Source organism: Macaca nemestrina, chromosome 8 (genome assembly GCF_043159975.1).
Source record: "Macaca nemestrina isolate mMacNem1 chromosome 8, mMacNem.hap1, whole genome shotgun sequence".
NCBI classification, from domain to species: domain Eukaryota; kingdom Metazoa; phylum Chordata; class Mammalia; order Primates; family Cercopithecidae; genus Macaca; species Macaca nemestrina.
The window spans coordinates 11011148-11155326 of record NC_092132.1 but is presented as its reverse complement, the minus strand read 5'-3'; the positions used below and the strand labels follow the sequence as shown (position 1 = coordinate 11155326).

General features: G+C 39.8%; 1 long non-coding RNA gene across 1 annotated transcript; it reads left to right on the top strand.

Moving 5' to 3' along the window:
- The first annotated feature begins 31671 nt into the window (after nucleotides 1-31671).
- Nucleotides 31672-86456, top strand: LOC105467303 (uncharacterized). Its single transcript, XR_978752.3, has 3 exons — nucleotides 31672-32042; nucleotides 37933-38060; nucleotides 85932-86456. It is a non-coding gene; the product is annotated as an uncharacterized lncRNA (long non-coding RNA).
- The last annotated feature ends 57723 nt before the right edge of the window (nucleotides 86457-144179 follow it).

Sequence of the window (144179 nt, the reverse complement as noted above, 5' to 3'; positions counted from 1 at the left end):
TTTAAACTATTCTTTGAAGAATTAGTAGAGTTTCTGTAGATAGAAAATATGGAAAAAAGTGTCTGTATTGGAGAAAAAGTTTTAAGTCGTAGGAAACTTACATTTTTAAAGAATCTACAAAGTGGCCTGATTTCACACTTGGATGTGTAATAGATATCTCAGACACATCATATTCCACACTAAACTCTTGTTTCTTAAATCACCCATTCCCCTACCCCGCGAAAGACCTTCCCCTTCTCATCTCTTCCAGTAAATGGCAATTGCACTTTTCCAGTTTCATATATTGAAATTCTCTGAGCCAAGCTCAACCCTTTTCCTTTCATCTCACTCCACATATAATCTAGCAACAAATTTTATTAACTCCACCTTCAAATGATAGCCAGATCCTACCACTTCTTGTCACTTCCTCGGCTAGTAACACTCTAATTGAAGCCAAAATCTTCCCCTAGACAGCTTCTAAACACAATCAATTTCCTTGCTTTCATTCTTAGACCCCTTAACTCCACCACTATTTACTGTCCACACAGCCAAGAGACTATTTGAAAACATGAAGTCACCGCATGCCCTTTTCTGCTTTCTGACGAGTTTCCAATCTCAGTAATGGGACTGAAAGTCCTAACCATACGTTTTAAGGCCCTGTATGAACTGGCCTCTCCACAACTTCTCTGGCCTTGTTTCCCACCACTTGGACCCTCACCACCTCTTTTGCAACCACCCTGGCTTCCTTGCTGTTTCTCAAGCAGCAAAGTTCACTGCTATCTCGGGGCCTTCAGACTTGCAGTGCATTCTGCCTAGGAAATCTCTCCCCAAGTAGTGCACAACTCACTGTTGCTTCTCAGCCACCCTCTAAGCAGGGCAACCTCCTCACCCCCATCACCCTACTTGAAATAATATCCCTGCCACTGGCTATCTCCATGCCCTAGTGGACAACATTTTCCTGCATAGCCTGAGATAGCTCATCTATATTTATTATCAAGTTCCCCCTATGGGAGCACAAACTCCAACAGAGCAGAGACTTGGAGCAGGGGCAGGAATTCACTGCTGCATACATACTTATTTTTCCTGCCTGTTTTGCTTAGCTTTATACCATAGACGTTTTACCACATTGTTCATAAACACAAAACAACTTGTGCTGACGATCTTAGAAGCTTTCTTTTATCTGGTGACACTTAGTTGATGCGTTGAAGGACGAGAAGCACTTCAGCAAGGTGAGGAATCCTACCCCAGGCAGAGCCAACCACACGGTGTTAAAATGTAGTGTCTATAAGGTCAGGGTGCCTATGTGTTTTATTCACTGTCATGCCTTTAGCAGCTAGGACGGTGCTTGGCGCATAGTGGAAACTCAACCTATGGAATAAATGAAATTTCAATACACAAACGTATAGAGAGGCAAAATTGTTTGATTAATTCAGAGAAGAACCAAATGCTATGTGGTTTACACACTGAGATTTTACTGCATCGCATTGTCAAGAGACTTTTGGTGGCAAATGCCAGAAACCCAACTTGAACTAGCTTAGGGGAACAAGAAAATCATTTAGATGAATACCGGGGTTGTACTAAAAGAGCAGGGATTGGATTGACCAGCAGGCCAATGCCATCCAGCCAGACTACCAGGGACACACCTATAGTTAAACAAGTTAAGTCAAGGGAAGATGAGTACCTTGGGAAACTGTAGGGCATCTCAATAAAGGGGTGGTAGAAAGAATAGGGTTTGGGCTTTGGTTGGGTGATTCTGTGGAGTTTTAAAGAAGTGAAGGTGTACCATGGATTGAATGCTGTCAGGTGGCCAGGGCAATTCTGTGATTGAATATTTTAGTAAATCTCATAAGGATGGAGACTAGAGAAAGGGTAAACCATAATTGATAAAATAGAACAGTCATACATATCAGTCAGGGTGGTGGAACATTTGTTATTTGGTGGTCTGGAGAAAGTTTATGCTCCTGATGGAGCTGTCTTGTTTTTGTCTTGATCCATCATGGTCACGGCATGGCCTTGTCTGAGGTTGCTATTCTGTGAAATTATGTTCAACAGGAGTGCACCAAGGTCTAGCTCTGTGGGCCAGGCAGGCTCCCAGAGGAAAGAGCTGTTTTTCTGAATTATGAGAAATGACAGGGATGCAGCTGGGCTCTAGGAAGAACTGACACCAAGGATGTAAGCACATCAACTGTTTTCCTCGGGCCAAGTCTCCTTCCCACCTCTCTCCATGGGGGAGATATTCTCTAGGAAAACAGCTCTCAATGTTCATTCAAACAATTAAATGGCAATGTCAAGGGACAAAATCAGAAATAATTTCCCCAAAAGTCTTCCATAAGAGTCTACTACAAAAATGCAATTTATCTAAGATGACTTTTTCTCAAAACTTACTGAGCCTGGGGACACTCTGTGACCTTTACTCTTTGTTCAGATGATCACAAAACAAGTTTTGCCTTATGTCTTGTCCCTGCTAACACATTGCAGGATACCTTGCCCTAGCAACTTCACATGTGCTCGCTCTTAGAAATTCCTGCCTTTTCTTTGCAAGGGGTCATTTGCTGCATTGGACAGTAGCTTTCTCTGCAGCAAGCCCACGCTCCTCAATGAGATCACAGGCCATTTCATTTCATAATAGGGTTATTTTATTATTTCCCCAAGCATGCAAATCAAATCACTTCTGGGACCCAAATCTTTGCTCAGCAAGGAAAACTAGCAGAAGGCTCCAAGCAGAGAACGGCTTTGCCACTGACGATTGCATCTGTTCATGGACCTGCTCCCTGCCTCTCCCCACCATTCTATATGCTTCCTTGCCCTCCTTCCAAAGTAAACATGTCTCAATGTCGATTTGCTTTAAGGATAAGTAAAAGGGTACCTTAAGGGAAAGGGAAACAACTGAGAATTTATTGAGTACTTACCACACAATGAGCACAGGTTATTTCATTTATTCTTCTCAATGGCCCTCTGGAGGCAAATTTTAACCCCCCAATTTACAGATGCAGAAACCAAAGCTGAGTGAGTTGGAGTCTCTTGCTCAAGGGCACAGAGCTAGCCAATGACAGATTGAGGATTTTATCCCACCCTGCCTTTTCAGAGGACATTGTCAGGACAGGAAGGACACAGAGGCTAGGATGGAGATGATGTCCCAATGTCCCGTAGTCAGAAAGGACCTGGTGTTCAAACTCCAGGAGACCACAGTGGGATGGGAGGACATCCCTTCTTGCAGTTTAGCAATGTGGAGAGAACAAACTAAAGCCAGATTCTGAAAACAAGAGACAAGTAAATATTAGGCTCGGAGAAGAGCCTGCCTCTCCCCTCCTTTTTTTCTTCTTGTCTCCTTTCTTTCTTTCCCCTTTATCTTCCTCTGTCACTTTTCTCCCTCCTCTCCTTCCTATTGTCTCTTGCCATCTTCTTCCCTCCCTTTCTTCCTTCCTTCCCCTCTCCCTCCCTTTCTCCGTTGCTTTCACTCTTCCTTCCTCCTTTTCCTTTCTTCTTCCTTCCTTTCCTCCCTTCCTCTTTCTTTCTTCCTTCTTCCCTTCCTTCTTTTCTTTCTACCATTTTGCTCTACAAGTAAATGTCCTTAGCTATACATTATGCTAGGAACCAGAAAACTGAAATAAATTTGACAGAGGTCCTACTTTCAAAGACTACCACAATACAAAAATTAGGATCTGGAATCAGTCTCACAGTGAACTTATGTGGGATCCAGGATCCCAAAAAAATTCTGTTAGGCAGGCAGAGCAGTACATGGGAGGATGAAGGACAAAAGTGTGTAGTGTGGAGTTTATGCAGGAGCACCTGGTAGAACCACGGGACCACCTAATGTAAGAAAAAGAGATGGACCCCCAGCCCACCTATGAGTGGGGAAGAGTGACTTTCTACTCAACAAAGCAGGTTTCTGGTGCTTTGAGGAATGGGCAAATGGGGATTGGCCTGCAGACACTTTCGGGGGTACTGACTGATGAAGCAGGCTGGTGCTGACAGCAACAGAGCAATGGCCTCAGTTGTGGAAATTCAGGACCATTCAATTCTTTCAGCACTACTGTCACACCCACTCGGTTTTTTTGCCTAGGTTTATGTCCTCCCTCCATTCACTTAAGTGTTTATTAAATACTTACTATTCATCAGTCCTTCTGTTAGCCCTGGTGGTATAATGGTAAGCCAGATGGAGACAGCCCCTGTGCCAACTGATTGACATGGTGGAGAAGTCAAAAAATGAACAAGTGTACTTGTAAAATAAGTAAATGATCATGTTTGTGATGAGAGCTAGCGAGGATATACACAGAGTGATACAGTCAGAGATCACTGGGAAAAATACTCTCAGCATCCTGGTGCCTCATCTATTCAATTTACATTGCCGAGACTGGAGAGATTTCTTCTTCTCTCACTTACATCTGCTTCTCTCATATTCAACTGTTACAGGGAGTGGGGACTCAGCCACCCCCTCTTACTAGAAGCAGCAAGCTTGGAATTCAGGATCCAATGAAGCTACACTCCAAGAATCTCCCATTGTCAGGATCCCAAAGGCTTCCTTTTCCAGTTCTGTGATGCTCCATTCTGTGTTTGCATTTTCTCAACAATAATTCTGCCAAGAGGACAGCTCACCTCTGCTTACTGCCCTCCAGGCATGAGAAACGAGGCATCTCCCAAAACAGTCCATTGAGTCTCCGGACAATCTTTTTAGAAAGATATTTTAAAAATTATTCTGAATCAGCTTTTCCTCACTGGTCTTAGTTCAAATTTCTTAGGGCCTCAAAGAATATGTAATCTAACAAATTTCTTAGGGCCTCAAAGAATATGTAATCTAACAGATTATTTTGGCCACCTCCTCTGTGTCAGTCACTACATCACATAAATTCCTAGTTATTCTCTTGGCTAAATCAAAAGAAAAAAAATATTTTACCCCATGAATTTACGTTTATTTTTGGTTGATATAACTGGAATATAAAATCTACTACCATTATAAGCACCAATTTTTCCTACATATAAAATGAAAGTCCTAAAACCCAAACACAGACAATTTTACCATTACCCATCCAGAGACAGGCTGGCAAAATGTAAAGAGTGTTGGCTTTGGAATCCAAGAGAAGTGGATTTCAATCATTGCTTCTTCACTTACAAGCTGTGCAAGTGTCTGAGCATCCCCAAGTCTCATATTCCTTATCTATCAAATAGAAACAGTAGAATCTAAAAATCAGTCTGCAATGAGAATTTGGGATTACTTAAATAAAGCTCATGATGTGAGACCTTGAAAAGCAGCTGTTAATATTAGCTCTAAGCACAAGCCCTATTTGCATTAAAGAATCTATTTGAATTCATAGGATGGTGCAGCAATGAAGAAGTTCCAAGATCATCCAGTCAAGCACCCTTCAGTTAGGAGATAATGAAACTCAGCCTCACATTCTTTGCCTAACATTACACGGTAAATCAGAGGCAGGACTCCTGGCCTAGTGATCACGTTGCTATCCCTGTGAACTCCAAAGCCTTAGGACTTGGCTTAGAAGACTTGTGACACTGGGATGGGTTCAGGGAAATTTCAAGGGGCATGACTCTACCCCATTACCCCAAAGAAGCTCTAAATTTATGCTTTCAATATATTGGTGTTGTCTCAATGTTTTCATTTGAAAAAAAGTTTTACCGCTTTAAAACCAACAAAAAATAAAAAAACCTACACATCTTTTTAGAACACCATGTTCCAATGCCTTAGGGAAAGAATATAGACACTTGGCTAATATGCCTCCCTGTTGTGTTTTATCTCTAGAGAGCTGAGTTTTTAAAATGTACATATTCACATAGCTGTCAAGTTTTAATTAGTCTGCCTTTGATTGTGAGAAACTTTACTTAGATCAACGTATTCCCCACCGCCTGTCTCCCCCATTAAAAACCCATTTTAAAGGTTTAGCTCAATTATCTGAGTTGAATGGTTGATATGGAACTATTTCAAATAATAGAGGTAGGCAGATAATTGGAAGCATTTTTCATGGGTGAGATAAGGAGTGGAATATTGAGGCCCTCTAAGCGTAGGGTGCAGGGTTTTCCTTAGAATTTTCATTTGAAAAGATCTTCCCACTTAGTACAGAGAACCTACTGTCATCCAAAGTCACAGAGCTTGCTTCTTCCTGTGCAAAAAGGCATAAATCTGGGTAGGAAAAAAAGATCTGAATTTAATAGAAAACCACAGTGATGGAAAAGAAATTTAATTGTATATGCATTTTTTTCCTTTTGGCTTATCCTAAGAAGCTTCCATTGAAGATAAAAGGAAAAAAATCCTTTCTAAAATCAGGGCTGGAGTCTCCTGCAGTCCCTTCTTTGCTCTCCCACCTCAGCTGCTACCCAGGTAATTGACACCCTTTGCCAGTCAAGAAAATTCCTCCTAAACCCAAGAATAAGTTATGCTGCTCCAGAGCACCATCTTTTGGAACATGCTTTACCTTCTACCTAAAATGTCCTTTCCCTGCTTGTCCATCTGGTAACCTCAGGACAAATGTCCCTTGGGGCAGCCTTACCTGGGCCCTACAGCAAATGGAAAGCACTTACTCTAGTCACTCAGTATGAGTGGTTGCTCCTTCATTACAACACTTATTCTCTAGATCATGATTTAAATAGAGTAATAATAGTAATAGCAACCACTGAATGTCTCTTAATTCTCACATCAATCTACTATGGTCAATACTATTTCCATTTTATGGTAGAGGAAACTGAGCTTAGGGAGGTAAAAGAATTTGGTCAAAGTCACACAGCTGGTGAACAGTGAAGGCCTAATGACAACTCAGGTCCAATGTCAAGGTGAGAACATCCCTGTCTTTCCTTCCTGGAAACATGAAGTCCCAGAGAGCAGCAGGCTCTGTCTTCATCTTTATATTCCCCAAACCAGGAGAAATGATGGTAATCAATACATACTTGCTGAAGGCTTGTGAAATGCACACATCTGTTTTTGCTCACTTGGGTCATGCCCATCTCACTGTTGATTTGTAAATATGTGATAGGTCACCTCCTCAAGAAAAGACCTCTTCTGAAGTCTTTTGCCTTTGACAGTAATTTAGGAGGGGAAGTGAAAAAGCTTGCCCCAAGTCACCTCCCTTCATTTCCATTCTCTATGATGTCCCGAGAAGATAATAACATTCTGTTTTTTGACCATTTCCTTCAGAATTACAAGTGTGTTAGTTGTGTAATTTGAATCCCAAGTTTTCACAGTGTAAATATTTGTCAAATAGTTGCAACTACATAAAATAGATCTGTTTTCCAGTCTTTAATGATAGCTTCCTCACTGCCCACCAGCCAGATTATAAACCAGTAACACTGTTATTTTTAATATTTTATAATGGCAACACCCTCACTTTTAGATGTCAATTTCTGTGAATCAAAATAAGTTAAATTGTACTATGATAACAGCCAAGAAATTTCTGCATTAAGACCAACCAACATCTATTGATTGTTGATGCTACTCTTGCGAGGCATGTTGGCTGGGAGGCTCCACACATTCTTGTCACTTATGGGGAAGTTATATCAAGATGAGCTTTGACAGTCTCCACAGTGGAGATGAGGAGACGTGAGGAGATGTAAGACCCTATGGGTCTTAAGGCTTCTTTCCAAGAAATGCTACATGTCACTGTCACTAACATCTCATTGGCCAAAAAAAGTTACATAGCCATGTCTACTCAATCTTCGTGCCCAGGAATGGAGTCCCAGAATGTTAGTGGGCAGTCCTAACTACACCCATGCCTTAGATGTAATGATGCCAAGATCATCAACTTGAATAAAAGCTTGAATAACTCAAGCAAGAGTTGAATAATTCAAGTAACAGCTTGAATAACTCAACTGAGTACCTAGAAAGATTTCCAAAGGATCTGTTGTTTGAGGAAAGGTATATGCTATAATCTTATCTCAGACAGAAATCGACCTGTAAGGGCAAAACTCAAGGCATAGCACACATGTTACACAAAGGGTTTGGTTTTCAATATATAGCTCAAAATAGTTATGGGTATTTAAGAAATATTAAGGATGACAGTCAATAAACCCTATTGCTAATATTTGGAATTTGTTGTTTGGCAACTTTGCTTTATAGCAAAATAATATATTTCTAACATGGTATAAGAGAGCAAGATAAAGATTCTGAGTTTTGTTTCTATTTTTCATATTTTTGCTTTTTTTCTAGTTCCAAGTCAACTCTAGTTTGTAGCATTAAGCAAACCACACAAACTATCTTCTAATCTACAAATAGTGGACATAGTGATCCAAGTCCTATTCAGATTACCTCATTGGGTTGTTAATAGGATTAAATATAATCACATACAGGAAACCTTTTAATCAATTTTGAAACAAATCCACCACCATGACAGTCATGGGGAAGATGGCCATAATTAATCACAAACTCAATCAGTGTCCACAGAATGGAAAGGGTTATTAACCAGGACAAAATGTCATTAAATTGTCAAGTTCAACTTTTTAAAGTAAAATTTCTTCATATAGTAATAATGTCAAAGAATTTACAAAAATGTGCATATTTGTATCTCATAGCTAAATTCTCAAGTTTTTCAACATAATATATTGGTAAGTATAATTATATAATCATTCTAGCCTTATCTGGGCTAAAATAATCAAACCATCTAACACTGTATGCTAGACACTCTTCCCATTTTACATATACTAGCTAATTTATTTCTTACAGGAAACCTATGTGGGAAATATTATAATCATTTTCTCCATTTTACAGATGAGAAAACTGAGGCACATATGGGTTGAACAAATTGCTAATATCACCTATTCAGGATACAAACTCAGTCTGTCTGACTCCATAGTCTTGATATAAAATCATTTTTTCTATATCCCTATTCCACCTATTGAAAGGGGAACATTGACGTTTTGAGTGATTAAGCATACCAAGGGGTGAGGAATCTTGGGGACTTGCACACCACAAAAGAGTAAGAAGATGATACAGAAATGATAGACAAGGACTAGGTTATGTGGGGTCTGTAAGTCATGGTAAAGACATTGGGTATCGGGAGGCAGAACTTGCAGTGAATCGAAATCGCACCATTGCGCTCCAGCCTGGGTGACAGAGCAAGACTCCATCTCAAAAAAAAAAAAAAAATGAGTGTTATGTTGACTGGGGAACCGAAAATCCCAGCATTCAATATCATTCGAGTTTAGAAATGAGGAAAGTGAGGCCCAAATACATTAATTGGCCTGTTCAATCATTGTGCTACTAACTGGCAAGCCACGAGTGGTCTCAAATCCTCCTTTACTGAAAAAGAAGTGATGACAGTCAAGTATATTTCCATGTGGAGGAGCTGAAGGGAAGATGGACTTGCATGTGGACATAGATGGGTGTGGAACATTACAGGAGACTGGAATTGTGTAAGCAAAAGTATATAGAAAAGGTCGAAGGTGAATTGAGTACCCTGTGAGCAAATCATTTTTACTGGAGTGAGAGGTGTCCACACACGGTATCAGAACACAGGTTCAACTACTTTGATGCTATCATAAGGAGTTGGACTGAATTTGGTGGGCAGCAGAGAGTCAGAAATGGTAATTAATGACCTGATATGATAATGATATGACATGATCAAAGCAATGAGAACAATCACTCTGTGAAGGAAGGGTAGATGGACTTGCATACAAAAAGTTGAGAATAGAGGCAGGAAACCCAGTTGGAAAGTAACTGCTGTTCTGCCTTCCATACCATACCAGCCAATGCCATGTGCAGCATAAGATTTGCCCAGCTGAGTCCTGCCTCAAGTTTTTATTCATGAAATCATGATATAAAATAAAATGGTTGTTGTATTGAGACACTAATGTTAGGGGTAGTTGTTATGCAGCAAGAGACAACTGGATCAAATGCCAACAGGGGTCAGACTGATACATTAGGTATACATAGTATGAAAGCTTGGGTCTTACATTGCTAAATACACTGATTTTTTCAAGAGAACAAATTAATCTTTATTTTTATGTGGGATGTTTGGATGTTTAAATGTTTGTACTTTTTTCCCCCCAAAATCACTGGAGGGCAAAACAAACACATTTGCCTTCGTGGCCTCTGATTTTGAGCCCAAATCCTTTGGTCATATAGATAAGGTTCTCTACCCTACCTCCCCCATATCCCTTCCATTAGACTGCCTTCCTGGGTGTTGACGACAGAACCAGGATCTGAGTCCACTTTCTCTGATTTCAAGGTCAGAGCTTTTTCCGCTGCAGCATTTTCCTGCAAGTACTCAGAATATGAAAGTCATGTATTTTATACATCTTTCTGTTCATCTGTGTCTAATCAAGGGTTGGGTTTCTGATGTGTACTCAGTAGGCACTCACTGGAGAATTTAAAGAGCACCTAAATTTTTAAACGACCAGGAAGTCCTGCTTCTCCACAGAATCTGTTTGGAACTGAAGCCAGGAATCTAAGTGGCATGTAGAATGATTGGAACTGATGAATGTATCAAATTGGGGAGCATTGTTTCTAATCCCTGAGTGAGATTTGCTCCAGTGGGAACCCACACATAACACCAAAAGCAGTATTAAAAGAAGGCCCTAGAATATTAAGAGATTCCAGCTTTCAGACCTTAATTATGCAGGGCCTCCCAATAAACCAGGTTGGCAAAACATGCCCAAGGACTATTAATATTTTAGGTCCTGGCTTATACATTTCCATTGCCTATGGAGAGCTTCTGCTGAAAAACTGCCCCTTCCTCCTGCCCCCACACATACATAACACTGCTGCTTTGCGCTCCAATAGCACTGGATACCTCTCTCTGTAGAACTATCGCCCACCTCTCCACCCTACCTTCCCCCTTCCTATTAACCTGATCGCTTCAAGTGATGTTGACTGGCATTCCTCTGGTATCCAGGTGGTGACAGAGCAATCTGCAGGGTCCAAGACTGCCTCACTAATGCCTGGCAACTTGGGGGGCAGGGTGGCTGGAAGGCTGGGTTCAGCTGGGCCCCTCTCTTTCTTGATGCAATCTCAGGACTTCCCCAGGTAATCTCTTCAGTAGGGCATTTGGATATTTCACATGTTCGTGGCTCCAAGAGAACAAGGCTGCAGCGAACACACTTTTTAAAATGAGACCCACAATTGAGAACACATCACTTCCACCATCCTCTATTTACCAAAGTAGTCATATACCAGCCTAGATTTGATGGGAGAAGAAATAGATCCATGTTTGAATGGGATGAATGCCAAGACATTTTCAGATATATTTAATCTGCTACAATGTATGAATGCACATCCTCTACATTATCCCATAGATCACTGGGAGCCATTGGAGAGTTATTAGAGACTGACTGTGAAAGATCACTGTGTCAGGAATGTGCACTATACGCAGGAGGGGTGTAACACAGGTCAGAAAGGCCAATTAGGAGACACTTCCAATCCCAAGGACAAGAAAGGACAGCAGCTCTAATTAAAAGTCAGTGGTTTTCACAGAGAAAGATGGATTCAGTTAATATTTAGGAGACAGAAGTCAACAGAATGTGGGGGAATTGAAGACCAAGAAGAGTCGAGGGCAACGCCCAACTGGGGGGAAGTTCAGGCCACCAGTCTTGGGGCTCTCAAGGCTGGAATGGAGGGTCGTCTTTTACTTTTCTCTCCTTTTTCTCTACTTATTGCTCTTCTGTAAAATCATCAACATATGGATCAACTATAGCATAAGATCAACTTTAGCCAAAATTTACTCACTTGATTTTAAAACTTTTAATTATGATTTAAATAGTTGAATATATTAGAGAACCTATACACTATAATCTGCTGATAGTTCCACATTTTGCTGGCAATCTTTATTTGCCTCAAAATAACTCAGTGTAGGGTTGAAAAGGATGCACAGGTATGGGAGGTATACACGAACCAGATGGGCCATGAACACTGAAAACTGTTGAAGATGGCCGAGGAGTATGTGGGGGTTCACAATACTGTTCTGTCCACTTTTGTGTATGTTTGAAATTTTGTATAATGGAACTTTTACTTTGCGTTACAAGTTTGCTAAATGTGTTACAACTTTGCTGCTCACATATTGGCATTTTGGAGGCTCTTGTTATTAACAACAGTGATGAGTGCACTTCAGCCTCCACTGTGAAGCCAGAGACATGGGGCTCAGTCCACAGACCTCTTCTGAAACACAACCACCAGCGGAGGCTCCTAGCTGAAATGAAAAAAGGAAGAAAAAGATGACTTGGTCAGCATTAATGGAATGGAGCTGAAATGTCAGCATTTGGGATCCATTTCACTTCTGCTTGAAATGAAATTCCCTTTTCTATTTGTTTAGTAAGAGAAGAGAGTGAGAGAGAAAGGATTTATTTTCAAATTCCACCCCACGGAGCCCATTCACCATAGAGGTGTGTGTGTGTTTTTCAGCCTTACAGAGGGGTGGTTGGGACTCAATTTTTAAAATATTCATAAAGCTTATTAAGGATGAAATATGTGATGATTATTATTCTGATAGGACTAGAACTTTGTTTTCAGTGCTGAGATCTAATGAAGTTAGCTGAGTCAACTTTCATTAACACATTGGGCAGCGCATGGCCAGTTCTACCCTCTGACATTCTTCCAAGAAATCCACCTGAAAGGACAGAAATTTAAAAGCATAAGATGACACTTCTCGTTAGTTATGAAGAGGGTAGAAAGGGGGATTACAGTTTAATTTCTCTGCCGTTACCCACTTAACCCCTGCTCAGGAGAGGGTTTGTGGCCACCCAGATGGAATCTGAGATTAAAGCTGGTATTGGAGAGAGGACGGTTTGGCTTTAGCGAGTCCAAGTTAAAACCAAGTGGTCATACTATTAATGACAATGTTTAATTTCGTGCAATATTCTTGCTTTTAAAAAAATGAGTTTCAGAACCCACTTTTTCTGTCAGAGGCATTGTACTAGGCACTAGGATGGTGTAGAAAGCATTTTCTGGCTATCAGGCTTGGATAAATGAATTCATTTCTCTAAGCCCCAGTTTCTTCATAAGTAAAATGGAGATGATAATCAGAGTTATGTCACAGGGTTTTTTGTAAAGATTAAATTATATAACTGGATATGCCTTGTTTATCGCCCCAGCTGGCACACATGGCTTGTAATTGGTAGCTATGCACCTTATTATTATTGCTGTAGGAATCTACTGGTATAGAAATAAACATAGAAATGTTTACACTTCTCGTGAGTTAGAAAAACAGTTTGAAAACCAAAACAAAAAAGATCACACAAATGAGTATACTTCATCCAACCAAAAAATGCATTACATGTAAGTAGATCATAGAAATAAAATAATAATGGTTCAACTATAATGAACATAGAAATATACTCTTTGGAAATATAGTGTAGAAATGGAATAAAGGATTTGACTATTTTCAGGGTAGAACTGTTGCATAGAGATATAACAGAAAGATAGTACAAAAAGTACTGAGTCTCACTCTCCGTACCAGGCTGCATTTCTACATCTAGTCCACTGACTACAGAGTCAAAAAGAGCGTGGTTTCCCATTACTGGGTATATACCCAAAGGATTATAAATTATGCTGCTATAAAGACACATGCACACGTATGTTTATTGCGGCACTATTCACAATAGCAAAGACTTGGAATCAACCCAAATGTCCATCAGTGACAGATTGGATTAAGAAAATGTGGCACATATACACCATGGAATACTATGCAGCCATCAAAAAGGATGAGTTTGTGTCCTTTGTAGGGACATGGATGCAGCTGGAAACCATCATTCTTAGCAAACTATCACAAGAACAGAAAACCAAACACCGCATGTTCTCACTCATAGGTGGGAACTGAGCAATGAGATCACTCGGACTCAGGAAGGGGAACATCACACACCGGGGCCTATCATGGGGAGGGGGGAGGGGGGAGGGATTGCATTGGGAGTTATACCTGATGTAAATGACGAGTTGATGGGTGCAGCACACCAACAAGGCACAAGTATACATATGTAACAAACCTGCACGTTATGCACATGTACCCTACAACTTAAAGTATAATAATAATTAAAAAAAAAAAAAGAGCGTGGCTTTATTCATCCTGCAATAAAAATTAAAAATGACCTCATGTCGCAATGTCTAAAGGATCTTTCGCTTTTGAAGGCATCATTGATTAGGAAGAAGTATGGAGAAGCTCAATGTTTTGCATGCTATTAAAACATAAAAGGTGGATTTCTTTTAATTACTCAAATTCTGATGCATGTCCCAGTTGCAATACAGATAATGTTATTGTCTCAAGGAAGGTTTCAACATTTCAAATGAAACACATGCCTATGGAGTGTGAATGTGAGAGACTGCACTTTCTGACCCTCGGTGTTGCTGAAACGGTCACAAGTGTATCAGAAACCTACCCTAGAGTAGGCACGGTGGCTCATGCCTGTAATCTCAACACTTCAGGAGGCTGAGGTGGGTGGATCACTTGAGGCCAAGAATTTGAGACTAGCCTGGGCAACATAGGATGACCCCATCTCTACAAAAATAGGAAAAGAAAAAAGTAGCCAAGCATGGTGGTATGTGCCTGTAGTCCCAGCAACTATGGAGGCTGAGGTAGAAGGATCATTGGAGCCTGGGAGTTTGAGGCTGCAATGAGCCATGATCACACCACCACACTCCAGCCTGGGCAACAGAGCAAGACCCTACCTCAAAACAACAGCAGAAAGATACTTACTTTACACAAACTATAGCTTTCTTAAAACCACACCAATCTGGAGTCCATGCCTGTTCATTATTGTTTTTGTTCTTAGAGTATTTCGTTTATATCTTCATCACAGCACTTTTATAGACAGATAATTTTGAGATACTACTGCAGGTTGATTTTTCCATATTTTTTGTGTCTCTTTTTTCTGCTATTCAGGCAGAAGAACAGCTTTCTAAACTCACTGCATTCATGGGAAACAGTTATTTATCCTGGAGAACAAAAAGACACATTTTTGGCTTTTAATTCCAAATAAAGTTTCTTAAAACATATAACAAAGGAGTCGGCTTAAAACCAACCCCCCAAGATGATCACAGGAGGCATAATGAGAAACAGTGGCCTTGTATCAAGGATATTTTTATTTTGTCCTTACTTTGAAGCTGGACATAATATTCTATATTTCCTTTAAAATGGTAAAGGCATTATTATGTTGGCTTCATGCCTCCAAACACTTATGCAGTGTTGCTGTTGACAACAATTTATTTCTCCTTCTTTTGTGTGTGATATGCCTTTTCTCTTTGAAGTCTTTTAGAATTTTCTCTGTGACCTTCCAAAATTTCACTTTTTTTATAGCAAAATATGTTTTCATTAACCTATGTGACCCTGTGTGCCCTTTAAAATGGAAATATTGGCAGCCCATTTCCTCCACTATTTATTCTCCTCTTAATGTTTCTCTCCTGGAATTTCTGTTTTAAATATGTTGATATTTTATTTCTACACTTGTATTTAGTAGCTACATTGTTATGTTTTCTGTCTCTTAATTTCTTTATTTTGGGGATTAGGGGTATGCTCTGTAGTACAGATCCTTAGCCTGGTCTTTCAGATCAATAACTTGTTCTTTGCAGACATTTGTATTTGTCCTAGCAAGGATGTCCATTGTTCTTTATAATTGCTTGTCTCTGCTTCATGTTACAAATACTTTTATAAAAAATTCCTTGGATAATGTTTTCGATACCTGCTTTGTTGGGTTCATAACCTTTGGCCCACTTACTCTAGATTCTCTACTCTCTTGTCTTTATTTTGTTGAAGTTGTATTCCTCACATCACAAGATACTTCCCTTGTAAACTCATAGTCCTCTGATGAATGTTTGAACAGGGGGAAAAGCAGAAACTTTCTTTTAACTAAATTCTCCCCAGATAACTGTTCCTCTCAGGACTGTATCCTGCACTTTTTAGCAGGGTCATGCTCTTCATTCAAGATGATTTATGAGGTGCAGAGGAGTGAGTAGAGAAGGCCAGCTGGTTTACCTGCACATGATCTTAGGCACACCTTACCCACTTAGGCCTTAGGATCCCTGCTATTTCCCTGTCGTCCTTCACCAGCCTTTCCGGGTGCGGCACCAGGTGTGGCACATTTTCAGCCATGGGCAATCTTGAGGAAGAAAGGGAGCATATCTAGAATGGAAACGGGGTCTATCCCCCATCTGAATCATCCCACTGTGTCTCCCCATGGTACTCTCTCTCCTGACGCAGTACCCATCTGTGCTCTGTCTTCCCCGGGATACCCCCATCGTTTCTTGCTCATTTCTTAAATCCATAGGCCTCATAGCCATTTTCTGTGTTATCACAAGGTTGAATGTCAAGGAAATAGCCAGAAACCCATATTTGTTGGTTACCTTGACAACAACCAGAAATTCTCCTATTTGGGCATTTTTTGTGTCCTCTTTTGTAGTCACTAGATGGTGAATTCCAGGACACATAGGTTGAACTAAGTAATTTTTAGATGAGAAGAGAAACTTTAATAATGGAAAAGGTTAGGAGCCCTTGCTTTACTTATCCCCTAGTGGTTTCAAACTCATTTTCTTCAAGCTGTAGGAGTTCAGCAAAGGACCCAGCTGAAGTGGATGAGTGTTTAGTGTTTAAGCTGCCTATTTTAAACACCTGTCCTATTTATAGCTGATCTACATATGGAGGTTTCACTTCAGATTTAGATGAATAAAAGATTTCAAAGATAAAAACAAGGTTTGAAAATCACAATCAGGCTGGGTGCGGTGGCTCACACTTGTAATCTCATCACTTTGGGAGGCTGAGGCAAGCAGATTGCTTGAGTTCAGGAGTTCGAGACAAGCCTGGGCAACATGGTGAAACCCCATCTCTATAAAAATACAAAAATTAGCTGGGCATAGTGGTGTGTGCCTGTAGTCCCAGCTACTCAGGGTGGTGAGGTGGGAGGATCGCTTGAGTCCAGGAGGTGGAGGTTGCAGTGAACCATGATCACCCCACTGCACTCCAGCCTGGGCAACAGATCAAGACCCTTTCTCCAAAGGAAAGAAAATCACAATTGTACTGTTTTTACAGTTTACAAAGAGCTTTCATAGACAATATGCCGTTTGTTTTTCTCTAGACGCTTTGGAGACTATAATTTTACTATAAGGAACATCATTTCAGAAAGGTGACTCTTACGAGATCACATGACAATCAAGTAGCAAAGATCAAACTGGCAGTGGGGTTTATTTAATAAGTGTGCTTCTTTCTTCTGTATCAGAAATTGGCACACTTTCTTTATATATGACCAAACGGTAAATATTTTAGCATTTGCTTGTCTTACGGTCCCTGACACAGCTGCTGAACTCTGTAGTTACTGTGCAAAAGCATCTGTAGATAATATGTAAATAAATGAGCATGACTTGAACCCAGGTCACAATAAACTTTTCTTATGAACACAAATTTGAATATCATGTATTTTTCATGTGTCACAAACTATTATTTCTATCAACCATTTAGAAATGTAAAAACTACTATTAGCTTGCAGGTTGTATAAAAACAAATAGTGGACCAGATTTGGCTCATGGGACATTGTTCACCGACCCTTGGTCCACCTAATTATAGAAAAACTAAAAGTAACAGTAATTAATGAATACAACAGGGCAGCCCTCTAACACACTTGGTTCTGGAAGAAACCCTATGCCACCATTAAGTGATCCTGGTTGGGAAAACTAGGAGCAAGAAACCAAGTAAGAAATCCAAGTGTACCAAGGCAAATGGGAATTGTGGAGGCAACAACCATTCTATAGTTTATATTTTAAAAGTTATTTGATCTCCACAATATCTCGTGTGCTTATTCCTGATCTCTTCATACAAATGAAAAAAAGAAGGTGTTGGACATGTTAGTGATTTGTCTGCAGTCACAAAAATGTTTTTAACCAGGATTCTAACTCTAGACCTGGGTGAAACAAAAGCTCCTGTTCCTATCCAGGGTACCACATGGCCTCACATGGGATGCTAAAAAAGAGGAACAAAATAAAGTGAGAGGCACAACTTTGTGAGAACTTGGTGTATTTTCAGGGAAGAGGCCCATTATAATCTAAGACTCACAACTTAGTATAAAAATAGCAGTGAATTATAGCTTAAAGCCCAAAGTCACTAAAAAAATGCATTCTGGATTTTTTTAAGAAAAATAAATTTCCTGTATCAAATGCTTGCTAGTTCACATCTTGGAATGCAGGGTTGAATAATACTATTTGTATTGAAGTTATAAGTGAAAAACATCGGATTAAAAGAAGATTACCTTTGTAGCAAAAGGAAACACAATGCAATTAGAAGTGGTCGTCTTGGCTTTAAAGGAAAATGAATTTAAGAAAAAAAGTGTCAGCTTTAGTTTTCTTAAACTCTCTTTTCTCTCACAGAAGGAGATGGAATAGAGACCTCTCCATCCTTTGTAATGCCAGTAATTCTGTACTCACAATAAGAGGGCCATTTCTTTTCATGTTCAATTCACCATGCATTCTAAAGTAAGCTTTGCACATATATTTTAGAACTAGATCATTATTGCTTCCCAGTGTCAAAATACTGACCACAAGATCTTTAATAACAGAGAGGCAGCCAAACAAATATTTCTTTCCAGCTGTTACTAGTTTTCGGAGATTGCAATATGGCTGTGTTTGAAATAGAATTGCTGATATTATTAACTGACTTTTTGGTGCCAAGCATATGAAACAGGCAAGAAAAAATTCCTGCAACTTGATTTCTTTCTATCCAACATTCCTCATCAGAACTCTAGGACTCTAACTCTGCCGGGGAGCTCAGCTCACCCTTTCTTGTTTCTCCCTCCAAGGAGAAACAGATTGGTCAGCTTCCAGGATGTTGATTGAGCCAAGTCTTCAGTAGTGAGCAGGGTCTAAAGATCTCCTCCCTTGGTGTGGGTTACTCGACTTCCCCTGCCGTCCATGAGAAGGGAGCAGTGAGATCCCCTGTGGTTTCCTTCCTGATTCTGAAGGCCAGAAATCTCTCTCTTCTCTCTTGTCTATAGTTTAGAAGTGGCAAGTAGAGGACCTGCGAGTGGTCAACCTCTATCTTTTTTCTGCTTCTTCCTTCTCTGCATCTAAAGGAGGAGAGATATACTTGTGCCACAGTCTCTGTCTCTCCTCTGTACCTATTCTGTCACTGTTCTATTTTCTATCCCTCCATGATATTGACTGGAAAATGGTAAAATCATGAGACTCAAGCCCCAGTAAGTGAGGTGAAGACCCCAGGAGGCCTTGAACCCAGGTCATAGACTTTGGACCAAACTGCCAGAATTTTAATAAAGTAGAACATTTGTCCCCCTATATGTTTTTGTTTTCTGTGTGCACATCTTCTTACAAACTTCATAGAGATAATAAACATAGTGTAGAGTAGGATTCCTGAATCCCTGTAGTTCCCCAGGATTCCCTAGAGGACATTTTAATATAATAATATTTTCAAACATTCTAAGAAAACTCGGTTGAGAGAGGCATTCTATTAGACTAAAAGTAGATTTATTTCATAAGTAATAATGATGTGACTTTTTAAATGTTTTCATTTCTTCAAGCATCTTTCTTGGGCTTAATATCATTTCAAATTCATTTCCTACTTGTCCACCAAAGAAAAGCTCTGGAATGTGGTTTATAAAATCAGAGTATTGAAGTGATATTCATAAATAGTTTAAAGTTGTCCTTGATTTTTTTATTTTTAAATTTGAATTTTAAAAACCTGCCTAATCAAACTCACATAATTATCATAAAGATAAAAATGCAGTAAGAGGCTGAAAATGCTTTGAAAACTGAGAAATGATACAAATAAGAGGACATTTAAAACAATAAAAATGATGCATTATACAACGCAATATACGTTAAAATAAGAACTGCAGTATAAAAGGAAATATAAAAAGCTAATTCTATTTCCTCAATAGGAGAACTTCTAGCTTCTTATTAATCCTCTGAGCAATCCCACCATTAGACTTTGCAAATCTAATTTATTTTTGTATCCAGGAAGTTGTTAAATTATTTGGAACAAGGATCTTTAAACATATACCCAGCACTGATGGTTCCAAATTGCTTTATTCTTACCTTGATATATCTGGTTTTCCTCTAAAATGGGAGAGATTGAGATGTGACTAAAAATAGGGAAAAAAAAGTACTGACCTTAAAAAGCCTGCTAGCTTGCAGAGCATGCTGGCTGTTTGGGGAAATATGTTTCTCTGAAAGTCAGGGAGGGGAATCAATTTTTATTCTCTACTATCAAGTCCTAAGTCCAAATAATACATAGGGTTGAATACTAGAGGGATCAGAAACTAAGCTCTTTGTAGCTAAGCTCTCATTCTAGTTAAAAAAAAAAAAATTTTGAAGGTGTACATTGTTATTTCTTGCTTTCAGCCCAGTGGGAGCGTCATAGATGTTCAGGAATCTAGTTTAAGATTTTAGTTCTGCCCTAAACTACATATTCCAAGCATGGGACGAGGAGTCCACTATGGCATTCAGATGTGTGTGGAAGGGACTGCTTTGTATTGCAGTTGATGATATTGTTTCTCTTCAACAGCATTGCAGAAGAAAGAGGGGGAGTGTTCCAGAAGAGGTGATGGGAAGATTGGGGACCTCACATCATGGATCACAGGGCATGACTAAAGTACCTACAGGTATGTCATAATGTTATGTAGTGTGAACTGGCATTTAGGAGGGCAATGAAGAAATCGTGTTGGTTCCATATGTGTAGAATCATAAATGGTGAGAAGGAATTATGAATATTTTTATCACACTGAATTTGGGGGGGCGTTTTTCTCTGTGGTGTACCTAGAACACACCACACTTTATCTCACTTCATGCAGTTTCCTGTGCTCAGCGCTTACCCAACCTGTCATGTACCTCACTACAACTTTACCTTCCTGATTTCAGATTGTTACTTAGTCATCACTTCCTCTAAAGAGGCCTCCATGTCATTGAACCTTGCTGTTTAGTCTCATTTCATTTTTGTTTGGGCTTAGAGTTGTATAAAAAAGCAATGACTCTTAAAGGGGCCTGACCATCCTCTTTCTATGTAACAATAAAATAATTTTATTGGTATGGATTTAATTTGGATATCCGACTATTCTCCTGAATTCACCTACCCCTCATTCTATTATTTAATGAGACTGATTTTTATAACCTGTAAATATACCATAATACTAGAATTCTTAAGCCATATAATGGCCCTCTAAAAATTAAAATCACTTCCTAGCCAGGCTAATATTTCCCTCTCCAGCCTCAATCTCTTCCCTTTGTTGAAGACAATCAGAGCCAGATACTCATTAAGGGGGTAAAGATAAATTTTATTAAGAAACCATCTTAATAGGGGAAAAGAGACTTCAGTCAAGAACTGAGCACAATTCAGAATACAACCAGAAAGCATTAGGGTTTGTAGCCAAGGAGCAGGATGGTTAGTGGATGGAAAATTACTAAGAGGAGATATCAAGGGTAGGAGGATTCCTGCTAAACTAAAAACAGGATTCTTGCTGAAGATAGCCTAGGGTGATGACATATTGAGTGGGGAGTGAGGAATGTGATCAAATATCAAGGGTGGAGGTTTCCCACTAAACTGACTTAGCAGGATTCTTGCTGCAGCTGGGCTATAGAGTTCCAGCAAGGATGGGGGCCAAGGTTGACACCTAGCTGAGCGGGGGACTAAGAGTAGCCCGACTAAAGTTTGGTGAAGGAGAGAGTCTGTCACATTTCACCCATTAAAACCTACATTCCAGTGATGTCATTCCTCCTCTGAACTCCTTCCTCTTCAGAACCTTGGCTCATGACAGTCTCTTAGTCTGGTTCCTGTTGCTCCTCATCTCTTAGTTCAGATGTTCCTCCAGGTGTCAGGGTAGATGCACCTTTCCCAGAATTTTTTCTCTGATGCCTTCAAGTCTCAGCCAGCAGCCTCTCCCAAGCACTTCTCACATGTGGTTGAAGTGATCTAGTTCACAAAACTACACATTCCTTAAAGTCAGGGACCATGTCTGTCTTGTTCATTGTTGCATTCCTGGCATCCACCTTAGTATCTGCTACTCTTAGGATCCAACATATATTTGTCAAATAATGATCATGACTCGTACTGTATCCTAAATTCCTGTGGGGGTGACTAAACATAGAATTAGCAGCTGTTGGTATGGAAGCAGGTCCCACTTTAGGGCTCAGAAAGGCCTCTCTTAGGCCTTTTCAGAATTTTCTGGAACTGAAAATTCCCAGGGAGCTATTCCAGGCTGGGAAGAGGGCCACTCTTAGTAGTTGTGTTACGACTCAGGGTGCTGGGAGGACCAGCCTAACTAGATAGTCCAGGGAAAATTATTTCAATCTACTAAATAGGTTACATTTTCTCAGCCTAGTGAGAATGAGCCCTTCCTATGGTCTGTTGCCAGGATGACTGTGCCTTGGGAAAAAGGAAATACTCATACCTTTTGGGGATTCTCGGACATAGGCTCTGAACTGATACTGTTTCCAGGAGACCAAAAATGTCACTCTGGCCCCACCAGTCAAGGCGGAGGCTTAAAATCCACTGTGAGTGGGGTGATCGATGGAGTTTGAGCTTGGGTTCCTAGAGTGAGGTGATCAATGGAGTTTTAGCTCAGGTGCATCTCATCATGAGACCATTGGATCCCTGAGCCCATCCTGTGGTTACTTCCCCTGTTGCAAAAGGCATCATTAAAATAAACATACTCAGCAACTGCAGACTCCCTACCGTGGCTCTGGGAGAAGCTGACTGATCCCCTTTCAAGAGAATCCTTCAGAGAGAAAATGACCACTTTTTGCAGGTAGATGTCCAACGGTCCCCCTTTTTTATTCCCTTAAAGTGTCTGATCAATGAAGTACATGTATAAAGATCAGTAGTCAAGTAAGAGCAAAATGTCATCTTTATTCATCTATTTAACCATCAAAAATTTCATATTCAGGGAAAACATGAGATTGAGCTTGTGGATAAACACTGGACAAATAGACCTAAGTTATCATTCTCATTAACAAGAATCTGCTGAGAAAGATGATGGGGGCCGCCCTTCCTAACCCAGGTCTACAAGTCACAGAGAGAACTAGGCTCTTCCATTGTGTGCTTGCTTACCAGGAGCCAGAGGACAGGAAGGACCAGTGTTTACTCCTCCAGGAAAAGAAAGAGAAGGAGCAGGACATGCAATTGATATGCTTGTGCTTATAATGCAGCGGCCCCAGCACAAGTAAAGCATGACCCCAAAAATCCAAAAATGCTTGTAATCAGTGGGCAAATTAAAGTTACCAGGAATGTGTAGTTATATATACACATCAAAGTCAGAAGAGATGCTCCAAAAAATGTGAAAAGTGAGAGAAGACGTTTGAGGTCTTCTGGTCTAGCAAGACCCTCAACCACTAGTTCCTTCTGCTGCAGTTCCTATGGCCTCTTGTGACCACCATTAGGGATTACAGCCCCTGGAGGTCTATTATTCCTTTTGTAGATGGTTTTCACTGTCATTATCTTGAGGCTGTTCCCTGTAACTTCTACCCTTTCACAGTTTATTTTATTTTATTTCATTTCATTTCATCTCATTTCATTTCATTATTTCGTTTCATTTCATTAGATGGGGTCTCACTCTGTCACCCAGGCTGGAGTGCAGTGGCATGATCTCGGCTCACTGCAGCCTCCACCTCCTGGGTTCAAGCAATTCTCCCACCTCAGCCTCCCAAGTAGCTGGGATTAGAGGGGCGTGCCACCACACCTGGCTAATTTTTGTATTTTTAGTAGAGATGAGGTTTCACCATGTTGGCCAGGCTGGTTTCGAACTCCTGACCTCAGGTGATCCACCTGCCTTGGCCTCCGAAAGTGCTGGGATTACAGGCATGAGTCACCACACCTGGCCCCTTTTACAGTGCCTGTTTTCATCCTAACATCTTTCTACTCAGTGTGTGGCCCAACAACCAGCAATGGCAAATTCTGCTTGTTAGAAATGCAGACCCTCAGGGAACACCCAAAACAATAGTAAGAGCGTTTCTGTTATAACAAGGTCCCCAGCATATCTGCGCCCATACTAAAGCTTGAACATTAATCTATGCCTTAATCTGCTCAGGCTGCTGTACCCAACTACCGTAGACTGAGTGCCTTCAACAACAAACATCTATTTTTCACAGTTTTGGAGCATGGAAAGCTAAGATTAAGGTGCCAGTAGGTCCAGTGTCCAGCCATGGTCATCTTCTGGGTTCATGGATGGCCGTCTCCTTCTTGTGTCCTCATGTGGCAGAAAGGGTAAAAAAACCTCTCAAGGGTCACTTATAGGAGTGAACCCTTACAACCTAATCACCCCCAAAGGCATCATCTCCTAATATCATCACCTCGGGGGTTAAGATCTCAACATGAATTTTGAGGGCACACGTACATTCAGCACACATGGCAATCCATTACCCCAAAGTAAAAGTCGAATGTGTCTTCACGTTACTCCTTCAATACTTAAAAAGGGCACCATGTCTATGTCAAAACGCATCGGGATCAGCAAAAGAAAAACAGATCTATACTTTTTAATCCATGACAACAAAATAATTGCTGGACTTCTGATATTACACTGTAGTCCATAAATTAGACCAACACATCTTGGTAGGCAAAAATCCATTCTGTTTTAGTTTAATGCTGCCATTTATGTGTGATAAGCTAAATTTACCCAGTAAAATTATCTCTCATGTAAAATTCAGTTAAAAAATGAGCAGAGCCACTTAAAATAAATTGGCCGAATATTGCTCAATTTTTAGCCAGCTGCGCCCAACTCCTCAGGACAGTGATAATCAAATGAAGACATTCTCTGATGTTCTTGATCAAGCAGGAAAGTATAAGGTGATCTCTTCCAAACTCTGACCTGACAACAAAGGCAAGCTATAGGAAATGTTCTGGCAGCCTGAGTCTGACAGGTCAAGAAATAAACTAAACCAATTTGAAGAATTCTACAAAATCAGAGATGGAAGAGACCATTTATTTATTTGGTTATTTCGAGACAGTCTCACTCTGTTGCCCAGGCTGGTGTGCCGTGGCACGATCTTAGCTCACTGAAACCTCCGCTTCCCAGGTTCAAGTGATTCTTGTGCCTCAGCCTCCCAAGTAGCTGGGATCATAGGCATGAGCCACTGCACCCATCCCAGAAGAGACTTTAGAAATGATGTAGTTCAGCCTTCTCTAACCACATGAAAAAAACTGAAAATCATAGAGACGAAGTGAAATGACTTAAGTCAGAGACAAAATGTGACTATGGCTGTATCTCAAATTAGGAAGCCTGAATGCATGTTTTTAGTTACAAGAATTTTGCTTTGAAAAAATATAAAATAAATTTGCCAATCACTTCCCTTAAGACAAAAAGTAATTGGTGTGTTCTTTAATAGCTTTCTTGAAATAAAATGTATGTACAATTCATCCATTGTAGGTATATAGTTCTATAATTTTCAGTAAAGTTTACAATTGTTCAACAATCAACGCAATCCAGCTTTAGAACACTTTCTACATTTCCAAAATTTCCCTTATGCTCCTTTATAGTTAAATACCTCCTATTCCCAGCCCTAGGCAACCACTGATCTGCTCTCTGTGTAACTTTACCATTTACAGCCACTTCGTTAAATGGAAATGTGATGTGGGGTGTTCTGTGTCTGGCTTCTTTAACTTAGAATAGCATATTTAATGTTCGTCTATGTTGAGGCATGTATCAGTAATTTGTAATGTTTTGTTGGTGAATAGTACTCCACTGTGTGCGGCACATCACATTTCATTTATCTGATAGGTAATAAAACTTTGCTTTGTTCGCAGTTTTGGTTATTATGAATACTGCTTCTGTAAACATTCAGATGTGTGTCTTTTGTAGACAGGCATCTTTATTTCTCTTGAATAGATTCCTAACAGTAGAATTTTTGGGATATGTATATCTCACAGGTTCAGATTTAATTGTTTTTAATTGCCAAACTGCCTTCCAAAGTGGTTGTACCATTTTACATGCCCACCAGAAACACACTCATGTTACAGTGAGGCGTGTCCTCATCAAAACTTGGTATTATCTGTTATGGACTAAATATTTCTGTTCCCCCCAAAATTCCTATTGATGCCCTAGCCCCCTACGTGATGGTATTTGGAGACAGGGTCTTTGAGAGGTAATTACATTTAGATGAGTTCATGAGGGTGAGGACCTCATGATGAGATCTGTGTCCTTATAAAAAGAGGAAGACAGACCAGCATGTTCCCCACCCTGACTTTATTTTAGGTTGATGGGATGAGAAGTACAGATTTGATTGCCACCATGAATGAACTAAATTACTGGGAAAACCTGTTTGGAATAGTCATCTATAAGTGAGCTTTAAAAGTAATAATAATAACTACCATGTTTATTTTTAGCAATTCCCATGTACCAATCATTGTCTAAGCACTTAGCATATAGTCACTCATTTAACTTTCCAAAGTTAAACTTACCACACCATCTTATAATAAATCGCCTATGAATCTTCTTTCCATGATAGCAGGAGATAGGTTGTATTCAACTTTGGATCCCCAAAACTTATCACAGCAATTGGCACAGAATAAGTGCTCTGTGTGTGTGTGTGTGTGTGTATGTATGTATGTGTGTGTGTTATTTTTAGAGACAGAGTCTCACTCTCACCCAGGCTGGAGTACAGTGGCATGATCTCGACTCATTGTAACCTCCACCTCCTGAGTTCAAGCAACTCTCCTGCCTCAACTTCTCGAGTAGCTAGGACTACAGGCGCCCATCACCTCGCCTGGCTAAGTTTTGTAGTTTTTGTGGAGATAGGTTTTCACTGTGTTGGCCAGGCTGGTCTCAAACTTGTGACCTCAAGTGATCTGCCCACTTTGGCCTCCCAAAGTGCTGAGATTACAGGCGTGAGCCACTGTGTCTGGCCCTCAGCATATATATTTTAAGTGAATAAAAGAATGAATAGGAAAGAGACATTCCATTTGCCCCACATAAGTGAATGTTTTATTGTACAGCGATTTTGGCATATTTGGTATCAATTAAGAACGTGAGCTTTGAAGTCACAGACTCTGGAGCTGCATCTCCAGACCCCACGTCTTTGATAAGGACTATAGTTATATGATAGTTATATTATTATATTGGTTAATGTCCAGTTAAAGAGAAACACTCTTGTTATTTCAAGAAGACTGGGGCTTAATGCCAGCAATTGTTTACAATGGTGTTAGAAGAGCTGAAGGTGAAGAAGAGAAGGGACTTACTCTTAAGTGAAGAACCTTCTGCTGCCCCTTGGCTGGAGCTCATGATCACTACCAGTGCCAGGTCCCTGCTGCTGCTGTTACTACATTGCATCACCACCACAGGCAGGAACCCCAAAGCCCCTTCTCACCCAGAAACTCAAAGATCATGATCACATGCTGGAGCCCACAGTAGCCTGCCTCAAATTCCCTGCCCCTGCTCCCGCCTCTGTAGGAAATGCAAAAGTGGACAAAAATAGCTCCTTTCTTCCTCTTACCTTTCTATCTCCTTTAGTACCTCCCACTGGCAAAACCTTTAAAGGAGGTTTGCTGGCAGTGGAGTCTGTTAAATGCCATTTTTTCAGTTCCCAGCCCCAGAAGTACAGAGCAGTCCTGTCCCCTTGGGAACTGGCTAACATGTAGATTTTGAATCTGCCATTGTGGTGAGGGGGCCTGGGAGCAAACTCCCAGGTGATGCTAATGCTGATAGTCTGCAGACCATACTTCCAGTTGTAGGGGGGTCCTCAACAGACTCTGAAGAGGATCTATGGGTGAGAATCAGGGACAATCAGCCCACAGTCATCTGGGATGCACGTTCTCTCTCTGAGCTTCAGCTTCCTCATGAATAAAGTTAAGACAACAACGTCTGTTTTCTCTCAGATGCTGGTAAATCTCAAAGTGCCTCATAATTCCCTGGATAACTACTGAAATAGAAATTCCATGTTTCTATCCCAGAGATTCTGACCCAATAGGCCTGGATTGGGATTCATTTTCATAAAGCTCTTCAGTTGATCTCATGGGCATATAGGTTTGGGGAGTCTTATCTACCTCATAGGATTAGGGTTGATGCAGGAGTTTTCTCAGTCACTTTGCCAGCTGGGGACCTCCTGCTGGCAACGCCCTCGCCTGGCTCTTGCTTGGGCACACTACCTGTCACAGGAGGTGGCCTGCCCACTCGGCCCACCCAGGTCGTGCCTGGCTTGTGCATGGGCTCAGCCCACCTGTGTTATAGCTCATACTCACTCAGCAGTTCCCAAGTCCTTGTCCTGCATCCAAGAAAAATAAGGATACACTGACAATTGAAGGATAAGGAGGGTGGAGAAGATTTTATTGAAGGACGGAATGGCTCTCAGCAGAGAGGGGACATGGAGGTGGTACCCCACCCAAAGTCCAGTGGTTTCTCTCCCAGTGTGGCTGACTCCCAGCCTTTTATGGGCCCAGAGTAGGTGTGTGCATGCTGATTGGTTTGTGAGTGTGCAAAAAAGTTAAAGGCAGCATTCCAAGGTGGGCATGACAGTATAAAATGCCAATTAGGGAAGGGTAGGTATATGTAAAACAGGTGAAGGGTAGGGATCATTCAGAGGAAAGCACACCGAAAGGGAAGACAGGTTCTCTGAGACTTACAGCTAGACTTTAAATTCTCTTTGTCTTGAAGGTGGAGTTTCCCCAGGGACCCAGACCTGTCTGCATAGGCATTTGTCTGCCTCCTGCCACTCTCAGGGTGTGTATTAAACCAGACATCCTGGAAATGTCCTAGGCTAGTCCCTGGCACATTTACCCCCACTGCGTCTAGCCCAAGGTGGCACCAGTAAGAATGACGTTGAGATTGATTCGTTGGCAACATACAGATTTTCACTTTGGCTGATTATCAAAAAAGAAGAAATAAATAACATTTGAAATAGAATCTATAAGTCACAGTCAACATGTGGAGTGTGAAATCCTGTGAAAAATACCAAGATCACATTATGAGGCATGGTGTAAATGGCTTCCTAGGCAGACGATCAAAAGCTTTCCTTCCTAGAAGAATATTTTGAGTTGAGAAATGGAATATCTGCTCTGAGCCTTGTATTGTGTTGGCAACAGAAGAATTTCTGGTCAATTTTGTCTGTGCATGTTCTGGGTCTGACCCTTTCATATTCTTCTGTAGACCTGATTTCATATTCCTCTACAGACCTGATTTATCAAAGAGGCTAGTCTGTCTGGATGTCTTTATAAAACTTTATAAGATGATTTTTGTATTTTTGGTTGTTTTTTTTTTCTCTGCTGACTAGTGTTTTGCTTAGGAAGAACATTTTTTAAGACTCCAGACAATCAAAACTGTACAGGCTGGGTCCATCTCAAAACAGAGATTTCATGTCATATGATTTTAAAAAAATCTTTAGAGTTTCTCTGAGATGAATGATGTAAAAATGTACCTAGGAAATAGAGTGTTTCATTAAGACATTAAGGAATCATGAGCTAGCAATAACAGCATCTCATACAAAATACTATACAATATATTTAAAAGGGGGAAAAAGGAAACCATGTGATGAAATGATGATTGGCCTTGGGCAAACTTGTGCAGTAGAGAAAACTTCTCTGTGGCAGATGTCTGATCTTATACCTCATAATCCTCGTGAAGCCTTTTCCCATCATTTACAAGGCCTAGTAGCTGCTAATATCTGAAACAGATGAAGAAATATTGAAGGTACCCACACTGATGCACTGAAATCTAACAGAGGGACTTGCATACCGGCACCACCATTCACTAACCGGGAGACTGAGACAAGCGATACATGATCTTACACCTCAGTTTTCCTATGTGCAAAACGGGACCAAAATATCAAATATATGGAACACCTCAGAAAAGTTTGCTAATTCTTAGACCTCTTTATTGACCTTTTATCTTTGCTCTGCCAATGGAGGTCTTCCAACAAATAACTTCTCCTCTCAGCTGCAATTTTCTCATCTGTTCAATGAGCGTGATAATCCAGGCCTTAGCTTTACCCTCGGATTGTTGGGAAGGTCAAGGGGCATATGGGCACACTTTGAAAGGGGTTGGCCATGGACATGGGAGGGGACTGTTTCATTGTTTTCCATGGCCATCATGGGAAGCAAGAGATCACAGCAACTCTTCGCCACAGTGTGTGTTAGAGACCCAATGTTCAGCATTCCCGGGAGCCTGTTCATCCGAGAACAGGAGACAGTGAAGCGCTACCTAAAAGAAAATTCATCAGCAATGCGGTACATAATCATTGGCAGAATAAATATTTCTAGGTGGAGGCATTTCCCAACATCTTCCAAATAGAACAGTACTATTCATACCATTGAAGCCTTATCTGATTAAGGCCATTCCTAACACATATATTAACTGGTTTCAAAAGACTTCGCATTTAAAATTTCAAGAAAAATTCAAGGAAGCTGTATATTTGATTATTTTCAGGTAAAATCTGAGAATGTGATTTATTTGGTAACAGAAATAGGGATTGAATAAGCAGACAATTTCTTTTGAGATCGCTGTATAATAAAATTATTCCAAAATTGTGTTTTACATAACACCTGTTTGTTGTTGTTGTTATGTAAACAGGCATTTCTTCATGAAAGGATTCTGTAGTAAAATTCATTCAGGAAACACCAGTTAAAACCCAGTCAAATTTCTGCGAGACTTTGATAGTCTCTTACAGCATGCTTCATAAGACTATAAGAGGAGCTAGGTTTAGTTGGCAGCCTTCACACTTGTTTACCCATTGACCCTTTTCTCCACAGTGTTTCACTAGAAAACTGTGTTCCATTGTTCGAAAGTGTGACTTTTCAACCAACAGCATCAGCTTTACCTGACCCTTGCAAGAAGTACAGACTCCCAGGACCCATCCCAGACTTCCTGAAGCAGAATTTAACAAAAAGCCCAGGCGATTTGAGTATATATTAAAATTTGAGAAGCACTGTTTCACACTATTGCAAACCTCAATTACAAATTATGGAGCAGGAATGACCACAGGGGCTTTTCTGAAAATTCCTTTCAAGTATACAGATTGAATAATCTCTCAAAATGCTAGAGATAGAAATCATCTTGGAAATCATCTACTTCAAAAGTTTGCAAGCTGTCTCTGAGTAACATTAAAAGACTCGTATGTAGAAACCCAATATAAAATGGAGAAAATAAGCAGAGCTGCTCTGGTGGAAGCCAGGGGCGACTCCTTCTCTCTTTACTCCAACCATCCAACCACCTCACCTGGTGGTCTTCATTTGCATCACTAGGATACCACCAGTGAGACCTGTTCACTCAGGTACATAATGAACAGTGTTCCCAAGAAGGCAAATGACTTGCTGACTTCCACACAGCCTTTTAGAAGCAAAGCTAGGGCTACCATTCAGCTCTCTTAAATCTAGCTTTCTTCTTTAAAAATGTTACAATAATAATCTCAGTGAGAACTGTACCTCTTGGCTTCCCTTCAACCTGTGCCTCTGGTTACATACTCTTTGCCCATTAGTGATGGAAAGCTGGAGTTTGCTGGACCCCTAAATAGCCAATGTCCATTCTTGGGCTAGAACTCTGCCAACGTTTTTCACTTCATCCAGAGCTTAATCACTCCAGTGATGACTAATTCCCCACATGCTGTGCCATCTCACAATGAAAACTCAGATTGTTTTCTTCTCATACTTCTCAGGGGGTACTACAATCATTGAGATAGGACTAGAAGATACAACATTGCAGAAAAGCATTCTGTGTGTATAGGGAGGTTGCATAAATTATGAGGTAAAGGTGCTTTGGTATACAAAACAAAGAATACATCACGATTGCTAAAACATAAAGTCTTATGTGTTAATACATCTTATGAGGAATCCTGAAAGGTAATGAGTTTGAACAGCTGGGACTAAATGGCAAAGAGCTTTGAATTCTATGACAAGAAGATTGGATTCTATCCTACTGTTTCCAAAAGTGTGTTCTGCAGAACACGAGTTCCTCTACATGCACTGGAATAGAAAGGTTTCTGTAGTTGAATATGTTTGGAACCTGCTTTGCATCCCTCTTCTTAGAGACGCAAATCACACATTTGCATGTTTTTTTTAGAGAGCTTCAAGAAGTACTTCAGTTTCAGATTTTAAAAACCTCTCATTTATTAATTTCATATACTATTTTTTGGTAACTTCTGTTGACATCTTAGGGAATTTAATTTGGGAAATAGTACTCTAGGCAAAGGAAAACTCATTGCTTCTCAGCACCCTCTGCAAGTCTTGCAGCTCCTCATCCAGGTAGGTGTACACTGTATGCTCTGCCCTCCTTCTAACTTCCAGTGAGTCTCAGCCATGTTTGTTCTTTTTTTTTTTTTCTTTTTCCTATAAGACAGACCTATAATATATGAAAATCTTAAAACTGGAATAGATTTATTTTTTCAAATAGTGTTGTTCAGTTCTAAAACTTCTATTTCATTCTCTTTTTTAAGTTTCCATTTCTCTGATGAGACTTTTCATCTTTTTATTGACTACAAGTTTATTTTCCTTGTTTCTTTGAATATAATTACAATAACTGCTTTAAAATATTTGATAACTCCCATTAATCATTTCAAGATTGATGTTGATTGTCTTTTGAGAATTAATGACATTCCTGGATCTTCATCTGTTAAGTAATTTTCGTTGTCATGTCTTGGACATGTTAATGTTAGATTTGGAGGTTCTAGATGTTACATTCTTCTGAAATATAATTTTATATGTCGGTTTGTTTTGTTTTTATCAGGCATTTAATTTGATTAGACTCAAATTGCAAACTCTAGCTTTTAAGTAAAAGCTTAAATTTCCTCCTTAGCTAGAATCTGTCTCACACTTGTGTAGTTCATGAATCACTTGAGATTTGGACAGAGCTTATTCTTTAAATTTTTGTTCCCTCCTTCCAGTCAAGGCCCCTTATTTTCCAATCACTGCGGTTGCCCCACTCTCTGTCCTTTGCTTCTGTGAGCCAGAAAGATGGTAAATTTCTTTTGTTGGCGGTGGTGGTGGTTTTTTTTTTTTGGTTGGTAGTTTTGGTTGGTAATTTTTGTTTGTTTGTTTTTTGTTGTGTTTTGTTGATTTGTTGTAGCCATCCAACATGGCACTGACTTTAACCTGCTTTTAAGCTAAAAGTGGAAAAATTAATTAAAATTTAAAAAGTCACTTATTCCATGTCATACAGTCTTCCATCCAGAGTCTGCCTGGTTTTGTTTATTTCTAGTAACTTTAGGCCATGTTTTGTTTTTCCCTCACCATTTATTACATTACCTGTTGGAGGATCATGTCTGGGAGGAACTACTTAGACATACTTCATGCAAAACTCCTCTGTTTGGTTTTTTTTTCCTCCTGTAAATGACTAAAGCAAATTCCAATCTGGTATTTTTATCAAATAATTAATTAACAATTTACTGAAACACATTTTATATGCAGTACAATGGTATAAGGGAAAGGCGATAGAATAAGTTGAAAATATGATAGAAACATTAGTGTTTCAATTTGCTTCTTTAAGAGTTGTGTGGCCTTAATGTTTTATCTCAGACTGCCAAAAACTATTGTGGAAAGAATTGTATTTTCCTGAAAGACAGTTAAATGGAATCTATTTCCAACTCTGCCACTAACTTCCTGTATAATCTGGGGGATGTTATCTGACTTGACTGGGACTCAGTTTTCTCATCTGATATTAGAGTCAGAGGTACTAGACAATCTCTAATTACCTACCAGGTCTAATGTTCTCTCATTTTACTGAAGATAAAATAGCAAATTCTTGAACCCCCTGACAATGCCTGAAAAGTTGTAATTAGGACTTTTTTTATTTCTTGATTTTTCAGATTCAGGGTTATTAAGTACAACATCCTACTGTGAAAACACTAAGAAGAGGTCTTTTCTTCCTCTGAGGTTAATATATAGGACATTGGTTCTTCTTCTAATTGGATAGGTCACCTGGAAGACCTCTCACACTTTCACAGAGTGTGCCCAGTGGATAACATGGCAGACCAGAGCACCGCACAGAGTTGTAAGACCAAATTCAGATTGTAAACCTAAGCTCGTTTATGAAGCAACCGCAGCTCAGGAATTAAATACAACTTAATTTAGTTCTTCACAGAAGATGAGTTTTGCAGTCAGAAATACCAGGGGTTATATCCCATTTTCACCATTTAATAACAGTGTGTCTTGAGCAAATCACTGTATCCTTCTGAGCATCAGTTTTCTCAGGTTAAAACTAAACTAAGAATCCCTAGTCTACATATTAACATATTCCAAATTATCTAGTACAATATCTAATTGCATTTGATCAATATGCATTTGTACCACTCCCATGCTAAGCTAGGCTCTGTGCAGTGAAGCAAAAGAAGGAACAAAGGAGAGGCCTGACCCACAAAAAAAAAATTGCAGTCATAGTTGGAGACAGAAATACCACATAATTAGGTAAAATCTAAGATGGGTCTTGGACAAGCAGCACTTATTTGTGTAGATTTTAGACATTTTCATTCATAACAGCTTACAAGAATGCACCTGCAAACCTTAAGAATCCAGATACACTATCTCTTAACTACTTTTAGCCACATTTAAAATTGCATTTATATTTTATAAGCCTCCTTCATATATATTATTGTGTTCAAACCTCAGAACACCCATGATGAAACAAAATACTGTCTCTTTCATTTTATATTTGAGGAAACTGAAATTTAAAAGTCAAGAGACTTGCCCAACATCTCATATCTAGAAAGCAACAGAACTATACTTAGATTGCAAGTTTAACTGACTTTAAGCCCATTTCCTTCTCCCCATTTCACAGTTGCAGCAAATTCAAACCATTGAATAATTTTGATCAGGTCCAATTATACCATGCATGGGGAAAGAGAGCTTCTCATTTTGAAGTCACATAAAATAAAACATTTGACATTTCCTAGACAGTTTCCCAAACAGCCACTTGCTTTTTCTTACCTGCCATTCTTTTTTATTTTATTTTAGATGTAAGTGCTCCCCACAACTCTGGTATGAATGTTTTTTCGTGGCACTGGGTGAGTCAGTTAATCTGATTTCCACAGAATTTCTCATTTCTGGACCCACCTTCCCATCTTCTGACTATTCTCTGTGTTCTGGTTCTCATTGTTTTCATCCTAGACTTTCCTCTCTCCACTGTACCAATCAAACTGCAACTAAAGGGAGCCTCTTAATGATCAAGTAAGGTCACTTTCTTCACTGGTTCCTCATGGCATTGTGAATCCAAGCCCTTTATCTCCAAGACATTCAAGCCGTTTGTGACTTAGTTGCTTCCTAACTCTCTAGTTCTATCTCTCATTTTTGTCCACACTCACTCTCTGTTCTGGCCACCCAAAGCCTCAGTATCTCCCAAAGCTAATCACATGGTTTCAGAATTACACACCTGAAAAAGGTTCATCTTATTCCTCTTTCCTGGAATTTCTTCCTTATGGCAAATAACTTTGAAGCCACAGTTCACCTGTTCTTGATTTGGCAAAGATCCCTTGTACCTCAGATCTTTTGCATCCCATGCTCCTCTACGACGGACAGTGGCAGTAGCATCAGTCTTACCAAGCAGAGGTCATGTGCACTTTCACTTGTGATTAACATGGAAGATTGTCTTCCAAAGAGGCTTACAAATTTACATTTCCAACAAAGTGCCTATATCTCTACATTGTCACACTTTTAATTTTATCCATCCTTTTAAAAATTTCATCAATATGATGGGTCAAAAATGATAGCCATTTTAAAAATTTGCATGTCTCTAATTACTAGTGAGATTGTCTTTCCATTTATCTGATCATTTATAGTTTCTCTTCCAGAAATTACTTGTCCATATAGCTTTAATTGAGATATTGTTTTGCCTTATTGATACAGAAGTGTACCTTACATATTATGGATTTTAATAATCTCTATCTCTATGTCTATGGCTGTCAAGATACGTCACATGCATTTGCCTGTCATTTGAGTTTTAACTCATTTATGGGGCTTTTTGTGATCCAGAAATCTTCAATAATAATGTAATAGATCATTATTTTCCTTTATGACTTTATACATTATGAGTTATTTAGAAAGTCTGATGTACTCCAAATTTCTCCTATGTTACTTTTAATATCAGCTGCAATTCAATATGAACTGTATTATTGTGTATAACGTAAAGAATTTTTTTGTCCAATATATAGTTGTCCCAACACCAATAATTATCCATCTGTTCTTCACTAATTTTATATGCCAACTTTGAAATATTAAGATTCCATAGAATCATAGGTCTGCTTTTAGCTCTGTGCTGTTAAAATGACCTATTATTTTAACAAAAAATACATTTTTCATCCAAATAGAATTTAATTTAGGTGACATAATCAATTGAAATATCTTGATCAAGTAAGGATTTATTAATATCACATAACACAAAATTCAAGGGTGGTCAGCCTAAGCCACAAACAAGCTGGGGTTGCCGTCCTTGGCAATAGTGGCTCCCAGAACACTCACAATATCCCCAACAGATATCTGCTTACACCTCATTGGTCCACAATGAATTAGGTAGCCTGTTCCTTCCACTTGCAGGACACATTGGGGAACTGACACGTTTAGCTCTCCAGCCTCCATAGTCAAGGAGAACAAATGAGAAGGTGGTGAATCTAGATATTAAGAGACTAACCTACATGCTAGCCCATTGTTCAAATACAGTGCTAGAGTAAGTTTTCCAACTAGTACAGCTAGTCAGTTTCACTATTCTTCTGTTTCAAACACTTCTCAGTTGCTCCTGTTTTTATTTTCCAGATTCATTTTTAAATCAGTGTAATGAACATGGGCATGTTCTACTCAGAACTCCTGCAAAAGAATTTGATGTAAAGTCAGAGTTTCTGACAGCCCTAACTGCTGCCCCCTGAACTCTGGGGCCATGTATCCCCCAGGATGCCCCCAGCCAATGACTGAACATGGTGGAGGACTAGGACCAGGATTCCTACTCAATATGAAGCAGCCTCTGCTTCATAAATCCCCATTAGTCTTAGAGTCACAAATCCACTGTGCTTTGAGATTCAAACTTTCTTCTTCTCTATCTCATTCACAGATACCAGATCTGCCTCATAATAATCTCCCTATTATTGTTTTCCCTTATCCTTTATTCATTATAGGGTTTTCCCTCAATATATTTCTTGAATATCTAATTCCATATTGGTTTATGCTTCTTGGAGTATTAGAACTGACAGAAATATCACTGGAAGTAGTCTCAGAAAACAGGGGTAGGATGAGACTTGAGAACTGGATCATTCACCACTTGACTAGCAAGGAAGATAATATCCTACATGAAATGCAGGGTACAGATTGTTCTTGACATAAAGTGGAGTCCAAATTGTTGAGGATTTCATCAGTGGTTACCTGAAAAAAAAAAGTCATGATGGAGGATAGTACTTTTGCTTGTGTGATAATTCAAACATTTGGAAGATATGAGAGAGACAAGGCCTTCAAAAATAGTGGATTTGTAAGTAATTATTAAGTTATACTGAAGTCCTGTAGAGAATTAATGTGATATTAACAACAGCTAACGAAGAGTTAAAGGTTAATTATCAGAGCCAAACTGTCCTTTGGTAGCTCACAAAGAGACACTTACATATGCTGAAATTGAAGAGGACTCACAACTGAGAAGCAGACTCAAAACCTGTTAGAGTCACAGAGGTCCAGAGGCTCTCAGGAGCTAGAAAGAGAAAGCTCTGTTAAACTGAAGTCAGGGCTCTGGTAAGAAAAATCTGGAACCCTAAAATTGGGATGGGAACATCTGGGTCGGTATCCCTGAGAATTCTGGCTTTATAGACATCCCTGACCTCAAACGAGTAGAGGTTGCAAAAACGATCCACCCACCCTATTAAGAGCTAGCACATCACCATTAAAGGAGACTGTTACAGAGATTAGATTTCTCTCTAGGCAGTAGAAACCCTTATCAGGAGTTGTCTTCTCCTCCCTGCTGGCTTCCAGGTTATTAATAATGGTTCTCAGCATAATTCAACTAGGGGATATGCTGGACCTCATAATGGGGGAGAAAAAAGAGATTACACAGTAATCATGCTCACTTTTGAAGGAGAGTTTTGCCAGATATTGAATTCTTGGTTGATAGCCTTTTTTGTTTTTTCCTTCAGTATTTTGAATATATCAACCCATTTCTTTCTGGCCTCCACAGTTTCTGATGAGAAATCTGCTGATAATCTTATTGGGATCCATTGTATGTGATGAGTCACTTCTTTCTTGCTGCTTTGAAGAATCTCTTTGTCTTTGGCTTTCAACATTCTGATTTTAATGTGTGTTAAGGTAGGCCTCTTTGAGTTTTTCTTGTAATTCGTTTCTTGGATGTTTATGTTCATATCTTTTATCAAATTTGAAATGTTTTCAGTCATTATTTCTTCAAATAATCTCTCTGGCCCTTTCTCTCTTCTCCTTAAAATCCCACAAAGCATATGTCATTTTGCTTGATGATGCCCCACTTAGTCTCTGTTCATTTAAAACATTTTTTCTTTCTGTTTCTCAGACTCAATAATTTCTGTTGTCCTGTCTTTGAGTTCACCGATTCCTTCTTCTGACTGCTCAAATATGCTTTTAAGTCCCTCTTATTTTAGTTATTGTATGTCTTCGCTTCAGAATTTTTTGATTTTTTTGTCTTATCTATATCTTTATTGATATTGCCGCTTTGCCAATACATTGTTTACTTGATTTTGTCTATGTCTTCTTTTAATTTTTCTTTTTTCTTTTTTCTTTTTTTTTTTTTGAGACGGGGTCTCGCTCTGTCACCCAGGCTGGAGTGCAGTGGCCGGATCTCAGCTCACTGCAAGCTCCGCCTCCCGGGTTCACGCCATTCTCCTGCCTCAGCCTCCCGAGTAGCTGGGACTACAGGCACCCGCCACCTCGTCCGCCTAGTTTTTTGTATTTTTTAGTAGAGACGGGGTTTCACCAGGTTAGCCAGGATGGTCTCGATCTCCTGACCTTGTGATCCACCCATCTCGGCCTCCCAAAATGCTGGGATTACAGGCTTGAGCCACCGCGCCTGGCCTTCTTTTAATTTTTCAAGCACTTTTATGACAGTTGTTTTAAAGTCTTCGCCTGGTAATTCTACCATCTTGTTCTCAGGAACTATTTCTGTTAATTTATTAATTTCCCTCTGAATGGACCATGCTTTCCCATTTCTCTGTATGATCTGTGATTTTTTGTTGAAAACTATACATATGTGGTGTATATATATGGTGTATATATATGGTATATACATATATATGGTGTGTGTATACATATATATATATATGATAAATGTAGTAACTGTGGAGATTCGATTCTTTTCCTTCTCTAGAGTTGTCTGTTTTTGTTGTCATTGTTGTTTTGATTGTTGTAAGATGGGTCTGTGCCAGAGACAGCCTAATGTATAAAGTGTTCTTATTTTCAGAGCCTGTGCCTTTTTCTTGGCATGCACAGTAAATTCCATTGTATTTGTGGTTATTTTTGAACGTAAATAAGTGTTTGCATTATTTACATTCAAAATGTAAATAAGTGGCTTTTGTGTTTTTGTGGTTTAGTGGTTTTGGCTTAAGTGTTTTCAACTCCCAAAGCTGAAAACAAAAGATAAAGGGGAACAAAAAAGATACTGTCACTGACCCTTTAACTCCCCTGGAAGTTCCTTCCACCAGAGGCAGAGGAGCTTGAAAAAATGACTGCCCACCTCTGCAACTGCATCTCTGAGATCAGAAGCAGTAATCATTGATCAGAGCACTAATCCATGATATTTAGAAAACAGAATCCTTTTTTTTCCCCATCCTGGCTATTGCAAGTTGCATGCAAGCTACTCCTAGAACACAGGCACAGCTGCCTGTCACGAGGCAGTCTGGGGGTGGAGGATGGGTGGCTGCTACCATGCTAAGAGGTGAAATTGACCAAAGTAAACTATAATTTATTGTTCAAGCCTTTTCATGGACATTGGAAACTTTCAATAGACTCCAGAGTTCCAAAATAGTTACATTATACAGATTCTGCTAGTGCACTTGTTGTCTAGTTATAGGGAAAGATTCCTGGTGCTTCCTATTCTGTCCCCTTCCCTCTAGCTCCACTTTAAGTTTATTCTTCAGTTTTCAATAGTTTTGTCATTGTGAGAGGTATTATTGTTCTTAATAGATAATTGATCATTTGCTACACTGTATTGTGATGATCTGTCTTCACCATTTTGAATTTCTGGAGGTCAGGCGCTGGGTTGGGCTTATTTACCAGTGTATCTCCATTGCTGAGTATACTACTTGGCACACAATAGGAGCTTAATATGCCTTTGCTTGATTAATCATTCAATAAAGTAATAACTGAATTATGTGCTGCCAAAACCCATTGTTCCACCACTAAAAGGAAAATGCAGTGTCCATATTTTCACCATATTTTGTCCAGCATTTGGAACTAATCCTTTTGCTGCAGGGATAATTGAGTACTAGCTGAACAGAGTCCAAACCATATGCTCTGAAAAACATTTCTCTTTGTAAATGGCAGAAATAGTTCTGGGCTTTCTTATTGGATTTTGTGACAAGGTGGATGCTTTGGGCAATGATGTTTTAATGCTTGCCCACCCCCTTGACTTTCCCCAATGCTTCACTGCAACCCGAAATGCCCCTTGTGAAGTCCTATCTTTGTGTCCAAATTATATTCTTTCCGTAAGACTCGGTTCAGTTGCCTCTGTCACATTAACCCCAAGAAGGTTATTGGCCCACTAAGCTTCAAGTAAAGGCTTACTCTTCTGCAAATATAGAAAATTATGCAGTGTATGCTTATAGCTAATATAAACATAAATGTTTATATATATTAGCTAATTTCTGTGTGTGCAGGAAATATTTTTAATGATAGAAAATTTGTCAAGTAAAGTGAAATGAAATAAAAATGATGTGAAGTGAAATGAAATAACATACAATGAAATGATACAAAGCAAAAGTTGCCAGGAGGTCTGCATAAGCATGCCTCACTCCATCACCATTCATTCTCTCAAGGGTAGAAAGTCCAGTAAGTGAAGACAGTGAAGAACAAACTTATGCTGAACATTAATAATGCGTTAGACAATGCATTATATATTTTAATAATAAATAAAGATACTAGCAAGAATACTAATATAACACATTTCATCATAATGGCTTCTGTTCATTGAGTTGCTTTCACGTGTGTGGTATTTTACATACACTATATTTTCTCAACTTTATGTGACAGATAACATATCAGAGATGATAAGACTGAATTTCTAGGTATATTCACTTGCCTAGGATAACTCAGGTAATAAATTCCAAAGTTTGAAATTTAATCTAAGTCAGTCTAATCTTAATTCTCATACCGTAAAGCATTTATTACATTGTCTATATTTGGTTAAAATGTCAAGTTATACATTGTAAAAATCTGTAAACTTAGGTACTATACAAATATTTATCCTTGCCATGGTTGATATTGTTGTTGCAGTTACTACTTTTTTTCTGGCCTCCTTCACCTGCAATTCAGTTTCCTTATCAGAAGAATGGTAACATGATTATTTTAAAAATTATAAATAAAATATGTGAGTTTTATGGAATACAGGGAATACTGATGAAGGGTTTTTCATTGTTATTATGATTTTAATTACCTTATGTTTTGACTTCACTTTGACAATTGATTTTAAATTCAATTGAAAGCAAAATTAATGAGTACTTACTCTGTATTAGGTGCTACAGATGAACGTAAATTTGAACCAGAAATTTGACATAGATAAGTCATGGCTCCTACCATTGAGGAACTCCAAGTGTATGTGTTTTTTAAAATATTTATTAACTTTGCTATTTACCTGATGGTAAGACTTTAGTAACTAGTTTAATTTTAAGAGGCTGCACCATGAATTTTGATGACGTGAAGGGAGACCTTTGTGGAAATAAAAGTGCATAGAAACTCCTTATTGACTTTTGCACTCTCCTCCTGGGAATGGGGTTCCTATGAAACAGGAGATGTTTCCATAACCACAGGCTAGCAAACTCTTAATTGAGATAAACCAGAATAATCATGCTTTGGTTTCTCTTCTGACACAGATTTCAGTTTTCTTAGACAAATTGGGCAGTGTAGAATCTGAAGAGTGTATTTGATGAAGTAATTGTTTGCTTACAAATATATTTGGACATCAGCAGAGGTGAGAGAAGGTTTCATAATATAGGACTGACAGCTCACTGACATTCTGTGGGTTTTCCTTTGATCTGTTAATGTGCAAAGCTTTCAGTGAATTTGATCTGAAAATGATATATTGGGCATTTTCTTGCCAGAATGTATAATTTTCTAACATGATGTCTTTGGTAGCAGCACATGTAATGAAGCTGTCTGGGCCAAGACGGTGATATTTTCAGGATAACTCTAAGTTTGATGAAATAGGATTGTGGAGGAAAGGAAGTAAAAGAGTACCCTGTTGCAAATGAAACCAGGAGAAATAAAAGATATTTCAAGACGAAGTTGCATGCAGGATACAAAGTCAAGGTTACTTAGTAAAAAGAACATGGATTTTGAGTCCAACAAGCTTGGGTTTAAATCCTTGCTTAACTTTGCTTGTGAACTTGGGCAAATAAAAAGATTCTCTCTTCTGATGGACTTTTATGTCCCCCATGAAATGTGGAAGATAAATCATGTCTTATAAGATTGTGAAGATTAGAAATTTTGATACAAAAAGCTTAACATTGTACCTGGTAGGCATTCAATAAATATCACATCTATGCATACACATACACATACATGCACATGTACCTGCACATACCCACACAATCATATGAAGGTGGCAGTCAGTAAGGACAAGACATAGTCAGATCCTACCCTAGGGAGATCTTTCTGCCTCTTTCTCTCTGCTCTGCTATTGTATATCTCTTGGAACATCCATCAGTACTCCCTCTTGCTGTCTCAGTCTGTTCACTTAACATCTTACCAAGGTTACCAGCTGATGTCACTGAAAATAAATGTATGCAGTGTGACCCCCTCCTTGAGCAGAGCTCATGATTCAGTTGGGAACACAGAATGGGGAAAAAAAGTCATAGTGCAATATAATTGCTTTACTAGATGTAAGGACATGATGCAGCCCACCAGATAGAGGATCCTCAACTCAGAGTGAAACAGCATTTTAACAATGGGTGGGATTGGGGTGAAGCTCCAGGTAGAAGGAGATGATTGTGGGTTCTATCACTGTTGTTTCCAAAATGTGTTCCGGGTGTAAGCTGTCATATGTATGGCTGGACATGTTTAATGCAAGGCTGCTTCATGACCTGGCATAAATAATTCTCTTAGTTGCAGGATTGTCTAGGATGGCCAAGAAAGAGGTGCTCATATGAATCTGCTTGCTTGCTTGCTTTTCTTTCTCAATTTTCCTATCTTATGTTCTCCATTTTGTCTCATCTATTCCACTTTGTCAAGATCAAAATTCCATCTCCAGGCTTTCCACCCATGTCCTTTCTTAAAACTAACTTCTTTCTTTTCTTTTCTTTTTTTCCTTTTTTTTCTTCCTTTCTTTTCTTTCTTTTCTTCCTTTCTCTCCCTCTCTCTCTTTTCTCTCTTTCTTTCTTTTTCTCTTTCTCTCTCTTTCTCCCTATGTTTTCAGAGTCATAACTCATGTCAGGTGCTGAAAATACAGAGGCAAAGAAAAGCTGTCCTCGCCCTTCACATGTACAATATCTAGCAAGGAAGGCTTCCAAGATCTTAAATCAGAGGCAAGTGATCTTAACATAGAGACAAATAATGCTGAGTACTGTAAAACGACCAAAAAACTTGCCTTTGATGTCAGAAGACCTGCAGGTTTCTGTACAAGTAGGTGGGGGGAGGAAGGATCTATAGAGGTTTCTGAAAGGCATGGGAATAAGATTTTGGAAGAAACTTGTGGAAAGGAAGAGCATCCCAGGCTCAGGAGGTAAGTTAAATCCTAGACTTTTGAAAGCAGAGATTTATACGGAGAATGGCAAATGAAACATTCTCCAAAACATGATGATCTTATTCAGGAGCCACCCGTGAAGTGCACAATGCCCAGCTGTTTCTAGTTCCTGACATCAGTCACAGATGGACACACTCCGGTGCTGGGAGGGGCTCATCCACAGGATAGGCCGTGCCACATTAACCCAGAAACTGCTTGGTTTTAGGTGAAATAAGCCAGACCTTAGTCATTCCATTTGATAATGGCTTCCTAATACTAGAAGTTCTTTTTAAAACTGCGACCCATGTCACAATTTACAAAGAATATAAAAGTATTATCCCCTCCCTCTCCCTGGGGGATATGTAGTGTTATACCTGCTTCACAGATGAGGACTGCATAGCCCAGCAACCCTACATCCACGAGGGCCATGTGAAAACACAATCCAGAAGTCAGCAGAAGGGTCCGGGACAGCTAGTGAAATGGTGGCGCACCCTGAATTTTTGGATATGGTTGAACTTAGCAATTTAAAAGATAGTGCATGGTATGCTGGAGAGGAGCAGCTGTCAAAATTCAAATGAAGCTACCTTTAAAGAACAGTGAGTCGGCCGGGCGCGGTGGCTCAAGCCTGTAATCCCAGCACTTTGGGAGGCCTAGACAGGCGGATCACAAGGTCAGGAGATCGAGACCATCCTGGCGAACACGGTGAAACCCCGTTTCTACTAAAAATACATAAAAAACTAGCCGGGCGAGGTGGCGGGCGCCTGTAGTCCCAGCTACTTGGGAGGCTGAGGCAGGAGAATGGAGTAAACCCGGGAGGCGGAGCTTGCAGTGAGCTGAGATCTGGCCACTGCACTCCAGCCTGGGCGACAGAGCGAGACTCCGTCTCAAAAAAAAAAAAAAAAGAACAGTGAGTCCTGGGCTTTAGATCAAAACAAAAGCCCAGGTTTTAGGTTTACTTCATATAAAAGACAAATGAAATTATTTAGTTCATTTTCCTAAGGGAAAATGAACTAAAATATCAGCAAGGTAGTCCTCAACCTCAGTTGTGATGCCCTAAAGAGCATTAAGGGGGAAAATGGAAGAATGCCCTCTTAAGACAATTTTTAGATAGCCATTTTCCAGCATTGCTCCAAGACAAAAGCAGAAGGACCACTGAAATCTCTAGGTTTTTAGACTCTCATGATTATCCAGGGTGGGACAAGAAAGCCAATAAACAGCATGTTCAAAGGTCATTGCAAAAATAGAGTTAACTCAGTTTTCCTTTCTCATGTTTATCATTTTGTCTCATTTATTTTCCTTTGTTATGTCAAAGTCAAAATTCTAACTAACTCCAAGCTTTCTTAACCTGCTCCATCTCCCATGTTCTTTCTTAAAGCAACCTGCTTATTTTCTTTTGCTAAGTAATCTATAGTCTAAACAATTGCTTCTTACCAATGTGAGTTCTTCATGTTAAACTCAGTTAACTATTGGATCTCAGGCATCAAAGGGGCATTAAAAGTTTACCTTGCACAATCACTCACCCAGTGATTGGCATTTGACTGCACCATCCTTAACAGATTGTCTGATAAAACTGTACTTGGACAGCTACAGTGATAGGAAACACATTTCTAACTAAGTCTTCATGTTCCCTCACTGGGCAGCTATTTATCACTAGAAATCTCAGCCTCCTGAATCCCATAGAGCAAGTCTGTCTTTACTTTGGCTTGAAGATCTTTCAAAGAAATGATGTAATGCTATCTCTCTCCAACTATGGAATAAAGTATTTAAAATCTCCCTCAGACTGAACATTCCCACTTCCAACTGTTCTTATATGACATGTTTTAGGTTGTTCTCCACCTCACACTATATGGGTCACTTTATCCAAAATGGATCTCAGTTAAAAAGTTCATAAGCCAAGTGGGTTCTGACATCACATTAACAAAGTACAGCTGCTAGTCCTTTATCATTTTTACCTTCCTAATTTTGTTTTATTTTTTTCTGATGGAGTCTTGCTCTGTTGCCCAGGCTTGAGTGCAGTGGTGCAATCTGGGCTCACTGTAAGCTCTGCCTCCCGGGTTCATGCCATTCTCCTGCCTCAGCCTCCCAAGTACCTGGGACTATAGGCACCCGCCACCACGCCCAGCTATTTATTTATATTTTTAGTAGAGACGGGGTTTCACCGTGTTAGCCAGGATGGTCTCGATCTCTTGACCTTGTGATTCGCCCGCTCTCGGCCTCCCAAAGTGCGGGCATTACAGGCATGAGCCACCACGCCTGGCCTCAGGTAATGTTTTCAATATCGAACCTGGGTAAAAGTCAATCAGTGTATCTGCAGTAAACATATTCTTTCCTTTCCCAACAATCATTCCCATTGTGAGGCAATGGGCCCAATTGTTGTTTGGAGATGCCTGCTCCCCAACTCTCATTCCATGTTGGTTGAGTCAGGTCTGCTCCAGTCCTACAGAAGGAGCAGGGACATGCCTGCACCAGTCAGCAGGTCACAGTATTTGGCTCGACAGTGGACTCTTGACTTAAGTCAGTGAGATCAGAGTGAACTGCATAATTTTAATTGGGTGTATTTCAGGTGGCCATTTTTATGCTGGATTTAAGCTTAGAAAAGATGCAGCCTAAATGCCATATTGAGCCAATCAGTGACTCTGAGACCTACTGGAAAACGGAGTCAGCATAGAGGAAGCAGAGCCAAGATACAGAGAGAAGATAAACCACAACCTGGTGGTATTGCTAAAGCAGTGGAGCAAGCATATTTGAAGTCAGATGGATTCCCGGGTATGGTGCATGAGTCGCATACAGCAGTACATTCCCTTTTGTAGTCAAGTCAATTTCAATCTGTTTTTTAAAAACAATTTACACTGAAAGAATACTAATTAATAAAAGATTATAGTACAGTCAAGAACTTGAGAAAAATCTTAAAGATTCTTTGTATTGGTTCTGATGCAAGTTTATAGGCAGTTTTCTGGGCCTGTTCAGCCATCAATAAAATGAATACCTTCATGTCCATTATCAGAGGAAATCCACGTGGCTTCTCCAAAGATGCCTTCAAGGACACTTCTAAAACATTAATACAGACATATGAATTACAGAAATTAATCCTGCTACTCCTTTGTTGATTTTGAAGATACACATGGAGGCAACAGTGGGCTGACCCTCAAGACCTGGACAATGAAACTGCTGTACCCTTAGAGCATACCTGGGAACCCAACACATAATATGCTTATAGAAAATTTGTGTTAAATGAACAAATGGATAATTTATCCTAGTTTTTCCATTTTTCCAAACCTAGGTCTTTGGAACTAATACATATTCAAGGACAGAAACATGAATAAAATATCTCATCCATGACTATCATGAGAGTTTCATGTGGTATGTACATGACAGTTCCCATGGTAACCACATGGATGGTCTTAAGGAGGGGCAGTGCCCTGGCAAAGAGGTCATTGAGAAGACCAAAACATAGGTATCTATGATCCACCAAAACCACACCTAGGATGCACTGTTTTTCCAAAGCCCACTTTTGCTTCCCAACCCTGTCCTACATCCAATACCACACAAGACTCAGACAAGCAATGAAGTCCCTTAAGAAGGTGGAGGGCTCCTCACAAGTCCTATAAAAGCATCATCTACCTGCTGTTGCAAAGCTCCTGGCCTAGAGTGAGGCAGAGCAAGCCTCCCTGGAAAACTGCATCAGCTTACTCTTAGAGGACTTAATGCATTTTTCAAATGGAAATAATAAACCCTCAGGAAATATTATGAAAATGAATCTGTAAACATTGAAATTGAACCTAATCATGAACAAGTCATAGCTTAGACTAATGAAGAATAAATTATGCTGAAATACGAACAAGATTTGTCCTTCAGCCTGATGGGGAAAAAAGGTGTCAGGAAGAGGAAAAACCCACACATGACTTTGGACTACAAGATATAATTTGATGAGTCACTGCAAAACTCATCTCTAAACAGACTTATTTGGCTATAAGTGTAGGTCAACCACTAGAGTTGGAAAATAAACCTCCTAACCTTCGCAGGAGCTACATTTCTTGCTCAAAACCTTTCTCATTTTTTCTCCCTTATTCATTATTTTACTGCTCAGTAATCATGTAGGTCTGTACCACATTATCTTTTATTTCTACTTGAATTGCAGATTCCATTTAGTGACATCATCTCTTAGTCCAGTTGTTGGCATTATCTGAAATACATTGTCTTTTGTATCTTTGGCTGACCAGATTGTTAACTTTTAAACTTTATTCTGAAGAATTTGCTTCATTTATACATTTCCCCCATCTGTATATCTAAGCTGAATGTTATCCATGCTCTCTACATTCATCTAGTCTTTCATGCTGAGAATTCAAGTTTCCAAAGAAACTTTGTCCATACAGAGAGATACCTCATGTCATATATCCCTACCTTTAACCACACAGTCATAGCCACATAGAGTATGATCTATCTCCATTATGTTGTTCATATCCTTGGTCCTGAACCACTCACTCCCACCCATCCTGAACCATGCCAATTAATTTTTGTGTAGGTTTGTCCCTATGATCTTTCTGTTTTTTTCATTATCTTAATTCAGACTATGGTAGCCAGTCTCCAAGATGTCCTCCAGTGATTCTCACCTCCTGATTTTCATGCTCTTGAGTAGGGCTATAAGAAAAGAGATATTGCAAGAATGACAGTGTGGCTTTCCAGGATAGGTCATGTATTCGTTCATTCTCACACTGCTATGAATAACCGAGACTGGGAAATTTATAAGGGAAAGAGGTTTAATCGACTCACAGTTCCGCATGGCAGAGGAGGGCTCAGGAAACTTACAGTCATGACAGAAGGCAAAAAAGATGCAGGCACCTTCTTCACAGGGCGGCAGGACAGAGTAAGTACAAGCAGGGCAAATGCCTGATGCTTATAAAACCATCAGCTCTCCTGAGACTCACTCACGATCACAAGAGTAGCATGAGGGAAACCACCCCATGATCCAATTACCTCTACCTGGTTCTGCCCCTGACACATGAGGATCACGGGGATTACAATTCAAGATGAGATTTTGGGTGGAGAAAGAGTTAAACCATATCAGGTCATAAAAGTCAATGTGGCTTTTGAGTTGCCCTCTAGGATCACTCAGTCCGGGAGATGCCAGCTGCCATGTTGTGAGGACACTCAAGCAGCCCTATGGTGAGATCCATATGGCAAGGAACTGAAGCCTCCTGCCAACAACCAGCAATAGCTTGTCAAGCATGTGAGTGAGCCATCTTGGAAGTGGACTCGCTAGTCCCAGGCAAGCCTTCAAATGACTACAGTTCCAGCCAAAATTTTGACCACAGTTTTATAAGTGATCCTGAGCCAGAAACACCCAGGCAAGCTGCTCATGGATTCCTGACCCATAGAGCTAAGTAAAATAAGAAATGTTTATAGTTGGTTTTAGCCACTAAGTTTTAAGATAGTTACACAAAAGCAAATAGCAAATGCATGGAAACATTTTAGATTATTTAGCTTCAACCTTAGCTTTCTTATTCAAACTAAAAATGGAAAGCAAACAAATAATAACATAGGCACTTTGTCTATTTGTCAATGAATTTTGTATAACTATGTGTCAGATGTCACTTAAATGAGTTATATTATGTATGCATAACTACTTATTTATCAAATTATATAAACTTATACCGGCAATATAAAGTTTTAATGAAGATTTAATAAGATAATACATGGAAAAAGCTTATTAATACCTGGCACATAGTTGGCACTCAATAATTATTAATTATTTTCTATTATTGTATTATCAATATTATGGTGGCCAGACAATTAAGTAGCTTAAGCAAGGTCCCAGGAGGGAGGGAGGTAGGTAGGTAGGAGACCGGGACTCAAACCCAGGTCTATTTGATTCTACAATACATGCTCTTAACAATTAGTTGACTACAATTATATGATCTACTATTAAGCCAAGCACTGTATAGAACATTTGGGAGGAAAAAATAACATTCTCCTTCCTCAAAGTCTTAAAGTCAAGGTGGCTTCTATTTTATAAGTGTTACCAATTCTAAAAAGCACCAGGATGGAAACCTATGCAACATGGATGGCACAAGGAAGAAAACGTCCAATCAACTACTTTGGCTTGGGTTTACCTCTGCCACTTTTGACCTAAGTTCTTTCAAACCTTCTCTTCCCCACCTCATGTCCCACACCAAGCTGTTTTATCTCTCATATGTCGTTCCTGCATCTTGACATCTCACAAATTGAAATGCTTGCTCCCGTTTCCAGAAACCAGCATGGTTCTCAGGGACAATGGTTTCCAAGGGGCCAGCACATCTGAATCTGTGATGGCAGGCCTTTGACACAAATCTTGGTGGATTTGGCCTCCTGTCTTGGTCTCAGCATCAAATGAGTGAGGGAGGAAATGAGCACATCAGTAGCAGGAAAATGGTAGATAGGAAGCCTTCACCATTTTTTAAGAACTGACACGTGTGATATGGACAGTTTCAGCATAGGAAAGGACTCTCCTTGTAAAGTTCTCTCCTCCTCAAGTTCTTTGTCTTAAAAGCATATTGTTGCTCAGCCAAATATACTTCTTCCATAAACAGAAAAGAAGGAAACCTTCTTATTCCTCAAAGTGGGGGTAGAGCCCAGAAATGGAGAATTTGACTTAGAAATAAGTTTTCATTTTCAATACCTGTAGAATTCCAAAGACACAGCACACTGAGCCTATGGGTTTTTGTTTCCACCAGTGGCAGACCCTTTTCTACTAAGCCCTTGATGGCCACTGACAACTGCAAACAACAACATTCCTTAAACACCACTTTCTATTGCAGACTGCTTTGCCCCCAGCTCTAGCCCAGCTGGTAATTGGACTCACAACTATAAAATGGATGTGACAGCAGGACAAGTTGAGGTTTGGGCTTCAGTGAGCTCTACCACTATCCAAGCTTTAATTACAGACTTGTCATTGTACCTCAGTCTGTAAAATATGCCTGTAGAGCAAATCAGTGTTCATAGTCCAGAGGACATAGACAAGGCTAGTGGTTAAAATGGGGGAAGTATCCTCTCTTGCCTTGTAATCTCAAACAATTTGATCCGTAGAACATTGACAGTCAATAAATATGGAACCGCATGAAATCGTTTTTATAGGCATTTTATGAGTATAATAACGAGGAGAAGGATTGCCCGTGACTGAGATGCAGTTTATGGAAATGAAAGTTTGGTTCTCTCTATATACCCTCCTTTTGCATCTTTCACAGAAAAATGATTTAGCTATTTCTAGTTATATGTAAATATATAAATATATTTCTTTTGAGCCTTCTGAGGACAGTCACAGTGAACTTGAAATTTTGCTTTTCTGCTGATTTTATACGAATTGTGTGTTTTATTGCAATCCATTTATACTTAATGATGCATCCAGTAGCACTACAATTTGGAAGATGTAAATGATGTGATATTTTAATGGGTTTAGATTTTTTTTTTCCCTAACCTTGTATATGTCATGGGGTAAAATAAAGGAAATTATCAGCTTTGGTTCATTTTCTAGGTTAGGAAAGGGTATTTTGCAACTTTCTTTCTTAATTGAAAGTTTGGTTTCTCCATGGTCCTACTTAATTCCTTAAAGCCTATTCAGACAGCCAGAGCAGCATTTGAGCAAGTCATTACCACATGTGAATGCATTAGCTTGGAAATTGATTAATCCATCATGTGAATGTTTTCAACCACTCCAAGGCAAACAACAAAATTCTAATGAAAATCCATTGTACATGGTGAGGGACAACATCATTGACAAGGACCTTCAATCAATCCAAAGGCCTGCGTTAACCTTTCTTGGAGTTGGATTTGTTGTGCTATGTAGTTTAACAAGATTAAAGATGTGACTGGGTCAAATCAAGCAGGATATTACTTGTGTATCAGGGCAAAATTGGTCTGCAATATTAGGTGGCTGGAAGTAAGGGAGCAAGTATTCAACGCAGCATCCAAACACATTGCTTTCTTTGATGGATGCAAAAACAAATACTTCCCCCCACCTCTTTTCCCTCCCTCCTTTCTTCCATTCTTCTCCCCTTTTCAGTAACCAGGTCTATTAATACTTTCCTAAATTATATTTTGTCTGGTTTATTAGAGCACCTACACATATAAATCCTTTAGTGCCAATTTATAAGAGGGAAATTATTATTCTAAATTTTTACCTACAATTTTATTGATTGAGAGAGTTTAAGGGGCTTGGCCAAGACTGCAAACAACTAAAGGCTAAAGTGAAACTTAAACCTGATTTTACAACACATAATAATCATCTTAATTATGTATATTATCTCCATCTTATAACAAAGGACATGGAGTAAAAAAGAAAAATCCTACCCAAGATTATCCAACTACTAAGTACAAAACTCATATCTGAATCCCAACTCAGTCTGAGTCTAAAGAATGAATGATTGTGCACTATGGCTTCTGAACAACATGTAATAACTCAAACCTTATGGAATCCTGTGTAATGTTCAGGATGGAGAATAAGATCCTATTCTAGGACCAGAGTTCTAAGGCCCTGAATTTCTTTTCTTTTCTTTTTTTTTTTTTTTTTTTTTTTTAGACACGGTCTCACTCTGTCACCCAGGCTGGAGTGCAGTGTAAGAGTCTTGACTCACTGCAACCTACAACCTACACCTCCAGGTCTTAAGCGATCCGCCTACCTCAGCCTCTCGAGTAGCTGGGACTGTAGGTGCATGCCACCATGCCCAGCTAATTTTTGTATTTTTTGTAGAGACAGGGTTTAGCCATGTTGCCCAGGCTGGTCTCAAACTCCTGAGCTCAAGCAATCTGCCTGTCTGGGCCTCCCAAAGTGCTAAGATTACAGGCATGAGCCACCGTGCCCAGCCTCTTTGTTATTATTATTATTTTTTTAACTGCAAATACCCTACCAATTTTACATTTAATTTGAATTACAGAATACAAGTTTATGCAATATAATAGCAGAAAAATAAATAAATATAAATTATGGGTCAGGTAGGACCCACCCGACCTCATAATTGAGTGTATCATTAAGGCAGAGTAGTGCTGGTTCATAAACAGATAAGCAGGACATAGGATGGAGTAAAAAGTCCAGAATTAAACCAAAATATATATTAGAATTTTGCATTTGATAAAAATGAAATTATAAATCAGTGGAGAAAAAGTGATTATTTAGTAAACTATGTTAAGAAAAGTTGTGATTTGGAGTAGGATATCTTGAACCTTACACCAAAATAAATTTCTAAAAAGCTACAACTACTAGAGAAAAATATATATACACATAAAATCACAATGTGTATAAGGCCTAAGTATGGCATAAAATCCAGATTCTCTGTAAGTTTGATGAATTTAGCAACACAGAAGCCTGCGCAGGGGGAAAAAATATAAAGAATGCAAAAATAGATAAATGAAAAATCTGTAATATCAAAAGGAGAAACAAAGGTCAATTTCCTTAATATATAAAAATCATGGTAAATCAATAAGGAAAAAAGCCCTCTACTGTAAAACATAGGCAAAGAATATAAAATTGCTGTTCAAATAATAAAAATATAAATAGCTCTTAAAACACTGAAAAATATTAACTGCCTATAAAAAAAAAAGCAACTGAAAGTATGGTGGAATATCATTTTTTAGGTACCAGATAGACAAAGATCCAATAGTTTGATAACATACCGTATCGAAGAGAAAATTGATTAATAAACATATTTCTACATTGTTATAGGAATGTAAATTGATAGAATCTCTAGGGAAGGCAGGTTGATCCTTGTCCATTTTTCTATCCACCCTCCCTTTACACATTCTCTGTTGTCTTTTGTGTACTGTTTGGCGTCCTAAGAAGCTAATCTCTGTAGACTTCTTTGCCTGTTGGTTTCTGGTTGGCTTCAGCAGATGGGAGGTTTTAGAAAGGTTGAGGTATCTGACTGACTCCTTGAAGGTTGCACATAATACATAATAGTCAATTCAATATTGTCATATATTGGTAGAGTTTAACTTTCATTTGGAGGAATGACTGGTAACTAGGGAGGGTTGATCTGGAAGCTTCACCTGCCTTCAGCAATCCAGCTCTCATCCCAAACCCGCATAGTCCCTCCAGCCCAAGGAAGTCCCATAGCAAATAAATACACTCAAAATTTCTTTGTAGAAAACTTACTGGTCATGAATTACTCTCTCAAAAAATGCCTGTTTCTTCCGTGATAGACCAAAATATTTTCCAAACTTAGAAGGCATTCTCACTGATAGTTTTTTGTATGCTGTTTTTTTTTTAAGTATACTATTCTGTCAAACTTTTAATACCATAGTAGCCCTTACTACTGCAGTAATATTTAATACCCACCTAGACTGTCACACATGGTGCCTGTATTAATCTGGCCCTGAGGGTGCTATTGGCATCCCAGGAAGCCATGATAACTCTGTCTGAGGAAGGCTACACAGAAGAAGTGGCTACAAAACTAGGTTCTGAAAGATGACAGAATTTGCCAGAAGAAGTCAGAGGAGAAATAGTTTTCAAAGAAGACTGTGTGGGAGAGCATGATAAGAAAGAAAAAAAAAAAAGCAGAATATATTCAAGGATGACAAGGAATTCTGTGTGATTGTAACTCAGAATAGAATGTGGAACACAGAGATGTGGTCCGACGGGTGAGAGGAGGTTGGGTTGAGAAAGGCCTTGTAAAACCATGTAAAGGAGAGGAGCATTTCCCCCAAGTATCTGCACTGAATGTGACTGCTGCAAGATGCTCTGTAGATATGTTGTTCCTTGTCAAAATCTTGGAAAGTGGGGTGTCTTTTAACGCTCTTAGAGATCTTCAAAGCACAGTAGCATAATATAAGCTCTGAGAAGTCCTGCAATGTAAAACCTTTTCAGCTTTTTTAAAATTCAGGATTCCAAGTTTTCATTTTTAGGAGGTCAAATTAGGAAGTCAGAAGTTTGCAGAGTATACCAGCCAGGGCAGAGTCTCTTCAGCAACATGGTACTAGAGGCAGAACCTTAAGAAAAATGATTGGTATTTATATAAGCAAAGGTTCACAGCTTTCTCAGAACCATAAAAATGATAACTGGGACTCTGATATAAGAAAATGAATTTTTTAGTGCCTATTTTGTGGAACTGGAAGCATCCAAAAGAAGATCCAGAGAACCTGAAAAAGAGAAATGAAAATTTGATTATAATAAAATACATCCTTTATTTCTAAATGAGGAGGGTTTTATATTATATATTATAGTTTATTATACAAAACTGAGTTTAAGATAACTACCTAGTAAACTGCTTCTTGATTTCCATTTGAGATGCCTCTTCCATTTGTTTCTTATTTTCTTCCACAGTAGGCCAGGCTGGATTAGGTGGTACTGGGCAGACTGGGGGGTGTCAATTGAGGACCCAGAAATTAGAGGAGGGGGTCTTCTTTTTTTTTTCTTCCTTCTTTTCTTATTTCTTTTCTTTCCTACCCCTGCAAGTCCCTCCAACACAGGCCATCTGTCCCTTCTTCCCAAGAGTTAAAAGCAACCTACGTCAGATTGAAACGGATAAAAAGATAAATCACCACCCCACTGCTGAACACAGAAAGCTAAAAAGGAGAAAGAAATTGCATTTGCCTTTGCACTCAATACATCAAAGTAATTTATGTCAGAGCCACTCTGCCTGCTTTCATACATATTCGGTTTTAAATAAAATCAATCTTTCCAAACCTGTAATCGCTTTCTTTGTAAGGCTCCAAAAAAAAAAAAAAAAAAAAAAAAAAAAGTTGCTAAAATCTGGTTCCATTAGTGGCAAAGTTGGTTTATTGCCTTCCAAAATCATTCATTCCAATGAGATGTAAGGTTAAGAGACATTCCTACGAACACATTAAATGGCTAACAACCATTCAGGAGCTGGTTAAAGCTCACATTAAAAGCAGGCAGGGAAGAGTTAATTGTGCAGACTTTCAGACAGTAGGAGGAGAGGAGCCCCAGAAGGAGATGGGGTTGGAGTAAACTCTAGCACAGTGGGAGCAACTGCTGAGTCCAGGAAGGATTTCCCTTATGCCGAGAGTATCATGAGGACCAATCGGGGGTCAGCTCTACCTCCTTCTGGGACCTCCCTAAAGAAGAAAGAAGGGAAGCTACCATTTCTGAATGTTGACTGTACTAATGGCACACACTTGTATAGTAGTTACTCTCTGCCTGACACTGTTCTCTATCCCTAATGACCCTGTGAAGTTAGTGCTGAAATTTCCCCCAATTTACAGAACAGGAGACTGAGGCATCAAGAGCTTAAGTAATTGCCCAGTGTCCTTACATGGCTGTTAGCAGATCTGGAACTCAGTCCCAGGTCATCTAGTGCAGGATTACCCATGCTTAGCCACTGTACTCCCTTGCCTCCTTTCTAAGCTATTTGTTTCTGCATGTAAGTCTCCATTTTCAGTCCCCACAGACACTGTGAGCTGTGTACCACTATTCTCTTTTTAAGATGAGGAAACTGAGGCTCAGAAGGTTTGGAGTGTTTGTTTCTCTCAAAGCCTGAGTTCTTTCCTTAGCAGAGACTAGTGAAGTGCTGATCAGAAAGGGCAATGGCAATGAAGAAATTGCATCTCACCACCAAATGTTGTCTACCACTAACTCTGAACTACGTACAGCATTTTGTTTTGTTTTGTCTTGTTTTCTAGCTTGAGTCATGTACCCCTTCTATAAAGAGTTGACCATGAGTCAGCATTACTGAGAAAGAAAGAAATTCTAAAGTCAGATAGACATGGCTATGAAGAAATCCCAGCTTCACTACTGAGCAGCTGCAACTGATTAGCTCTGGGTCAGTTACATTATCTCAATCTCAGAGTTATCACTGAAATGGGAATGATCACCCTCGCTCAGGGAGTTGTGGGATTAAATGAAATCGTGAATGTGAACTCAGAGCAAAATGTTGGGCACCCTGAAAGCACTTGGTAGGTGAGTGAGGACATAATGATTGTTGATTGCCTTTCTCACACCCTCCCAACTTCCTCCCAAGCTATACCCTGGTGCAGACCTTATCAGGGAGAGACAGGGAAAGGTCATAATACAAAACATGTGCCCAGGGTGGGAAAACATAATGCAAGAAAAGGAGACAAATCTCTGGTGCTGAGTGTTCTAGTCATTTTGCAGTTTTGGGTGGAAAATTAGAGATGATTGAAGAAAACTCTAAATCCATTCCCTAGACAGGCATTGCTCATCTTCCTAGTACCTGGGGCTTCTGAAAACTGCATTGCCTCTCTGTTTTCCAGATAGGACACATGGTTTAAAGGGAAGGTGATGATAAGAACATTCATCATCTACATGTTAGCCAGGCAGGTGCCAGGAAGACACACTTAGAGTCCTGGTCCCTCTGTGAAATGAACTGAGACATAAGAAAAGGTACATCACCTGCAGGCTATGGGATCTTTGATGTATACTCTACAGCTGCAAAACCCTAATGTTTATTTCTGAATTGAAGAGATCTAATACTATATTCAACAGCTGAAGATTATTATAAACATGAAAAATAGCTGAGAAATTTAATTTCAATTAAATTAAACAAAACTGTATTAGTCTTCTATACCCTGAATATATGCTAAGCCCTTGAGAATTGGAGAATAAAAATCATGATGATGGCTGTAGTGTATGATACTATTGTTTAGAGAGGTATATAATGAGGCACTTAAGAGCAAATCTTGGAACTAGATTTCTGGCTTCAAATCCACCTCCATCATATATTAATAGTTTAACATTACCCAAGTTGCTCTACTTTGATTTGCCTGTGAAAAAAGTGATAAATGGGCTTAAATAAGGCAATAAGTGTAAAGTTGTTAGAACAACTCCTAGCATATAGAAAGTAAGATGTAGATGGTAGATATTTTTATCACTGAATTTAAAGCTGGATAGAATCTTAAACTAATCCAGCCCACTAATTTCACAGAATAGAATGCTGAGGCCAAGCAAAGCAATGGGAAAAATTAATTTCAACAGAATCAACAACTAAAATATAAGACTTCAAAAATATTAGAAGGTACAGAAAAAGATCTTTGTGATCTTGGATTAGGAAATAATTTTTCAGACAAGGGACATAAAAGGAAGAAATTAACTTTTCTTCAATAATATTTGTAATTAGAGAGTTAAGGCTTTGAGCCATGTGATATCAGTCTGACATCTAGCCCAACATGAAAAATGGATAGAGATTTGAGTTCACTGTTTCATCCAATGATTCAATCAATCATGCCTACATAATGATACCCCAATAAAAACTCTGAACACTGAAGCACATATGAGCTTCCCTGGTTAAAGTAACTCTGGGCATGTTCTTACACATTAAGTGCCACATCCTGACTTCATGGTGAGGAAATGTATAAGCTACTAATTCAAGACTCTTCCAGATCTTTTCCTATGTACCTTTTCACTGGTCTTAATTTGTACCCTTTTATTTTGCTATAATAAAACTGTAACCATACATATAGTACTTTCTTGAGTGCTATAAGTCATTCTAATAAATTATTGAATCTGAAGGAGTAAGGGGAACCCCAAAAATGTAATGAGTTGATCAGAAGTATGGCTAGCCTGAGGTCCTTGAGCTTGCAGCTGGTGTGTGAATGAGGGCACTTTTGGGGAGGACTGTGCTCCTCACCTGTGACGTCTGGCCTAACTCCAGGTAGTTAGTGTTATAATTGTACTGCAATAGCAATCAGGGAAATGGAAATGAAAATAGGGTGAGATATTGTTTTATACCCAGGTCTTGTCAATACTCAAAAAGCTTGGAAATAGCAACAATCAACAATGATGAAAGTAAACACGAACTCTGATCTGGGAGTGGAAATGAATGTTGGCATAAATTCTCTGGACAGAATCTTACTTGAATTCCCACCAATCAAGATAAGGACTGATAAAATGAAAGGATAAATTCCATAGCTGATTAATCCAAAAAATAAGAATTCTACCCAAGTCACTTGATTCCAAATCCCGTGTTCTTTCTGCCGCAATTGACAGCCTTCCAAGGTTGATGAAATAAACATTTTTAGCAAAACCTTCAACTTACTATGCTTTTTATATTATAGAACATTTCTTATCTATTAGCTTATTTTATTGTCATAACACTTAAGAAAGGTAAACATGATAAATAAAAAGGTTCATTAGAGGGTGATTCTGAAACTTGAACTTGTTCTCAAGGATTCAAACATGAACAGAAATGTTATGAAAGCAGAGCTTTTCCAAAGCACATCTCAGAAGATGATCAGATTAAAGTAATGGAATTGCTACTACCCTCAGTTTTGTTACCTGTGAAATAGGAATAAGTATGTGCCATCTCATTCAAACAGCTGTTGATATGACCATTACCTAAGTGCCAACTCCAAGACCCACTTCAGTACCCATGTTCTTATTCATTTATGCATTCATTGCACCATTCTGAAATCCTGTGACAAGGCAATCAGCACCTGTGCTACATGTCATGACCCAAAGACTGCAAAGTCTACAGGAGCTTTTGGTCTAATAGGGAAAATAGGCTTATAAAATACCATGAAAACCATGCAAGGAGAGAATGGTGAAAAACAGACAGAGAAAGGGGATGCTCAGAAAAGAGAAGTCTGCCTTAAATGTTGGGAAGGGATTTAAAAAGCATCATGTAGGATAAGTTCACCAGGAAGGGAAAGGGGAGGATGCATTTGAAGGTAGAAACAAAGACATTGAAATGATCTTGACTAACCCAGCACTTTGCATTCTTTTTTAAAATTATTATTATACTTAAGTTCTAGGGTACATATACACAATGTGCAGGTTTTTTACATATGTATACATGTACCATGTTGGTGTGCTGCACCCATTAACTCCTCATTTACATTAGGTATATCTCCTAATGCTATCCCTCCCCACTCCCTACTGCCCACAATAGGACCCAGTGTGTGATGTTCCCCTTCCTGTGTCCAAGTGATCTCATTGTTCAATTCCCACCTATGAGTGAGAACATGCAGTGTTTGGTTTTCTGTTCTTGCGATAGTTTGCTGAGAATGATGGTTTCCAGCTGCATCCATGTCCCTACAAAGGACACAAACTCATCCTTTTTTATGGCTGCATAGTATTCCATGGTGTATATGTGCCACATTTTCTTAATCAAGTCTGTCACTGATGGACATTTGGGTTGATTCCAAGTATTTGCTATTGTGAATAGTGCTGCAATAAACATACTTGTGCATGTGTCTTTATGGTAGCACAATTTATAATCCTTTGGGTATATACCCAGTAATGGGATGGCTGGGTCATATGGTACATCTAGTTCTAGATCCTTGAGGAATCGCCATACTGTTTTCCATAATGGTTGAACTAGTTTACAATCCCACCAACAGTGTAAAAGTGTTCCTATTTCTCCACACCCTCTCCAGCACCTGTTGTTTCCTGACTTTTTCATGATTGCCATTCTAACTGGTGTGAGATGGTATCTCATTGTGGTTTTGATTTGCATTTCTCTGATGGCCAGTGATGATGAGCATTTTTTCATGTGTCTGTTGGCTGTATGAATGTCTTCTTTTGAGAAATGTCTGTTCATATCCTTTGCCCACTTTTTGATGGGGTTGTTTTTTTCTTGCAAATTTGTTTGAGTTCTTTGTAGGTGCCGGGCGCGGTGGCTCAAGCCTGTAATCCCAGCACTTTGGGAGGCCGAGACGGGCGGATCACGAGGTCAGGAGATCGAGAACATCCTGGCTAACATGGTGAAACCCCGTCTCTACTAAAAATACAAAAAACTAGCCGGGCGAGGTGGCGGGCGCCTGTAGTCCCAGCTACTCGGGAGGCTGAGGCAGGAGAATGGCGTAAACCCGGGGGGCGGAGCTTGCAGTGAGCTGAGATCCGGCCACTGCACTCCAGCCTGGGTGACAGAGCAAGACTCCGTCTCAAAAAAAAAAAAAAAAAAAAATTTCTCCCATTCTGTAGGTTGCCTGCTCACTCTGATGGTAGTTTCTTTTGCTGTGCAGAAGCTCTTTAGTTTAACTAGATCCCATTTGTTAATTTTGGCTTTTGTTGCCATTGCTTTTGGTGTTTTAGACATGAAGTCCTTGCCCATGCCTATGTCCTGAATGGTATTACCTAGGTTTTCTTCTAGGGTTTTTATGGTTTTAGGTCTAACATTTCAGTCTCTAATCCATATTGAATTAATTTTCATATAAGGAGTAAGGAAAGGATCCAGTTTCAGCTTTCTGTTTATGGCTAGCCAATTTTCCCAGCACCATTTATTAAATAGGGAATCCTTTCCCCATTTCTTGTTTTTGTCAGGTTTGTCAAACATCAGATGGCTGTAGATGTGTGGTATTATTTCTGAGGGCTCTGTTCTGTTCCATTGGTCTATATCTCTGTTTTGGTACCAGTACCATGCTGTTTTGGTTACTGCAGCCTTGTAGTATAGTTTGAAGTCAGGTAGCGTGATGCCTCCAACTTTGTTCTTTTGGCGTAGGAATGTCTTGGCAATGCGGGCTCTTTTTTGGTTCCATATGAATTTTAAAGCAGTTTTTTCCAATTCTGTGAGGAAAGTCATTGGTAGCTTAATGGGGATGGCATTGAATCTATAAATCGCCTTGGGCAATATGGCCAATTTCACAATATTGATTCTTCCTATCCATGAGCATGGTATGTTCTTCCATTTGTTTGTGTCCTCTTTTATTTCACTGGGCAGTGGTTTGTAGTTCTCCTTAAAGGGGTCCTTTACATCCCTTGTAAGTTGGATTCCTGGGTATTTTATTCTCTTTGAAGCTATTGTGAATGGGAGTTCATTCCTGATTTGGCTCTCTGTTTGTCTGTTACTGGTGTATAAGAATGCTTGTGATTTTTGCACATTGATTTTGTATCCTGAGACTGCTGAAGTTGCTTATCAGCTTAAGGAGATTTTGGGTGGAAACAATGGGGTTTTCTAAATATACAATCATGTCATCTGCAAAGAGGGACAATTTGACTTCTTCTTTTCCTAACTGAATACCTTTGATTTCTTTCTCTTGCCTGATTGCCCTAGCCAGAACTTCCCACACTATGTTGAATAGGAGTGGTGAGAGAGGGCATCCCTGTCTTGTGCCAGTTTTCAATGGGAATTTTTCCAGTTTTTTCCCATTCAGTATGATATTGGCTGTGGGTCTGTCATAAATAGCTCTTTTTATTTTGAGATACGTTCCATCAATACTGAATTTATTGAGCGTTTTTAGCATGAAAGGCTGTTGAATTTTGTCAAAGGCCTTTTCTGCATCTATTGAGATAATCATGTCGTTTTTGTCTTTGGTTCTGTTTATATGCTGGATTACGTTTATTGATTTGCATATGTTGAACCAGCCTTGCATCCCAGGGATGAAGCCCAGTTGATCATGATGGATAAGCTTTTTGATGTGCTGCTGGATTCGGTTTGCCAGTACTTTATTGAGGATTTTTGCATCGATGTTCATCAGGGATATTGGTCTAAAATTCTTTTTTGTTGTGTCTCTACCAGGCTTTGGTATCAGGATGATGTTGGCCTCATCAAATGAGTTAGGGAGGATTCCCTCTTTTTCTATTGATTGGAATAGTTTCAGAAGGAGTGGTACCAGCTCCTCCTTGTACCTCTGGTAGAATTCGGCTGTGAATCCGTCTGGTCCTGGACTTTTTTGGTTGGTAGGCTATTAATTATTGCCTCAATTTCAGAGCCTGCTATTGGTCTATTTAGGGATTCAACTTCTTCCTGGTTTAGTCTTGGGAGAGTGTAAGTGTACAGGAAATTATCCATTTCTTCTAGGTTTTCTAGTTTATTTGCATAGAGGTGTTTATAGTATTCTCTGATGGTAGTTTGTATTTCTGTGGGGTTGGTGGTGATGTCCCCTTGATCATTTTTTTATTGCATCTATTTGATTCTTCTCTCTTTTCTTCTTTATTCATCTTGCTAGCAGTCTATCAATTTTGTTGATCTTTTCAAAAAAAACAGCTCCTGGATTCACTGATTTTTTGGAGGGTTTTTTGTGTCTCTATCTCCTTCAGTTCTGCTCTCATCTTAGTTATTTCTTGCCTTCTGCTAGCTTTTGAATGTGTTTGCTCTTGCTTCTCTAGTTCTTTTAATTGTGATGTTAGTGTGTCAATTTTAGATCTTTCCTGCTTTCTCTTGTGGGCATTTAGTGCTATAAATTTCCCTCTACACACTGCTTTAAATTTGTCCCAGAGATTCTGGTATGTTGTGTCTTTGTTCTCACTGGTTTCAAAGAACATCTTTATTTCTGCCTTCATTTCTTTATGTACCCAGTAGTCATTCAGGAGTAGGTTGTTCAGTTTCCATGTAGTTGAGCGGTTTTGATTGAGTTTCTTAGTCCTGAGTCCAGTTTGATTGCACTGTGGTCTGAGAGACAATTTGTTATAATTTCTATTCTTGTACATTTGCTGAGGAGTGCTTTACTTCCAACTATGTGGTCAATTTTGGAATAAGTGCTGAGAAGAATGTATATTCTATTGACTTGGTGTGGACAGTTCTGTAGAGGTCTATTAGGTCCGCTTGGTGCAGAGTTGAGTTCAATTCCTGGATATCCTTGCTAACTTTCTGTCTTGTTGATCTGTCTCATATGGACAGTGGGGTGTTAAAGTCTCCCATTATTATTGTATGGGAGTCTAAGTCTCTTTGTAAGTCTCTAAGGACTTGCTTTATGAATCTGGGTGCTCCTGTATTGGGTGCATATATATTTAGGATAGTTAGCTCTTCCTGATGAATTGATCCTTTTACCATTATGTAATGGCCTTCTTTGTCTCTCTTGATCTTTGATGGTTTAAAGTCTGTTTTATCAGAGACTAGGATTGCAACCCCTGCTTTTTTTGTTTTCCATTTGCTTGGTAGATCTTCTTCCATCCCTTTATTTTGAGCCTAAGTGTGTCTCTGCATGTGAGATGGGTCTCCTGAATACAGCAAACTGATGAGTCTTGACTCTTTATCCAATTTGCCAGTCTATGTCTTTTAATTGGACCATTTAGTCCATTACATTTAAGGTTAATATTGTTATGTGTGAACTTGATCCTGTCATTTTGATATTAGCTGGTTATTTTGCTCGTTAGTTGATGCAGTTTCTTCCAAGCATCAATGGACTTTATATTTTGGCATGTTTTTGCAATGGCTGGTACCGGTTTTTCTTTTCTGTGTTTAGTGCTTCCTTCAGGATCTCTTGTAGGGCAGGATCTCATTGGAATGACAAAATCTGTCAGCATTTGCTTGTCTGTAAAGGATTTTATTTCTCCTTCACTTATGAAACTTAATTTGGCTAGATATGAAATTCTGGGTTGAAAATTCTTTTCTTTAAGAATGTTGAATATTGGCCCCCACTCTCTTCTGGCTTGGAGAGTTTCTGCCGAGAGATCTGCTGTTAGTCTGATGGGCTTCCCTTTGTGTGTAACCTGACCTTTCTCTCTGGCTGCCCTTAACATTTTTTCCTTCATTTCAACTTTGGTGAATCTGACAATTATGTGTCTTGGAGTTGCTCTTCCCGAGGAGTATCTTTGTGGCATTCTCTGTATTTCCTGAATTTGAATGTTGGCCTGCCTTACTAGGTTGGGGAAGTTCTCCTGGATGACATCCTGCAGAGTGTTTTCCAACTTGGTTCCCTTTTCCCTGTCACTTTCAGGCACACCAATCAGACATAGATTTGGTCTTTTCACATAATCCCATATTTCTGGGAAGCTTTGTTCATTTCTTTTTACTCTTTTTTCTCTACATTTCTCTTCTTGCTTCATTTCATTCATTTGATCTTCAATCACTGATACTCTTTCTTCCAGTTGATTGAGTTGGTTACTGAAGCTTGTGCATTTGTCACATAGTTCTTGTGTCATGGTTTTCATCTCTATCAGTTCTTTTAAGGTCTTCTCTGCATTGATTATTCTAGTTATCCATTCATCCATTCTTTTTTCAAGATTTTTAGTTTCTTTGCGCTGGTTACGTAGTTCCTCCTTTAGCTCTCAGAAGTTTGATGGACTGAAGCCTTCTTCTCTCAACTTGTCAAAGTCATTCTCTGTCCAGCTTTGTTGCATTGCTGGCAATGAGCTACATTCCTATGGAGGGGGAGATGTGCTCTGATTTTTTGAATTTCCAGCTTTTCTGCACTGCTTTTTCCCCATCTTTGTGGTTTTATCTGCCTTTGGTCTTTGATGATGGTGACGTACTGATGGTGTTTTGGTGTGGGTGTACTTTCTGTTGTTAGTTTTCCTTCTAACAGTCAGGACCCTCAGCTGCAGGTCTGTTGAGTTTGCTTGAAGTCCACTCCAGACCCTATTTGCCTGGGTATCAGCAGCGGAGGCTGCAGAAGATAGAATATTGCTGAACAGCGAGTGTTGCTGTCTGATTCTTGCTCTGGAAGCTTTGTCTCAGGGGTGTACCCTGCTGTGTGAGGTGTGAGGTGTTGGTCTGCACCTAGTGGGGGATGTCTCCCCGTTAGACTACTCAGGGGTCAGGGACCCACTTGAGCAGGCAGTCTGTCCTTTCTCAGATCTCAACCTCCATGCTGGGAGAACCACTGCTCTCTTCAAAGCTGTCAGACAGGGACTTTTACATCTGCAGAGGTTTCTGCTGCTTTTTGTTTAGCTATGCCCTGTCCCTAAAGGTGGAGTCTACAGAGGCAGGCAGGCCTCCTTGAGTTGTGGTGGACTCCACCCAATTCAAGCTTCTTGGTGGCTTTGTTTACCTACTTAAGCCTCAGCAATGACGGGCACCCCTTCCCCAGCCTCACTGCTGCCTTGAAGTTAGATCTCAGACTGCTGTGCTAGCAATGAGGGAGGCTCTGTGGGCATGGGACCCTCTGGGCCAGGTGTGGGATATAATCTCCTGGTGTGCTGTTTGCTAAGACCCTTGGTAAAGTGCAGTATTAGGGTGGGAGTTACCTGATTTTCCAGGTGTTGTGTGTCTCAATTTCCCTTGGCTAGGAAAAGGAATTCCCTTCCCCCTTGTGCTTCCCAGGTGAGGCGATGCCTCGCCGTGCTTCAGCTCTTGCTGGTCGGGCTGCACCCACGGACCAGTATTGACTGTCCAACATGCCCCAGTGAGATGAACCGCATACCTCAGTTGAAAATGCAGAAATCACCTGTCTTCTGTGTTGCTCACATTGGGAGCTGGAGGCTGGAGCTGTTCCTATTCAGCCATCTTGGGCGTCCCCTGCACTTTGCATTCTTGAAAGATTAATGTCAATCAGTCCACTCCTCTTTATAGTTTTTCAGTTAAATAGTTTGGAATATTCAGCCCCTCATAATTATAACCAAGGACTAAGTTTATTATTAGTTTAAGTTTATAATTTTTATTTCTATGGTATACAAACACATTTAATTATGTATTATGTACATTTATCTTTTGATATAAATGGCCTGATTTTATAGATATGATCCTGTAGCCTCCTCCTTTTCCCCATTTGGCAATGTACCATGAGCATCTTTGCATGTTAATGCTCATTGCTCTACTTCATTCTTTTTAAAAGCCACATGGTCTTTCACTGATGCATACACAGTAATTTATTTAACCCATTTCCTTCCACTTTTTTTTTGAGATGGAGTTTCACTCCTGTTGCACAGGCTGGAGTGCAATGGCATGATCTCGACTAACTGTGCAACCTCCACCTCCCGGGTTGAAGCGATTCTCCTGCCTCAGCCTCCTGAGTAGCTGGGAATACAGGCATGTACCACCATACCCAGTTAATTTTGTATTTTTAGTAGAGACAGATTTTATCTAAGTTGGTCAGACTGGTCTCAAACTCCTGACATTAGGTGATCCACCCATCTCAGCCTCCCAAAGTACCTGGGTTAAGGTGTGTGCCACCATGCCCAGCCTCCTTCCACTTTTTATTGATGGGCATTTACAATTTAAAATTACAACCAAATGAAAATTTCCGTAACATATATTTTCACATTTATGCAAGGCCCAGTGCTATTTCACAAACACATCAATTGCATTCCTATCTCAACCTTTTCAGTTTCTTTCCCCTATTCTTGGAAAGTTCCCCTAGAAAATTATATGACTCACCCTCACTGAGACCTCAAACAAGTCTTTCCTGGCCTCATTGTCTGCAGTAATATGTCTCCATCTCCATCTACCCCTTCGCCTGCTGTGTTTTAACCAGAGCACTTCTTACTAACATTATATTATATATATTTTTGTTTACTGAATGCCTCCCTGACTAGTGCAGAAGGCTAAACAGAGGCAGAGACTTTATTTTATTAACATCTGTGCCACTAACATCTAATATGCTCTTGGCACATAGCAGTCAAAAATAATTTTTGACTAAACAAAAGAATGAATTTATGAGCTGGGTAGAATTACTGGGTCAGTCGTTATTAATGTTAACAGATATTGGCATGTTGCTGCTTCAAAAGGTTTATATTCTCACCAACAATGCCTATTTTGCTCACCTCACCTCACCCATGCCAGAATTGGGTTATATAAATATGTTTGGTTTTGCTCATGTTTGGTTATTAATAGATTAGCAAGGTTATGCCTTTTTTTTCTAATTTATTAGGAAATTGTATCTAGTGTTAAGTGCATAGTTCTTCTTTCCCTATGCTCATTTTCCTATTGAGCTCTTTCTCATTTTCTTATTGATCTGTAGGTTTTCTTTTTACTACATGATTATTAACTTTTTTGTTAACAAACATTCTAATCAACTTCCTGGGCTGCCTTATGCCAAAGAAAATGTGTATTGTTTTATTATTTTGGTTTTTTCTCTTGTTTTTATTTTTATTTTTTAAGTTCTAGGGCACATGTGCAGGACGTGCATGTTTGTTACGTAGGTAAACATGTGCCATAGTGGTTTGCTGCACCCATCAATCCATCACTTAGGTAATAAGGTCAAGTATTAGGTCTCTTCTCCTATAACCATTTTTAGTTTGGGACATATTACTGTGATGGTCATTTATAGAATGGGAAAGTCCACAGAGCACAGTCAGAGACTGTTCTGTATCCACTACAAATGGCAAGGTTCTGAACTGACTGTGGCCTTGTGCATAGGTACTAGGCCCCACAACTCCACCTGCTTCACCAGCTTGGAATCTTCAATCTCTGCCTCATTGGGTCAGCACACATGCCTCTTTCCACTTGAGCTCCATCCTCATGCTGTGTGGTAATAAACATGCCCCACGCAGGAAGCCAGAATGAACACTGGGCTTCTCTCAAGGATCTTTTGTCCCAAGAATACTGTTCCGTTTATTGGTAACTTCATACATTTCATCTACTTGCATAGTTGTTTAAGATAAAACAGTAAGTTATGGCTGTACATAGAAACCTGATTTTTATATCTTTTTTAAATTTTTCCCCAAAAATTAGATTTTACGTGAAGTCTATTGTGAAAAGTAAACTCAATCAGAATTGTTCTGTTTGAATAGAATGTAAGAGGTGGTGCCTGAATGTCCCTTTTAACATGAGGGCTCCTTGGACATAGTTTAAGACCACTTCCACTGAAGACAGGGAGCAAATGAAGGTGAGAGTGTGGATTATTTCCAGAAAGGCATGAATGAGTCAGTAGGGTCTGGACCAAGGATAAAAGAAAGAAAAAATACATTTTTTAAATGTTTCAAGGGACTTAACTGACATTTGAAAGGAAAGAGGGAAGAAGAGAAAGGAAAGTCAAAAATGTATTAGGTTGTTGTAAAAGTAACTGCGGTTTTAGACTGAATTTTAAATCATTTAAACTAGGCTCAAACATATCTTTATTAATCAAAATAGGAACCATTACAATCAACACATTTTTGCCAATGAGAAATAAGTGTTTTTATTCCTGCAGCATAAAAATCTGTGCTTCTGGATTCAATGAATTCTTGGAAACCATTTTCTGCATCCTGCTGGTTGTGGAAGCATTTGCCCTGCAAAAAAGTTGTTGAGATGCTTGAAGAATTGGTAATCCATTGGCAAGAAGTCAAGTGAATATGGTGGATGAGGCAAATCTTCGTAATCCAATTTGTTCAACTTTAAAGTGCTGGTTGTGTGACATGCAGTCGGGCATTGTGGTGGAGAACTGGGCCCTTTCTGTTGACCAATGCCAGCTACAGGTATTTGCAGTTTTCAGTGCAGCTCATCAATTTGCTGAGCATACTCCTCAGATGTAATGGTTTTGCCAAGATTCAGAGAGCTATAGTGGATCAGACAGGCAGCAGACCACCAGTGACCATGACCTTTTTTGGGTGCAAGTTTGGCTTTGAGAAGTGTTTTGGAGCTGCTTCTGGGTCCAACCACTGAACTGGTCATTGCCGGTTGTTGTATAAAATCCACTTTTCATTGCATGTCACAATTCGGTAAAGAAATGTTTCACTGTTGTTGTGTAGAATAAGAGAAGATAACACTTCAAAACAATTTTTTAAAAATTTCGCTCAGCTCACAAGACACCCACTTATCCAGCTTTTTTACCTTTCCAATTTGCTTCCAATGCCGAATGACCACAGAATGGTCGACATTGAGTTATTTGGCAACTTCTCGTGTAGCTGTAAGAGGATCAGCTTTGGTGATTGCTCTCAACTGGTCATTGTCAACTTCTGATGACTGGTTACTATGGTCCTCATCTTCAAGGCTCTTGTCTCCTTTGCAAAACTTCTTGAACCACCACTGCACTGTTTGCTCATTAGCAGTTTCTGGGACAAATGTGTTGTCGATGCTGCAAGTTGTCTCTGCTGCTTTATGACCCACTTTGAACTTGAATAAGAAACTTGTTCAAATTTGCTTTCTAACATCATTTCCATAGTCTAAAATAAATACAAAATGCATCGCAAGTAATAAATCATTGGCAAAAAAACAAAGAAGTGTTCATTAAAATGATGTATAACATAACCACATTTATTTTAAAATATATTCCAATATCAAACAGGACATTTCAGGAATTCAAAAACTGCAGTTACGTTTGCACCAACCTGATATGTTGTATTTGGGGGAGGAGGAGGATGGTTTCTCATGGACCTTCTGAAGGTGGCATCACCATCACATCATTTTAAGCATTATCATGGCTACCATTGACTGAACCAATGCAATTTCCTAAGTATTTTACTAGGATTGTCTTAGTTCATTATTACAACTATTAGGTAGTGATTTTTATTTACATTTGTTCAGGGGAGAAAACTGAGTCCAGAAAGTCATGACGAGTAAAAGAAGCTTCCCAAGTACAAAGCTATTAGTTGGAAAATCAGCAGGGTGCCTGAGGCAAGATAGAATTTTAATACATAAATGACCCATGAAAGGCACACTCCCCTCCCTCTCTGAGTAGCCCTCTCATCTTGTTTGCTTCTTATGTTCTTTGCTTCCTTCTTTCTTTATTTCTTCCAAGAAAAACTATGATGGCCATGTCTTTAAAGAGACATAGGAAAGAAGGAAAAGATCTATTTGGATCTGCCTGAAGGTAAATGCAAGTTTTTCAGCTTAATATTGGCTGCTAGGTTATCTTACGCAGCATATATGCTCTGGGAATTTGAAGTGTGGACAGCCATCCATTGATTAACTTTCTAAGCACATGTAGTGAAGCACATACTATGTCAGGCACATAGCATTGTGCAGAATGGAGCATACCTCTGCCCTCAAGGGTAACTCATATGTTAGACTCCTTTTCCTTTCCCCAGCACACAGGATGTGATGTAGCTGGGGAGGGAAGGCTTGAGAAATGCCTTCATCCTATAACCACTGAGATCCTCATCTCCAGGTGGATTTTCCTCACTGCCTGCCTGTCCTACCTGCTGTACACACAAAGTCACCCACATTTCTCCAATGTAATGGCACCTGACCCCAAGAGTGGTCTTAATAGAGATTTTACATAAATGGGTTTGGATGCGCAGGTCAGTGAGGCAGGTTGATATGCATGGAGATTATATCCCTAAAACTGCACTGTCTATGACTATGATTGCATGTTAAAAGGAGGGGTAAATATTACCATTTGGGGTTCAAAAATGGGAGAAGTTATTTTCTAATGGATGGCAGAGAGGAAAGTTGACAAGAAGAACCTGACATCTGGTCTGAGGTATGTAAGTAAGTAAACACATGAGCAAATAAACAAACAGTGAATACTTTGGCATAAGGAGAAAAGCACTCCAGGTTTGGGGCATGTTGTAAACATGAAATGAGAAAGAGCAGACATTATCTAAAAAGGCAAAAAGGGTTTGGGGGCACCAAAGTCACACTTTGCCGCCTTTCCACTTTTTCCCTGGAAAAGGCCAGATCCCATGGAAATGTGAAACATTTCTACAGCAGCTCAGCCAATTCTATCTTCAGAGACTCAAATGGTCCCTGGACAGCCATCCTCTCCTGCAGCTCTGACCTGATTTTACAGCTCAGCAGGTCTCTTTGGCCGCTCCTTCTGTGATGTGGAGATTCTTCATCCTTAGGGACCATAAACTGAACTGTACGAATGCTATTTGTTCATGGAAGATTAAGACACACAGACTCCCTGAAGTCTGAGAGAGTTTCAGAGTAAAGCTTTGCCACTTTGCAATGAGAAACAAGCGTCTCATTCTCCAGAGGGAAAACAAGAGTAAGGACCCACCTGGTTCCTGCTTCCTGTTGTTTCCTTTTCTCAGGGCTGGAGACGTGACTTGCACATGGCCAGGTCAGCTCCACACTGGTCCCTAGGCCAGTCCTAGAGCCAGAGACAGGATGCATTTAAGATACTGGTTTTCAATGCCAGCACTCAGCATAGCTCATTGTTGAGACTTCATGCCTGGCTCTGGTATCCAGACCTAAGTCTTGCTGTTTTGGTCTCAGTCCCTATTTGAGTAACAACATCAGAGCAACACTCAATGCTTGGTGTATAGAATTCCACTCTTGGGATCTAGAGTCCCATCACTGAACTAGACCTTAGTTCACGGAGTCCCCTACCTGTCAGGAGACCACCTTGATGCGAGTCCAACTTTCTTCCTGAATGCTATCATGATTCCTACCATTCACTGAGCATGCTCTCAAGAGATACAGCTGAACATTTCACAAGCTCAGCTAAATTTTAATTCTCACAATAGTCCCATGAGATAAGTATAATAATTGTCTTTACCTTGTGTATTCAGTTAGAGACAAAACAAAATATGAAATTAAGATGGGATAATTTTGGCCTTTCAGTTTTATTAAACTTTAAGTGGAAGAAAATTTGATTTGGGGGGTTTTAATTCTTCATTAAAAAATGTAATAAGAGAAGTTCATATAGCTTAAATTGGGTATATTTTATTTTGCTGACCTTGTATTATTTGGAATATTTTGCCACCATTGTTTCCATTCCATACCTACTGGCCATCTCTGTCTTTCAATGTACCTGGCATATTTTGAGATGGAAAACAGAATCAGGAATGGTTTCGTTGTGCAGAGTGCATTGTGAACTTAGGGTTAACTCATGTAACATCCTGTCCTAAGAGTTTGATATTTCTCTTCCTCCGGGCTAGTTAGGCTCTGATAAAACCCAGGCAGGTTAGGCTCTGAAAAGTTAGTTTTTCTTGTGGGCAGGCCTTGTTAAGATCAGAGGCTCTGCATGTATTTTAACATGGCTGCTCTTTCCTTCTTCCTGCCAGAAGGACAAGGGAACTTTTCTCCTTCACTGTGAGAACCTATTAGAACCGTAAGAGGTAAAATTCATGAAAGTGTGGCGGCACCCAAAGATTGGGGCCCCATGAAGGTTTTTTCTGAGCAGAAAGCAGAGAACTCTCACCTACTCCTGCCCCACACAGGTGCAGCCTGCCCCACTACCACCGTCCCCCACCTGAGTGCAACATCAGTTACAATCAATGAACCTAGATTGACATGTCATTATTACCCAAAGTCTCCATAGTTCACATGATGGTTCACTCGATGTTGTGCATTGTATGGGTATTGACAAATGTATCCAGCATTACAGTATCATATGGAGTAGTTTCACTGGCTGAAAAATACTCTGTGCTCTATCAGTTCATCCCTCTCACCTCCCTAACCCCTGATAACCACGGATCCTTCTACTGTCACCATCGTTTTACCTTTTCAGGATGTCATATAATGAGAATTATACAGCCTTTTCAGATTCCTTCTTTCACCTAGCAAAATGAATTTAAGATTCCTCCATGTATTTTCATTGCTAGACAGACCATCTCTTTTTAGCACTGAATAACGTTCCACTGCTTGGATGTCCCATAGTTTATCCATTCACCTACTGAAGGGCATCTTAGTGGTTTCCCCAAGTTTTGGTAAAGGTGAATAAAGCTGCTATAAACATCATGTGCAGTTGAAAGAAGGAATCTGAAAACGCTGTGTATGATTCCCATTACATGACATCCTGATAAAGGGAAAACTATGGTGATAGTAGAAGGATCCGTGGTTATCAGGGATAAGGGAGGTGGGAGGGGATGGACTGTTGGATCATATGTTAAGAGCATGTTCAGTTTTACAAGAAACTACCCAGCTGTCTTCCAAAGTGCCTGTGTCATTTCCATCCTCACCAGCAGTGCATGAGAGTTCCTATTGCTTCAGGTTCTCACCAGCATATGGTGTCAGTGTTCCGGATTTTGGCTATTCCAATAGGTGTGTAGTGTTATCTCATTGTTTTAATTTGCATTTCTGTTATGACATATAATGTTGAGCATGCATTTATTTGTCATCTGTATATCTTCTGTGGTGAAATGCCTGTTCATATTGGTCATTTTTTAATCAGGTTGTTCTATTTTTTGTTGAGTTTTAAGAGTTCTTTGCATATTTTGGATAACAGTTCTTTATCATATATGCCTTTTGCAAAAATTTTCTCCCAGTCTGTGGTTTATCTTCTCATTTTCTGGACCCCCCTCTGGGTTTTTGTGTTCAAACTAAATCTACAATAATTCCTCAAATACAGATTAGGTTTCCTTATTGGTTCCCATCGAGTTTTCTGCCCCTGGGATTCTTTGTATCTAATTGTCAGCCTCTGCAATTTTCAAGGCAGTGGGTTTCCCTATCACCTTGGTTCTGTGATGGATCTAAGAAGAGTTGTTGATTTTCAGTTTGTTCGGTTATGCCTTCTTATGTGAACCTAAGAGATGACTTCCAAGCTCCTTACATGCTAGACTTGGAATCAAAAGTTTGCATAGTCTTACCTGTTTATAATTTAAATAACTCTGCAAGTCAGCGAAAGGTGCTTGCATTATATCCTATTTATAAATTTGAACACAGAGTTGAGAGAGACTAACTTGCTGGCCAATAGTAACACCGATCATTGTTATCCAAGATAGAATGGAAAATCAGGTTTTTGGCTTCCAATTCAGGGCTCTTTGTACTGAAACTAGCTGCTTGGCATCCACCTGTTGTGTGACACTATGCAAGTCATCTGATTTCTTTGGATCTTGGCTTTTGCATCTGTGAAATATTTAAAACTTTTAACAAACTTTATAATATTATATTGTGCCTAAATAGTTTTTATATCCCCACAAGACCTCTCTCATTGTGAAAGGAATGGCTTGTTATAAGGTAGGTCAGCTGTGTTCTCCTCAAATCTCCAGCTTTAATAATCTGATAAGGTGCCTTATAAAGGGAAGTCACTCTGTCTTGTGGACATGGAGAGGGAAGAGTGGAGCAGTGAGGTGGGAGCAGGTGTGGAGCCCATTAACTGGGCTCAGCCCACATCTTAAAAAGCCATGATGTATGGCACTGCCTTGCAGCCCTCGCTTTTTCTGTCTTTTTAATCATTAACCTTGCAAGCAGGAGACTTCCTATTTTAATCTTCAAGGTTGCAGTAAGTCTTCCCATCTGTAACTGTTGGTTCCCAGATGGAAGCCAACAGAAGTTCTCTCTGCTGTCAGCTCAGCAACATGATGCCTTTGACAGATCTTTTTCTAAAAACAGAACTTGCTGTTTCCAAGGAGCAGTGGAAGGGACACTAGAAGAAGAATGCCAATTCCAGAGGGGTGTGAAGATCGCACTCAGAAGATCTCCTGGTGTGCCAGCTGCGGGGATTGAGGACAGGCTGATTTGAGAGTTCCAGAGAAAACCAGTGGTAGAAGAAGAGATCTGAATTTGAAGGAAGATTTGGGTTCAAATCCTGACTTACCTGAGTGGAATCTTCGCAAAGACAACTTGTTTATTCGTGAGCTTCAATTCTCCCATCTATCAAATTGAGAAAATAATACCCAAGTCACAGGTCTTTGCCAATATTTGAAAAAGAACAATATTTACATGTGTGTCTTTCTCAATGCCCAGAGCATGTTTCCTCCCTTCTTTTGTTATTCCTTTCTTCCAATCTTGTTGCTTCTTCGACTATATCTGTATTAGTTCGTTTTCATGCTGCTGATAAAGACATACCCAAGACTGGACAATATACAAAATGAAAGAGGTTTATTGGACTTACTTCCACGTGGCTGGGGAGGCCTCACAATCATGGTGGAAAGTGAAAGGCCCATCTCACATGACGCTGCCAAGAGAGAAAATAAGAGGCAAGCGAAATGGGTTTCCCCTTATCAAACCATCAGCTCTCGTGAGACTTATTCATTACCACGAGAACAGTGCAGGAAAGACCTCCCCTCATAATTCAATCACCTCCCACTGGGTTCCTCCCAGGGCACATGGGAATTGTGGGAGTTACAATTCAAGATGGTATCTGGGTGGGGATGCAGCCAAACCATATCAGTATCCTTCTTCAGGGATCCTTTTAGGGCAAAAGCAAGATTGGAATCAGTCATGAAAGGTCTTAGTGAGTTGCCTCCTCTGTTAGATGTACAGTTCGAGATCAAGGGTAAGAAGGGAGATTAGCAGTGTCTGTGATGGCTCATCGTGACCATTTCAACATCAAGGTAATTTGCCAGACAGAGGCACAGGAGAGAGGAGTCCAGTTATGTATTTTTGGGCAAGTCTGAACCATATGCTCAGTTTCTACATCCATGAAAAGAGACTATATATGCAATTCTTGAGAATCAAAATTGACAAGTATGTTTTGTTTTGCTTGAGAAAACTGAACACACTATGCACACATGATATTTTACAACTAACATCTATTGGTTGGCAACTCTTTGACCTGGAGCCAGGGAAAGTCAATGTAGGAAACCATTTCGAGTTAATCAGACAAATTGAGGCTCAAAAATTCAGTTCAAGTGACTTTCACTGAATTATAGAAACTTTCATATATCTTATCTTTTCTATAAGGGTTGACCCAGTATCAAAAAACAATCAAGTGCCCGAATTTGTCTAGAAATCCTAACCTATCTGAGAAATTCAGAAGCTTGATTATTCCATGACTATTCTGGTTTAATTTTTGTTATTTTCAAAAATGATGGCTTAAGTATCTGACTAGATGTATTTTTTTAATTTTAACAACATTATTATGCCTAAAAACTAGCAGCATTCCTTAATATCATCAAAGATAATTTTTTAGATATTAGTTTGGTGCAAAATTAATTGTGTTTTTTGCAATTACTTTTAATGGCAAAAAAAAAGTGCAATTACTTTGGCACCAACCTTATACACACACACACACACACATATATGTAGATATAGATAGATAGATGTTCTAATTTATAACAGGATATAAATAATATCCACACATTTCAATTGGTTGAAATAGCTCTCAAGTCTTCTGAGTTTGTCCCCCAACTCCACTCCCACCCCCACCATCACTTTGGCAATCTACTATTGAAGGAACCAGGTCATTTATGCTGCCAAGGTTCTCATAGTTTGGATTTTGATGACTACACTCCCTGATGTCCATTAACTTTTTCCTCTGTCCTCTGTATTTTCTGTAAACTGCTGAATCTGAAAGCTTGATCAGATTCAAATTTCATGGTTTTGGCAAGGCTACTTCACAAGTGGCATTGTGTCCTGATATGACTAGGCACATAATTCCTGGTGGCCTCTTTTATGATATTTGCAGCCACCAAGGCTCAGTGCTTAGATCCACTAGGGTTTGAAAAATTGTGATAATCCTATTCTATCATTTGTTCTTCACCTATTAGCTGGAATAGTTTCATACAGAAAAACTTGCTGTCATCAACTATTTGGTACTCAATATACAGTCATGGAGGAAAGCCAGAATAATTGCTTGATTCATTTTCTTTATCGTTTTCAAGTGATACATTGATTCACTGGAATCTATCACCATGTAGTCAATTTAGGTTTTTGTTTTGTGTCACGGTAAACTAAAGGATTTAAACATATTGCATTTCTCCTTCCACTGATGTTTCTTATTTTTGCTCAAATCATGCCATCTTTGGCCAGTGGGAGCCACTGCAAGTGGGTCCTACATCCTTTAGACATCACCCTAGTAATTGGATTACTTCCTTGTTCTCTCATTTGAAATATGCTCAAGACTCATCTTGAACATTTCCAAAAATTTCTTTCCTTTCAGGAAGGAATGGTATTTCCAAACCACAATCTGGGAACTAAGGATATGCACCCTGCCAATGGAGAGGTGACTGCTTCAATGCCTTTCAGAGAACAAGGCTAGGAAATAGTTCTCAAAATAAAACACATTGTAAATACACACTGATGGTTTCATTTCAAATGCCAAGCTTCAGGGTTTTTACTTAAGTTTCTTAACATAAATAATTATGTCTTTTCTTACATACTAAAAATCTAGATATTCAATGGCACTGGAAAAGATGGTATTGGGAATATCACATAATTACTCATTTGTTTCATGTACTATGCAGACAACAGTCTTAGAGTAAATAACAACATACCACAAATATTTATGATTCATTTTCTGGATATCAAGCCATAGTAATTCATCATGTAGACTATCTTATTTGCTGTCTCTCTCTTGTTCTTATACTCATATTTTTGGTTATTTAGCAAAAATTGAATTTTGTTCTGCTGGTTACCTTTCAACTAATACTCTTATAATAAACTTTGTTATATAGTCAGTACTCCAAAAGGAGAAATATTATGAAGATGAGTAATTAATACAGAAGAGTTGTCTCTTAAATCAAGACACTACTACTTACAGGTGGAGCCTTCATTTAAACCCAAGTTTGCCTGACTTCAGAGTTCCTTTTCTTTTTTTTTTACAATAACGCAAGGTGACCTGGAGAGATAATGCTTCATATGTTTCAGTCTTGGAAGTATTCTCAAAAGAAAAATATTTTTAGGATATTTTAAGATTCACATACTTTATCATCCAAACCACAACACTTTTAAGAGTAAAAGTGCATTCTAAAAGTCTGTATGTTTGTACATATATATATCCATGTTTGGATAAGCTCACATATATGTGTGTGTGTATATCACATATATGTATGCACGCATCTAAATATACATATGAAAAAAGAAACAGTATCATATTGGTAGACCTATGAAAGAGTTCTAGACCAAAACTATTTTCTAAAACAAAATTTTTTTCTAACAATTTTAAGTAGCATAGATTCATACATTTTAAGAGAAATATTACACATCTTTTTATATTTACACATCTTTTTATATTTTTATCTCAACATTAACACTAGCAGAAAAACTTATCTTAGTACATTTTCACAACTTTAATACAATGCATAGCCACATCTGATTTTAATACAGTATCACTGATATTTTCTGACAAATCTGTTTTTTTTACATAAAAGTGACTGAAACCTTTTCCAAATATGCATTATACAGATAAAAAATTTGCAATTGTTAATACCTAATAATTAACGTAGAGATCATAATAATTTTAATTGAGAAAACTTTCTTGCTCTAGGGAAAAAAGTCCTCTTGTAAGCTCAGAGTAGATTCTACTAAATGAAGATTATTCTTCATTCTGTTTTATACTGAAATACATAAAAACATTGGCATATATGTTTTTACCAGTACAGCCATTTTGCCTCTGTGCAGAGTGCTTTTATACAATATATATTTTTATAAGACAAAATATGTCAAGTAAATTGTATGTATTTTGATTTTGTTTGAACATTTTGCTAAATGTAGAAGCTGCAAAATTATAGGCTTTTTCAATCTAATTCCAGTTTAGTACAATATATCAATTATCTAGCATTAGGAGATATACTTAATGTAAATGATGAGTTAATGGGTGCAGCACAGCAACATGGCACATGTATACATATGTAACAAACCTGCACATTGTGCACATTCACCCTAGAACTTAAAGTATAATAAAAAAATTAATTAAAAGTTAAATAAAAGGATTTTTCCCTAAATTGAACAATTTTCACATTTCAAAGTGAAATATTATATAGCCCTTTGAGCTCTTATCACTTAAATATTTTATTTCTTCCCCTGCCTTTGTAAGGATACATTTTAGTATCTTCCTGTTTGCAAGTTTTGTTTTTGGTAATAGCAATTTGCTTTTAAGTCTCAAATTGCTTACTTTTTAAAGTGTCTTGAATAAAGATTTCTAAGTCAAGTTCTAAAGTGCTCTAAGACACTTAGGTTTATTTACAAAGTAGTTCCAATTTTGGCAGGTTTTTAAATTGGATCAATTTTAAGCAGCAATGAAGGAAAGCAGATAGATGGTTGGTAGGTAGGTAGATGATAGATGATCTCCCTCACTTGTTTAAATAGCATTTTTAATTATGTAGCTCTGTGACCAAGATCAAGTATATTTCTGCCTCATGGTTGTTTTTCTTAAATTTATTAACATTATTTGTACCACAGAACTGTTTTACAAAAACTTGTATTCATAATATTAACAGAAAATTTATATCTTCCATGTTAAATTTTCACCGAATTTATAATGGTATTCACAATAATATATGTTTCACCTTTGAAGAAATGAGTTTGCAAAGCCCTCCTTTGATTCCATGTTTGTATAAAAATATTAAATATCATTGAAATTAACTGACTTTCTGTATAATTTTATCATCTAAGTGTTTGCAAAGTTGCTCTTTTGATGGTGGTAGCATATTAGCCATCATTTTGTCCCTTTTCAAACAGTCACAAGAAAACATGACATCAAATATGAGTGAAAATAATTTCTAAAAATCATTTGATCTAAATGAAAAGTCATGCTTTACAGAGTAAAGATGCTCTCTGAAGCTGCATGTGTGTCTGTTATATGTGCTGCCAATTTTCAGGCATGGTATTAAAGTATAATCACTAACTTTGAAGTAGATACTGAAGTTTCTTTGGCAGATCTGTATTTTCTGGACTTAAGTGGTTGTCAGTGATTTCATTATCAGCCTTGTGGTGGACGGCAAACTGACATTTTTTTGTAAGGAACATGTTTCTCATTAAGACATTTTGGGGAAAAATAGAAGGCAGGATTAAATTTAAATTTCCTTGAATGTACCCTTTAGTTTGGGGAATAATTTCTGGAATTAAATGTTTTTTACAAAATAAATAACAAAGCTTAATCAAACATAAAACAATAAAATTATGGTAGTTGTACACCATACAATAAATGACAGAACCAGTGGATCCAAGGCATCCAGCTCATTCCTCATGTTCTCTATGGAAGGACTGTGCAACCTCTTCTCTACACAAATATCTTTTGTATTCTTCACTATTATTTCTCCATGCTCCCCACTGATCTGCCCCCTGACAGACTGACAGCTTTGTGCATTTCACAGGCCGTTGCCCACAGTACAACTGGCTAGCACATTACATAGCTGGAAGGTACAACAGGTTCAAATATTTGTTCCCCCTATCACCCATGACCAGAAGGAATCACAGGAGCGAGACCCTAATTGCTTGTGTTAATTAAGTTGCATGAGCAAAGAGTCAAGACAGGAAGAACAGATTATAGCTGGTTGTCTTTCAGATTTGACAACATGTTAAGAGAGAACTTGGGTGCTCGATTTGGCAGCACATGTTCTCACTTTGGCAACATAATACTATCATTAAAATGATACAGAGAAGTTTGGGTAGCTATTCTTAATGTCAGAAAAACAGACTTCAAAGCAATAACAGTAAAAAAAAAAAAAAAAAAGATGAAAAAAAGCCATTATGTAATGATAAAAGGATTGATCCAACAAGAATATATTACAATCCTAAATATATATGCACCTAACTCTGGAGCTCCCAGATTCATAAAAAAGAACTACTTAGACCTAAGAAAAGAGACAGACAGCAATATAATAATAGTGGGGGACTTCAACACTCCACTGACAGCACTAGACAGATGATCAAGACAGAAGGTCAACAAAGAAACACTGGTTTTAAACCACATTAGAACAAATGGTGCTAGTAGATATTTATAAAACATTCTACCACAGAACTGCAGTATAAACAAACATTTTTCTCAGCAGCACATGGAATATTCTCCAAGATGGACCACAAAATAAATCTCAATAAATTTTCAAAATTTAAAATAATCTCAAGTATCTTCTCAGACCACAGTGGAATAAAACTAGAAATCAACTCCTAAAGGAAGCTTCAAAACTATACAAATACATGGAAATTAAACAACCTGCTCCTGAACAATTTTTTGGGTTAACAATGAAATCAAGATGGAAATTTCAATTTTTTTCAAAATGAATAATAGTGACACAAGTTATCAAAACCTCTGAGATACAGCAAAAGTAGTGCCAAGAGGTGACACAAGTTATCAAAACCTCTGAGATACAGCAAAAGTAGTGCCAAGAGGAAAGTTTATAGTGCTAAATTTCTACATCACAAGGTATAAAAGATTACAAATTGACAACCTAACATCACACCTCAAGAAACTAGAGAAACAAGAAGAAACCAAACCCAAAGCTAGCAGAAGAAAAAAAAAAAAAATAACAGGGCCAGGTGTGGTGGCTCATGCCTATAATCCTAGCACTTCCAGAGGCCGAGGCAGGCAGATCATGAGGTCAGGAGATTGAGACCATCCTGGCTAACACGGTGAAACCCCGTCTCTACCAAAAATACAAAAAATTAGCTGGGCGTGGTGGTGGGTGCCTGTAGTCCCAGCTACTTGGGAGGCTGAGGCAGAAGAATGTTGTGAACCCGGGAAGCGGAGCTTGCAGTGAGCCGAGATCATGCCACTGTACTCCAGCCTGGGTGACAGAGCAAGAGTCGATCTCTAAAAAAAAATAATAAATAACAAAGATCAGAGCAGAACTAAATGAAATTGAAACAAAAAAATACAAAAGGTCAATGAAATGAGAAGTTAGCTCTTTGAAAAGATTTTTTTAAAATGATAGACCATTAAGTAGATTAACCAAGAGAAGAAGAGAAGATTAAACTCAATTAAAAATGAAAATAGAGATATTTCAATTGCCACTACAGAAATACAAAAGAACATCGAGATGGCTGTGAACACTTCTATGCAAACAAACTAGAAAATCTAGAGGAAATGGAAACCTAGATGAAATGGATAAATTCCTAGAAACATACAGTCCTCCTAGCTTGAATCAGGAAGAAATAGAAATCCTGAACAGACCAGTAACAAGCAATGAGATTGAATCAGTAATAAAAAACAAATTGCCAACAAGAAAAACCCAGGTGAATCAGACAGACTCACAACCAAATTCTAACATACATTCAAAGAAGAATTGATACCTATCCTACCGAAATGATTCCAAAAAATTGAGAAAAAGGGAATCCTCTCTAATTCATTCTATTAAGCCAGTATCACCCTAATATCAAAGCCAGGAAAAAAGGTACCAGAAAAAGAGGACTACAGACCAGCCGGGTGCAGTGGCTCACACCTGTAATCCCAACACTTTGGGAGGCCAAGGTAGTAGATCAAGCTCCATTACCCCTAGTCAAAACGAGTGTGTGTGTGTATATGTTTTTTACATTTTTACATTTTATATTTAAGCCTCTAAGAATTAATGGACTGCCATGTTCCAATTTTGAGGCAGTATGTATGAGTGAAAGAGTACTGCAGTAGGAGAAAGATGATCTGATGCTAGTTCCAACTATTTACAAACTGTATGACTTGGAACAACTTCCTAAACCTTTCTGAGCTTCAGTGTTCTTATAAAGAAACGTATTTTTTAAAATACTCATAATTTGTGTGAAATATGAGTGAAAAAGACAATGTGTTTAAAGGAGGCTTTCACCTGCAGGGAAGCTTTGATGGAGCAGAAGAGATCTTGCTTTTCCAGCTCAACATGTATTCCCAGTCTCATCTCCCATCACCAACTCTGTGCATTTCCTATCCTTCGATAAAGGACCCATATTTGTCTTCAAACATCATCTACTCTTTCACAAATTCAGGATGAAACACAGCTTCTCTTCTACGTTGGGATGCCTTTATTCCCTACTGTTCACTGGAGAGAAGAGAATATTTCTTTCCTGCTCCTTATGAGTAGAAAGAGTCTCCACTCAATCTTTTCCAGCTATTACAGGACTTAATCTAATTGGTCAAAACTGGAGATGTTTACTAGGCTGTGTTCACTAGGAGGCATAATCATTAAAGACAGGCCTACTCATGCATTCTCTCTCTTACAATTTCTACCTAAATGTGGTAAGCAGACCTTGGCAGGCCCTAGTATCTCAGGGCAGACAGCTGCCTTCTTTCCTCCCTCTTCTAGCTTTCATGTGGTTAGGTGGGTAATTAAACCCAAGAGTCCACTTGAATAAGATTAGTCTTTCATTCTCCACAAACAACCTAAGCGTGCCAAGAATCAAATGTGGTGGTAAGGGCAGTGAGGATGGAGAGGACGGCAGAATGAGAAGCGCCGGCATTGCTTTGAGCCTTAGTTTCATGCTCTATCTCAACCTTTAGAAGCAAGCTCCATGTTAAGGTATTGCACGCTGCATAGCTCTTAACAAAACGGTTCTATTCTTGTTCTTTGTATGTTCCTCTCTCAGAGATGCAAAGGAAACTACTGGGATGATTGACAGAGTGGGATGATTGACAGGGTGGGATTCAGTCACTCCTGGTCCCTGGGTCTGTAACACCATCACCCTCAACCTTTACCTCCAGTGCGACCCTTCCAGGCTGCACTCAAATGCCAACCCCATGAACCCTCACTCAACCCCTATTCAGAATTCCCTGCTCCCAGCTAGCCTCCCACAGCACTTTGCTCACACCTCCAGTACAGCCTACATTTTATTCCCCAATGTTCCACTGATTTGTGCATGTCTGCCTCCACTTTCATACTTGAAATTCTCCAAAATTTTCTATTCTGTATACATCCTCCTCAGCTCCCACAGCTATGTCTGGGAAACAATAAGTCCTCAATAATTGCGTTGAAGGACTATTAATTTAACATTACTTAAATGCTATCTGCATTTATTCTCCACAAGGGAATTCATATCTGCCATCTTCATAGTTTATCTCTTGAGAGAAAGCTGAAAGAAAAGGCCCCTGAAAGCCTCTCAGAATTACTGAGCTAACTTAGAAAACCCTGAAATCACTGTAGCATTTCTTTTCCATTTTCCCTGAGAAACTTTTATAACTTCTTGTGTGGGCTTTATTCAGGCTTTTAAAGCTTATATGCTTCTTCTAGTGTCACATATCTTTCTAGAAGTTTCATAATATCATTGCAGATTTCATAATATCATTGCATCAAATTCTCCTGCCTGGTAAACAGTCTTCAAAACATTTGTAGTTGGAGTTTCCATTGAGCTGAGTGGCCAAAAGTTCGTGTGTTAACCCTAGCTTGCCTGGGACCTGTGGCTGACTGAGCACATTAATTTGGGGCCTCTGCTTTCCCCCTACCTGCTGCAATTTGAGGTTTTTTTTGCTTACTGTCAAGGAACAGCTATCTGCTCAGACCGATGTCAGCACTGTTTTCAGGACTTTACATGCAATAAAACACAGCCACCCTCTGAAGTAAGAGCTGTTAACTATCCACATAGGGCTGACAGGGAAACTGAGGCCTTGACTTTTTTCACGGCTCCCCCAAGGCTGCACAGCTGCAAATGGCAGGAGGAGGTTCCATTTATAAGGCCCCGCTGTGTCTCAATCAGGAGAACACAGACTCTAGGGTCAGACAAAATGGGTGCTGTGTAACCTTTATAAGTCTTGAATATCACAAACTCAGGCATGCAAGAAATGTAACCTTAATTTTTTTGTCTCTTTAATTTTTTAATGGGAGCATAATTTATAGACGGTTAAATACTCAGATCTTAAGTGTGCAGTTTGATAACTTTTGTTCAATACTGGCACCCATGTAATATACACCCCTTTAAGATATAGTATGTAGGCCGGGCGCGGTGGCTCAAGCCTGTAATCCCAGCACTTTGGGAGGCCGAGGCGGGCGGATCACAAGGTCAGGAGATCGAGACCACAGTGAAACCCCGTCTCTACCAAAAATACAAAAAATTAGCCGGGCGCGGTGGTGGGCGCCTGTAGTCCCAGCTACTTAGGAGGCTGAGGCAGGAGAATGGCGGGAACCCGGGAGGCGGAGCTTGCAGTGAGCCGAGATCGCGCCACTGCACTCCAGCCTGGGCAACAGCGTGAGACTCCGTCTCAAAAAAAAAAAAAAAAAAAAAAAAAAAAAAGATATAGTATGTATTTGTCATGCCCAGAAAGTTCTTTGAACCCCATCCCAGCCAGTTCCCACCCCTCCAGGAAATTATTTTGTTTTCTGTCTCATAGGTTAATTATTTAATTTGTTATTTTTAACTTGACCTAATTTCTTCAAACTCCCATTCCATGTAGTATCAGAAACGTCACCTCAGCCCATCTTCGGAGCTCTTCCCATTCTGTTTACCTGGGGTTCTCTATAACACTTAGATTAGGTTGGGATACATGGCTCACATTTTGTGAGATGGTGGGAGGTGCTCTCCGTTGCTGCCTATACATCTGATCTCTGCAGAACAATCCCTGCCCTGCCTGGTTCTCAGCTACTGGCCCACAAAGGATGCTGCTCTATTTCCTTATCTCCAGCATCAAGGCCTCTTGAGCCTGGACCCTTTCTCAGTTACACCCATGCCTCTGAGTACAAAAGACCATTTACAGCCCTGTGGCCACAGTTCTGCCCCACACCACTGAGTGGAGGATTCCCTGAAGCCCTCAAAGGCCCTCTCTTCCTAGACCCACCACAAAGCTACACCTTCTCTGACATACTGTCACCTTTCCAGGTACAACTGGGAAAAGTCACCTCTTCCCTTGGATCTCACAAAGCAAAGAGGGTTTATCCACCATCATCCTTCTTGCTTGGTCTATGCAGAGTAGAGCAGTATAGAGCAAAAGACTACTTTTTTCCAAGGGAACCCCAATACTTACTCTCTTCTTCCCTTTAATATCCTCCCTAACTCTTGAGAAATCTTTCAGAGTCTCAGGATTAGACACATCAGACATCTCAGTGTATTTTTGCTGTTCCTCCAGAATCACCCCTTCCCTGAGGTAAGAGATGGGCATGGTGTCCCTGTAGCAAGGAGGAAGAATTTCAGTGTAGCAGAAAATCCAAAGAAAAGAACCACATCAGTTAACAGATTGAAATCTCATCCCAGTGCAGAGAAAAAGAGTGGTGTAATAAGACCATAGGGCTGTTGCATTAGTGAGCTGATTCCTGCAAAACATTGATGTAGTTAGCGTTAACAGATTGGCATTATTATTATATCTAGATATGGAGAGTGTTATCAAATTGAACTTGAACCAAAAATCTTTACTTTTTGTTTTCTGGGTATTGTCTACAGGTAGGACGGCCCTGAGCTGACAATGGCACCTAGAAGGATATTGTGAAACACTGGACTGACAGGAAGTTTGGAAAGCCCTGAGTAGCTGAGATGGAGGAAGTGAGTGAAAGTAGTAGCAAAGAAATGTGAAGTATGTCTTGGGTCATTGCCGACAGTTGCAGTCACAGCCAGTGAAAATCGAAGAACATACAAGCATACAAGTTAAGCAGGCGAGCGAGAGTTACAGCGAGAGTTATATACCTAGTTGCCTGGACCCAGAGTTGCACCAGAATCTTTTTGAAAACTGAACAGCTAATGAATTTCCATCTTCATGGTCATATCTCTCCATGCCAAATAATATGCTATTAAATTAAGTTTAGCCTTAAGCTACCTCCTTACATATTTTAAGTTTGGCCTAAAGATTTCTCAGTACTTAGTGAATTGTAGCCTAACTGGATGTGTAAACAGATTGTAACCTACTTTTGTACCAGTCATTGAGATTTAGCCAAACAAAGGCAGCCAACTGTTCAACCCAGGTTCAAATAACCAATCTGGCTGTTTCTGTACCCTATTTCTATTTTCTGTATGCCATTTTCCTTTTTCTACCCATATATCTTCAACCATACAGTAGCACTGGAACCTCTCTGAACCTATTCTGGTTTGGGGGCTGCCCGATTCACAAATCATTCTTTGCTCAATTAAACTCTGTTAAATTGAGTGTGTCTAAGGTTTTAACAATGCTATGGTAGAAGAACCCAAGCCAGGCACCTCTGGGTGTGAGCTCAGCAGCCCAGCATGGTTGACTAACTCTAGAGTCAGACTCCCAGGCTCTGCCACAGAAGAGTTATGTAACCTGGGCAATTTACTTAGCTGTTCTTTCCCTCCAATTCTTACTCAACAAAATGGTGAAAATGGTTAGGGGTACAAAGGAGATCCTTTCTCTTCACCTTTGGTTTCCAAGAAAGAGATTGTCCCTAAACACTCCTGGGTGCTTGGTCCCATCATCTCCCCCAATCAGAGATGGATTGATTTACCTAGTTGGTGAATGGCAGCTGTTGATACACATTTTTTGTGTGTGGGTGGAGCTTATTTAGCAAAGTCCGAAGCACAGAAGTTTCTATCTCTCTTTGGACGCTACCTCACCTGGATAAGTGAAAGGGCATCATCATGCATATGTCTGTTCCGCAGACCCCAATATCAATTCAATGGGCTTTTCCAAGGTCTAATTTGCATACAAGAGCATTAGAAAGTACAACATTACCACTTGTCTAAGCCTTGTTCTCTAATTCAGTTTTCATCAATATCTTAGCTGATCCATTTACTTCTGTCTGCCTCGCTGCTTTTTGTACTCATTAGTCCCCTCAAACTCCAGCAATAATGATGCTTCCCATATACAATCTTGGTGATGATGACTGAGATAATAAAGGTGTAAAGTGTCTGAAACATATTACATGCTCAATAAATGTTTGTTATTACAATTATTAATGGATAATTCACTTCTACAAATGATGTAAACTCCTATTCTCTAAGTTTTCTTGTTGTACAAATGTCATTAATAATTGTATGGCTTAAATAAGAAAATGCATATAGGTTACTTGGCACGTGGATTGGCACTCAATAAACAGTGCCCCTCCCCAATTCCAGTTGAAATGTATTAGAAGAGCATTTTGACTGTTCCATGGCACAGCAACAAACAATAAAACAATGTTTTACAAATCCTCTACTACAGAATGGGTTTCCCAAATTGTATATAACATGTGTTCCCATGCAAGATAATTGATGTGCTATATAACCCTCCCTCAAGGCCCTCACCAAATGTTCTCTCCTCCATAAAGACTTTTGTAGATTACCCAAAGTCCTATAGAACCTGTAGAACCTGTCTGCTCCCATCTTACCCCATATATAAGAGAGATTTATTTGACTATTTACCCCAGAAATGGCATGAGATTTGAAGACAGAAGATCCAGCCTTCCAAACTGGATTTGTCACTTACAGAATATGTCATTTAATGTCTCAGTTGGTTTATATATAAAATGGGTGTTAATAATGAGATGCATCGCATAGCATTGCACTGAGAAGCAAGCAAGAGAATACACATGAAAGTGCTTCGAAAACAAGAATGCACTATAAAAGGTCTCTGCATATAAGAATATTATGTTAAGGGTGAATCTAGGTTAACGAGAAGCACCATCTGTTTGTGGGCAAACTAGTTAAAAAGAACACAAATCTCAAGGGAATGGATGTCATCTGTGCCTATTGTGAAATACACAACAAACTGTCTTCTGATGGAGTCAATTTACAAGACATCAGAAGTTTTAAGTGCTTCCATTTATGGATTTCATGACTCTTGGGATATTGTTGCTATTATTATTATCATTATCATCATCACCAGACTCATATATTATGCTAGAGCAGAGGGAAGGTAGACAATTTTTAAAACATAAACTGACAGAAGCTGCTGCTTCCCTCCAAGGGAGTGGCGTAATTCAAGGGAATATAAGGCACAATTGTATATGAATCATCTTGATGTGTCCTTTTGTAGGAGAAAAAGTGAGACCCCTGGGCTGAACCAGATGAGAAAGGGGAGGCAAAGAGAGAGAGGAATTGCTCAAAATCCTAAGGGAAAATAAATTTTGAGTTACAAAGGGGCAAAAGCAGAGAAAAAGAGTTTGGAACCTCATAAATTAAGAAATGGAGGGAAATGAAAGGCATTTGGGAGAGAAGAAGGGGAAAAAATGAGAAAGAGACAAAGAAAAGTGGAGAGTGTGATAGAATCAGAGACCAAAACAACATGGCAGGGAGGGGTGGAATCTACCTCTTGGATTGGAAGACAGTGATTCTCATCACTCCTGTGCAAAAACGAAGTGAGAGGGGAGCGTGGATCTGGAATCCCCCGAACACCCCCAACTCCAGAACCTCAGAAATCTTGGGGAACGGACACACTACATGGGGACTCAGATAATTGTATTTAAATCTTAAAAATATTCCCAGAATATAACGTAAGCCTCTAGGAGGTGGATTCCTGAGCTACACTGAATTGATTTCCATTACTTTTCAAACATGAAATAGGGAGGAAGCACAGAAATCACCAGATGCAACGACCTCAATCTGGCAATGAAGAAATGGAGAAAGACCCAGAGGCACTGGGCAACCTGGCAACCAATTCATTACCGTTGGCTTATTGAACCAGGTACATTTGATAAGGAACAGTAACAAGGTTTCGTATCTTTGTGTGTTGTCGTTTTTACTGTTTTGGCACTACCTCAATCTGTTCTGTTGCATCTCCCTGGTTTTCCCCTTAGCAGCATCTCAAGCAGATACTAAAGATGTTTAGTCATTTTCAACCAAAAAGAACAGTTCCATGTTCAGGTATCAGAAAATCTAATCTTGCTATATCAACCCTTTCATCTCAATGTTCTTTGGAAGCTCCCCCTCTCCTATTTCTCAGCTCTGGAACCAGCGGGGAGCAGGGGTGAGGGACATGCCTGGTTCCACCTCCTTCCTTGCTCCATATCTCCCTCCACTACACCTGCTCCTTTGGGTTCCTCCAGTGTCCAGACAAGAAAAGAGTGAAAGATAAGAGGAAATACACAAAAAGTGTTTTTACTTAGCTTAAGTATTTGAAGCCCTCTCTGGACTATCAAATGCTCTGTGATGGCAGGCATGCAAGGCTAGCTCTTTCCTCTGGGGGTCTTTGTGGGGCACTGAACATCCTCAGCCTACAGCACAGAGCAAGTTCACCAGGCACTGAGTCAGTTCCTACTTAGGGTTCCTCATCGTCAAGTTAGACTGTGGGACCACACCTCCCTCCTCTCTTTGGCACAAAAAATCCCAATTGCCATGTCCTGTGTTTCTCATAATTGCCTTCAAAGATGCCTTCGCAATGGCTCTCCAGCCATTTCTGCAAAGCAGGGTTGATGTTCATTGGATCTGCATGGGCATTCATGGTGAAACTGTGGAGACAAGTCTCAGACTGCATGGGGCAACTGTCATCCATGGTGATCTTGGCCAAGTTGCCTCTCAGTCTCCTAGTTTCTTTGTTGATGAAATGGGCACGATAATAACAGTACCCATCACAGAGGGTGTTTTAAGGATTAAGTGAGGAAATATATGCAAAGCTCTAACAGCAGTTTCTCATCCATAATTATAAATGTTAGCTATCATTTTTCTTATTGTTCCCGGCTATGGATCCTCAGCCAAAACTCTGAAGCCACAGGAAATAACCAATCAAATGCCATGTTTCACCCAGATGTCCCCCAGTTCAATCAGCTCATCTTCCAATGAGGAAACAGAGACCCAGAGGCACTGGGAAATAAATCCAACCCTGAATGGTGTTTCCCCTTCTCAGTGTCCACAACATTCATTACCCAAAATATATATTCTGGAAAATGATTGCATTTGGTTTAGCATTTGATTATAGAGTGTCTAATCCTTTTCTCTAAAATAGCATGATGAATAAGAGTTTTCCTAAGAATTAAAGCTTAGAGCTGAGAACAAGGAAGCCCTAATTACCCCCACATTCTAAGGAGGGCTGTAAGCAATTAGGCCTGTACTTCTCTCCCAGGGATTACTAAGAAGTATAAGAATCTTCCCTGTAAAAGCCTTCAAGCATCCCACCCTTCTTATCATGGTATAAAAGAGAGGAAGAAAGAAAGGGCAGGAATAATTGGCCTTGCAGATGCAGTTACTAGATAAAATACAAGGCACACAGTTAAATTTAAGTTTCAGATCAACAGGAATAACTTTTCTTACTATAAGTATGTTCCAAATATTGCATAGGACATAATTATACTAAAAACTTATTACTTGTTTATTGGAAATTTCCATTTACCTGGTTGTCCTGTATTTTTATTTGCTAAATCTGGCAACCTTAGTAGGAAGAGCAGTGTTTCTGATAAGAGTGAACTCTGTCCCCTCTGAGATGGCCAGAATAACGCTGAGCACCCCTCAGAGGACACCACCCGCACTCTTCAGAGGCCACCATCTTTGATAAAATTGCCAAGAACAGGTCAAACCACACCAAACCAGAGAGTAACAAGGAATGTTTCTTCACTGTTATCACATGGTCATTGCAAAATAGAGTCCCTGCCTTCTCTAGCTCCAGAGAAGCTGAATGAAGATGAGGAGAAGGAAGGAGATGTGTGTGTGTCTCATTTGGGGACAAAACAGATTATGATCATCTCACACCTCTCTCTCTCAACTCCAAAGTGGAGGAGAAATGAAACTGCAGATCTCATGATCACACATCTCTTCCCATTTCAGGTCACTCAATACGAAGTTTAAAAATACACTTTGGATTAAAGCTTTAACCTGGAGCACACTTTTAAAAATTAAAAGGGGGATGTATTAGTCTGTTCTTGCACTGCTAATAAAGACATACCCAAGACTGGGTAATTTATAAAGGAAAGAAGTTTAATTGACTCACAGTTCCACATGGCTGGGGAGGCCTCATAATTATGGCAGAAGACAAAGGAGAAGAAAAGACCGATTTACATGGTGGCAGGAAAGAGACCGTGTGTGGGGAACTGCTCTTTATAAAACCATCAGATCTCATGGGACTTATTCATTACCATGAGAACAGTATAGGGGAAACTGTCCCCATGATTCATTTATCTCCACCTGGCCCGACCCTTGACATGAGGGGATTATTACAATTCAAGGTGAGATTTGGGTGGTGACACAGCCAAACCATATCAAGAACAGAACTTCTGCTTTCAGAAAGATGAAGTAGATATATTCTATTCCATTCTTCCCTAAGTACAAACAGAAATCTTGGACATGGCATATATATATTTTTTAAAAAAAGGACAAAAGGGTGGAGAGAGGAAGACAGATAAGCTAGGAGCCTCAGGACCTGAGAATGATGCCATGATGAGTTCTCTATTTTTTGTTTATTTGTTTGGTTGGTTGGTTTTGCTTCATGTATCTCAGACTGTATACTGGAGAAGCCAGCAACTCAGAAATACCACTGACTCAGGAAAAAAAAAAATGCCACACGGAAAGCTTGCTCTTTCTAGCCAAATGATCCAAAAAATGGGCAGCCTGGCAAGATAGAAGGCTTTCAGAAAATGATTTCTCCACTCTAGCCAAACACCACTTTGCTGGTAACCCCACCAATAAAGAAAGGTAAAGTGGAGAACATAGACCTCACTCTTGCTGGGCTATAACAAGATGCCCAGCTCCCTTGCTGGGGTGCATTCAGAGATGGTTGAGTCAGGAATCAAGCCTTTCATCACTACTCAGCAATAAGGAGGCCTCTCTCCATTCTCCCTCACCTCCTCTGAGGTATCAGTGGGGTCCACATGGGGAGGCTGGACTTCCACCCCCACTAGATAGTAACAAGAAGCTTCTCCCCCTGTCTACCATCATGGTGTCAGAGAAGGTCTCGTGAGATGGGAGAACTTTAAATACTACTCATGAGTGCTGAGGCAGGCACTCTACTGACAGTGTCAGGGGAGGCCATGTGGGGAGTGGTAAGAAAGTTCCCTGATGGGAGACAGAACTCCCACACCCACCCAGCAGTTACAAAGAGTACTTTCCACCCACAAATGTCAATGGAGGCTGAACGGAGAAGTTGTAGTTCAACCCCACCTGGAAGTAATTAGGTGGTTCCACACTTAACCCATCAGACTAGTTTCAGGATGTGCCTGCTAAAATAGAAGGAATAAATAACATCCTTAGAAGAGTCACAACATAATACCCAAAATGTCCTGGTTTCAACTGAAAATGACTCATCATGTCAAAAATGAAAAAGATCTCAAACTGGGCAGAAAAATAGAGATGAACACTGAGATGACAATGATGTTAGGATTATCTGACAAGAACCATTAAAATGAGCAATTATGAACACACTTGAAACAAATGCTAAAATGGAAAGCTTTAGCATATAATAAAAAGCTTCAGCACACAAACAGAAGACATAAAGAGGAACCAAACAGAAATATTAAAACTGATAAATAAAAAAATGGATAAAGGAAGTTCTCTAAGCAGAAATAAAAGAAGGAAACTTGGAAGATCAGGAAGAAAGAACAAACAAGAAAAATACGAGCAAATACAATAGACTATCTTTCTCTTCTTGAGTTGTCTCAATTATGTTTGATGATTTAAGCAAAAATTATAACATTGTCTGATGTGGTTCTCAGTGTATATGGATTATAGCATAAGTGAAGGAAGGTAAAGAGACATACAGGGAGGTAATATCTTTCTGCACTTCATTTAAACTAGTGAAGTGTTCATACCAGTAGGTTGTGACAAATTGTAAATATGCAGTGTTATACCTAGAATAACCACTAAAAACAGCTAATAAAATATATAGATATTTACAATAGCGAAGACATGGAATCAGCCTACATGCCCACTGATGGTAGACTGGATAAAGAAAATGTGATACATATATACCATGGAATATTATGCAGCCATAAAAATGAGATCTTGTCTTTAGCAGGGACATGGATGGAGCTGGTGGCTATTATGCTTAGGAAACTAAAACAAGAACAGAAAACCAAATACTGCATGTTCTCACTTAAAAGTGAGAGCTAAATGATGAGAACATATGGATATATGGGGGGGATACACTGGGGCCTTTTGGAGGGGGGAGGGTGGGAGAAAGGAGAGGATCAGAAAAAAACTACTAATGGTATTAGTAATACCTGGGTGAGGAAGCAATCTGTTCAACAAAGCCCATGAAACAAGTTTACCTATGTAACAAATCTGAGCTTGTACCCCTGAGCTTAAAATAAAAGTTAAAAATAAATACGTAAATCTATTTCAGTTAAAAAATAGATTAAAAAAATGGATTTACAAAAAGCATTCAAGTAACTCACAGATAGGTATAAAAAAGAAAACAGAGAAGCGAAAAACAGAACAAATGGGGCATGGGGAGCAGACTTAAGCCTTAACATATTAATGATTACATAAAATGTAAAATGTTGAATTACACCAATTAATACATAAAAACTGAAAGAGTAGATAAGAAAAAATATGACCAAACTTATGCTGTCTACAATAAATCATTTCAAATATAATGATATAGATAGGTTGAAAGTAAAAAATGGAAAAAGGTGTAATACAGAAACTATACTAGTGTGTTCTCACACTTCTATGAAGAAATACCTGAGACAGGGTGATTTATAAGAAAAGAGGTTTAAGTGACTCACAGTTCCACATGGCTGGGGAAGCCTCAGAAAACTTACAATCATGATGGAAAGCACCTCTTCACAAGGCGGCAGGAGAAAGAATGAGTGCAGAGTGTAGAGAGAAGTCCCTTATGAAACCATCAGATCTCATGAGAACTCACGCACTATCATGAGAACAGCATAGGGAAACCACCCCCATGATTTAATTATCTCCACTGAGTCCTGCCCTTGACATGTGGGGATTATTACAATCAAAGGTGAGATTCGGGTGGGGACACAGAGCCAAACCATATAATTCCACCCCGGCCTCTCCCATATCTCATGTCCTCACATTTCAAAACACAATCATCCCCTTCCAACAGCCCCCACAAAGTCTTAACTCATTTCAGCATTAACCCAGAAGTCAACAGTCCAACGTTGCTTCTGCCTATAAACCTATAAAATTGAAACCAAGTTAGTCACTTTCTAGATACATTGGGGGTATAGTCATTGAGTAAATACACCCATTCCAAATGGGAGAAATTGGCCAAAACAAAGGGGATACAGGCCCCATGCAAGCCTGAAATTCAATAGGGCAGTCATTTAAACCGTAAAGTTCCAAAATAATTTTCTTTGACTCCATGTCTCACATCCAGAGCACACTAATGCAAGAGGTGTGCCCCCAGGGCTTTGGGCAGCTCTGCCCTTGTGGCTCTGAAGGTTGCAGCTTCCCTCTGGGCTGCTTTCATGGGCTGGCATTGAGTATCTGTGGCTTTTCCAGGTGCATAGTGCAAGCTGTCAGTAGATCTACAATTCTGGGGTCTGGAGAATGATGGCCCTCTTCTCATAGTGCCACTAAGCAGTGCCCCCCTGGGGACTCTGTATGGGGGCTCCAACCCCACATTTCCTTTCCACACTGCTCTAGCAGAGGTTCTCCATAAGGACTCCACCCCTGCAGCAGACTTCTGTCTGGACATCCAGGCATTGCCATACATCCTCTGAAATGTAGGTGGAGGCTCCCAAAACTCAGTTCTTGTCTTCTGTGCATCCCCAGGCCGAACACCACATAGAAGCTGTCAAGGCTTGGGGCTTGTACCCTCTGAAGCAATGACCTGAGCCATACTTTGACCCCTTTTAGCCATGGCTGGAGCTGAAGCAGCTGGGATGCAGGGCACCATGTCCTGAGATTACATAGAGCAGGAGGGCCCTGGGCCCCGTCCATGAAATCATTTTTCCCTCCTAGGCCTCCAGGCATGTGATGAAAGGGGCTGCTGTGAAGGTCTCTGACATACCTGGAGACATTTTCCTGATTGTCTTGGTGATTAACATTCAGCTCATTACTTATTCAGATTTCTGCAGCAGGCTTGATTTTTTTTTTTTTTCCCCTAGAAAATGGGATTTTAGGCCGGGCGCGGTGGCTCAAGCCTGTAATCCCAGCACTTTGGGAGGCCGAGGCGGGCGGATCACAAGGTCAGGAGATCGAGACCACAGTGAAACCCCGTCTCTACTAAAAATACAAAAAATTAGCCGGGCGCGGTGGTGGGCGCCTGTAGTCCCAGCTACTCAGGAGGCTGAGGCAGGAGAATGGCGGGAACCCGGGAGGCGGAGCTTGCAGTGAGCCGAGATCGCGCCACTGCACTCCAGCCTGGGCAACAGCGTGAGACTCCGTCTCAAAAAAAAAAAAAAAAAAAAGAAAATGGGATTTTATTTTCTATCACATCATCAGCTTGGGAATTTTCTGAACTTTTATTCTCTGCTTCCTCTTGAATGCTTTGCTGCTTAAAAATTTCTTCCACTAGATACCCTAAATCATCTCTCTCAAGTTCAGAGTTCCACAGATCTCTTGGGCAGGAGCAAAATGCTGCCAGTCTCTTTGCACAGCAAAAGTGGCCTTTACTCCAGTTTCCAAAAAGTTTCACCTCTTCATCTGAGACCACCTCAGCCTGGACTTCATTGTCCATATGACTATCAGCATTTTGGTCAAAGCCATTCAATAAGTCTCTAGGAAGTTCAAAACTTTCCCACATTTTCCTGTCTTCCTCTGAGCCTTCCAAGCTGTTCCAACCTCTGCCTGTTACCCAGTTTCAAAGTAACTTCCATATTTTTGGGTATCTTTATAGAAGCGGCTTACTCCCGGTACCAATTTAAGTGTTAGTCCATTCTCATGCTGCTATTTAAAAAATACCTGAGACTGGTTAATTTATAAGAAAAGAGGTTTAATTGACTCACAGTTCCACATGGCTGGGGAGGCCTCAGAAAACTTACAATCATGGCGGAAGGCACTTCTTCATGCAGTGTCAGGGGAGAGAATGAGTGCTGAGTGAATGTGGAAAGCTCCTTATAAAACCATCAGATCTCATGATAACTCACTCTCACAAGAACAGTATGGAGGAACTACCCCCATGATAAAATTATCTCCACCTGGTCCTGCCCTTGACACATGGGGATTATACCAATTCAAAGTGAGATTTGGGTAGGGACACAGAACCAAATAATATCAAATATTAATCAAAAAAGCAGAAGTAGCTATATTAATATTGCATAAAGTAGCCTTTAGAAGTAAATTACCAGAGACAGAGAGGCATGCTTATGCAATGATAAAAGAACCAATTAGCTAAGAAGACAGAGCAACCCTAAATGTATATGCACAAAACCATAGAATTTAAAAACAATGTAAAGCAAAAGCTGATAGAAATGAACAGAGAAATACACAAATCTAAAATCATAGTTGAACACTTCAACATTTCTCTCACAACAATCGAAAGAACAACTAGAGAAATTACCAAGAAAATAGAAAAAGTCAACAATGCTAACAGGATATAAACACACTTGTAAAACATTCCACCCAACAACAGCAGAATACATTATCTTCTCATGTGCTCACAGAACATATACTAAGATAGATGATATCATGCCCACAAAACAAACCTCAACAAACTTAAAAGAATTGAAATCATGTAAAATATGCTCTGTAACCAAAATAGAATCAAATTAGAAATCAAGAAAAGAAAAATAACAGAAAATGTTTCAAATACTTGGTATCTAAACAATACACTTCTAAATTATCCATGGATCAAAAAGAAAGTCTCAAGGGAATAAAAAGTACATTGGCCTGAATAAGAGTGAAAATACAACATGTTAAACTATATGGATCCCAGAGCAGTACTGAGAGAGGAACTTATAGCACTACATATTAGAGGGGGAAAAGTCTTAGATCTATAATATAATCTCCCAACCCAAGAAATTAGAAAAACAAGAACAAAATCAAAGTTAGCAGAAGGAAGGAAATAATAAAGAGCAGAAAAAAATTGAAAACAAAAAATAAAAAAATCAAGAAAACAAGATGAGTTTTAAAAAAAGATCAATAAGATTGGCAAAATTTTAGCAAGATTAACAAAGAAAAAAAAAAGAGAGAGAGAGGACACAATTTACCAAAACAAGGATATCACTGCATACCCTGAAAACAACAAAAGGATAATAAGGGAATATTATGAAAAAGCCTATGCAAAAGATTTGACAACTTAGGTGAAATGAACCAATTCCATGGAAACAAGCCAACAAAGCTTATTTGGTATGAAGTAGATAATTTGAAGAGTCCTATGCCTCTTAAAGGAATTTAATTTGTAATCAAGAACTACTGAAAATAAATCTTCAGATTCAGACGGTTTAACCAGAGAATTCTACCAGATATTACAAGAAGAATTAACATGAATTATACACAGTCTCTTCCAGAAAAATGGAGGAAAAGAGAATGTCACAACTTGTTCTGTAAAGTCAGTATTATATTATTACATTCATACCAAAATCAAACAAAAATATCATAGGAATAGAAAACCACAAACCAATACACTGTATGAATACAGATACAAAAATTCTTAATATAATGCTAGTCATTGAATCTAGCAATATATAAAAGAAATTATATACTATGACCAAGTGAAGTTTATTTCAAGGATGGAAGGATAGTCCAATACATAAAAATAAATTGATGTGGCCAGGCGCAGTGGCTCAGGCCTGTAATCCCAGCACGCTGGGAGGCCGAGGCGGGCAGATCACGAGGTCAGGAGATCAAGACCATCCTGGCTAACACGGTGAAGCCCCATCTCTACTGAAAGAAATACAAAAAATTAGCCGGTGTGGTAGCAGGCGCCTGTAGTCCCAGCTAGTCGGGAGGCTGAGGCAGGAGAATGGCGTGAACCCAGGAGGCGGAGCTTGCAGTGAGCCGAGATCGTGCCACTGCACTCGAGCCTGGGCGACAGAGCAAGACTCCATCTCAAATAAATAAATAAATACATACATAAATAAATAAATTGATGCAAGTCATCATATTAACAGGCTATAGAAGAATTAAATGATCATATCAATTGATGCAGAAAAGATTCCACATAATCCAATACCCATTCATATTTTAAAAATTATCAATAAGAATGAACTTTCTCAGCTTAATAAAGGATACCTACAAAAATGTACAACTAACGCCATACTTAATGGCTTAAGAATGAATGTTTTTCCTTTAAGACTGGGAATAAGGCAAGAACATTTACTCACACCAATCTATTCAACATAGTGCTGAAAGTTTCAGCTGGTGCAATAAAGTCATAAAACAAAATGAAAAGCAAGCATACAGATCAGAAAATAAATTGTTTCTATTTGCCAATGACATAATTGCCTCTATATTATAATTATGCTGAGGAATCTACAGTCTGCTGGAACAAATAATGAATTCTTTAAGTTCACAGAATGCAAGATCAATATACAAAAGTCAACAGTATTTCTATATACTAGCAATGAAATGTGGACACCATAATTAAAAATACAATACCATTTACAGTTGCTCAGAAAATAAAATTCTTTGGTGTCAATTTAACAGAACATGTATAGAATATTTATGTTGAAAACTACAGCACACTGATAAAAGAAATTTAAAAATGAAGTAAATTTATGGAGATACATACCATATTCATGGATTGGAAGATTCCATGTAGTAAATGCATCAATTCCCTTCAAGATGATATGCGTGTTTAATACAATTCCTATTTTTAGCTGTTTTTAGCAGCTTTACTTTTAATAGCCAACGGAACAGAAGTGATAACCCAGAGATAGGCACACATAAGCATGGTCAATTGATTTTTGACAAAGCTGCAAAAGTAATTCTATGGAAGAAAGACAGTGTTTTCAAAAAATGATCTGGAAGACTTGGGTAACCAAAGTCAAAACAATAAATAAATAAACCTCCACCTGGAAACACTCAAAACGTCCCTCAATAAGTAAAGGCCTAAACAAACTATGGTACATCCATATAATAGAATTATATGGAATTCTACCCATCAATGAACCATTAATACACACAACAACTTGGGTGGATCTTAAGAGCATTATGCTGAGTGGAAAAAAAAATCCCAAAAGATCATATACAGTATGATTTCATTTATATAACAATTTTTGAAAGAATAAAATGTAAAGATGGAAAACAGATTAGTGGTTACCAGGGGTCAGGGATTGTAGGAAGTGAGAGTCAGTGTGATTATAAAGAAGTTGCATGAGGAAGATCTTTGTGGTGATAGAAGTTTTCTGTCATTATTGTGGTTGTGGTTACACAAATTTATTTCTTATAAGACTTGAGGTCCTGGGTAATTACTTTAAATTTTAGATTCCTCATTTTTAAATTAAAAGGTAAGATACTGTTCTCATAAAGTTTGTCACCATTCAATATAATACCCAGATCTGTCTGGCTTCCAAATCCATGTGCATTCAATATGTAATGCAGGACTGGAAGTCACTGATTAATTATGAATACTTTAATCTTATTTGGGTATGTGAGTTGGCTCGAGGAACATTGACCCATAGGTGTAGAAAACAGAACAGGTAAGTTTTGATTGCTGAAGGATGAAGCAGGAAAAAGTGTGCAGATGTTTCTTAAGTGGGTTATTGCTCTGGCATTTCCTGGGCATAACTCAGTTTCTTATAGAAGTTTAGGCATGACCAGGAGAGGCAGTGATTTGGAACCAGGGCATGATAGATTCCATGGCAATAGCCTTAGCAAAAGATGCTTTATAAGGTAGAAGGAGCACAGTTAACTCCAGAGGCAAAGCCATAAAAATCAATAGTACTGTTCTGTTCCATTAAGCAAATGCTCATTGATTACCTGCCTTATGCAAAGGCATTGTGTGAGACCCTGGAGAAAACAAAGATGTATGAGGCAGAGTCCCAGCTTTCCAAGGACTCTCCCAGCCTCATGGGAAACAGATTAGCCCAGATAAACCAATGTGACTGCAAGTGCCAAGTTAGAGGAATCTTTGGGGAAAGATGGGACTTTGGGAAAGCGATGCTTGACATCATCTTAAAGTTCAGGCTATTTCTTGATGTGATCTCCAAGGCAAGATTCATACACATTTACCCTCAAATTTTAACTAATTGAGAAATAGACATGGATATTACACTAGGATAGAAGCAAAAGAAGTGGTTGCTTGTTTTGGTAACACTATATTGTGTAACTCCACTTGAATCTGTAGTCAAAATCACTCTGAACCTTGGAATGAACAGGAGAGAATCAGATCTCAAGAGAAGACCACACACCTGGAGAAGCTCCAACTGCTTCACACCTGACAAGAACTAAGACCTCTAAGAAGAGGATGATCTACAGTAACAGCTGATGTGTTACTCCCTCTCTGAATTCTGGCTTTACTTTTTTTTTTTTTTTTCCAAACGATTAGGGGAAAAGATGTGATTGGCACTTCTGAGGGCCCTAAAGACACTTAAGCTGTGTTGAAAGATTAGTAAAAGTGAGCCACACATCCTCCTCAGGGAAAATCACATGGCATTATAAGACATCACAGCTTGCACAGGGAACTTCACGCTGTTTGAAATTACTGAGGTCTTATATGTAAAGCAGGAAATTCAGTCTGCGATGAAGGTCTAAAGCTAAGTTACCAGGAGGGTGGATACTTGTAAGATGGGAAGACCATGGGGATGGAGAATTCAGTGCAAGCTGTTAGCTTTCCCAGTCAGGAAAATATAGCATGTTGGAGCTAGTGGAGTCAAGTGGCTCCTGAGGAGGGCTTAACAACTGGGAGAAAATATGACATCATGGGCATCTGAGATGATACCATGGAAGGGAAACCCCATCTGCTTAAGGGCTGTGTTTGCTAGGCACACTCTCACCTTGTACTTCCTGTTCACAGAACAAGAACTAGACGTGGGTCTAATAAATTTTGAATTAAAGAGATTTTTTCCTCAGAGGTAATCACTACTAACATTCTCTATGAAATCACTTTCCACTTCCTTTCTTTCCTGCTTGTCCAAAAGCAAATCTTACAAAAGAACCTCTTAAGAGTGGCATCTGTGGTGCAATCTGCCACTTAATCCCTTTCAGAATCATTAGCCCAGTTGAAATTCATCTGCTCCTCTCAAAGTCCCTGGGGGGAATCCACAATAGCTGGCATCACCAAGCACTTTTCTTTTCCAACTCAACTGTAAACTCACACTTTTCAAGGGAGTGACTTGACTTTGCCATGCCTTTTCATTGGTTTTGGCAGAACGTGAGTTTGAGTCCCAGCACAGACGATCAGTATGATCTTGGACGAGTCTCCAAAATTCATTGATCATTTGTTTCTTTATGTATAAGTTGGATATAAGAATGTCTAGAATTACGTGGAAGATTAGAAAATATAGTATTTATAAAACATCACTTAAAGTGTTTGGCACTAGTAGGTGCTCAGCAAATGTATCTGAAGAAATGAAGCAACAGCTTCCTCATGGAGTGCTCATATTACTGTGTAACAAACCATCTCAACATTTAGTAAAACAACTACCATTTTATTGTGCTCACAGTTTTGTGGATCAGAATTTGGACAGACATAGTAGAGATGGTTTATCTCTATTCCACAATGAGTGGGCCTCATCTGGGGTGACACAAATGACTGTAGATGGCTGCAATGGCTCAATCGGGTCTTACGTCTGGAGCTTCAATTCTTGCTTCCAACTGCGTGCCCTGGTTCTTTACCCATTGTGTCTGGAGGGACTGGAGTGACTCCTTCTTCACCTTTATGTCTGGGGTTATGACTGGGTTATCTGGAATATCTGGAAGCTACCTAGGCATCTATCTCTTTCCACATAGCCTCTCCATATGGCTAGCTTGGGCTTCCTCACAGCATGATGGTGTCAGCATAGTCAACTATTTTACACTATGGCTCTCTTTTCCCAGAGTAAGCATTACAAAAAGCCTGGATGTAAGTTGCCATGTCCTACTGTCATCTGGCCTCAGAATACCAGAAGCTTCTATTGGTCAAGCAAGTCACTAGGGCCAACCTTAACTCAAGCAGAGAGGAATTAGATGCCACCCCTCAAGTTATGGAATACAAAGAATTCATAGTCCTCTGTTTAGATGCTGAAATTTAGAGCTATCTTTCTAGTCTCTATGGTACCCATCACAAAATGCTTTAAGATGTCCTTCAGTCGTACTGTTGGAATTTCTCGGTCAGATTTATTCCTTGTCCTCTCTTCTCAAATTTATTATAAATCTTATGTTGCACACATTTCTTTCTACTATTGACATATTAGAGGCAAGTCAATATACATTATGCATTTATGGCCCTATAAAGGAAATAGAAATGTCAATTCATCAAATACATTTTGCGTCTCAGAGAAACAGGGCCTTCACATAAAAGGATGGTGGGGCATGTGAGGCATGGAGGTGGGAGAGATTGTGGCAAAGAAGTTAAATCACCCAGCTCAGATCATAGAGCATTTTAGCAGCCCAGCTTAGATAAGGACAGTAATAGCCTAAACTTTTTATCTGCCTCATTTTCTGCCATCTGTGCCTTCTCCCTCATTCTCAGACATTTGCATCCCACTGGAAAAGTTGAACTCATTCATGAAAAGGTCCCAAGTTCTCTCCAATAAGTATTTGACTAGATTTAATTATGTCCCCTCCCTCCTTGTTTTTTTGTTTTTCAATCACGTATTAATTAAACCATAATTACCAAGTCCCAACCATATATCAACCTCAGTTCTAGCCACTAGGGTATACCAGGAAGTAAGAGACAAGGTCTCTGCTTTCATGTATTATTTATAATGAAATAATAATAATAATAGAGTGCTTGGAAAAGTGATAGCAGGTCACACACACACACAAAATCAATTTAATGTGGATGTAATAACATAAAAGCTTAGAAGATTTGCAAACTATAAGAAATTTACATTCTCATTGTTTTCAAGGTCTTGCTCCATATTAAAAATAAGAAGAGGAGGAAGAAGAACAAGAGGAGGAGGAGGAGGAGGAGGAGGAGGAGAAAGAAAGAAAGAAAGAAAGAAATAAAGAAAGAAAGAAAGAAAGAAAGAAAGAAAGAAAGAAAGAAAGAAAGAAAGAAAGAAAGAGAGAAAGAGAAAGAGAGAGAGAAAGAAGGAAGGAAGGAAGGAAGGAAGGAAGGAAGGAAGGAAGGAAGGAAGGAAGGAAGGAAGGAAAGAAAGAAAGAAAGAAAGAAAGAAAGAAAGAAAGAAAGAAAGAAAGAAAGAAAGAAAGAAAGAAAGAAAGAAGGAAGGAAGGAAGGAAGGAAGGAAGGAAGGAAGGAAGGAAGGAAGGAAGGAAGGAAGGAAGGAAGGAAGGAAAGAAAAGAGAAAAGAAAAGAAAAGAAAAAAGAAAAGAAAGGAAAAGAAAAGAAAAGAAAAGAAAGAGAGGAAGGGATGGGGAAGGGGAGGGGAAGGGGAGGGGAAGGAAAGGGGAAGGGATGGGGAAGCGGAAGGGAAGGGGATGGAAGAACAAGAACAGAGGTGGAAGGGAGAAGGGAGGGGGAAAGGGAAGGAGGAATGGAAGGAGGCCAGGAAGGAAGGAAGACAAAAACTGAATATCCAAGCCAGCGTAGCCTAGGTATAGTTGTCTACAAATCTGTAGAGTTGTGTCATAGTTAAAAAGGCCTCCTCAACTCCGTATAAAATTATTATACTGTAGTTTCTTATTCAACTTTAATGGATTTATTTTAAACCATTCATCTTTTTAAAATTCATCCTTTGTAAAGTAGAAGGTAAGGATCCCACTTTGAGATTGTTATCCAGTTGTCCTAACAGAATTAAATGAATAACCCAATTTTTCACTTACTCATGCATTCAGCAAACGTTTGGACATTGCTATGCACCAGGCATGGATCTAGTGTGTAGAAACACAGCAGAACAAAACAGAAACAACTCCTGCCCACATGAAGTTTAACTGATTTGTCGAATTTCTGTGTGCCTTCAGGTCTATTCCTAGACTTTTTGTTTTATTCTCTGGAACTATATGTTAATTTATGTGACAGTACCATAAGATTTTCATTATTGGGGCTTTTAATTAATGTATTTAATATCTGATAAGGGTAGTTGATCCTTAGTATTCTATTTCATAATTTTCCTGGGTATTCTTACCTGTGTATCTTTTCTGCATGATGCTCACAATCAGCCTGTCTAAAACTATAGGAAAATGACTCTTTGTAATGTCATTGGAATAACATTTTAGATTCAGAGGGAACATGTGCACGTTACGTGGGTGTATTGCATAGTGCTAGGGTTTGGGCTTCTATTAACCCACCACCCAAACAGTGAACATAGTATCCAATTGGTAGTTTTTTCAAACCTTCCCCCTTCCCTCCCTCCTCTCTTTCAGAGTCTCTAGTTTCTGTTGTTTCTGTCTTTATGCCCACGTGTAGCTCCTACTTATAAGTGAGAATATATGATATTTGATTTTCTCTTTCTGTGTTAATTCACTTAGGATGGCCTCCAACTAAATCTATGTTGCTGCAAAGGACATGATTTCATTCTTTTTGTAACTGTGTATTATTCCATGCTGTATATGTACATTTTCTTTATCCAGTCCACTGCTGATGGGCACTTAGGTTGATGAAATAATATTAAATGCATAATTTTTACAAGAGAGAAGAGATATATTTATAATATTGAATCTTCCTATTCAAGAACATATCAGATATTTCTATGGAAGTATTTTTAGTTTTCTTCACAGATCTCTTTCAAATTACTTGATTGTTTCTAGGCATTTTATCTTTCATGTTCCTATTGTAAATGATATTGTTTCCTCGATTCAATGAACTAACTTGTCATTTTGTATATGTGAAAAAATATGATGTCTCTGTATTAATTTCATCCTTAATTGAATTTGCTGTTTGTACTACCTTTTCCATTGATTCTCATATTTTCTAGGTATATAATTATACTATCTATAAATAGTAGTAATTTTACAAAGACTACTTGTAAAGCAGCCCAAATGTTCTACTGTATCCTTGCTGGTACCACCTTCCAACCCAGTTTGCACCTGGCAGGTAGCATGAACTTAATAAACCACAAATGTTATTATGACGCATACACTACTCCCTCCATTGTAAATGTTTCCCGTTTTTCTTCAAATAAAGACCACAATCCTTAATACCATGGCCCTACATAAATCACCCCTTATCTAAGTTCCCAGCCTCATTCCACCCAGAAATTGTCCTCAGTCTCTTTTCTCTACTTCCTGGGCTGTGCCAGGCTCCCTACCCCAACATAAAGAATTTACTGGCCGGGCGCAGTGGCTCAAGCCTGTAATCCCAGCACTTTGGGAGGCCGAGACGGGTGGATCACGAGGTCAGGAGATCGAGACCATCTTGGCTCACACGGTGAAACCCCGTCTCTACTAAAAAAATACAAAAAACTACCCGGGCGAGGTGGCAGTCCGTCGTCCCAGCTACTTGGGAGGCTGAGGCAGAAGAATGGCGTAAACCCGGGAGGCGGAGCTTGCAGTGAGCTGAGATCCGGCCACTGCACTCCAGCCTGGGTGACAGAGCAAGACTCCGTCTCAAAAAAAAAAAAAAAAAAAAGAATTTACCAATAGTTTTACCTTTGTCTCAAATACTTGGATACCTACTCACCAACTACTCATTCTCTTGATCTCAATTTAATCATGATTTATTCAGGGACTGTTTCCATTGACTCCTGAATTCTGGATCAAATCCCATTACTCATTTCCATATCACCACTTGTCTACCCCTCCAGGTGCCTACCATAGTTGTAATTTTCCAACTGGCCATCTTCTCCCTAATGTTCCATTAAAGAAAGGACCATATCTAATTTTTCTTTTCATTATTTCCCAGATCTCTAGCATTGTGCTTGCCTGACACAGAGGTACCTATCTGTGCACTCCCCAGCAACACTATGAATATTCAGAAGGAAGGACCCACATCTTACTCATTTTTGTGTTTTTCACTGCAATACCTAGTACAATCTAATACAAGCAATTAATTGAAAATAACCTCTAAATTCATAAGATTAGCTCTTACACATAAGAAGCTGCATAAGATACTAATGTTTCATTTCCATGTAGAGCCAGGGAATGAAATAAAGATGGACAAAAGAAAAAATAGAAAAAAAAAAGGAAATGGATCCAGAGTCATGAATCTATACAGAATGTTTGGGGAATACCAAAGAGGAGCATGAAGTTGACTAATGTAATAGCCTTTCTGTGTCAATGATCAATCTATGGCTTTTCATTAATCTTACCTCTACCAACCAGACCCCCTCTCTATGTCTTCATTTTTCTTGACAATGATTTGGAAAACATTTATTTCTTTACTAAGTATATATTGCAGATATGTTCTGGCTCTAGGGACCCAAATTTGAACAAATGATATACCGAAATTCTGAACTGGGCATTGAAGAGTAAATTCGAACCATTTAAGAAGCTTTGATTAAAATTAACACCTCCCCATGAGACTCATCCCAGGGATGCAATGACGATTCAACATATGCAAATCAATCAATGTGATATATCATATCAATAGAATAAAAGGACAAAAAACATACGATGATTTCAATTGATACTTAAAGAGCATTTTATAAAATTCAACATTCTTTCATGATAAATCGCTCAAGAAACTGGGTAGAGAAGGAAAATACCTAGACACAAGAAAAGCCTTATACAACAGACCCCAGCTAGTGTCACACTGAATAGGGAAAAACTGAAAGCCTTTCCTCTAAGATCTGGAGCAAGACAAGGATGCCCACTTTCACCACTGTTATTCAACATAGTACTGGAAGCTCTAGCTAGAGCCATCAGACAAGAGAAAGAAATTAAAAAAAAAAATTGGAAAGGAAGAAGTCAAATTATCCTTGTTTGCAGATGATATGATCTTGTATTTGAAAAATACATAAAGGCTACACCTAAAGATCTAAAAAACTATTAGAACTTATAAACAAATTCAGCAAAGTGGCAGGATACAAAATCAACACGCAAAAATTAGTAGCATTTTTATATGTCAACAGCAAAAAAAATGAAAAATGAGGAAAGTAACCCCATTACAATAGCTACAAATAAAATTAAACCTAAGAATAAACTTAACCAAACAAGTGAAAGACCTCTACAATGAAAGCTGCAAAACAATGATGCAAGCAATTGGAGAGGACACCAAAAAAAGGGAAATATATTCCATGTTCATGTATTTTAAGAATCAATATTATTAAAATGTCCATACTACTCAAAGCAATCTATAGATCCAATGTAATCTCTAGCAAAGTAATAATGACACTCTTTACAGAATAGAAAAAAAAATCCTAAAACTTATATGGAACCACAAAAGAACCAGAATAGCTAAAGTCATGCTGAGCAAAAAGAACAGAAGAAACACACTACCTGATTTCAAATTAAACTAGAACTATAGTAATCAAAACAGCATGGTACTGGCATAAAAGCAGCCACATAGACCAATGGAACAGAATAGACAATCAACAAATAAATTCATACATCTACAGTGAACTCATTTTTGACAAAAGTGCCAAGAATATCCACTGGGAAAAAGACAGTCTCTTCAATAAATGGTGTGTGAAAACTGGCTCTCCATATGTAGAATAATGAAACTAGACCCCTATCCCTCTATCTCTCTCCATACACAAAAATCAAATCAAAATGGATTAAAGACTTAAATCTAAAACCTCAAACTATGGAACTACTAAAAGAAAATATTGGGGAAACTCTCTAGGACATTGGTATGAGCAAAGACTTCTTGAAAAATACCCTAAAAGTACAATTAACCAAAGCAAAGATGGACAAATGAGATCATATCAAGTTAAAAAGCTTCTGCACAGCGAACAAAATGCTCAACAAAGTCAAGAGACAACCTACAGAATGGGGGAAAATATTTGCAAATTATCCATTCCAACTAAAGATTAATAACCAGAATATGTAAGGAGCTAAAAGAATCAGAAAAAATATATGATAATCTTACTACAAAATAGGCAAAATATCTAAATAGACATTTCTCAAAAGAACACATACAAATGGCAAACAGGATTATGAAAAGATGCTCAACATCACTGATTATCAGAAAAATGCAAATCAAAACTACAATGAGGTATCATTTCACCCCATCAGTTAAAATGGCTTTTGTCCAGAAGACAGGCAATAATGAACGCTGGCAAGGATATGAGAAAAAAAGGCAACACTCGTATTCTGTTGGTGGGAATGTAAATTAGTGTTAAATACAACCATTATGGAGAGCAGTGTGGAGGGTCCTTTAAAAACTGGAAGTAGAACTACCACAGGATTCAGCAATCCCACTGCTAGGCATGTACCCAAAAGAAAGTAAATCTGTTTATCAAAGATAAATCTGCACTCCCATGTTTATTGTGGCACTATTCACAGTAGCCAAGATTTGGAAGCAACCTAAGTATTCATTAACAGATGAATGGATAAAGAAAACGTGGCACGTATTCACAATGGCGTACTATTCAGCCATAAAAAAGAATGAGATCCTGTCCTTTGCAACAACCTGGATGAGACTGGAGGACAGTAAATTAAGTGAAATAAGTGAGGCACTGAAAGAAAAACTTTGCATCCTTTCACTCATTTGTGGGAGCTAAAAATGTAAATAATTGAACCCATGGAGCCATGGAGGTAAAGAGCAGAAGGATGGTTACCAGAGACTAGGAAGGGTAGTGAGGAAGAAGTGGGGGGAGTGGACATGGTAAACAGGTGCAAGGATACAGTTAGATAGAATGAATAAGATCTAGTATTTCATAGCACAACAGGGTGACTACAGTTGGCAATAATTTATCATACATTTTAAAATAACTAAAAGTATAATTGGAATCTTTACACAAGGAAATGATAAATGCTTGCGGTGATGAATACATCATATGATTATTATACATTGTATGCCTGTATCAAAATATCTCACATACCTCATAAATATACACATCTACTATATACCCATAAAAATTATTATTTTTTTAAATTACTACAACCACCCTCTTTCTCCCACTCCCCAGCCACAGGTTTTTACATACTTTCCATCAGGAAAGTACCACTCCCATCATAATCACCAGGAATGGATACAGGTTTAGCCTATCTCTCAGGTATGTTGGGACAGGGAAGCAAAAACTGAGGACCTCTGAATTACAGGAGTGTTATGAGAGGATGAAGCATGCCTCATTACAGCTCGACACTTACTGAGGACCAATCATGCCCCAAGTGCTACTTTCTAGCACCCAGAGTTCAAAGTCTACAAGATAAATTTGGTCCTAATTGAGATCAGAGTTGACTAGAGCAGAGGAACCAGTAAGTGGAAAGGACAGAAAGTGAGGGAGCAAAACAAAAAACAAAAAAAGTGGGCATGTGGGGACTATCTGTGTGAGTATACTTGTTTTATCTAATTGGGCTGGGTGGGGTGTAGTTGAAAAATTGCCCAGACTAAATGCATCTTAAAATATTGGAAATCCTTCCCCAGTCCTCTTCTCTTTCTGACCCTGTTGCTGCTGCCCCTGCTGAATTTGTAATTCCTCCTACTTGCAGATAACACAGGCATGGGTCATTCCACGGGCTATGGTCTGAATGGCTCCCACAGTTTAAGTGTTGAGCTGTAATTCCCATTGTGGTGGTACTAAGAGGTGGGATCTTTTGGGAAGTGATAAAGTCATGAGAGCTCTGCTTCAATGAATGGACTTGTGTCTTTTAAAAGGGTAGAGAGGAACTAGCCTAGGCTTTTTTGTTCTTTTGCTCTTCTACCATATGAGAACATATTATTTATCCTGTTTTGTCCTTTCTATCCCTTTGGCCACATCAGGACACCTAAACAGTGCCACCTACGAGGAAAGAGACCTAACCTGATGCCAAACCGGCAGTGCCTTGATTTTGGACTTTCCAGCCTCCAGATCTGTGAGAAATAAATATCTATCATTCATAAATTACCTAGGCTGTGGTATTTTGTTGTAGGAGTACGAACAAAACTAAGACAATATGTCACCATAAATAACCAAGAGATAAGGTAAAAGTTGATTATTTCCCAATACAACACACACACAAGATTACCCTGAAAAAATGTGTCATAACAATAAATAATATAATTTATTGAGTCCTTACTATGTATATAGGTATTATACAAAGGATTTTTTTTTAAAGGAGTCTCACTCTGTTGCCCAGTCTGGAGTGCAGTGGTGCAATCTTGGCTCACTGCAACCTCCACCTCCTGGGTTTGAGCAATTCTCCTACCTCAGCCTCCAGAGTAGGTGGGACTACAGGTGCCCACCACCACTCCAGGGTAATTTGTTGTATTTTTAGTAGAGACGGGGTTTTATCATGTTATCCAGGATGGTCTCCATCCCCTGACCTCATGATCTGCCCGCCTCACCTCCCAAAGTGCTGGACTTACAGGCGTGAGCCACCGCACCCAGCCTATACAAAGCATTTTATGGCCATTAATACATTTAATTCTCACAACAATACTGTAAAGAGGTATTATCCCTACCTAATGAGCAGGAAACTAAAGCTCAAAAAAACTAAGCAAAATTCTCAGTACTATATAGATAGTAAACAGGAGAGCCAGGATTCTAACTCAGTCTGTAATTGTGGTTTGATGGGTCCAAATAGAACACCCCCACTGAGTTCAAATCAACTGACAGATGGTGATATGAAATCAGACAGATGGAAATCCTAATGCCAGTTTCATGACCAGCGAAAATAAATTAGGAAACAGAACATGGCTAAGCTGGGCAACCAAACAAACTTATAATGTTCCCCTGAATTGAGGTGGCCCTTCCTCCAAAATGCAGGTCCCTGCGGCCTGGTGTACTTTACAGAGCCCAGATTAGAATGCTTTCTCTTTGCAGGTTCACCCCAAAAAGAGAGGAGGCCACAAGTTGGGGCCCCTCAAACCCAGTGTGTCCACTGGGCACAAGGGGCCATGAGTACTGTGTTGGGAAGTCTTCTAAAGCAAAATGAAGGAGCAAGAAACAAACAATCCACCCTCACATTTCCTTGAGCTTGGCCCCCTTAGTTCACTGGCGTTTGATTTTTAATCTAACCTGAAACAGGAGTGAGGCTATGCTTTTCAGGGGAGGACCTCACATTCAACACTAGCCACTCTTTCAGTGTCTGGAACTGTGGATGGGTAATTTAGATTTTGTTTGTAAAAGGTTCTAAAATTATCCGAATAATCAATTCATTACATGAACTTCAGAAACCTCTACATACAAGCTGAAAATGTACTCCTAGTTCTTTTTCCCACCTCCAGTTATGTTGAGACAAATTGTCTTAATACTGCTCATGGGAGATTCTAAGTTTTAAGAATGACAGAAAGATACTCTGATAACCTGAAATCACTTACATGGAAATGCCCTAAAGTTGAATAAAAACCAGCCCCATTATCGTATTTGCAGAAAGAAATTAAACTCCAAAGATTCAAGTCCTTTTGCAAGATAAAACATGAAGAACTTGTTGTGTAAAGGAAGTAAAGGCCCAAATAAATCCTCCTGCCTTTGTCAGCTAAAAGTCTGTGGTCTATGGCAGAGCTTTTCACTAAGATTCAAGGTTCTGGCTAGGCGCGGTGGCTCATGCCTGTAATCCTAGTACTTCGGGAGGCCAAGGTGGGTGGATCACTGGAGGTCAGGAGTTCAAGACCAGCCTGGTCAACATGATAGAACCCCGTAGCTACTAAAACTACAAAAATTAGCCAGGCGTGGTAGCACATGCCTGTAATCCCAGCTGCTGGGGAGGCTGAGGCAGGAGAATCGCTTGAATCCGGGAGGTGGAGGTTGCAGTGAGCTGAGATTGTGCCATTGCACTCTAGCCTGGGTGAAGAAGTGAAACTCTATCACAAAACAAACAAAAATAAAGATTCAAGGTCCTCTTTCATGATATAGAATTGTTATTTGGAATTGGCTGCCAATCCCACATTGCAGACTCCCTTTCATCTAAGTGTGGCCAAATAGTTGAGTTCTGCCAATGAGATGGGGGCAGAAGTGATATGTTCCCCCAGGTCCAGACCAGGTTCATAAAAGCCTGGATATGTTCCTCCATTCTCTCTCATTTGTCCCCTCCACCTGATGAATATCTACATCAAGAATAACCCTAAAGATCATGCAACCATGTTACCAAAGTCTTCATCAGAATGAGTTTTCATAGGACTATATAGGGCAAACACTCTACATCACCACAACAGACAGAATTTCATGTCAAAAGTCCAGGGTTTGCTTGTTATGGCAACTAGCATTAACATAAACAAGAGAAAGTTTTTAAAAGTCAAAAATTCAACATCCCTAATTTTTGTTTTATTATGCTCAGCCTCAGCCTAGACTTTCATTAATAGGTATAGCTGAAGTAGAGATAAGACTGAGGTTCCTTCAGAAGTCCAGTCTGGGCTCTTGGCTTAGACATCCATTTATTTAGGACCACAACAAAAAAATGTTCTTTTGAGCTTCCTTATTTTAAGAGTCTAAACTGTAAACAGAATGCATAAGATTATCACAGCCCTGGGCCCACACTCATGACATTGAGAAAACAAGTAAATCCCTAGTTCCTAGGGCAATTTTACCAAGCAAAATGATGTTTCCAGAACATAAGAATGGATAGCCACCAAAAATGAAACTGAGAGAAGGGGAGGGTAGGGGAAAGTGATCTTTCTCAACATCATCATGGCCAACTCACTGCTCATTCTAACGATGATTGTCCAGGGCTCATGACCTGTGAGACTAAACACGGCACTCTCTACCAGACGGAGTGTCATAAAACCATGTTATGATACCGGTTTGCCATACTGAGTAGGGAAATCCACCCATGCAAGCTTTTTCATTTTCCAGAGAGTAGCATTTAAGACTGTTGCCAAATTAGCAGTTTCAAATGTTACGATGGTGACACTCTCAGTCATCAGATCTTACTCAAGATGTTTTTCCTTTCCATCCTGCATCTTCCAATATCTCCATTTCCATTTCCCTCTGAGTCTTAAGGGTCTGGCACCCCTAGTTTTAAATTGAATAAGCATTCCAACTTATTGGAATAAGCTCCACAGTCTCCTGGGAGCATGTCTCTGCTCCTGTGTCCCAGCGGTTGTCTACTCCGCTTCCTAGTTGGAATTGCTTACATTCAAGACATAAATTTCATAGGGTATTTTTTTCCTCTAGTTTCCACATTTTTTTCTCATTGGGGAATCATCTTTAATGGGTTACTGAACAGCAACCATTCTTGATGTTCCTGAGGCACATGTCCCAGGGAAAGAGGGAGGACAAATACCTCTTCAACATGCCCTTAAGATGCTGCCTCGGGTTTTTAAAGTTCCTTTCTTGGACAACCTTTCGTTCTTCCATCTCTCCTTTTATTTCTTGTCTATTTGGACATACTACCACTCATTCATTTCCATCTGTTGTTCACCTGCTTAGACTCAGCTGAGTTTCTAAGGGTTTAACCTGCCTCATAAGTGGGCCCCTTTGTCTCCCTAACACACCTAAGCTAGCTCATTTACCAGAATGAAGTGCCTTTCTTTGTTTTGCTTCCCCTTAGCTTTTGGATAGTAAAATATACAGACTTCTAGAGCTTTTCTCAACAAAAATGACACTAATCCGCATCTTCTCCTCATTTTGCTTTGAACTCATCTTTCCAGAGGGCACAGGCAGCAACAAGGAAGAACATTGCCCCACCATTCACTGATGAACTTGTTGTGGTTCCCACACTGGCAAAGTTTCATTAAGCACTTCAGCACACTGGCACAACTGCTGCCAACAGTTGGGCTTCAGCACATGTCTCAGCAGCATCCGGGAGCTGACGCCAGCCAGCCTGAAGCTCTCACCACCACTGAAATCCTCCAAGGAAGTGCCATGCATTGCCAGCAGCTGCTTTGATGACTTGCAGACATGTAGGCTGGATTTGTTAGCTCCTTATCAACTTGCAAATGACTTTGACAAATTTTCTTGTTTTTTTTTTTTTTTTCTTTTGAGGAAATGTTTGGATTTCCATTGAAGAGTCTTGTTTACATGGCAATTAAAGCAGGAAGCAATTATCATCAATTATCATGTAAGACTAGCTACTGTCTTGTAATTACTGTGTTAATTGGCATTAAGTTTAGGCAGAAATTATTGTTGCCCACTTCCAACTAAAAACTAAAGAATGTCATGTCAGGAGTGAAGAAAGTACATCTAAAATATAGTTTTTCCCTTCAAAGAAATTTTATCTAGAGAGCACTTTTCTTAATGTTTGTATATTTCTCATTGCTTAAGTCATTTGTTCATTCAAAAGTTGATGATGATGATGATGATGATGATGATGTGATAGACAGCTTCCAAGATGGCTTCCAATAATCCATGCTTCCTAGCTTTTATGCCTTTGTATACAAGTGACTCATATAGCCAATAGGATATAAACAAAATGATGGCATGTGACTTCCAAAGTTATGGCATGAAAGTTATTGTAGGGTCCACCATGCTTTCTTGGATTTCTCAGTCTATAAAAAGTTGTCAAGAGGACCAATATGTCAAGAGACCCTTATCTCTGTGGAGAGATCAACATGGCATTGAAACTGAGGCCACACACCAACCAGGCCATACCAACTTTCATCCATGCCAGCGAACCACTGTAGAAATGGATCCTGCAGCCCTAGTCAAGCCTTTGGAAGACTGCAACCCCAGCTCACAATGTAGCTCAACCTCTTGAAAGACTAAGTCACATCTACCTAGCTATGCAATTTCCAAATGACTGTCTCACAGAAATTGTAAGCAAAAATGAACATTTGTTGTTTTAAGTCACTAAATTCTGAGGTAGATTATTATCCAACAGTAGATAATTGATACAGATGGTGATTATTATTGTTAATGGCTATGACGGTGATTCCAACTCTTATCCCCTAGGAAGAAAAAATGTACAATCAGACATAGGATTTGCCCTTTAAGAAAATGACAGCCTTAATAAAAGGTAAACCACAAAGCAACTAACTTAGCACTAAAATAAGATTACTTATTTAGATTCTGGTTTTGTAGTTGCATTTCTTTTTTTCCTTTCTTTTTTTTTTTCTTTTTTTTTTTTTTTTTTTTTTGAGACAGGTTCTCATTCTCTTCCCCAGACTGAAGGGCAGTGGTGCAATTGTGGCTCACTGTAGCCTCAATCTTCCAGGCTCAAGCCATCCTCCTACCTCAGCCTCCTGAGTCCCTAGGCCAAAGGTGCATGCCACCATGCCTGGCTAATTTTTTTTTTTTTTTAAGATTCAGTGTCTCACTATGGTACCCAGGCTGGTCTTGAACTCCTGGGCTCAATCTTCCTGCCTCGGCCTCCCAAAGTGTTGGTATTATAGGCATGAGCCACCATGCGTGGCCTATAGTTGCATTCTCTTAATAACGAAGTAGAGTAAGTACCGAGATATTTTGACAGCAGGACAAAAAAAAAAAAAAAACTTATTTTCTAACTAAAGAGGAAGAAGCAAAGTTCTTGGAAAGAGGAAATGTGACAGGGCTCTTCTATCACCCATATAGATTTTCTGTGCTGTATTTTCTACCATCCAGTGCAGAAAAGATAAGATCTCCCTTACTGTCAAATTGTTTTATTACAGAACTGTCTTTGCCCATCTGAGATGTAAACCTGTATGCTTGTACAAATGTTAAAGTTGGTGAAACATGTTTTAGATAATTATATACAATTATAAAACATAATTCTTAGAGAAGATATAATTTTTATAAATCACTCCTTTTGTTAATTCAAATATAATTGAACTTAAAATAAACGTATTTTGTTCTGCTTTTCCATCTTATACTGACACTGGTGATTAACACACTACTATTAAAAATAAAGTATAATTCAGTATACATCTGGCCTTTTAAACTGTTGTAATTTTCTGCATTATTTATTCAGTAGTTCCCAAAAAAGATTTGATTTAAATAATCGTATACCTCTAATTGTTTCCTACTCTAAAACATAGTGTGAAGTTTTGTTCCTCTATACATGAGTGTTGTATTTTGGGGTTTAGAGAGTATTTCCTCACACGTTATCTCATGTGCAGAATATAACAAAAAAAAAAAATCACCTGATTAGGCACCTTGATGCTCATTTTACAGATAAGTAAACTGAAACCCTGAAAAGTACAGTAACCTACAAAAGGCACAGTTAAAACTGGATGCCAAGCTTAGTAAGGGCCAGAGCCTGGAGTTGAACCTGTGGTTGCCTGACTTTAGGCTGCTGTTACAAGTTGAGGTAAATAGAAGTACTATTAAATGATATTTTATTCAGAGTGCCCAGGAATTTGCTAATTCAGCAAGGACATATCACCATACCCTGCAAGGTTCCCAAGGAAGATAGGTGCACAGAGCCTACCTGGCAGAGCAAAGCACATTTCATTAGTTGTGATTTTGTCCCCAGCCTCTAAGACAAAACACTAATACATCAAGTGGGATCATGTGACCTAATTTCCCCAAAGCCAAGGCTTATTCCTCATCTTACCATTGCATTGCAAAGCAAAGTCAAAAACATATACTCAGCTACAATGAAGAGAAGACACAAAGCTCTTTAGAGAGTGCAAATGTATCTTGCATGGAAAGTCCCAAGGCATTAGCTCCTGGCCTATCATTTAGAGCTGCAGGATTTTACGATTGGGTGCCGCATTGGAAGAAGAGCAAGCTTCCTGATACAGCATGAAACAGGCACACCATATGAGACGGAGCTGACCTTGCTCTCCTTCTCTCCAGCATTTGGTCTACATGGAAGGAGTTGATGGAGGAGAGTGTCTGTTAGAACTTGGTCTCTATTTGCTTTTGAAGCTTTACCACGAAAATGTAGCCATGTCAGTTCCATAGGCACTGATCTAACCTAATCAGACTCCTGCCTCTGGTTTTTGGGGAGTGTGGCCCCTGATCCTGCCTCTTTCTTAAAAAAGCTAGAAAAGGAGCTACACACTCTCTAGGGGCCAATGTGTTTTCCATCATGCCGCTCTCTTCTGAGGAACAGCATTTCTGCCATGATTTCCATTTTCTTGGCTGTGTCCTTGCTACCTACTGAGAGATGTCCCAGATGCTGACTGGCCACTAATAATAGTCTGGCTGCCTGTTTGCCATTTGTTCCTGAATTAGCAGCTGCCATTCTCTACCCATTTCCACCACATCCTGGGTTGGATCTTAGTGAAATACCAATGATTACACCAGCCTATCCACAGCCAAAACTACCTATGGCGTGACCCTACAGAGTCTTTATCCAGCCTACTAGGCTGTCCTTCTCTCAGCATCCATAGAAAAGTCTCTGCCTCTGTCCTCCTCTTTCCATCTCGACACTGGTCAGGCACCACCTATCTCCTGGATGACTATAATAACTGGTCTCCCTGCATTCTGTGATACCTCTTTACAATCTATTTTCTAAACAGAAGCTGAATAAGTCACATCACCAGTTCTCTCCTGAAAGCTCTGAGGCATCTAAATGAAATATAAACTCCTTACCATGGCTGAGGCTCCAAGAGCTGAGCCTCCATCTTCATATCCTTCATGTCAGTTTCTACCTGGTTCCTACATTTTAAGCCAGTGGCTGTCAAATGTTTTGACCAAGACCCACGGTGAGAAAGAAATTCTGCATCATGAATTAGTCCATACGTGTGTGTACTGGATATAGTGTTGTACACACACACAAACACACACACACAAGAAAGAAAAGTTCAATGAAATAATACCTTTCTAAGTATTTAATCTAAGTATGAAGCACTCTGATATATTTAAGCTGGTTCTATTTAAATCTATTCTTTCTATTCATCAATTTCTTTCTATTCTTTTATGTTTTTATTATTAATGCAGGTGTTGACTCACTTGACCCACTAGTATATTACAGCTTCTGCAATTTGCCCCATACTATCCACAACACATTTCTTCAAAAATACCAAACTTGGGGCAGCAATGGCATCTTTCCAATGATAGTTTCCACTGTGGTTTTCAGTGGGGCTCAACTGGCATTTGGGGTTTGATATGGTTTGGCTCTGCCCCCACCCAAATCTCTTCTTGAATTGTAGCTCCTATAATTCTCACATGCCATGGGAGGGACCCAGTGGGAGGTAATTGAATCATGGGGGTGGGTCTTTCCCATGCTGTTCTCATTATAGTGAATAAGTCTCATGAGATCTGATGGTTTTATAAAAGGGAGGTCCCCTGCACATGCTGTCTTTTGCCTACCACCATGTAAAATGTGGCTTTGCTCCTCCTTGCCTTCCACCAAGATTGTGAAGCCTCCCAAGCACTGTGGAACTGTGAGTCAATTAAACCTCTTTCCTTTATAAATTACCCAGTTTCAGGCAAGTCTTTATGAGCAGCATGAGAACAGATGAATACAGGGTAGAACAATTTTTTATTGTAAGTAACTGCCTAATTCATTTTGGGATACATGGTATCTTTAGCCCCAAATCCACCCAATGCCAGTAACATCACTAATCATTATGACTATGAAAAAATGCTTCCATACATTTCCAATGTCCCTGCTCCAATTGAGAACTATTAGAACTAATGCTTCACCTTAAGATTTTTGCATAGGTTGCTGTTCTTTTTACTCCACTCTCATCTTTCAAATTCAAAGCTGCAGAGAGACCTTCTCTGACCACCTAATCTAAATTTGCCAGTGCCCATAAACTCTGTAATAATACCATGTTTTAATTATGTCATAAAAGCTTTGATTATGTGAAATTATTTTATCCATTAAGTGACTTATTAGCTCTCCATGCCCCCTCTCCTTTGGAGAGTTTAGGAAAACTCTCCAACTGTGGGACATTTGCTTGACTTGATTTCTGGTCTGTCCCCAATATCTAAAAGATCCTGACCCACAGTAGGTGCTTTCTGAATAAGTGAATAAAACTCCTTGAATCCTGGTATGACTCAAGGCTCCATTTACTTGTTTCATTTGGTCAATCTTCTTCATTCCATTTATATTTATACATATGAGCCATACCAACCATGAACCTTATTTTTGTTTTTGTTTTTTTTTTCAGACAGATATAGTTCGATGCTTTTGCTTGACATCTCTAAGAGCAACCCCTTCCCCCACATTCCTAAAAACCTCTTGACTGTTTGGGGAAGCTGTCCCTGAATTTCTGCAGCACTATGATGTAAGGGAATGAGCACAAACATAGGAGGCAGACAGACACGGACATAGCTTCAGTCTTGAGATGGGGCTCACCAACTGAGCAATACTGCATAGATTTTTAAGTTTCTGGTTTATCCTCTGAAACAATGAACCTTAATAGCTAGGTCTTGAGATGATTATAAAGGTTAATCAAAACAATATATGCAGAATACAGTAGTACTTAATAAATGATCATTCTGTCCCCAATCCCCTCCCAAGGGTTTACCTACACACTGTCTGAATGTCCACATTCCTGTCCAAGAGAAAATGTTTATTTTTAGAACTCTTTTTTAACATTTTCTGTAAATAACCCATTCAATAGTTAAATAAGGAACTCATATGAAGTAAGCCATGTGTGGAAGCCAAAGGACAGGGCAGTTTTAGCTTGTTTGCCTTTAGAATCTGCAAAGCTAAGAGCTGCCATAATGATGACCATCAATGTAGCAATATACAGTTGCAGTTGGGGTCCTACAGTTTTGCTTAATAATTTATCTTTATTAAATGATTTCATGAATTCTCCTAGTTATACATTTGTAGCTTTCTTTTCTCTTCATTTGCTGTATAAAGGTCAGAACCTTGCTTCTGCTTTAATTCTGCTCATTCTAACAGTTTTATGTAGCAAACACCCTCAATTCTGCGTACAGAGATATCATGGCACAATAGATTTTAACAAGGGATCTGAATTTTGGGAAAATCTTTGTGACTAACAATATGATGTTGAACAAGTCTGAATTTTTCTGACTCCCAGTCAGCTCACCTATCAAATGAAACTAACCAGCTCATGAGATTGTTGGGAGGAAAAATGAAATAATATATGTGTTAGCTCTGTGTGAATTATTAAGTACAGTAGTCAATAAGTATTTGTAAAATAGATAACATTTTTTAAATGAGTAAGTAAATTACCATGTAACCATGTGCCTTCCCTACTAAACTCTTCTAAGGGGTCAGCTTGGCCTTTGGGAGAAAATCTAAACTCAATAGAACCATGCCAGTTGGTGCCTCTCTGTTCATCCTTGATCCCTGAAATTCTGTGACTGTCCCCTGAAGCTATGCTGCACCTTCTCGCTCTGATCCATCCTGTCTCCATGTCTTAGCATATGTTTTTCCTTTGGAAAGTTCCTCCTCTCCCAGGGCCTCCCTGGATTTCCCCCCATCTGAAGGCTTCTCCAAGTGATATGGTTTGGCTGCATCCCTACCCAAATCTCATCTTGAACTGTAACTCTGACAATTCTCACATGTCATGGGAGGAACCTGGTGGGTGGTGATTGATTGAATCATGGGTGCAAGCCTTTCCTGTGCTATTCTCATGATAGTGAATGAGTCTCATGAAATCTGATGGTTTTAAAAATGAGAGCTGCCTGCACAAGCTCTTTTTTGCCAGCCCACCATCCACATGTGACTTGTTCCTCCTTGCCTTCTGCCATGATTGTTAGGCCTCCCCAGCCACAAGGAACTGTGAGTCCAATTAAATATCTTTATTTTGTAAATTGCCTAGTCTCAGGTATGTCTTTATCAGAAGCATGAAAACTGACTAATACAGTAAATTGGTACCAGTAGAGTGGGGCATTGCTGAAAAGATACCCAAAAATGTGGAAGTGACTTTGGAACTGGGTAACAAGCAGAGATTGGAACAGTTTGGAGGGCTCAGAAGAAGACAGGAAAATGTGGGAAAGTTTGGAACTTCCTAGAGACTTGTTGAATGGCTTTGCCCAAAATGCTGATAGCAATATGAACAATAAAGTCCAGGCTGAGGTGGTCTCAGATGGAGATGAGTAATTTATTGGGAACTGGAGCAAAGTGACTCTTGTTAAGTTTTAGCAAAGAGATTGGTGGCATTTTGCCCCTGCCCTAGGGATTTGTGGAACTTTGAACTTGAGAGAGATGATTTAAGGTATCTAGTGGAAGAAATTTCTAAGCAGCAAAGCATTCAAGAAGTGACCAGGGTGCTGTTAAAGACAGTCAGTTTTGTAAGGGAAGCAGAACATAAAAGATCAGAACATTTGCAGCCTGACAATGCCATAGAAAAGAAAATCCCATTTTCTGAGGAGAAATTCAAGCTGGCTGCAGAAATTTGCATAAGTAACAACCAAATGTTAATGCCTAAGACAATGGGGAAAATATCTCCAGGGCATGTTAGAGGTCTTCGAGGCAACCCCTCCCATCACAGGCCCAGAGGCCTAGGAGGAAATCATGGTTTCCTGGGTCAGGCTCAGGGTCCCTGTGCTGTGTGCAGCCTAGGGACTTGGTGCCCTGTGTCCCAGCCACTCCAGCCATGGCTCAAAGGAGTAAATGTAGAGCTCCAGCTGGGGCCTCAGAGAGTGCAAGCCCCAAGCCTTGGCAGCTTCCACATAGTGTTGAGCCTGTGAGTGCATAGAAGTCAAGAACTGAGGTTTGGGAACTTGCACCGAGATTTCAGAAAATTGATGGAAATGCCTGGATGCCCAGGCAGAAGTTTGCTGCAGGGGTGGGGCCTTCATGGAGAACCTCTGCTAGGACAATGCAGAAAGGAAGAGTGGGGTTAGAACCCCCAAGCAGAGTCTCTACTGGGGCACCACCTAGTGGAGCTGTGAGAAAAGGGCCACTGTCCTCCAGACTCCAGAATGGTAGACCCACTGACAGCTTGCAATATGTGCCTGGAAAAGCCACAGACAATCAACACCAGCTTGTGAAAGCCACCAGGAGGGAGGCTGTAGCCTGCAGAGCCACTCAGGTGGAGCTGCCCAAGACCGTGGGAACCCACCTTTTGCATCAGCATGACCCGGATGTGAGACATGGAGTCAAAGGAGGTCATTTTGGAGCTTAAGATTTGACTGCCCTGCTGGATATTGGACTTGCATGGGGCCGGTAGCCCCTTTGTTTTGGCCAATTTCTCCCATTTGGAATGGCTATATTTACCCAGTGCCTATAACCCCATTGTATCTAGGAAGTAACTAACTTGTTTTTGATTTTACAGGCTCATAGGCAGAAGGGATTTGCCTTGTCTCAGATGAAACATTGAACTGTGGACTTTTGGGTTAATGCTGAAGCGAGTTAAGACTTTGGGGAACTGTTTGGAAGGCATGATTGGTTTTGAAATGTGAGGACATGAGATTTAGGAGGGGCCAGCAATGGAATGACATGGTTTGGCTGTGTCCCCACCCAAATCTCATCTTAAGTGGTAACTCTAACAATTCCCACACGTCATGGGAGGAATGTGGTGGGAGGTGATTGAACTATGGGGTCAGGTCTTTCCTGAGCTGTTCTCATGATAGTGAATGAGTCTCATGAGGTCTGATGGTTGTAAAATCAGGAGTTGCCTGCACAAGCTCTTTGTGCCTGCTGCCATCCACATAAGATGTGACTTGCTCCTCCTTGCCTTCCACCATGATTGTGAGGCATCCCCAACCACATAGAACTGTGAGTCCAATTCAACTTATTTCTTTTGTAAATTGCCCAGTCTCAGGTATGTCTTTATCTGCACCATGAAAATGGACTCATACACCAAATGAGAGCCTCTTCTCCAGTGCACTCATATTACCTTAATGACAGTACTCACCACACTGCAATTTTTGACTAAAACTTGATCTTCTTGGCATTATATTTTTGCCTCCCAAGTGACATAGGGTTGCAATGCATTGGTCAACTTCTAGAACATTGTATCTAATTCCAGTGAATGGTGATAAAATTTTTATTTCTCCATATAAATGGGACAGGTCAGTGCACATGGAGCTGGTATGTATCCCTGTGCTCTCGATTTATTCCAAACAAATAAAGAGAAAAGTATAGTCCAAAAATTGCTGCACTAACCTTGAGAAGACCTGGAACTAGGTGGAACTAAAAAATGAGGCAAATTCTCAGAAAAAGTGAAGTGGTCTACAAACTACTCTGCTCATGCCTCCTATCAGTAAAAAATTATTTAGCAGGTACCCCAATGTATACTTGTTTGCCTATTAACTAAATATGACTAATGTTTATATATGCATATTCTAAGCTGTATATCTATATCAATTAAATGCCAATGTGTTATATATTTTGTGAACATATATGAAAATAGAAGTTAATTGAAGATAACAGTATCAATCCATATCTTAAGTACCAAAAAACTTGATTCTGTTTTTCTTTCAGATAAAAAATAACCAACTTCTGGCAAAACTATGCAGAACAAACAAGTTTTTATTCCATTTCCTCATAAAGCCCCTGCTAAGTTACTATCAGCAAAGAAATAAAAATATATAAACCCACCCAGATATAGAGAATGGAAAGGAAATAGCATAGTCCCAGCTGCTTGGGAGGCTGAGGCAGGAGAATGGCATGAGCCCGGGAGGTGGAGGTTGGAGTGAGCCGAGATCGCGCCACTGCACTCTAGCCTGGGCAACAGAGCGAGACTCCGTCTCAAAAAAAAAGCAAGTTCCAAATATGTAAATCAAAACTGTGGTTCATAACTAAACTAGCAGATTACAGAAAAAAAATCTAAATTTTTGTAGGTTGGAATACAAGAATTAAGCATTTTTGAGCTGCAAAATCCTGGAAAGTCTCAGGAATTAGAAGTGTCAAATAGTTCTGAAGGCAGCCACTAAGCGGTGGAGCTAAAAGCAGGAAGATTGGGTGAAAGGCAAACAAGAAGCAATAAATCACCCATACCTATGATTCTACACCTCCCTCCCTACTCCTTTGCTGTATATATAATCAATAAAATATTGGTATCCATAATTTGGAGAGAATTCCTACAAATTCATAAGAAACTCAATAGAAAAAAAGACAAGAGGCAAGAATGGGCTTTTCATGTAAGAGGAAACACCAATGATGAATATACTTACTTCAGTGGCAATCAAGAAAGTGCAAATCAAGATCAGAATGAGATAATATTTTATACTATTCATTGAGCAAATGTTAAGAAGCCTTAATATAACAAGTGTTATTGAGGATATAATTTGGCAAAATTCTTATAAACAGCAAAGTGAGAGCATAGTTTAGAAAACAATTTGGCATTGTTGTGTGCATTAGATTGGCTAGGCTAATAACTATAAAAACCAGCTCCTAAATCTAAGTGACTTAACACAATAAAAGTCTAATATAACAAGTTTCTAGTCTTTCATGTGAGTGCTCCTAATTAAATGGTTCTCCTCCAACTGGTGGACCTAGAGTTCCAGGCTCTGTTCATCAAACGGTTCTGCCATCTCAGAGAATTGTGCTTCTGGTTTGAAAGATCACGTGAAATGTTATGGGGCCAGGTATGCACTGGGTTAAATTACTTTCACTCACATTACATTAACCAAAGCTCAGGCACATGATCCTATGCTATTTGCAGACAAGGCTGGAAAATGTAGTCTTCTTGTGTAACCAAAGGAACGGAGATTTGTGAGCACCCAGAAGGTCACTGGCATATCTTGTAAAGTTGAGCATAAATACACCACACATACCGGAAAATGCCCTTCTGGATATGTTGGAGTCACTACTCGGAGACCCCAGAGGGATTCTTGCACATACAAACATACAAGTATGTTGATGAAAGCATTGTTCCTAATAGCAAAACCTGGAAACAACCCAAAAACCTTGAAAAGTCCAAATACCCAGCCATAAAAACCTAGCAACAATCCAAATCAACAAGTAAAGAAATAGCTGGGCACAGTGGCTCATGCCTGTAATCCCAGCACTTTGGGAGGCCGAGATGGCTGATCACCAGAGGTCAGGAATTTGAGACCAGCCTGGACAACATGGTGAAACCCCATTTCTACTGAAAATACAAAAAAATAGCCAAGAGTGGTGGTGCGTGCCTGTAATCCCAGCTACTTGGGAGGCTGAGGCAGTAGAATTGCTGGAACCTGGGAAGCAGAGGTTGCAGTGAGTCGAGATGGCGCCATTGCACTCCAGCCTGGGCAATAGAGCAAGACACTGTCTCAAAAATAATAATAATAATAATAAAATAAAAAAAGAAAGAAAAGAAAAGAAAAGAAGTAATGGCTTATTCACCAAGTGGAATGTTTTATAACAGCAACATGAATGAACTGTAATCATAGACAGTGAAAAAGGTGAATCTTATAACAGATGTTGAGCGGAAGAAAAGTGAATCACCAAAGAGTCCCTTCAAGTATACTATTTTTAAATAAAACTTAAAACCTAAACGATTCTAAATCAATTTGTATAAGGGATGTATTTGTGGTTTCTAAAATTATTTTAAAGTGCATAAGATGATGATAAACACAAAAAGGAGAGAACCTATGGGAAATTCCAACACAACCAGGAATACTCTAGTTATGAGTCGTTATGAAGGTTCATGGGTAACCATATTATTACTATAATGTTTAACTCATATATATTCTAAACTTAGGGGGAAAGTCTCTATTTGCTTAGAAGTCATGCTTATTTGCTAACTTGGTATGTTTCTATCTTTAAGTAGGGAGAAACATGAAGAGGAAGACAATAGAGGTTGGATGAGCTGCTGCCCAGAGCCCTTTGTTTCTGTCCTCAGGTAAAAATATCCTCTAGACCTGATTCCCGTTGGATGGCAGCCTTGTGGACCCTGCAGAAATCTGACCGTAGGAGATCCTTCTGTCGTCTACCCCCAGTCATTAAAGGAAGGATAGAAGGATCTGTGACCTGGAAGTTTAGGACTTTGCAGAATCTGACTTTTAGGATGAAGGCTGGAAACAGTGCAAATAACATCTGGACACTGTTTCACACTCTGTTTATTGCAAAAAAGGGCACTTAAAACCCTCTCTTTGATGTGATGAGATTTCCATTGCATTGACATTTAAAAAAAAAAAATCAGAGTACAACCTGACCCAGAGAGAAAAGGAAACTCCAATATGACAGATCCTAAGACTAATGCGCTTAAAGTAATACCTGGAATCGTAAGTGCATTTAATGCATGTTTGTTGCTATTGTAATTATATTAATATTTATTATACATATATGACACATATATATAAGTATACATATGAAAATATGTATTTATTCAAGCCTTTCATTATTACAGACAACAGGCTCTCTTCTAATCATGGGAGAGGCATAAAGTCTAGTCTCCCCATCACAGTACTTTCGATCCCCATTCTCTACTGCTCTATCATGCTGTCTTCATCTTCGTCTTGAGCATCATTTCCTGATTCACAGCATCCTTTTCATGCTGATTACAACCGTTTTCATACCTTCTTTCTTTTCTGTTTCATTTTTTTAATGTAAGCGTTTCTACTAGAAGAAGAAACATTCACTACCTCTATAATTTGGAGGTTAACCAGTTATTTCCTATTTCTGTATCTTTTTGCCATTGTATTTGCATAGAGCTTAAAAATAAAAACAGAACCTTGAGAGTCATTGTGTTGCAATTTGTAAAGAAAGACTTAGTTGCTGATAAGACTATTCAGCAACAAAATGTGCAGAGAGGAAAGTAGTTAAATAGAATGTCACCTGGTGTCCCTTCAAAGCCTGTGGTCTTGCTAGCTCCTTGAGAATAATGACTATATCGTTCACCTTCATATTTCAGGTCTCCACAAAGTTCCTGAAATTTTCCCCCAATAAATGCTAAATAAATTAGTGAATTAATAAGCGGAGAATTGATCTTTAGAAAGAAATCCTTTCCTAAAGTTTGATGGAAGGTACAAATAGTCTATCCCAGGCTTAGGAAGAGAATAGAGTCTTACCCACCTCACTTCATGATGTTCCCCATAAGGATTAAGGAAGGGGACCCTACTTGCAATTGAATACACCAAAAGGCATTGAATATATCATTATATGAGATACTCCAGTTTGCTTTTGTATACTTGGAATTATTAGAAAGTTCTCTTTTTCCAGTATTAACCTATGGGAAATTCCAACACAGCCAGGAATATTCTAATTATTCATTGTTTTGAAGGTTCATGGGTAACCATATTATTACTACAATTTTTAACTCATATATATTCTAAACTTAGGGGGAAAGTCTCTATTTGCTTAGAAGTCATGCTTATTTGCTAACTTATTTTGTTTCTATCTGTAAGAATGGAGAAACATGAGGAGGGAGGCAATAGAGGTAGAATGAGCTGCTACCCAGAGCCCTTTGTTTTTGTCCTCAGGTAAAAATATTTCCTGGACCTGATTCCCATTAGATGGAAGTCTTGTGGACCCTACAGAGATTTGGCCATAGGAGTAACACTTAACCATCTGCTGTGGTGGAAACAACACTCACTGTAGGGTTGCTCTACCCTGGATTCTAATCTCAGTTCTTTATTTATAAGGTGAGTGCCTATAGGTAAGTGACTTTGACTTTCAGAGCCTGAAATTCTGTTTCTATACAATGGGGGAAGTAATTCCTGCCACAGTGAAAAGCTTAAATAAGATAATCAGGAAGTTCCTCGTTTAAGGAAGGAGGTGAATGTATGTCATTCCCCCTAAACTTGTGCCCATTTGCTCTGGTTCAAGCTTACTATCCAACAATAAATATGTTCTCTTGCCTTTCCAAATGATAGCCACTCTAACTATTAAGCACAACCATACTGTCACCATTTATGATCTACTCCAAACATAATGGACCAGGTTCCTTCAAACATCAGTAATATGGCATAGTTTATCATCCTTTGGTGATGACACCATAGAAGGCAAATATGACACCACAGCAAATAAGAGAAGTGAGCCTGACAGGCTTCATCTGTAGTTCTTTAGGGAGAAACAGGACTGTAGGAATGAAGTCTGGCTTCTCATTGTCCACACGCTGCTTGGTCAGTGGAGGGCTAGGCCTCCCAGGTCATTCCGGTACCCTAGGGATCCATGGGGAAAAGTGACCCTCTCCATCATGAAGATCATTCAGCCAGTTGCAAGGAGAACTGGAGCTAGAAGCCAACCCCACACCTACTTCCTACCTATCTTCTTTCTACCTGCTCCTTCCCTATCCTCCTGCTTGCCTATGGCAGACACTGTGCTTTTAAGGTACACTTTTAAGCCTAAAAATGAGAAGTTGTTTTTACACAGTCTTGCTATAATTAAGTCATCAGCACAACTCATGAAAACATAACAGTGCCTTTTTAATTAGTATCTTGAATGTGAATGAATGGTTCATTATTCTTTCCCATCTCAAGCTGAGATCATTATTAAAGTCTGAAGAAATAATAAATAGCCAGACAGGGAAATTCAGAACTGCTTGGTGAGGGTCACCTTTCCCCCTGGGTCCCCAGAATACAGGAATGACCTGGGAGATCTGTCATCTGACAAAGCAGCATGTGGACAATGAGAAGCCAAAGAAAGCTCCTAACATTTGGGCTTGGGTCACCCTCAGAGCAAAGGCATACCACTGAAAGAATGAGGGGACTTTCTAAAAATGCTCACCTGCTTCTCCTTTGAGGTTTATTGGATTTAGATAAATAAGAAGTCCTATGTAAGTTCAATATCTTGACTATGGGCCAGAGAAGTCAGAATTGTCTTTTACGTGTCTACTCTACCAAAATGTGTTGAGAACCTAGCATGTACTAGTTCCTGTGCTCAGTGCTGGGATCCAAGACAACTAAGATGCAGTCCTTGACTTCAAATATCAGATTCAGATATATGTGAATAATGATTGCAGTACTCTAGGACATGTCCATTCAGGAAGGCTGATTGGCTGTTGTCCTGATATATAGGAAGGTCTTGCCAAGGAGTTGATGTTTAAAAAACCAGGTCTGGAAAATTGAGTAGCTGTGCCCCTTCCTCTATACAATGTTATATAGCAGAACTTTTTCCTACATCCCTCCACATATTTCATGACACCTACTAGAGAGAATCTGCCATATAACCATATAAAGAAGTAAAGGAACTGATTTTAATTTCAACTGCATTTATTGAGCACCTTTTTGGCAAGACACAGAGGGGGTTATAAAAGATACAGCTTCTGAGTGTTAGCCCGTAATTGGTGGCCATTGTTCTCTATATAAAGAAGTCAAACTGTAATGATTACCACATTCTGTGATTAACCGAGAGACAGCCTAGTCCCAATTATAAAACTAATTTGGGCAGGAGACTTTCCCTCCTGGAGTCTCATCTGTAAAAATGAAGAGGTCAAACACAGAGGCCTGAAGCTTCCCGCGCTGTGAGTCTATGGTGTTATGATTTCTGTGAAATATGCTTCTGCCTTTAAAACACAGTCCCTGAATGATTCCACCTTCAAGGATAGCACCGAAAACTCAGCTAAATGCTGGAGTATCTGATGGTCAAGAACAAAATCCATTATCCCAGAACGTTCAAGGAGAATTGAAAAATTCCATCCAAACGTAGCCCGCAACCTTGCTTGTAATGGTAAGAAGACAGAGACAGAAATGTGTGCAGGCCCAAGGAGATGGGTTGTAAGTGAAGACACGTTAGCTGAATGAAGTGCTGGCCAGGAGCAGGGACCCATAAATATTCCGTGACACCCAGCTGATTTATCAAAATGGGTTCTAGCCCTCATTTGTGAAACCAGCAATGAGTCTTTTGGTTGTTCTTTGGCGTCTGCCATCCACTATGCTCTGTCTATGGCTGAAGTTCTTCAGTTCCACCCAAAAAAACCAACTTCAGTCTACTCTCCCTTAATACTACCAAGCTATCGAAGTTTTCCAGCATTTGACTTATGAAATATTCACACCACGTGTAGCAGGACACTTGAGAAAATGGAGGCAATGGAAATTGACGGAGGTGATGTATGAAACAGCAACAGTGCTCAAAATGGAATGCCAGATTTTCCTAACACTTGAGTCTGGACTCTTTTCATTTAGAATGCCTCTCAACTTTGTCAAGTTGTGGCACACAAAAACAATGTTAACAGCTATCTGGCACAGTGGAGTTAATAGATGAGACTCCCTGAAACTGAATAAGATACATGCAGAAGTTCCCAGGTATCCCACCCCAAGGACTAAATGGATAGCTTCACACTTTTATTGTATTAGTCAATTTATGCCAGCTGTTATAACAACCAAAATCTCAGTAGATTAACACAAGCAAGGTTTATTTCTTATTTGGGTCATTCTCTAACTAGGCATTCCAAGTAGCAAGTGGTTTTCTAAATAGTGGTTCCGGGGTCACAGCTCCTTCTATTTGTGGCTCTCCCATCCTCTATACTCTCCTGGGAATTCTCCATTGGATGATTTATATACAGCCTGCTGATAAGCCAAGAGAGAGAAGGAGGAGAATCATAGGACATCTTACAGGCATCCACCACTGTCTCCTATATCCCACTGAGCAGATACCAGCCACATGGTCTGTATGGCAAAAGATCCTAGTTCCCCTGGCTATCCAGAGCAGGATGAGGTGGCTGAGCATCTTCCTGTTATCTGTCACAGGCTCAGCCAGGCTCTTCCTTAGACTTCAGGTCCCCAAAGTGTGCTCCATGATTAGCAGCCCTGGCAGCACCTGGGGCCTTTTCAGAACTACAGAAGCTCAGACCCTAGCTTAGGGCTGTGCATTTCAATAAGATCCCTAGGTCACCTTGTTTTGAGAAATATTGCACCAGACCACTGACACATCTAGTGACCATCAAAACTGCCAAACCCATCAAAACAGCAACGAATTTTAATCAATAGGTTTTCTATGGCCATGAACTCCCAACTCAAAATTATGTGCATACATAAAGAAAGGCACCTATCTTGCAAGAGCATCAATATGTATTAATCATGTATTTAGTGTCAAATACAAAACCAGAAACACCACACACATTATCTTATTTAAGAGCTACCATAATCCTGGCTTGGCACAGTGGCTCATGCCTGTAATCTCAGCACTTTGGGAGGCTGAGGTGGGCAGATCATCTGAGGCCAGGAGTTCGAGACCAGCCTGGCCAACATGGAGAAACCCCATTTCTACTAAAAATACAAAAAATTAGCCAGGTGTGATGGCGGGTGCCTGTAATCCCAGCTACTTGGGTGGCTGAGGCAGGAGAATCACTTGAACCCGGGAGGTGGAGACTGAAGTGAGCCGAGATTGTGCCACTGCATTCCAGCCTGGGCAACAAGAGCAAAACTCCATCTCAGAAAAAATAAATAAATAAAATAAATAAATAAATAATTGACCACAATCCTGAGGGAGGAGTCATGATCTTTGCTAAAGAAAGTGAGGAAAAAGTAAGTTTGATATGTAAAGAAACTTACCCAAGACCCCCCAGCTGGCTAATGAGACAGTGAGACCGTAATTCAGAGCTACGTGTTTCTAATCTGGGACTTTCAGCGTTCTGCCATGCAGTAGTTTAGCTGCATTTCAAGCTCAGTCTTTAGACAATGGCCCCGTCGATAATAACTTGAAAAGGGCTCTAGAATTATGTAATTTGGAGAAGAAAATGAAATGCTCAACAGAAGCTTAAAACCTGCACATTTAAAATTTTTAAATTATTCCATGAAAAAAAAAACAGATTTTCTTAAAGTTAGATTAAAAAGAGATCTTACAGACTGTTCCAGTTAATTTTAACCTCAGTGAGAAATGTCACATTTCCCATGCACATTTGATTAGGCATCCAGGAGTGTCAGGACGTCCTGTCCCATGGTGGATTTCTGTGAGAATTATGTGGTCTATGGAGATAATTATAAAACAAAATCTCATCTCGATGTGAACAAGAGGAAGAAAATGAACCACTAATATTCTGATATTCCAAGGACATGACAAACCAAGATACACTCTGAGCTCTGAAATGCCCTTTCATCCTTACACTTCTCCTGTTTAGTAATACTTGTTAACTCATGTGGTAATTGTTTGCATCTCACTGGGGGTATGTTTGAATTTATTATGATCTCGACAGGCAGAGAATTTCTCATCGTGTTGACTAGTAGTTCTCAAAGGTAAGTGAACATGAGGATATTGGGAAAGACTATTTATATGTATATTCCTGAGCCCCATCCCCAGAAATTCTGACTCAGCACATGTGGACTGGCACTCAGGAATCTAAATGCTTAAAATACAGCCTAGGTCATATTCCTGCAGGTGGTCCATGGACCTCACTTTGAAAAACAAGAATGTCTTCTGCAGCCCTGCAGTCATTCATTTGTAGCCTGCTCACTCCTTCCTGTCATTACGGTAGGGCCCCGTTTCTCATTCTCTTACTTCTTAAAGCTCAGCTCCTTGCCTAGAATCTTAGGACACAATTATTTTAATCTATAATTCTCAATAAACATTTGCTTAATAAAGGAAAATAAGTGTATAAAATAAAGAAGGTAAAGTGGATGAATGAATAAATGAATAAATATCAAGTACAATGGGCTTCATTGCAACTCGTTGTAAGGTACTGCCCCTGTCTTCTGGAACCTACTGGGGATTGAACCAACATATTTTTCTGTTTCTGTGCTAAATAATTCTGGGACAAAGCATATTTTCCTGTTTTGTGCTAAGCAATATTGAGATCAAACAAAAATAATTTATCCTCATTTCCAATACATCTTCTCTTAAAAAATAAGACTATGTCCTAATTGATCAGCTTACATATCAGGGCTAACAGCACCAATATGCACATCAACACCCTCACCCACCTCAACATGCACAGAAATCAAGTGTTCACATTATAAACTCTGCTCAATCCTAACTAGTTCCCCACCTTGCAACCAGTTCCCTAACACTCAAAAGATAGTGAAGACTGAAACCACGGTAGATATCACCTACTCTGAAATACTACTAATCCACTCTCTTTATTTCTTATTTTGAAGATACTATGAGACTGTTGAGGTGATGTCCTTTTTTGTTAAAATAAGCTTAATAAACTTCACCTTCCTTGATCGGAATGTTTTCTGTGGAGTGAACAACCAATACTACCAAGCCTCTTTGCACAGAACTGTATAAAACCCAGCAAACAATGAACCTGCAGTCATTGCTCTAGACTGGACCAAGAACCCTGACTTCTGTTACATTACTATGAGTAACCCTATAATATATAATATTACTCTGGGTAACCCTATAATAATAATATATAATAGATTATAAATATAAATATATTATAAATATAATATGTTATATATTATAGGGTTATCCAGAGTGATTTTCAAGCCAACCCCTTCTAGGTTGCCTAGGTTGGAGAAAACAGAAAGACAGAACATTTTGTATTCATTCATACATTTATTTGTGCATTCATTTGACAAATATTTATTGGAGAATTATATTGAGCTGGGCATTAGGGATAAAATACTATGCATTCGCTGTCTAGCAGAGGAGATAACTATGTAAACTGATCAGTGTAATGACGTGTCACAAGGTCTATGATGAGTCTATTGGGAATAGTAGGAACATGAAAAACAGAGCAGTCTGTTCTACCTGGAGAGGGAGGAAGTGCCACTTTGTGCATAATGGACTTGATGCTTGAGCTGAGATTTGTAAGATTAGGTAAGATTACAGTTTACTAGGAAGATGAGGTAAGATAAACATTTCAATCGGAGAAGACAGAAGGAGCAAAGTTCTGGAGGCATAAAGAGGCTGGGGTCAATGGAGTTGTAAGTATTTTGTCTTTTCTGGAACACAGAATTTGAAAAATAAGTATGGAAAAGTTAGTAAGGGCCAGATAACAAAATGCCTTATCTCAAAAGGGTATTTGACTTGCTAAAAACACTGATGGGTTTTTATTAAGATAATGACAGGACAAGACTTATATTATAGAAAATTCCTTCTGGCGACAGAATAGAAAGTGAAATGTGAGGCAAAATGACACTGGACACAAGGAGAGTAGTTGGTAAGCCACTACATTTGTCTCGACAAGAGATAGTGAAGGTTGCAACCAAGGTGTTGTGGAATGAGCAATCTGTCCCAAGAAGGTAAGTTCACCTCCTAACCAGTGTATGTGAACACAATCTTATTTGGAAATAGGGTCTTGCAGATGTAATCAGGTTAAGATGAGGTCGTAACTAACAATGGTGTGCTCCAATCCAATGGCTAGAGTGCTTAGAGGAAGAGGAAAATTTGGACACAAAGACATACAGAGGGAGAAGATCATGTGACAATGCCAGTAGAGACTGGAATGATGTGTCTGCAGGCTAAAGAACACCCAGAATAATTGCCAGCAACTACCAGAAGCTATGAAGAGCGAAGGAAGAGCCTTCTGAGAGAGCAGGGTCCTGGCCACATCTCAGTTTCAGACTTCTTGTTTTTAGAACAGTAAGAGAATAAATTATTGTTTTTGGTTTCATTTTGTTTTGTTGAGACAGAGTCTTGCTCTGTCACCAGGCTGGAGTGCAGTGGCGTGATCTCAACTCACTGCAACCCCCGCCTCCCAGGTTAAAGCAATTCTCCTGCCCCAGCCTCCCAAGTAGCTGGGACTACAGGCACCTGCCACCACGCCCAGGTAATTTTTTGTATTTTTAGTAGAGATGGGGTTTCACCATGTTGGCCAGGATGGTCTCGATCTCTTGACTTTGTGATCCACATGCCTCGGCCTCCCAAAATGGTGGGATTACAGGCATGAGCCACCATGCCCAGCCAAGAATAAATTTCTGTTGTTTTAAGCCATGTAGTTTATATTATTTTATTATAGCAGCCCTGGAAAATTAATATAAAAGCAAATTGTAGTAGAGAGTGGGACTGGGGGGAAAAACAAACTATGGTTAGGGAATAGAAACTCTAGGGCTCAGAGAAGATTGAAAATGGGATTTAGGAAACATGGGGGGTGGTCAAGGTGAACCCAAAGCTCTGTACTTTTTTCAGTGTTGGACACAGTGTATGTGAATATCTAAGAGTTTTCCAACTAAAGGAATCTGACAGGAAAAAGTGCTGGTCTGTGGGCTAGGAAGAAGGGGCAGACTGGAGGGTGCCAAATGGCCACAGGAGAGGGAGCCCATCCCAGGCACAGTGTACAACCTGAGACACCTGAAGAGTACTTTGGAGAGAAAAATGTACACTCTTCAATATCATTTGCCGTGTAACTCAGGAATCAGATGTTTCTCCTGCCTGTCCTCCAATATGAGGGCTAATGCATTTTAGTTAAGCCTTGACAAATGTCATTTTATTCAATTGACTGTCTTGTCCACTTGTGTAACATGACTCTCACTCCAACTGTATCTTCTTGTGGTAGCATCATTCTGTCTGTTTTTCTCCCTTAACATTTCTTACGTGGCTCTTCTCCACTTTAGTTCCCTAGCTATTGCCCCAGTTCCAGTTCTCACTATGATTTGGCCTCCTAAGTTTTATTACCTACCTCTAGTCTTCCCCTTCTTCTTCTTTGAGACAGAGTCTCACTCTATCACCCAGGCTGGAGTGCAATGGCACAATCTCAGCTTACTGCAACCTCCGCCTCTTGGGTTCAAGTAATTCTCCTGCCTCAGTATACCGCGTAGCTGGGATTACAGGTACCCACCACCATGCCCAGCTAATTTTTGTATTTTTAGTAGAGACAGAGTTTCACCATCTTGGCCAGTCTGGTCTCGAACTCCTGACCTCAGGTTATCTGCACACCTCGGCCTCCAAAAGTGCTGGGATTACAGGCGTGAGCCACCGTGCCTAGCTCCTTCTCTTCTTTTTTCCCCAAATCCATCCTCCAAATGCAGTCCAGAGATTGTTTTCTCAAATACAAACCTAATTATGCAGTGACGCTCCAAGACGTTCAGGAGTGAGTCCGACTTCCTTTGCCTGTCGAGTCCTTTCACATCCAAATCCTTTATACTTCTCCAGTCTTTCTCTGAGTGTGTCCCTTAAATTTCTGAGTCTTATTATTGTTCCGCTACTCATAGCTCTTCAAACTTCATTCTACTGTGATTGCTATTCCTTCTGTCCAGATTTATCTTTGTTGAACCCCTTACTCATGTCCCTAAGTGTTACCTTCTTTATGAAGCCTACAGAATTCCTAACCCGATGCAAGAACTGACCACCACCTCCTTTGTGCACACACTGTGAACATTTCTTGGGATTTCTCTGCAATCTGGGACTATACATATTATGACTCTGTCTCTCTAGACTACAGTCACAGAAGAGTGTCTGCATCATATTTATCTTTATAGTTGTGGCATCCAGCTAAGTGACACAGAGTAGGACCTAAAAAATAGTGATAAATGAGAACAACGAAACTATTTAAATCCTGTTTGAAGCCTGCTCTCCAAGATAAATGCATCCAGTGTCAGTCCCCTGAGATTTTCCTATCAAGGCCGGGTGATTTACAAGTTGTATGATTTATCAGGCTCCGTGTACCAGGTGTCACCTCTGTATTCAGCTTCACTGATCAAGGAAATGAATTCTATCCTGGATCTCTGTCCTTCCGATAGCAGCTTGCCTGGAGAAGTCGTTAATGTGGTAAATTATCTTCCCAGCTGTTAATATCATGTACCCATCTTGTTTCCCTTCTTTTAGTTCAGCTGAGCATCAATTTGTGCCATGATATTTACATGAATATCTTCATTTCTTCAGTACCATTGTCCATCTGTTTGGCTGAGGGCTGAATTACTAAGCTGTGGCAAGGAATGGAGGCATTAGGCAGTCTAAATGCTAACTTCTCCCAAGAGAGAAGGGCAGTTCCGTTTTCAGTTTTCCTGCCCCTGCTTACTGCTGAAATGCAGACCAGCAGACACAAAGCAGGAATTAGAAAAATCATCCTTCAACAGAAAGTTAGAAAACGATGAGGGGCCGGGTGCAGTGGCTCACGCCTGTAATCCCAGCACTTTGGGAGGCTGAGGTGGGTGGATCACCTGAGGTCAGGAGTTTGAGGCCAGCCTAGCCAACATGGTAAAACCCCATCTCTATTAAAAATATGTAAATTAGCCAGGTATGGTGGCAGGCACCTGTAATCCCAGCTGCTCGGGAGGCTGAGGCAGGAGAATCACTTGAACTTGGGAGATGGAGGTTGCAGTGAGCCAAGATCATGCCACTGCACTCCAGCCTGGATGACAGAGTGAGACTTCATCTCGAAAAAAAGAGAGAGAGAGAGAAAGAAAGAGAGAGAGAGAGAAAGAGAGAAGAAAGAGAAGAAAGAAGAAACAGAAGAAAGAAAATGATGAGGTATTTGTCTTCTCTAAGATAGAGGCTATGCCATGAAAGCTGAGTGCAGAACATGAAAGAAGCACCCTGGCCTCCTTAGCGGAGTCCCTAGTCTGCAGCCCCAGATCTAACAAATACACATTATTCATTCATTTAAACATAGTTAACATGAGCTTACTACAAGCCAGACACGGTGGACTATGAATGCAAAATAGTCTCTGAATTTACGACTCTTCCATTCCATCAAGTCAACAAACATGTCTTGTACATCTACTGTATACCAAGCACTATGCTAAGTCCTGGGGATGAAGCACTGATTAAACCAAGGACATGCTCTGAAAGACTCAGAAGGTGACGTTTGACAACCACATTTGGAAAAACAACTTTCCACGCAAAAAGAATGGCTCTTGCAAAGGCTCCAGGACAGAAATGAGTTTGACACATTCAAGGCACAGAGAAAAGGTGGAGTGGTGTGGGTGAGCAGGAGGAGTGGAGGTGGGGGTTGCGGACAGAGTCTAAGGGATGGCAGTGGCCATGGCGTGTCTCGGGTCTTACTCTACATGTGATGAGAACACATTGAAAAGTTTTAAGAGAAGCACTGCCATCATGTGTATTACCTTTTAAAAAGATCATCTAGTCAACCCCCTCGTGGAGAATGGGGTGCAGAGGAACAAGGCTGGAGGGAAACCAGTTAGAACTATTTCATTTGTCAAGATGAGAAATAAGGTAGCTGGAACAGGGGTTGTTACAGGGAATATGGTAAGAAGTGATTGAATTGGGATGTATTTTGCAGTAAAGTGGCCAGGACTTTCTAATGGAAGAGAATGGGTTACATGTGAAAGAGAGAACAAAGCTAACTCTGAGGTTTGTGGAGTGAGCAACTTTGTGGATGGCAGCACCATTTATTTAGGTAGGGAAGTCTTGGGAGTGGGGAGCTGATTTGGAGAGGAAAATCAGTAAGTCTGTTTCTAACACGTTAGGTTTGAGACGCCAATCAGACATCCAAGGGAGGATGCCAAATGTGCTTACGAAAGATGGAAAGAAGGAGGCAGCCAGGTGAGGACATGGAAACAGAAGTGCAGGGTGGCACAGAAGCATTGCACAGATTGAAACGCAACTCATATTGCTGAGCATCTGCCATGTGTCAGGCATCAGACTTTAACTCTCAAGTGCATTATCTCATTTCACCCACAGTACAAGGGAGGTGTGATTTCCTGAATGATGGAGGGCTTCAGAGTGAGAGCACTACAGTCTACCACATTTGTATTTTCTGTCTGTGTGACCTTGAGCAAGTTATTCAACAACTGCAGGTCTTTGTTTCCTCATCTGTAAACTGGAAATCGTAATACAACCTTTATGAAGAGTAAAGAGGTAATGCATGTAGATATCAAATTACAGCACACATAAATAATTACCAAATAATAGGCATTATCATTATCATTCTTTATGTTTGTTCTGTTGTGGTTTAATTGTGTCCCATAAAAATATGTGTTCTATTCCTAACTACCAGCACTTGTGAAGGTGAACTTAGGGAAATATGGTCTTTGCAGAGGCAATCGAATTAAGATGAAGTCATACCGGATATAACTGACTCCTAATCCAATGACTGCTGTCCTTAAAATAAGAGGGAAATTTGGACACAGGAAAATACAGGGAGAATGCCAAGTGAATATGGAGGTGTGTTGCCTCAAGCATGGAATGCCAAAGATTGCCGACAACCAACAGAAGCTAGGAGAGAGACGTGGAATGAATTCTCCCTCAGAGCCTTCAGGAGGCTCCAACCCTGCCGGCACCTTGATTTCAGACATACAACCTCCAGAACTTTAAGCGAATACATCTCTGTCATTTTAAGGCACCCACTCTGTAGGATTTTGTTACAGCAGCCCTGGGAAACTAATACAAGATCTATTTTATGAAAGAGGAGATGAAAGTTCCAAAGAGGTGACGTGGCTCTCCTAAGGTCAAGTGGCAAAACGTCGGCATCCCTGAACCCATGTCAGAGAATATGCTCCCCCCACTCAGCCCCTGTGAAGGGTCAAGTGCACTATTAGAAACTCAGCTTGCAAATGATTTAGTCATGCCCTGCAGGGACCTATAGTCTACAGATGAGACAGGCAGAAAATTGAGCAAAGCGAATGATATGCTGACACCAGGGTACTAAGAAAGGTTCATGGGAGTATAGACTAAGGGAGCCATTCTGATTTGTGCAGGGGTCAAGAATTTGAGAAGGCAGGTGAAACAATGGCTGGATTTGGAGCAGCAGATGTAAGAGTGGCCAGTCCTTGTAAGACTTGGGAAAGAGTCAGGACAAGTGGTACTGTTTGCACAAGCTGCCGGCACTGTGCAAAACATAGACAAGCATCATCTCACAAAGACCTCATGCCAGCACTTTGAAGGAGGGTATTATCAGTCATGAATTCAACAGTTAAGAACACTGAAGTTTGAGGGTCTAAGTCACTATCCCCAGATCACATAGTCAGTGTCTATGGACAGAAACTGTAGCAAATCCTTGGTCCAAGCCTTCTGCTGTGCTGGTTCTCAGTTACTAGCTGCCTGACTTTGAAAAGGCAATTACCTTACCCTAGGCTCCTTATCTGCAACCCAGGAATGGCAATAATCGTAGTTGATGGTCAGCATGCACATTATCCCTCCAGCAACACCAGTCTAGTGGTCTCAGGTGGGCCTCCTCAATGCTAGTGAGGCCATAGAGACACAAGATCAAGAATGATTCTTACCAGAATTCTCCCCGTTCCTTCTGAACATTAATAGTGGACAATGAGGTTGCCGGTCTTTTTGCAGCATCTTGGGGGGATCAGAGGCAGGAAAGGCCAATTATAAAATATTCTGAGAGTTGGTCACAAACACCAAAAAAAATGATAGAGAAATTGAGTGTTAAGTGTTTCTAACAAAGAGGAACAGATGTAGCAAACTGGGTTCACAGACACAGGGCAATTTCATCTCAATTGGATGTTAGACAGCTCTAGCCTGTTTAACAAATACACCTGCTGCCTAAGGAGATCGTCAATTGCACTTTAAAATGAGTCACAGAGGGGTGCAGCAAACTAATCTAGGTCTAGGTAGTTTTAAAAAGCAGAAGGCAGTTGGCTGAACTGTGGGAAAATGAGATAGGAGTATACCATGGACGGCTCCACAGATAGGAAGCATGATCTGGATGTGGAGCCATGTCATCCCAAATACTGTCCTTAAACAGAGATGCAATAAGAGACGTTTATCGATTGCTTATCACATGCTTGGAATATTCTAAGCATGGTTACACTCCAGTAAAGAAGATGTTATTTTTATTTCTATTCTCTATACATTAGGAAACTAAGGCAGAGAGAGATTTGGACCTAAGGAATCTTCCTCCCAAGTGTGTGCTCTTAATCACTATTCAACTCAACTTCTTCAAGTCTAGCCCACAGGAAGGCACAAAGAGATGAACAGGATTTAAGTCAGCTGTTGGAGGATGCCAAGCTAGGCTTTCCCTCTCCGAACATAAAACCCCAGATGTGGGTAGAATCAGGGATAAAAGTGAGCAGAGAGTCTAGTAATTCTGCAGAAGCCCCAGGGGCTGCCATGAAGTTTAAAGTTTCCAGCATCAGTAGAACAGCCCTGAAAGCAACTCCAATCTATCCTGCCGAGAGTTTCTGGCACTCTGACCAGCTGTGTACAGTTGGTTGTGGGAGTGGGGCCTGAAGCCTGCATAGGACTGGGCTCACTTCTGCTGGATCTGGGATTTTATGGGAGAGGGTACTCAGAAAGGAAACAGACTGCTGATGCTGTTAAATACATTATTCAATGTGTTTCTTACGGAGACTGTTTGTGCCTACAATGATTTTGTGGTGCTTTGATCAGATGAAGACAAAAAAGTGAAGAAAATCTAAATATCAGGAAATCAACAGATTCTACAAGATGGTGTTCCCTGTATCTTCTAACAAGCAACCTGTATATAGCAAGATTACCATGAAGCGGAGTGCTCACTATGTTTGAGTCAGGGCTACTGCATGCATGATATATCAGAGGAGATGTTTAGTAACGTGGGAAGGAGCAAGCCTTGGCAGCTCTCGGGAGCCAGACCAGGAAGTGCAGAGGAGGAAGCTCTTGGCCACCATTGCATTCATGAGCTGTCTCTACCCATGTGACTTTCTTTTTCAACATTGGTATGGAGTCTAAAGGCTAATTTTGGAAGCCCTAGAATTGTCCAAATACAAAAGGCTAGAATAAGGCTCCAGTTGTATGATTTTAGGTGAGTTATTTAAACTTTCGAAGCTTCAGTTTTGTCTACTCCAAAATAAGATTAATAATAGTGGGTGCAGTTGCAGGGATTAAATCACATAGTGTACATTAGATACTTAAGGGGGTACTCAATAAGTGGAAAGTAATAACTTTTGTTAATGAATTTTTGCTGTTGCTATTAATGAAGTTCTGTACAAGAAATCCTGTGCTTGCGTGTGTGTGTGTATGCATGTGCGTGTGTGTGCGCATGTGTGTGTGTGCGTGTGTGTGTGTGAGTGTGAGTGTGTGGCTGCATGGACGTATCACTGACAATAGACCAATATTACAATGTACTGTTGTCTAATTTTCACTGGAAAGCCTTCACGAAGGAAGTAGCTTTTAATCTGGGCTTTCAAAGGAAAATTGACATTGATCAGAGAAAGAAAAGGGTGAAGAGTTTTCCAGACAGAGACACCTGCATGGACAAAGTGCAGAATTGCCTGATATTTATCCCATGAAGCCTGACACCTCTGTGGGGGAACTGCCTTAGTCCCTGATTGTTTTAGAAGCGATGCTTTCTTTTCTAAATGACAGAATAAAGACTCAGCACATGCCACGTTTTCTATCTCTATTAGAGAAACTCTAGTTTCTCTCTTCTGACCACAGCACTTCAGTTCAAATGGTCACATCACGGACACCCACAACCAAGTCTAATCTGTGTCCCTCCCTGTTGCCCAGATAGACCAGGCTGTAAGAAACCTTCTGAAAAAAAAAAAAAACCAATCCTGAAGGAAAAACTCTTGACCTTGATCTGCAAACACCTAGGTCACAGTGAGGAAGTATGATTTGGGGAACAGCTGGCATCTCCACTTCCTCTCTGAATCTGTTAAACTTCAACTACTCCTTCAAGCTCAAGATTCAGAGTGCCCAAATTACAGAGATGACTGAAAGTAAAGTGGATGTGTGGCATTGGGAGGATGCTGTGTACGTCCAAGCACCAGGACAACACGGGAGGAGTCTCTTCTGCTCCCACACAGAACGAAGTGTGGCTTCAGGACAGTGGGACATCCAGACCAATCTAAAATATACTCAGGGAGGCACCAAGAAACTGGCATTCTTAGGGGAAAAAAAGGACACATGCCAAGCACCAGCCCAGCATCTCTAGGGACAGTAGCAGGCACACCAGCAGGGACTAAGCAGTGCCAGCAGACGGCAAGGGTGCAGCAGAGACAGCGGCCCTCCAGGAGCACCAACTGGCAGCAGGCACCATGGTGATGCTATAGGATCTTTGGGGTATTGTTTTTCTGGCCAGAAACCTATGGCCAATGGCATCTTTGCCCGAGTTTTGCTCAGGCCCACTTGGGCTCATTTTGACCACTTGGCTTGGCAGGTTGTGCTTGGCTCATGCTACTGGCCTGGGTCTCATGCCTCCCAAGGGAAAGTCAACCTTGGAACGGTATGGAGAATGTAAGACAGCACGGAGCCCAGCCACTGTGCACAGTCAGACATGCCAGCTGCTGCAGCAGGGCAGGCAGCTCCAGGTGCCAGCATGGACGCCGGCTTTGTGAGGTTGCAGCTGGACCAGGTGCACCACAAGCAGCTTCCATGACTGTCACCAAGGAACACGGTGGTGCCCGGAAGCTTGCAGATACCAGGAACCACAGGCCCTCAAAGAGCGAGTCACAGCTCTGGATCTGGGAGCTCCCAGGTCTTGGAGGGCCACAGCTCTTTTTTCCTTATCTTCACCCACAATGTGGTGAGCAAGGGGCATGTCTCAGCCCTGTTTGTCACACAGCTCTTTTAACCTTGCATTTTGGTGGGTCCCAAGTTCTTGTCCTGTGGCCAGGAAGAATGAGGTATGCAGACAAGTTAAGGGTGAGCAAGACCATGAGGAGCTTTATGGAACGACAGAAAAGCTCAGGGGAAACCCTCAGGGGAAGCTCCTTTCCAGTCAGGGTGTGCCAATGAGTGTTTAGCTCCTAGAAGAGAGGGTGTCTTTTCTCTGCTAGGCAAGTTGTCCCAACAGGTGTCCAGCTATCAGCAGATAGGGTAGCTCCTCTCTGCAGCTGGTCATGCCATTGTCTGCACAACTCTCAGCAGAGAGGAGGCCCTGGAGTGGGTTGCTCCTCTCTGCAACAGATCATTCTGACATCTGCTCAGCTCTGGCTGAGCCCGAGGTTTTTATGGGCCTCAGAGGGGAAGAAGTCCACATCCATTGGTCCATGGGTGGCTATGAGTGGGCCCAGAAAAGACACCACAAGTTCCTACTCTGGTCTGCGGGACTGGCAGCACGGTCCCCAGCTTTCGGGTCCTCCCTGGCCTGAAGGTTGGGCTTCACCAGGAACCCTCCCACCTCTGCCCAGGAACCTGTCTGCCTCCTGCTGCCATTTATGGTGCCCAGGCTGTAGATGCCAAGGGATGCCTGCAGGCACCAGTGCTGAACTGCTGTCAGTACCCCCTAGGGTTCGTTCCTATGCTTTTTGGTGCCCAAAGTCCAGAAGGGGCCAGGGTGGCAGGATGCTGGCATGTCAGCATTGCCCTGAGCATGTGCATACCCAGCCGGGCCATGACAGTGCCCAGGCTCAGCCCCCACTTTGCTCCAAGGTCAGAACAAGTGCCGACAGCAGGGAGAAGCCAGGCAGCAGGAGCAGGCACTTCTGAACTTGTGAGAGTGGAGGGTGCCTTCCAGGGCCCCCAAGAGCGCAGGGATGCCTGAGTCTGTAGCCATAGTCTGGATGGCTGCAGCTGTGCCAGTGGGGCAGGGCTTCTGCCTGCTCT